Raw genomic sequence first — 144179 nt, forward strand, 5'->3', positions numbered from 1 at the left:
AAACAATGCATTCGGCCAAAATTGGCCCGAATGGTAGGGTCCGAATCCCAGAATCGACATCCGAACCGCCGAAGTTCGAATGTCTCATTTGGCCGGGCCAAAGCCTGAATGGCCGAGTTCGAGGGCCGAACTCGAGTTGAACTCGAGTTGGGTCGAATGGCCGGGTTCGGGCTGGCTGATTCGGCCATCCAAACACCGAATGTCCGAATCCCAAATTCAGAGGGGCCGAACCACCGAAGCCCAAATGATAAGGTCTGAATGGTTGGATGGCCTGAAGGCCGAACTCCGAACTCCGAAGGCCTTCGTTCGAGCGGGCCGAATCCTAAAGCCTGAATGGCATGTGGCTGAATGCCCGAAGGCCGAACGCCGAACCCTAGGTTCGAGGTAGCCAACTGCTCGATTCTGGGGTTTGGACGTTCGAACGCGTCAGGGAAGGCGCACTTTCGACAATGAAAATGGTGCTGAATCTAGTGTTTTACTAATGATTAGCTATTTTAGGCTGTTAAATACACAGAAGGGCATGCCGGGGAAGAGATTTGTATACCTGTAGCACCCCGGAAGTGTGATCGAAGGGCGTCTGCTCCTCTCTTGTGCCTGTAGCTCTCTCACTCTGTCTTGCTCTCTCTCAACTATGTCAGAATGCAAATGAGCTCTTCTCCCCTTACCCCAGCCTTACATAGCATTGCCCAACCACTCTCTAACCTTAGAGCCTTTCCCCGTTGCGATTTCCCCCTTAAAAACACGATTTTTGTCTCTTTTTCTTATTGCAACTAGATTTACAGCAGCAAAAACCCTACCATTTCAGTTTCGAATCTTAATCCTATCCTACCTAATGCTAACAAAAAAATCACAAAACCAAGCATGAGTTGTATTTACCTACTCAAGCACTCATCAAAAAACTCAAAATACTTACGTGTTTCAATGATTATACCTCCTAAATCTCCTATCTATCTCAAGCACTGTTTCGGGCAAAGGCCCTACTCCTATGCTTGATTTGATGCGCGCGGCGCTCAAGGCTCGATTTCGTGTGTCCCGACAACGGAACCAAAATGAAGGGGAGCTACTAGCTCTACCCCGAGACCTATGGACCGCTTATTGATCAAGTGTTTCAAGCAGAGCGGCCATGGCTACCTCTCACATAGCCAACACTCCATGCCTACCTTACGAGTGTAGTGAGCTTACCTTGATGCTCGATCGAGAGCACACACAAGCAAGAAGAAGAGAAGAAGAGAAGAAGAAGAGAGCCACTTTTTGCCACACACAAGAATGAGCTTTTCATTCACTTTTAAACTTTATATACATGCCCTCCCTTCTTTGAGCGGTCATCCCCTTTTTTACAAGGCCGGTCATTGGCCTAAGCCCATTTCTCATTTCCCACCATTCTAATTTATCCTATTCTCAACTAATGCATACAATTTGCACAGGAGCGAGCCCGGCACTCTTTTACAAGGATTCGGGAGCGCTTCCACATTTAATGGTGCGCCTTTTACTCTTTTGCTGTCTCGGGGCGACACTGAGACTTTCTGGGGATCGTGCCTGAACATTTAAATTTTTTCGAGTCTGGTTACCGGTCAATGCGCCTTTTCCTTCTTTTATCCTACGCTTTTTTTGCTATTTCCTTTTTTCCATTTTCCCGCTCCTCTGTGCTGCGGTTAACATGGTAAACATGAAGCATTGCCACCTTGATTTGATTGACCCAATCCAAAAGAATGAGGTTGTGCTGACCATAAAATGAGTTCTCTTTGTTAGTGATATCATGGAATGATCTTCTTTCCTCAAATCTTCCATTCTTATCATGCATCTCCTATTATTTTGCTTGATGGTAGACTAGGAAGGAAAGGATTCGAAGAACGGGTTACATCCATGAAACTCTTCATTATCATCTTCTCTTAAGTCTTCCTCCTTTTCATAAGTGGCATCATGTCTTGAATTGAATTGTGGACGGGAATGATGCTTCGATGGAATCGGTGGTTGATAATAGGCACTCTTCAATGTTAATAGATCTCCTTTCTCAAAGGTTGACAATATTGGTTGGTCAATCCCTTTTCCTTTCATTTTAGTTGGCTAGCTGAAGTATTTCTAATATGAGAAGCGGGTGCATTTGGTGTAGAAGGTGTGGTTTGAGCTTTAAAGTTGTTGATGGCTACTAATACATCTTCAAATCCCTTTTCATAGACTTTGCTAGTGCATTTTCAAATCCACTCTGCATAAACTTGACCAACTATTGAAGACTCTCATCCACTTCATTGGATGCTTTCTCCATATTCTCCAATAAATTAGAGAGTTGTTCATAAGTGTCATGCATCCCAATATTCAACATACATAGCTCTTTTGAAAGTATGGGGTCTTCAAAAGGTTCATGAAACAATTGATTCTCATCATTGCCAAGTCGTACACTATGAGCATTACCAACACTAACACCTTCATCTTGTTAGTCTTGATTATGGGCTTCATTGTTGTTATTTTGATTATTGACATACTCTCTGATATCCTCTTGAATGGTTTCCATCACTTGGTCTTTCCTTTTGTTTTTGGCCATTAGGGATAGTTGTTGTCTAAGATGACTGTTCTAGAGAAAACTGGCAATATCTTGCTTAATATTGCACCAATCCCAATGATTTCTTGACTCAAGGGAAGCTCATATAGTGGGAATATTCCAAATTTGTTAAGATCTCAGCTTGCAAGAGGGGTAATAGATGTAATGACCTCAAACAACGTGCCCCTGTCAGCCTATCTAGGTATAATCCCACTATACCAGTTGTCAGAAAAAATGTTATAACTTTTGCTCCCGATGTCTGATTACTAAAATTTTTTGTTCAAATCAAAGCTTCACATCCCCTCTTTGAATCAAAGATCAAGTTCTCAAATCAGATCATGACAAAAAATTCTATAGCAGAAATTGTGTACATGTCTTATGAATTCCTACACCCTGTAAATACCTTGTGAATGCCTTGTTTCACCTTGAATTGTTTCTTGGAGTACTTGTAGACACTTGAAATACTTAGTAGACTTGTGATGGACTATAGGGCACCTGTAGGTATCCAAGAAACACATGTAATTGATTGGTAACTATTGGAAATGATATGTAATTACCCTGTCACATGTAGTAACCAAGAGAGCTAAATGACCATGTTCTCTTACTGCTCAATGTCTGTAACATCTGTGAATCATTGATGTTACTGAAATACCACTATCAATTCTTGGCTCAAGAGATGTACCTACACCTGCACCTAAACTTAAAATTTGTGTGGGCTCTAAGACTACAGGAGGTTGGCAAAGTTTCCCCCGTGCCAAGTTGTGCACCCCGTCAAGGTCATAATCAAAAAGGGAGGGTCACCTCACTATTGTCTTCCCGACTTGCTTGGCATCTAGCTTTCCTCTCGCTGGTATTGACTAGCAAGGTACATGCTAAAGGTAAGCAAATAGTGATAATATGCAATAGGCTGAAAAGAATTATTTCATCCCTTTTATTATATGTAAGTGGTAGTAGAAAATTGATCAAATGGAAAAGGATAGGGATAGGTATTGCCCTTTCTTGCAGTGACTCACTACATACAATGAATTCCACTTACCACTTGATCTTTACTTTCAACCATATTGCAATCAATCACATTCAAGCAACCAAAGTCAGGGTTAGGTATAAAATTTCAGCAAATGAGAAAGATTAGCATCAATTGGCTACTAATATTGAGTGGGTAGGATGAAAATTTAGCATAGCCATATTCAGCCCTAAGTTGGGTCTATATGCACTTAGTTGTCAATTTTAAAATAGAATTATTCTTAATTCTCCCTTTTTTAGCAAATGGATGTCTTTAGTGATTGGATTTAAAGGGAATTAAGAGCAAAATGTAGAAGTACCTCTTTCATTGTTGAAGGTAGATGATAATGGAAACTCCAACAACCCTATGAGACTTGATGAAAAGCTTTATCTCCAGCTTGAGGTGGCCAAGAACACCTTCAAATTGTAATTCCAGGATGAATATTTAGCTCATAGACTCCAATTCTTCTCCACAAAAGCTCCTATGGCCACACACTTGATGGAGATGATCCTTATGAGCTCCAAATGTGACTAAAAATTGAAGGGGAATCAATGATGAACCTTCCAAGAGAGTAGAAGACTTCAAATCTTGAAAAAGAGCTCTCCCATTGAAACACTTGGACTTGCATAAGCTATCCTTATATTTGCAACATCAAAATCAAGCTCGATTCTTGCAATGTTGAAGCAAGACCTTCAAATTTTGGCAAAATACAATGCCTAGAAGCCTTAGGAGGTATCAAGAGCCAAAAGCCCCATGATTCCAATCTTCAAAGACCAAAAATTTTAAAGAATCAAGTGGTTGCCCTATTTGCCCCAAATCAAGAGAAGAGGATGCTCCAATCTTGCTTGAAATCCTCAATGTAGACCCAATGTGTGTTGTAGATGCTTCCTCTTGACCTTTAAGAGCTAAAAGGTATCAAAAAGAAGCCAAATCTTCAAGAAATTAAAGGAATCTTCATGCTGTCCATTTTCAACCGTGGCTAAGGTTTACCATATCCAAGCTCAAACCAAGCTTCAAGTACAAAGAATCTTCAATGTTGGTCAAAGAAAGTAGGTAGAGACCTCAGGGAGTGGAATGGAGCAAAAACCCCTTGAAGAAGAAATTTTCAAATTCATTATGATGTCCTAAATAGTGAATACCTAGGGTTTGTAGGAGAAAGGGAAGCTCCAAAATGTCCAAGATCTTGATGAAGATTGAAGAAGATTTTGTCTTTATCATAGTAGAGCTTAACAATAGCTAATAAGAGCTCCACAGCTCCCCATTTTTCACGCAGGCCTTGGAGTGTGTTTGCTGGTGCAAAAACAATGTAAACACATACTCAGTTACTTCGAGATCAAAATTGCCCAAGCTAAGGCATATGACTACTCCACACAAAGCTTATGGCATGAACAATCAAGCACTGGTGTCCCATTAGAGAATAGAGATCATGGAGAGAAGATAGGAGCAATAGAAGCCATGGATCTTGAAAGAAAGCTTGAGAAGAGGAGAGAGAAAGTCTCACTCTCAAAAAGTAACTCTTCTTTTACCACCTTTTAGTCACTATAGGTCATCTTTTGTCCAAAAAGAATCCAAAATGGCTTCCAAACGGACCACAACCTGCTAAAATGGCCTTGAGCCCACCATTTTTCCTTCTAGCCTTCTTGAAGATCCACCAATTTGGTCCCGACTTACTGTAGAACACTTCCACTAGTCACAATTTAAGCTGTGTAAAACCTGTGACCAAGTTTTGGCCTCCCAGTTACCTGTCCCAAGCCTATGACTAGATCCACCATGAAAATGACTTGCCACATGGATCATGACTTGCTCTGATACCAATGTAAAATAGCTCATTCTCACAACAAGAAAAATACCTCAAAATACAAGAAATACACCATATGTGCCAAGAAACCATAGCCAAGGTGGCTAGGCATGAAATTATATTGCCGTGGAAGGCTGAGAATCATAGATGAATGCTATAGCATGAATACTCACCTCATGCCAAGGTGATATGGTACGCACCCCATGATCTTGGTGGCTAAGAGTATGCACCCTCTTAGATGGTGGGAGGAAGGAAACCTCAAATCGTGTATTCTTCAAAATAGCAAAAGATCCTTCACGTGTTACTTCTTCACCTTTTATATTTAACCCTAGCCTACCCTAGACTAAGGCATTAGACTCCTGGTAGTACTATCTTTCATAGCTTTAGCCTCCATCCATTTGGTGTAGTAATCACTACAAACCAGAATATACATGTTCATGGTGTGCTTTGAAGAAGCTTTAATTGGGCCTACAAAACCGATCCCCCACTTCTGGAAAGGTTTTAAGGGAAGCATAGGGCGACCTTTCATGCAATCTCGTAGTTGAGACTAACCCTCATTAGCACAAATCAAATAGGATTTAGCAAATTGTTAACCCTCAAATGAACAAGGTGGAAAAGTCAAAAAATCTAAAGCAGAAGACAAGGCAAAGGCAAAAGTGAAACTGAAGATGAAGGTGCGCCAAGAAGAATTTGGAAATACAAGAAAAAAGCGCAAGGCGCACCATGATTTATTTTAAGAGTGCCAGGTCACCCGTGCAATTTGTAAAAGTAGATGGGCAGTAGGAAGGAAGCTAGGAAGATAGGAGGACAATGGGAAAAAGGGCCTAGCGGCCATGTAAAAAAGAAGATAAGGGGATGACCACCCAAAAAAGATTTAGGGTTTTGTATATAAAGTTGAAAAGTGAATGAGAAGCTCATTCTTATGTGTGGCCAAAAGTGGCTCTCCTCCTCTTCTTCTTCTTCTTCTTCTTCTTCTTCTTCTTCTTGCTTGCTTGAGCTTGTGCTTAAGAGAGGGAGTATGAGAGTGTGAGGGAGTGAGTGTGTGAGGGTGAGGGACCGGGGAGGAGAAGCTCTCCATCTTCTCCTCTCTTCTTCTCTTCTCTTCTCTTCTCTTCTCTTCTCTTCTCTTCTCTTCTCTTCTCTTGCTCGAGGCAATGGAGCTTGGAGCGCAAAGCTTGAGGATGGAGCTTACTTGAAGCTTGCACTTGGATCATGGAGCTACCAAGTGCTCGAGAGAGGAGGTAACTCGATCGAGCATTAAAGTAAGCTTACTACACCCGTGGAGATGGATGGCGCATCAACTATGTGAGAGGTAGCCATTAGTGCTCGGCTTGGAACATTGAAGCAATCAGTGGTCCATTGGTCTTGGCGGTTGATTGCCTCGACATTTTGGTTCTATTGTCGGGGGACCAATGAATTCAAGCCTTGAGCACTTGCACACTTCAAATCAAGCATTGAAGTAAGGTTTTTCTCGAACCGGTGCTTGAGGTAGATAGGTAGGAAGTAAGGGAGTTTGAAGAGGTATTTGATCTCCTTAGCAAGTAAGGGAGTTTGAAGAGGTAGATAGGTAGGAAGTAAGGGAGTTTGGAGAGGTATTTGATCTCCTTAGCAAGTAAGTTTTTGATTTTTTGGATTTGAAAAAGCATGTTGGAGTAGTATAGGTATTTGCTTTGTGATTTGGATGCATTAAGGTAGGAAAAAACAAAGAAAAATAAGAAAAATAAGCATTGGGGGTTCTATTGTCATAATAGGGCAAGAGGGTTCGATTTGCTTGTGCCGATTTGCATTTTGGAGTTTATTTGCTATTCCAAGTATATACAACTCTTTTCCTCTATCCATAGCTTTGATCTAGAGGTGCATGCAGTATGCTGTGACCTAAATCGTGTGTTTCAAGTGATTTATTGTTGCGTCGGCCAAAATTGTGCCGCATTCAGCCCCATCCAAGGCCGAATGCGCAAGAAGCCTTTGACTTCCCAAAAGGATAATGAGCACCACAGGCGCAATGCTGCTCATGATAAGGCTGATTGCTCAACAAAGCAAATGGTAGAATCGTTTAAGAGCCACAAGCAAATCTTTTAGCCAATGCCAAGTCCACCTAGGAGTCCCAAATCTCCTACACTCTTTTTCTAAACGGACACAGAAAGCACAACAGTAGTCGTCAAGTGCAGCTACTCAATCCCAGTCTCTATATCCATCTGAGCTTCCAAATGTCCAAGATGTGGGACATGACACCATCCTTAGCTCTCAGCCTAAGGATATGCTTGTGCAATCCACTATGACTACCTCAATTAATGCTCGATCTGCATAAGTGAATGTGCAAAGGGCAACAAAAGACATGGCCACTTCTGATATGCTTAAGCACTTGACACCACAGTCTACCAATAGTGGCTAGTCCGCCGAACTAGCCATTACTACTTTCAATTAGGAATCACAACAGTCACAGCCTTTGGCCGTGATGACGCCCCTTGTGGAATATGTCCTTATCAATTCACCTATGGAAGAGGTGTCGCAACCAACATCCTTGACACCTCCAACACTTCCAAAGCACCTAAATCCTAGGCTTGAGGAAAAATCTGTCAAAGATTTGGCCAAGAAGATGGTGCATCTGGCCAATGAGCCAGAGATGAAGTGCCTGATGAAGCTTGATCACAAGCTGGCAGCTATCACATGTGCATATGTACATGTGGACATCGGAAGGACAATACCAAAGCATACAAAGCTCATAGCTGAACCCTTGACATGGAACGAGCAACAACATGTTTGCTTCCGCTATGCAGCTATCGTCGAAGAAGTCATGAAGGAAATCCCAAAGGCCACACCTAGAGCATTGCACTTGATACCCTCACTCTATATGGCTCAATGTGAGATAAACAAGGAAAGGCTTTAAGCCATCAAATGAAAAGGAAAGGGACAATGTAAATTTGTGCATAAATGGTACTCCAACCAAAGTTTGGCAGCCTAAATTGGCCACTGACTAATGACACTTGCTCAGCAAAGGAAAGCCCTGAACATCAAAACATGATCCCACATACCTTGCCCCAACCTCATTAAGAGTGTTGGCAATGGTCCACGAGGTCCAACTTTCTGCCACTGCCCAAAAACATCCCTTGTATGATAAACTACTTCTAGAAGAAAATCTACACATGGCTAGCAAGCTAGGAGTAGGGAGCATGGCACTTGATGTTAGCGCATATGTCTTCTGCCTCACTCAAGTCCCCGCAATCCTAGATCTCTATGCTTCCCACCAATACAACCCTGACTTCTTTAGCTGGTTTCATCCAATCTCATGTGAGAGGAATCCTAAACTATTTCTTGGTTCTACACTTGAGTCATCCAAACCTCGTGAGCAAGAGAAAAACAACTCTAAACACAACACCCACTCAGATAAGAAGCAATGGAGGCATGTTCCAATGGATAAGGACAAGAGTTTAAGGCAAATGCCTAACCAGGAGCAATTTTCAATGCAATTGGATGAGGGGATAAATACATGAGAACTAGCTGAAGCGCTTGACTCTCCAAGAAGAGAGGCAATTGTACCCTCACAACCTCACGAGGCTGTTCAACAAGCTGCAGCTATATCCCGTGAGGACACACTAGAGAAAGAGAATGTTGAGGTCCAACCAAGCACGTCAACATCTGACCTAGTTCAAGGTCCTGAGTCCTTAAAGGATACACCACAATTGCCCAAGAAAAGGGGAGAAAACAACGAAAACAATGGTAGTTGCTCATGGCTGTAGACACCAAGAAGGTTGAGACCAAGAGCGTTGAAGAGCTAAGGAATAAAGCATGGAGTCCATCCACCAATGAATCCATTGCCATCTCTCATAGGAGCTGTGAAACCTCAGACACATCCGTGTGCTCTGAAAAATCAAAGCAACTATTAACATCATCGGTTGCTTGCAACACTCAATCCACCAACAACAGAACTTGCATTGACCAATCAAGAGTACATACAACACTGTCACAACAGGGTGACAAGACTATACCAATCACATCTAAGGAGAACCATGACACAATAGCAGCAAAGCCTTAGGAAAAACACAAAAACCCCGAGAATATAAGCAATCCTAGCATTGACCAATCTTGCTCATCTAGGCCCACCAACCCCCCAGTTATGCATAAGCCTAGAAAAACTCCCAGAGCCTTGCAGGAGATAGCAACCAAGCAAGCCTTCATAGAACATAGAAGTGTCACAGATTGCTTGGCTGAGTTGGATACTAAACTCAAAATATTTACACGTGTTTACGTCCTTGCGGACATGGGCACATTCCCTAGGGATCAGCTTGGGGAATACTTGCCATGTCCCCTATCCTAGGAAGAGCAAGAATGTCTTAACGAGCACTATGACACACTCCTACATAAGCACATGCAACTCATCTCTAATGAGGAGAATGACAAACTACGTTTAACTGTGACATTCAACGAAGTAGTTTTACAACCAAGTCTCTTAGAGATAAAGCAACTAAAGTGACAATCAGAGGGTCAATGTCAATTTGAAAAACGTTGGTTTGAAAACCGCATTACAATGGCCGAACTAGGAGCCTGTTTTTAGAGGAGCGATTGGCCAAATGGCGGTCTCAAAGAGACCCAATCTATGTGGCACCAACTTCCTTTCAAGTACTGACTGCCATTCAAGGTATGGACTTAGCCGAAACTAGCCAAGAGAACTCTCTGGTTGTTAAGGTTCTCACTAAGGAAGAGCTACATGTTGCAAGTAGACTTGGACAAGGTACCATGCTACTCGATGTTGCAAAATATCTGTTGTTATTGAGTAGGCTGCTACGAGTATTGGATGTGTGTACCACACTCCAGTACAATCCTAAGTTCTACAATTAGTTTTTATCCTCATGAAGTGACATGGATTTATAAATGTGACTATGTATAGATAATACCAAAAAAGCAAAGCCAGCACACACACAAGCAATGATAATTAAGTGTAGGTGATATGCATTGAAGTCAACACCATGGGATTCAAGTAAGTGATGTCTCTTTGAGCTACACCTGTTCATTATGGTTGAAGCATATGACTTGCATGTACTCTCATGAGTTGCCAAGTGAATCCAGGACGACACATGTCTCTGGATGAAAGCGTTCAATGTCCAAGTCACCACAAGACCACCAACCCCACGAAGAGCCATTATGAAGAAAGCAACATAAATACCAAGAACAAAGAGCCATGATGAATGCCCCACTTGCTGGTGGAAGAGAAAATCACCCCTACAGAAAGCACACATTGCATTTGAGCATGGCCCAACGCATGGCCATTTGCTACTCTCTCTTTCTTGGCCAAATTACTGTACATCCGACTCATTGCAGGTGCTACCTCAATTTACCGATGTCTCACATGTTAGAAAGAGGTTTGCAAAATCTCAAGTGTATCTCTCCATCTCAACAACTAATCCTCTAACATCGAGGCTAGTAACACAATCATCTTTGTAATATCCATTTTTCACAACATTTGGATCTCCACATTTCTTAATCCAAATGAAAGGCTGATAGCCTTAACATACTGCAATGGTTGCATTCATTTTATCCACACAAAAAAAAACCAAAAAAAGATAAAAGAAAAGAAAAGAAAAATAAATAAATAAGAAATAAGAAAAGAATCACCCATGATCACATCACAGCATCTAGGGGTCCTCAAATTAGGTATGTTTAGTGACCTTGGTCGGCTCGCTCTGTCCCTAGTCCCCTAGCCCTTTACACATCACCCACAATTGTTCAGGGCACATCAAGGGCAGGACATACCTAGGGAGCCCTATCACCCTGAACCATTTACACAATTCTTTTTCGCACTCCATCTCAGTGCCATTGCAATCAACAGTGGTAAGCAAGGCATGGAAGGCCATGGAAAGTACACTGTACTCTTCAACCACTACATGTAGCCACCAACTACAAAAAGCTAAGGTATCAATGAGCTCAATTATGCTACATCATATTGTCAAAATCACAAATGATGTTTCAACAAGCCTTCAAGTGTACTTCTCCTCAACATCAACTATTTTTTCCACCCCACCGAACCCTTGCTTCATCCACCCATTGCTACGAGAAACATACTAGTAGACTTCTAACTACATAATATCTAAGTATGACATGCACTCACATAATATCTGCACCACGATATATACACAGTTTGGGCCCTCAAGTCCATGACAATACTCTCAGCTTGCTTAGAGTTTGACCTATCTCCCAAACTAATCAAACTACGTCTTGTACACAATAAGAAGACTAGCACTAACCCCTAGGGAGAGACCACATATGCGAGGTTTTCAATTGCAGGTATTGAAGACTCCAACGAAAGTATTGTCAACCCTTCATCAACACTCAACTCTAAATTCTTATCCTTTATCATCATGCAAGCCCACCAATGAATCGTCACACGCAGAATCCCTAGAACACCAACACCTATGATAGACATGAGTGCACCCCCAACAAAGAACAACCCTATCAACAACTACAACAACCCTATCACCATCAAATCCTACCACCAACGACCTTCATCTGCACCACCACCAGAACTCCTCCAAGGCAACTATTGACGTCCCTTCCACCCAGTCTTTGGTGTATGCCAAAGCCTACTATCTATGATGGTGAATACCATGGGACTAACACTCATCTAGGAGGGGGTAATGTTAACCCTCAAAGGAACAAGGTGGAAAACCAAAAAATCTAAAGTAAAAGATAAGGCCAAGCCAAAAGTGAAACAAAAGATGAAGGCGTACCAAGAAGAATTTGGAAACACAAGAAGTGCAGAAAAGTCTTAAATCAAGGAGAAAGGCGCACGAGAAAAAGCGCAAGTCAATACTTTTGTAAAAAAGCGTGGGCACACCATGATTTATTTTAAGAGTGCCGGGCTCTCACCCATGCAATTTGTAAAAGTAGATAGGCGGTAGGAAGGAAGCTAGGAAGATAGGAGGACAATGGGAAAAAGGGCCTAGCGGCCATGTAAAAAAGAAGATAAGGGGATGACCGCCCAAAAAGGGATTTACGGTTTTGTATATAAAGTTGAAAAGTGAATGAGAAGCTCATTCTTGTGTGTGGCCAAAAGTGGCTCTCCTCCTCTTCTTCTTCTTCTTCTTCTTGTTGCTTGCTTGAGCTTGTGCTTGAGAGAGGGAGTGTGAGAGTGTGAGGGAGCGAGTGTGTGAGGGTGAGGGACCAGGGAGGAGAAGCTCTCTATCTTCTCCTCTCTTCTTCTCTTCTCTTCTCTTCTCTTCTCTTCTCTTCTCTTCTCTTGTCCTGCTCGCGACAATGGAGCTTGGAGCACAGAGCTTGAGGATGGAGCTTGCTTGAAGCTTGCACTTGGATCGTGGAGCTACCGGAGTGCTCAAGAGAGGAAGTAACTCGATCGAGCATGGAGGTAAGCTCACTACACCTGTAGAGATGGATGGTGCATCGACTATGTGAGAGGTAGCCATTAGTGCTCGTCTTGGAACGCTTGAAGCAATAAGTGGTCCGTGGGTCTTGGCGATTGATCGTCGTCTCAACACAAACTGATATGCATTCTTTAAAACTGTAGGCTACCACAACCCGGCTCGCAAAATCTTTCAACCTATAAGTTCTCCTAAGAAATGCCCTCTTGAAACACCAACATGAGCCTCTTTAAGGACTTCCCACCATTATTCCTCCTTTAGTACACACAATGAAACTATACATCTGATGACCTGCTACATCATCAAGTAAAGAATCTATAAAAGGAAGCAGAAACGAATTTGCAAGCATGGCTGCATTTAGCTTCCGATATTCCTTACATACATGGATTTTCCCATTCTTCTTTGGAACCACAATAATTGGAGATAGCTAAGTAATCGTACTAATGGGCTTAATGAATCCAATCTACAACAATTTATCAAGTTCTTCCTTGACTTGTTTTGCATACTGGTTTGGCATCCTATAACGACAATGCACAACTGGTTTGGCATCCTTCTACAAATTGATTTGATGCTAACATATCAATATTCTCCCAGGTAAAAATATCAGCAAGTTCCCTACACAAGGCCATCAGCTCTTTCTTAAATTCAAGATCAACAAAGTTGCTAACCATAATAGGTTTAGGGTCATCAACAAAACCCAAATCCACTTCTTCCACTTCATCTTCTATAACACAAGCTGAATGTTGCATTGTATGTTCAAATTATGCCTCTACCTCAATTATAGCTTTCTTGGCCATTTCCTCCTATTCCTTAGCAATTTGAAATTGCTCTACTGTTTGATCCTAAACATAATGTGCATGTAGGACAAATTTTTGCAAGTCTGGATCTATTTCATGAACGTTTGTTACAAAGCACGTAAACCCTACACATAAAAAACAAGAGAGTATGCATGTACTATCTTCTCCACATCTATTTCAAAAACAAGGACTATTATAGGATTAGCTTGGAGGAAAATATATTCCTTGTCATCCTCAACTTCAGGAGCTAAATTAATTGTTTGGGCCACTACCGGCCAACTTGGCTTAACCAACATCTTCCCTTGAGTACAGACTTTAATCTCCTTTTTGCCATGCAAAATAATCACAAATCATGAACCCTAATCTTGTTTCATATTGGCCACCTTACACCAAGGTCTTCCAAGCAACATTTGACAAGCATCCTCAAACTTGTCCATTCGCAACACTACAAAACTCCACTTGAATTGTGGAGTTTTTATAATCGACCACCAATTGTTGAGTAGGGATTACAACACAACATACGGATCCATGGGTTCTGGACCTAATTCATGATTGCTAAGACTCTAACGCTATTCATTCAACTTCTGTAATAGGTTTTTCTTGAAACTAGGAATCAAGCCTAGTTCAAGTGTCAACTGCAATGATGATGTAACCAAGGCCTAGAATAATGCTTTAGGTCCACCTACTTTAAGTGCTACTATTTTTGAAACACAACATTTCCTCAATTGAAATTCATTAGGATTTTACCTAGAGAATCCTCCTCTTGAACCTCATTGTCTATTTCTATAGATCTTTCTTGCCTTTGCAGCCATTGTACATGACGGATTGCTTGATTTTAGACATCTTTTGGAACTTCCCAATCTAAAATCTTCTTCTTTTGGGCTCTTGTCATAGCCATTGCCTTAGGATCCTCTTGATAGTCTTCAACTACCATACAAGTAGAACAATCACACCGAAGATGAAACTACATTTTGTATCCTCATATTCTGCAAAGCCTGACATGTCTGCTTACTCCTCAGAAAAATATGTAATAATTGCAGTGACTAGCATTGGTGGTTGTAGATGAGGTGCTCTTGTTGACCGCCATCCTTCATTGCAATTCTTTGTTATCGACATTCCTCTCTCAACTCTATGCCTAACTCACAATTCACATTGTGGCCCCACGAAATGTCCATCGACTCTACAGTAGTGAGAAGCTCCTTGCTACCCCTCCATTGTCTCTCAAGGTCAAGGGGGCCATGCTAGTCTATTCCTAAATCTTTGGGATCCTCTAAAACTCCTTTGCATCCTGTTATCTACAACAACACACCCCTCTATTTTGATATCAATATAGGGATAGACAACTGTGCAATAACTTGCTTAATGTTAAGGGTCGCTCCCTTGCCAGCTTTTTGCATGAGCCTTTTGGAATATATGAGTGACAATAGGCTCTCAAAATGTAATAATCCTTTCCTCTTTACTATCCCTCTCAATGTAAGAATTAACTAACAGGGCTACATACAAATTCATGCATTCCTTAGAAAATTTCTTAGGCCCCCTCGAAATGTAGCTACTAAAGAGCACTAGGATGATGTCCAATGTATCTCAAGAATAAAAGGAAAAGAAAAAGCAAAAGTAGAAGAAAAGAGAAAACAAAGAAAATATCCACACTAAGCAAAAGGAAAGGAACAAAGAGCTTTCTCATGTAACATTAGAGTGCCACAAATATCGCACCTAGGGATTCTCAAGTTAAGTGCATCCGGTGGCCTCGGTTGGCAAACTCCAGTGGGCCTAACTCCTAGCCCTCCCTACTCCCCTACTTCACACTTAGGGTGCATCAAGGATAACAGGACATACCTAGGGAGTTTTGCGCTCATCTATAGTTAGACCTATCTCCCTAAGTCACACCCACATCACCTCTCCTTGTACACAAACTGGGTCCTCAAGAGTGGGACAACACCATGGGCTTTGACCCAAATCCCAATTCTATTGGCATAGACACCATGCACTGCACAATGAGGTAGACACATCCCCAGGTAGTGCACTTCCTTTTCCTTTTCAGGTACATTCAGCAACCTGTGATTAACCATCGACATCGGAGGCCCCCCATTACCCACTCAATCTATCCTTGGCCTCCACAACCTCTCATCCATTTTGTTAGGATTCTTCTCCACAGCTAATCTCCCCAAAGCCCCATCATCGATCCTCCACATGGCAAACCTTCAACCACCTAAGCCCTCACCAACAAGTGCCATGGGACTAGCACACTCAACTAGGAGGGGGGTAATGTTAACCCCAATGCAAAGAAAGCAAAAAGAAAATTAAATAGACGCAAGGCAAAGCAAAAAAGGCGGCCCGTGATGACCAAAGAAATAGAAGGGAAAAAGACCAAAAGTGCAAGGACAACCTTAAAAGTTTAAGGCAAGTGTGAAAGAGGAAATGTGCATTTTAAATGCCAAGGTGCACCCTCAATTTTTCTAAGAGAGTGCCAAGCTCCCTCCTGTGCAATTTGTTAATGTAGACAAGTATGAGTGAAGGCACAATGTAAATAGGAAGGGAATAGGAAAATAGGACCTAGGCTAAAATGGACGATCATGTAAAAAAGGGATGGGTCCCCAAAGGGATTAGGGTTTTGTATAAAAAGGCAAAAAGTGAATGAAGAAGCTCATTCTTATGTGTGGCCAAAACTAGCTATCTTCTTCTTCTCTTCTTCTTGCTCTTGCATGTGCTTGTGCTAGAGTGAGGGAGTGAGGATGAGGGACCGTGGTGGAGAAGCTCTCCATCTTCTCCTCTCTTCTTCTTCTCTTCTCTTGTCTCGTGTGCGGCAATGGAGCTTAGAGCTTGGAGCTTGAGACTCAAGCTTACACCTTGGATCGTGGAGCTACCGGAGAGCTTGTGGGAGGAGGCAACTTGATCGAGCATGAAGGTAAGCTCACTACACTCATAGGTGTGAGAGCATGTACAACTATGTGAGAGTATGTGGGTCTTGGCAGTCGAGCGAGAAGCTCCCACAAGTACTAATGGCAACATGAAGGAGGAGACCTAGAGCTAATAATCACAAATGTCAATGAGGGATTAGCACAAAGTGCCAATGGGTTCCTAGAGCCCTACTACATGCTTAACCACACTATGTGGGAAATCAATGGTTACACTTTCCTAAACCACCCATTAAATCACCTTCACTAACTGGTGCCAAGTCTCCAATGAACTCAAAAAGGAAGAGAACTAGATCTAAATGCAAAACCCAATTAAAAACTAAGCTAATTATGGAACCCAAACTAGCCAAGTGCATCTAAAAAAGGCCAAGGTTTATTTATTAAAAGAAGACATTTGAACCTACAACACCCAAACTACAACTAGCCAACGCAATTAGCTAACTCATCAAAGAAAGTAAAGATGTTTAAAGGAATATTCATTCAAAAGCTATAAATGAAATGGCAACATTTTTGTGATATCATCTAATCCAAATAAGAAAATCCAAGACAGAGATAAATGGAACAATAACATTCCTATGGACGTCATCTGATCCATAAAAGGAAATCCGAGATAGGATATGATAGAATCATTGAGCACTAATAACAAGCAATGACAAAAGGCAGTTGCTAGTCCAAAAAAATGCATGAAGTATCCTAAGTTTAAAGATCCTTCATCACACAAGAAGAAGTAGAAAACCATGTAGTAGCCACCTTGTACCACCACTCAAACCACTAAAATGGATCAGAGAGGGGGAAAATTATCAAAGGCCCAACAACAAGAAGAGGAAATCGCTATCAAAACCAAGTCCAAATTTCAAGGCATGTGACTATCTATGAGGATCAATCCAAGGATCCAAGTAAGCAATCATCCTAACTCCTACAATTACCAAATCCATAAATGTTACAGTTCCTACCTCTAAATCAAGAGTGGAATTATAGCAACTATCACCCCTAATTGTTGCTAACACTACCTTGCAACCATTAACACCCAAGAAAAAATCTATGAACAAACCTATGGACCCACCAAAAACATTGTAAGTTGATGTTGTCAGTCCCAAGGCCAAGGATATCTTACAAGCTAAAGAAGAGAAAACAACCAAGTTAAACAAGAATCTTGACAAATATTTGAAGGTAAGGAACGAGGACCATCATCAAGTGTGTACATCTAAGCCATAACCCCCAACTATCTTCAAACCAAATCATACTCGATGCTCAATTTATAGTTTGGCAATGAAAGTCACAGAGAGTATTGAGTCACAATTATCAAATGCTTTGTCTAGCTCAACACTTCATGCATAAGGTCTCACAATATCATACGAACTAATTGACATGGTCATGGCTAGTGAAGATGTTGTGAATATAACATCTTGTTGGAAAACCACATGAGAAATCACAAGCACATCTTCTTGACTAAAAGCACAACTATTTAGGAACAATTATTGAAGATGATGACCGAGAAGAAGACTAGAAATCTTCAATGCATTCCACCATATGCACCTATCACAAAACTTTAAGATTAGTCTCAAGTAAAAGAGCTTCCCAAAGATCCCACTTAATGAGCCCCACTTTGTGGGAATGGTACAAACATTAGGTCAAGAGCACCTATGCCAGTAGTCATCTCATGACCAACATTGCCTATCAAGGCACTTCAGTACAGTTTGACTTATTGTAGAACCACTTTCCTGAGGCATTTTTAGATTAGAGCATGTTATTTTAGGCACACTTGTCCACAATGTGCAACTATTTTTGGTTGTACTATTATTATTTGACAATAACTGAGAGTGAGACTTCACTACCATACAGATTGTAAAATATCTCATAATCAAACAAGAAGAACCATAATACTGTGGAACCATAGGCACACTTCCCTAATATATTTTTCATATTAGAGCACATTGCTTTAGGCACGCTTTGTCCACAATGTGCAACTATTTTTGGTTATGCTATTATTTTTTAACATTGATGGAGGGCAAGACTTCACTACGATGCAATTTGTAAAATATCTCAAAATTAGATGGGAAGACCCACAATAATGTGAAAGTATAGGCACAAATCTTCTACTCACTTTAGGAAAAGTGATCCAACTAACATAAGGTATATAGATAAATTAAAAAGGACAAGTTAAGAGACAAAAATGTGGATAGGATACCCCACTTATGAGAGGAAACCCTAAAATTCAACCCTATTTTTAAAAGCCAAAAAGTGAATAGAGGAGCTCATTCTTGTATGTGCAACTTTGAGAGCAATCCTTCTCCTTACTTTCATCTTATCTTCTTGTGCACCTTATTGCAAGCAAAGGAGGGTGAGAGTGTGAGTGTAACTAAAGGGCTTAAAGAGTGAAGCTCTTCTCTCTTCTTGACTTTCATCTCTTTTTTTGTTTCTTCTTCCATAGCTTGGAAGGTGAGAGGTAGAGTGTGAGATTGAGGTTGGTACTTCTCCTCCTTCTCTATATTTCCTCTATTCATTGGAGTGCTTGTAGATCGGATTGGCTGCAATGGAGTAGTGGGAGCAAATTAAAGGGCAACACTTGAATTGTGAAGCTATCGATAAATCTTGAAAGGCATTTGGATTACAATGCATAAACGTTAGATGGATCTACACATCTACAATTAAAGTGCCAGTGGTCATCATGACCTTCGCATAGCCACTAAATCACCATTTATAATATTTAGTGTATTGTGTCTACTTATAGCTAGCATTGTTATAGCACCAACTATTTGCTATAAAAAGTTATGTATTTCTTGACTCAGTAGGCCACTTTTCTTTACATTATATATTCTCTACACTTAGTATACATCGAATTATGTGAGAAATAAAAAAAATAAACCAACAAGAAAACATTTTGGCCTCCATCTCTCTTCTTCTGTTCTGTAGGAAGCTTCTCCTCTTATCTAGTGTGCATGATCAGTGCATTGATTCCAAAAAGTCCCCTGCCACACAAGTTTTGTTAACTCTTACCTATGATGTCAAGGTTCCAAAAATAAACTTGAGGACCAGAGGAGATATAACTTCTCAAAGATCCCAAATATTAATGCTAAGAGTCAAGAGTGAATCTAGAAATTTAAAGAACTCCTTTGAGGCTTTGATCAAGAACTTCAACAATAGTCCTAACCCTACCTTCATCACCACTTTTAACTAGAAACTACTCATAATTTTGCTAAAACATAGCAAACAAAATGTGAGGTTAGGCTCCATGAACTCTTTTTTGATGTCAATGACGTGATAGACCATGACACCATGGTATAGCTCCATCTCCATGCAATATTGCTTCCTTCTTATTGCTTAAAGTTGCATGAAGTCATGGTGGATAGCCAGTTTACTTGCTATTCCTATCCTTTCTCTAGATCAAAGATAAAAGCAAGAGAGAAGTGGCTAGAGAGCACGTGGTGTTATAGTTGTTAGATAAATTTGATATAATCTTTTGAAAGTTCACTATGATTACCTTAGGCACCACAAGTCCATGAGGCATAATTATTATTATTCTCTCATCTATTGTCTAGGGATATGAATCTATATAATTTTGTCAAATTTGAGAGCTAGGCTCACTCTTGTGCAATTTGGCATATTAGTTAGTGTTAAAATTAGAAGATCCATAACCATTATAGAGGTTGTGGATAGGGCCTATTCAGTTTACAAAGATTGTGTCTATAAGCCCACTGCGAAATGGCCAATGTGCAATGTAAGATAGAGGATAACTAGTCACATGAAAGAAAGGGGATTGCATAACTATAAGGCTCTCCAAGAAATGATTAATAATATTGCTATTTTGAGGCTTGGGTAGAGAGAATGTGATGGGCACTTTGTGAGCTTTCTTTTTTCCTTCCTCTACTAATCACAACTTCTCCCATTGTAGGCTGAAGATCACTTCACATTGCTTTTGCAATCTCTTCATGGTTGATGGCACTCAGCTTGACCATTTTGGAGTAATCCATATTTATGGGGGATCCCTAGAGCTTCTCCTCATTGTCTTGCTTGCACCTAACCAGCTTCATTAGAACTACGCTTGCTAGTCTTACCTTGTGCATGCATGTACATTGGGGGAAGGTGCCATGGATTGATGCTATTAACTAGCAGTTAAAGCAATTAACCACACTTAAGAATATATTGTTAGGGGTAAAGACACATGTGCCTAGCCACTCGTGTATTACTACACTAGCAGTACCCGCATACATGTACACTGCAGGTGGTGGATGGCCATCATTGTCACTTCATTCTTTATTCTTTCAGTGATATTTGAATAAAGGGAAGGCCAGTCACACATTGTGATTGTTGTAGTTCCCACATCTTATGTGTGTATGTCTCTCTCTCTCTCTCTTGCTCTTACTCCTTCCACCTTAGCTCTTGCTTCCACTTGTATGCTTCCACTCCAAGCTCACTCCCTTCAACTAGTATCAGAGCCAACCATGCGAGGAGCTTTTTCATCCTTTGCTTCAGTGCGGATTCAGAAGCTTCAACTCAAGGTTTCATGGTAGCTCCCATTGTTTCTTTCTCTTGAGACATGCATTGAGTATTTTCTTCTTCTGGCTTGTTCCAACTTGCTTCGCACTTGTTGAGGACATTCCCAAGCTTAGCTAAGCCTTGTTAAGTGCTTATTGAGTTGAGGAGCAGCCATTTTATCCATTTTGAGTAGATATAGAGCATACTATAAAAGTCGTGGACAGATATGGTAGCTTGATAACACTATCATATTTTGGCCGTAACTTTTGCATATGGTATTGGATTTAGGCATTTTATGGCTAGAAACAAAGAGCATTACAAGAGCTAAAAATCTAGGCACTCATACAGTTGATTTGTGTAATTTTTTGTTTTTGTTTCACATAGAATAGAACAATTTTGGTTTGGATCTCAAAGATTTCATTACTATAATAACAAGACTAAATGCCATTTATTTGGATAAAGCATATGCCTCTTGTCACTTGATACTTTCGAGGCTTGATATTGATGCTTGAATGTTCACTTGACACTTGGGGATGCTTGACACATGTCTTAGAAAGCTTTTGGACTTGGATTGAGCTCATGTTCACTCAATTTTGACTACCATATCCTTGTTGTTCATAGTGGACAACAAGCAATTGTCTGATAAAGATTATGCTCACTATGCTTTGAAGCTACTTGGGTACCACATTCGGATGTACCAACACTTTGGTTGTCAGGTATGCCTATGGATACGCTTATGACATGCTCCTAAGCTAAGATTGGAGCTTGGATGCTTTGACATTGATTGTCATTCCTGTCCTTGGACGCTACTTGGATGCTACAATCAAAGTCTTGCAGACTACTTGGGTTGAATGCTTCTAGATGTACGCTCCATGGATCTTGGATACTCAGATGTCATTCACATGATGTTTTGATCTTTGTTTGCTCATTTAGCATTCAACATTTGCTTCAATGGGAGCTACTCGGATTTATATACTAAGCCACATTGACACTTGGATGTACTATAAAGCATTTGGTTTATGTAATTGAGCTTGAGCTTATTATAGTGAGATAACGGAACTCATTGTGACATGTACATGCTCCCTTGATATTTATTGGATGCGATTACCATATCATGGGCTGATTTAATCTCTTGGCTTGGACTGATACTTATGTCTATCACGGTGTTGTCAGTGGTATTTATGTGCTTCTAGGTTATGTATTGAGCTTTGCTCCAGTGGGTTATGCATCTAGTAGTTCTCTTCATTTACCTTTGAGACCTACCCTATGCATGATGTCTATGCCTATTGCATGTATGGTTTCTGACACATTACAGTTGTGACAGTCTTTGGTGTTGATTGTTCTTGGCTTCTTACTTCTTGGCTACTTTTAGAGTTGGTTGTTGGCATATTGCTGCAATTTATTATAGCAACCTGTCATTGTAGTTTTATGCATTCTATTTGAAGGCTATCACCTAGACTTGATAGTCATTTGCTTACAATTTGTGGATAGCTCATTACTTTCACAATATGTCCTCTTTTTTTGCTTGATTTAGCAATGGTTTTGGGAATGATTTACAAGGTATTACGATATATTGCTTTCCCTTCTGTGTACTTGCTTGGTCTCATTATGGCTAGTGGTTATTGCAACAGTGCCATTTTCAATATCGAGAAACTAGATAGGACCAATTATAGTTATTGGAAAACCTAGATATAGCAGGTTTTAGTGCAAAAATTGTAGATTAGATGACTCAAAAATGGGAGTGCTAAACCCGAAAACATTGCAGCCGAGGATTCGGATGAACTATATAAGCTATGCAAGTCTACAATTATTTTGTCGCTCTCTAAGCAGGTTTACTACAATGTTGTATCTAGAAGTCAGACTACTGCATATGAGCTTTGGACACAGATTAAGAATCTTTATGACAAGCAGTGCCAAGCATCTAAAATGTATGGCTGAAATAGTTGATGGACCTTCGCATGAAGGACGGGACTTTTATGTCTGCACACTTGAATGAGTTTCACTCCATCATCAACCATTTAGCTTTGTAGGAGATTGAGTTCAAGGATACTGTGCATCTTTTATTTTTGCTTGGTACTCTACTTGCATCATGGGACACTTTTTGTATGGCTCTTTGTGCTAAGGATGGGCTGAAATTGCAAGATGTTGAGAGTGCTTTCTTAACATAAGAGGTGAATAGAAATAATATGGATGCTTCCCGTACGTCCCATGCATTGATTGTGAGAGGTTGGCAATATGGAAATGGCCATGATAGATACTCTAACAACTCAGTCTAGGACATGTGGATAGTCTTGCAGTAAGTCCCATGATCATAAGTTCAGTCTTATTTGTCATTATTGTGGAAAAGCAGATCATATTCAGCCATAGTGCCATAAAATGGGCGAAGACAAGCACAAGGAAAAGGGAAAGAGTAAAGTGCAGGACAATACTGATGATAGCAACATTGTGCCTAGCAAGTCTAGTGTCAAGATCGAGGAGATTAATGTGGTGTAGCCGGACGTATATGATGATCTTATCTTGGCAACTTCTTCTTTGGATGCTTCACAGTTGATTAATGCTTTTTCAGGATATAATGAGTGTTGGTTGATAGATTTAAGGGCTTTCTTTTATCTGACCCCTCATAGAGAGTGGTTTCACTCCTATCACAGTCTGACTTGATTTGTTCGTTTGGGTAATGACCTGGCATTAGAGATTGTTAGTATTAGTGATGTCCAATTGCGTTTAGTTCATGTAGCATATTCACTCTTCATGATGTACGTCATGTATCGGCTCTCATGAAGAGCCTTATCTCTGCTACCACCTTGGATGATGTAGGTTATGTTGTCTCTTTTGGTGATTCCTCATGGAAGATTTCCTGTGGGGAATCTTGTTATTGCACGTGGTGCTAAGTCTAGTACCCTCTATCCTTTGCTTGTATATGGGTCCAAATTGACCATGTTTTAGATGTGGTTGTAGTTCCACATGTATCTCTTTAGCATTGTGGCCTCGAGCACATGTCTTTGAAATGAATAAAAATGCTTACTAGTTTGCAATATCTTCCGTCCCTAGACTATAAGTGTTTTGAGTCTTGTGATCATTGTTTATATGGCAAGCAAACACGTAGTATGCATAAGAAGTCCGGCATGAAGTGCACAAGTGAGCCTTTGGCCCTTATTCATTTGGATGTATGTGGTCCCATGCCCTATCAGTTGCTAGGTGGTGTGAAGTACTTTGTCACATTCATTGATGATTACTCACGTAAGATTTGGACTCTACCTTTCAGCGTTGGCTTGCTCTTGTTGAGAACCAATTTGGGTATGGGCTGAAATGCCTAAGGTTAGATAATGGGGGTGAATGTGTCTCAAGATCTTTCGAGCAGTTTTGTGATAAGTGGGGTATTAAGAGTTAATTGACCACCCCCTACACCCCTCCCCAAAATGGTATTGCCGAACTCATGAATATGACGATTCAAGAGAGAGTCCACAGTATGCTTGGCCAAGAAGGCTTACGTGGTACCACAAGTTTGATGCTTTTATGCATTCATAGGAATATAGCCATAGTGCTATGGATTTGTGTTTATACAAAAGAAGGCTTGTGATGATAGCCTTATGATTTTGGTACTCTATGTGGATGACATGCTTATTACTAGGAGAGCTCATGATGAGTTGGATATCTTGAAAACTCGGCTCAAGAAGAGCTTTGAGATGAAGAACATGGGAGAGGTCTCATGTATTCTTGGGATGTGCATCATGTGTGATTGCTCTAAGGGGTTCCTTTATCTATCACAGAAGTATATCTGAAAAGTTTTTAAGTGGTTTCATATGCAAGATGGTAAGCCTATTGGCTATCCTCTACCTTCTCATGTGAATGTTAGTGAGGTTGATTGCCCATAGTCTATCCACAGTCTGATGAGTAGAAGGCCAAGATGGCCAATATCCTTTATGCATCTACAGTGGATAGTTTTTTGTATGCCATAATAGCCAGTCGTCCTCACATAGCATTTGTAGTGGGAGTTGTGGTATGCTATATGGCAACACTTGGTAGATGGCACTGGGATATTGTTAAGGGTATCATGAGGTCCTTAAAAGGGCACATTAGCTATGTGTATATATTATGGTGGCTAGGATATAGAAGTCGTAGGGTACACCGACTCTGATTATGCAAGACATGTAGACAATAGGAAAGTCCACCTCTGGCTATGTCTTCACCTTTGCTGGAGGTGCTAGTTCTTGGATGTCCAGGGTGTAGAAATGCACTGTTCTCTCTACTACCGAGGCTAAGTATGTTGCAACCCCATTGAGGCTTGTAAAGAGAGTATTTGGTATTGGTAGATCTTGGTGTTACTGATGTAGTCCTTACACTGCATTTGGATTTTATAAGTGCTATCCAGTTTTAGCCAAGAATCTCATCTTCCATGTGAAGACAAAATACATTGAGGTACATTACCACTTCATGAGAGATTATTGAGGATATGTATGTTGACCTTATCAAGGTCTCAATCAACCAAAATCCAGCAGAGCTGCTCATGAAAAGTCTCTTAGCAAAGCATTTTACCTTCCTTAGGAATTTGATGGGCATTGGATGAGATTACGTATTTCCTCATTCTGTTGTTTATGTACATTTGTACATTGTCACTTTTTTTCTTGTTCTCTTCTCACTAGGGGGCAAATTCACCTTTAAGTGGAAGGTTGTTGGGGGTAAAAGTGTGCGTGCCTAGCAGCTCGTGTAATACTACATTGACAGTATCCGCACATCTATACACTGCAAGTGGCGAGCACCCATCACTATCACTTCATTCTTTATTCTTTCAGTGACATTCGAATAAAGGGAAGGCAAGTCACACATTGTGATTGCTGGAGTTTCGACATCTTCTCTTCCTCTCTTCCTCTCTTGCTCTTGCTCCTTCCACCATAGCTCTTGCTTCCACTTGCATGCTTCCACTTCGGGCTCACTCTCTTCACATCTCACTTAGTTCTTATTATAGTAATGGCATGGTGATGGATTGCATTTTTTTTTGGCTTGATAAGTTCTTTATTCGTTTGAATTGCTGTTGCATGCGTACTTTCAATTATAGTATGTAGTATTTCTAAACTGTATCACTCATCACACATGCCAAACTAACTTGTTAAAATAATAAGAGACACACTCGCCATGTGATCCATGTCAAAAGCCCATTAGTAATATTTAGTGTATACACAATCCTCCTCATTGAGTTTGAGTAATCCAAAACAGTCACTTTATATATACTCTAACACAAGTGCTACCATCCTTCATAATGATCATATATTGTAAATCTATGATAGTGCAATTTTGATATGCTCAAAATGGGCTACAAATTGGAAGCTCGAGTTTCATTCCATTTCTTTCTTGTGCTTGAAACTATTGCTCTTATCACCAAGTAACACATATTGCTTTCGCTCACCTACTTCGAATTCATAAATCCCAAGGCAAGCCATTGTGATTCCATTACCTCGTTTAAAGAGCTATGCAAAGTAGTTGTATTGGTGGCATGCAACAAAAGTGAAAAATAAAAGGAACACCTTAGATACCATAGAATATTCAACTAGGTGGTATGACTAATTTGATACGATGAAAAATGAAATGATCTAGCATCATGTACATTCTTTTAGCATTCCTCTTTGGACAAGGTTGACAAGTTCCCATGGGGTGGAGTATTGCCCTTTTGTTTTTCTTTGCTTCCCCAAAGTAAGGACTACTTTAATGCCTACTTTTTTAGGTCTCTTCACAAAAGTCTACCTCTTACTTAACACCCGAAAAGTAGAAGTCATTTTTGAAAAGTGATTCACCACGCCACCAAACCTCCAACGAGGCATGCCATTAAGATTTCAATAAGGTAAAAGGTTTGAAAATTTGTTGTTTACTCGAAGAATGTGTGTGTGAGAATCAACGTTCACGAATAACATTTTTTGAAGCAGATACAAAAATCTTCAACCATGATGATTTCCAAGTGTTTTTTTTATCATAGTATGGAGTTAAAATGACCTTAGACTTTAAGGGAAAGAAGACTTTATTTGCGAAATTGTTCAAATTATGTATTAAAAAAGACATAAGTGGTGATGCATCTTGTGATCTTGTACTTTTTCGTAATTAATACAATTACGTATTACAAAAAAATAAAGGCAAGGATGACCGTGAACGCTCTTTTATATTCGAAAATTTCGCTCTCTCTAAATTTGACTTTCATCAAACATCATATCAGCATTATTGATCTCTCTCTCTCTCTCTCTCTCTCTCTCCCCGCCCGGCGCCCCCCTCCTCTCCCCTCCTTTCGTCTTCTCCTTTTCTCCCGTTCCTTGGACCTCCTGCTCCTCCTTTTGCCGCCACTCAATCTCGCCTGATCGCCTCCCTTTTGGGTACCCTTCCTTTTCCTTGCACCTGACATTGCGTCGTCTTCTCCGCACAAGCCTGTCGTTTGCTGTCCATCGCTCCTTTCCCGTCCAGGCACCACTCTCATCGCGCCTCCTCTTTCAATTCCATTTCAGCTTAACCATCTCACACGTCTGATTGGCCAATTTGAGCTATGAGTACGCAGGGAGGGACTCCTGCTGCAAGTGGTCCGCCAAGGAGGCAGAGCATGACTCTCAAAAGGGAGGGAAGAGGTCCTTCCCTTGCACGAAAGAAGACGCCTTCGGAGAATGGAAGCGCAGGCGGACGTAAATCGACAAGCTCTACACCAAGGTCGCATACTTTGTCCTACAAAGAGAGCTGAGAATGGGAACCTCACATCACAGATTCAAGCATTTCAGGGCCTTTCTTGGACTATAAAACCTTAGGCACTGCTAACTCATAGAAAATTCATTGTGTTAATTGAGAACAGGGGGAGAACGATACGAGTGATACTTAGCGTAATCGGTCCAGTTTTTTTGCATTCAGGCTGTAAAATGAGTTGTCTATAGAGTTTGCTTTAACGCCGGGCAGTCAGTGACCCGGTCAGAAATCAGGCAATTGGCCCTTGCAAGTTAAGCTTTACTTTATTCAAGGACTCCTCTTGGGTTGTTACGACATTCGTGAAGTCGATGAAACTGGGAAGCGAGTGGTGTATCTGTGGCGCTTGACTCAATTAAGGAGAAAAAAAGAGAAAAGAGCGTCGTGCAATCTGTAGAGCACGAACCTCTTCGTATCTGTGCTGCAGATGCCATGAGCTTCCAATCATACCATGTGCACAAGTTAGGAAGGTTGGCCTTCTTCATTCAAACTAGGCAGAAGAATAGCTTTCTACCGATGACTAACTGGCATTACGTTATAGAACCTTAAGCTATGTGGTTGACTAACGACAATGATGGTGGAGTTGTTGGAGGTGGACTGGTAACAGCTATTTTATAGGGAAGTTTACAATGGCTACCAGCTACTTGTGGCAGTTAGCACTGAGTATCATGAAATAAACGTTACATTCTCCCGGTTGAGGAGGGGATATGATAATGCAGGAATAACCATCCTCAAGAATGTTGTATAAGTTGTATGGATTTTTGCAACCACCTTTGGCATACAAGGGAGGTCCATAAAACCCTTAGTTATGTGGGAACCAGCCAATCGAGGTCCAGTACGAGTCACACATTTGTGCTTGAACCACATATTCTATAGTTTTACCATGCCATGGTTCTGGGGAACATGTATGCTATTTGGGTCCTAATCATGGTGAGTTGAAACACCGGAGACCATTCAATCTTTCTTTGATAAGGTGGTCTTATTAGTCATACTGTTGCAAAGAGTGATGTGAAGATCAGTGCTAAGAGCCTTTCTTGAAGATCACTCTTTGCAACAGTATGACTAATAAGACCACCTTATCAAAGAAAGATTGGAGCACCCTTCTCTCTTCCCTACTTCTCTCCATCTTTCTCAAAAGGGCTATACTTCAGGTCCTTGCAGGGCTGCTATGGCACCTTTTGTTCAAATGCCTATTTCTCCTTCTCTATGCAAAGAAGATCCCCTTGATGGTGTGAACTTCTCCCTTTGGTTATGCATGGTGATGTGTATACTTGGCACCTTCAATGTCTTGGCATACTTTTTATGTGACAACTGCAGAAGCAAAAAAAAAAAAGACCAGAGGGATTGCCAGGGGAGCTCTCTGCATGTTGAAGGCCAACTGCAGTACCGAGATTCAAGGGTAGAGCAGCATAATTGCTTCATAGCTGGCGAACATGTTTTGGATGACGAGCTGCATTGCCAGACCTGTGTAATTGCAATATTCCTATGGTGCAATCAATGCATAGAGAGGAGAATGCTGCAGCCATCCTCTTGGGAAGCTTCTGGAGTTTGGGTTTCAGGCCAATTAAAGCAGTCAAAAGGTGGTGGATTAAGTGCATCAACGTCCATGCACTCGGGGGCGTTCTCAGACAAAAGCTTGGTCGGACCCTCAATCACCAATGGTGAGGGGATTCAGCCGAAGACAATGAAGAGGGAAAGCTCTTAGAGTTGAAGAAAGCAGAGCCTTTCAATGCGCGCTTTTATCATGGAGGATGCTGATATTAACAGAGGAGCGTTGTGGGGCTGGAGTCCTAATCTGGGCACCAGCTACTGTAGCCAGATACTTCAAATACCATTGGGTCACACACCAGCACCATCTACAGTCTGATCAACAACACCATGGCTAATTACATCATTTGGAGCTGTTATTGGTGTAAAATATTACACGGCGCAGCGAACAGAATCTGAGAAAGAGATAGAGAGTACACAACAGATAAGAGGAGAATCAGTAAATTCTTTAACTCCAAACAACTGATACAAAGATGGCTCTGTCTACCCGTGCGCTTCCACTTTGTGAAGCTTAGATGGCGATCTAGACAGAAGATAGGTGAGTTTAAGGCTAGCTGGAACAACAACTCTGACTGGGTGAAAGATGAGTGAGTGATGGCTGCGAAGGGGTTTAGCTTTTATAGCCCGCGAAGGTCGTTAGGTCGGCCTGCTGACCGACCTACCATATGAGCCTCCATTAGTCGGCCAGGGAATATTCCCTTTACCATCGGGCCGGGGGCGCTGCCCCCAGACCCCTGCCAGGGGGGCCGCTGGCCCCCCTGGGACCCCCCCAGCCAGGGGCCGCTTCCGCGGCCCCCGGACCTCACAATAGGGGCCCCTTTTAACTCCCTTACCACGCAACTCAATGCAATGTGCCTCGAGTTGCTACCAGCTTAACCACTCCGTTTAACCCAAAGATTAGACCCACAACAGTCACCTTTTTGCCATCCGGTCACATAGACCTCATCTGATATACAAGTCAGGACTCAACCAATGTCCGGCCTCACATTTGGCTTCTCCTCATAATGGGGGCCTTACAACTTTGAGCACCATGGATCATTGGTAGCACCTAATGAGGGTGGGGCATTGATCATATCTAACACCCCCCCTCAATGTCCACCCATAGGTGAACTATCTCCTCGGTCCAATGCCGAGTCTCTGAAGATGAACTTGAAGCAGATTCTTCGTAAGTGCTTTGGTGAAGATATCTGCTCCATTCCCTTCTGTTGGACAGTAGACCAATTCCACTATCCCATCCTCCATCAAATCACGCACATAGTGATACTGGATCTCTATATGTTTGGTGCGTGCATGAAACACTGGATTTTTGGCAATGGCGATGCAACTCTGATTGTCACTTCTCAGCACAGTTGGTTCTTCATCCTGCACTCCCATATGCCATAGAATCCTTCTCAACCATACGGCCTCACATGCAGCAAAACAAGCTGCCTTGTACTCTGCTTCGGTAGAAGACAATGCCACTGTTGGTTGCTTCTTACTAATCCAAGAGAAAATTCCTGAACCCAAAGAGAAACAATAACTAGAAACTGACTTCCTGGAATCAATGTCTCCTGCCCAATTTGAGTCACAGTTCCCCACAAGAGAAGTTCCGAAACTGTATGTGATACCATAGTCAAGAGTTTTCTTCAAGTATCCGAGCACCCGCATCCCAGCCTTCCAATGACTCTCATGAGGTTTGTTTGAGAACCTGCTCAAAACACCAACAGCAAAACTGATATCCGGTCTGGTGTTACACAAGTAGATCAGACTGCCGACCAACCTCCTATACCTCCCAATGTCTGCTAGTGCTGATGTATCCTCGACGGATAACTTTGCATTCACCTCCATAGGTGTAGCTATCTCCTTGCACTCGGTCATGCCAAATGCCTTCAAGATCTCCCATGCATACTTCTTCTGAGAGATGAAGATCTTTTCTGGTTCTTGCCAGACTTTAATCCCCAAACAATAGTGTAGCAAGCCCAAGTCTGTCATTTCAAACTCAGAACTCAAAGCCTTTCGAGTTTGGTTGATCATATCTTCATAGTCACTTGTAATAAGAAGATCGTCCACATATAGGACAATCACTACAGACTTTTTACCATCCCTGTAAACATACAAGTTAGCATCTGAGGCACATCTTTTGAAGTTTAGGTTTAAAAAGAACCTATCTATCCGCTGGTACCATGCTCTGGGGGCTTGTTTCAGCCCATACAATGCCTTCTTCAGTTTACACACTTTGTTCTCAGAATGGGGGGCCTCAAACCCTGGTGGCTGAGCCACGTACACCTCCTCCTTGAGGTCACCATTTAAGAACGCTGACTTAACATCCATTTGGTACACTGGCCACTTCTTGTGGGCAGCCACTGCAAGTACTGTGCGAATAGTGGTCATTCTGGCAGTTGGGGTAAATGACTCTTGAAAATCAAACCCTTCAACTTGTGAAAATCCTTGGGCAACCAGTCTAGCTTTGTACTTTTCTAAGGTACCATCAGCCTTGTACTTCACCTTCCAGATCCACTTGGTGCCAATAACCTTCCGCTTTGCTGGTCGATCCACTAGCTCCCAAGTGTCATTCTTCATTATGCTGTCATACTCTGTCTGCATAGCAGCCTTCCATGATGGATCTGCAAGTGCTTCTTCTAAGTCAGTTGGCTCCTTTACTTCTCTCATAATCTCAACCATCAAGGCCATATTGACTATGTGAGCAGAAGCCCTCCTTTGCTCCTCTATTCTCTGAGACCTCCTTGGTCCGTCTGCCTTCTCCTCAACAGATGCAGGCATAGGATTATTGTGGTCATAGAGCTGCTTCACCTAGCGCGGCAATGGCTTTTCCGGTGGGGTGATGTCAGGTTGGTGAACTTTTTTCTCATCATCTGAAGATGATGCTTCCTCCTCCTTAAGGATAGGGATAGCTCTCGGGACAGGTTCATAGTGGACTACTTCTTCGCTTGATGATAAAGTGAAAGAACTTGCCTTCTCCTCCTCCACTGTATGCGGCTCCTCCTTGAACACCACATCACGGCTCGCGATGATCTTCTTTGCCTCTTGGTCATATAATTTGTAAGCCTTCTGGTCATCACTATAACCCAAGAAGATACATTTTCTGCTTTTTGGTTGTAACTTGTTTCTCTTCTCATCTGGAACATGTGCATAACATTCACATCCAAAAATTCTGAAATGTGAGACAGATGGTTTCTTACCAGTGTAAGCCTCATGAGGTGTTTTTCCCTTGAGAGCCTTTGTATAGCTCCGATTTAGAATGTAGACTGCAGTATTAACAGCTTCAGCCCAAAAATGGTTAGGCAATCCCTTGCCCTTTAGCATGCATCTTGCCATCTCCACAATGGTGCGGTTCCTGCGTTCCACAACACCGTTCTGCTGAGGTGTGTGAGGCGTCGTCAATTGACGCTTGATCCCTTTGCTCTTGCAAAAGCCTTCAAACTCCTTTGAGTTGAACTCACCACCACCATCTGTTCTAAATTTCTTCACACTTTTCCCTGTTTCATTCTCAACAAGTATTAGCCATTCTTTAAACTTACCAAAAGCTTGAGCCTTATCACGAAGGAAGTACACCCACATCTTCCTACTGTAGTCGTCGACAATCAACATAAAATAAGAAGATCCCCCCAAGGCCTGTGTAGGCATCTTACCACACAAGTCAGCATGCACCAACTCTAGAGGAGCCTGTGTTCTATTCTTGCTTTCTTGTGGAAATGCCTTTCTTTGTTGCTTGCCCATCATACAAGCTTCACATGGTTCCTTCAATTCAGTTATTGTAGGTAGGTGAGCAACCATACCTTGCTTTTGCATCTCCTTCAATACTGCAAATCCGATGTGTCCAAACCTTTCATGCCAAAGCTTACTTGTGCCCACTCCAGCGGTGGCTGTAAGAGCACTTAGCTCATACAGGTTGTTCCTTTTTTCTCCTTTGCCAACAATTGTGCCAGCACTATTAATAATTTCTGCACCTGTCTTCTTCAACCTCACTTCATGACCAAGATCAGTTATGGCAGCAACTGATAAGAGATTTCTCCTGATTTCGGGAACATACAACACATTTGAAAGCTTTTTGACTTCACCATTTGCAGCAACAAAAGAAATAGTACCTGTGCCCGCAGCAGGGCATTTAGCATCATTTCCAACCGTCACAGTGATGGATTCTTGTAGAGGCTGCATAGAACTGTATAGACCTTTCTTGTTGGTCATGTGACGGGAGGCCCCACTATCCAACACCCAAGAGTCAGTGGTAGATTCTTCTTGCGCCGAGGAGCACACTTCCTCAATGGTCGCCATGAATAATTCCAACTCTGCTTCGGCCGTATTGACCGTCTCTTTTCCTTTACTTTTAAGGGTACCATTCTTTTCATCTGCCTTCTTGACACGACAATCTGCAATTGCATGTCCTTTCTTCTTACAGTAGAAGCACTCTCCTTGAAACTTCTTCTTGCCGCCCTTCTTCTTTTTGTCACCATCATTTTTGGTGGAGGAAACACCTTTGCCTTTTGCATTGGCAGAGAATGCAGCATCTCCATTGTCGCTTCCTTCTCGGGCTTTCAGCCTCAACTCCTCCTCCATTAATAATGCACAAAACTTCTCAAAAGTTAAAGCTTGAGGTCTCACCTGAGTATTAAGGGCAGTTACTAGTCCATCAAACTTTTGTGGACAAATCCGAAGACACCTCCGAGCTAGCTCTTCGCTAGTCTTTTGTATCCCAGCGCCAGCCATCTGGTCGCGTAGATTCTTAATCCGAGTGATGAATGCTTCAACTGTCTCTCCTTCAGCAAACTTCTCCGCTGCTAGTTGATTCTCCAAGTTTTGAATCCTTGTTTGGTTTCGTGTTTCATACTGACTCCTTAGTACATTCCAAGCCTCTGAGGCTTTGGTTGTATGCTGAATCAGAGTCAAAACACTGTCAGAACAGCTTGTAACTAAGGCACACAATGCATCTGCATTCCTTCGTTTCCAAGCTCGTAGAAGATCTGCATTCGGAGGAATCATCACACTAGGATTTGATGGGTCGGGGGTAGGCTGTGGTTTTGCGTCAGTCCCCAGCACAGTCTCCAAAAGCTCATAAGAATCAAGGATAGTTGTAATTTTGAACTTCCACAAGGTATAGTTTGTACCATCTAACTTGCCTTCGCTGAAGGTTGGTGGACGAATCCTCAGTGTTTGAATAGCCGGTACAGCAGCACCACCTCCTGCACCGCTTCCTGATGCGCCAGAACTGCTTTCCGGAGTCGACATCGTTTCTCTTTGCTGTTGAAGCCTTTGCCTCTTGCACGCTCTCCGATCTCTAGAGCCCCCTGGGCTCTGATATCATGTAAAATATTACACGGCGCAGCGAACAGAATCTGAGAAAGAGATAGAGAGTACACAACAGATAAGAGGAGAATCAGTAAATTCTTTAACTTCAAACAACTGATACAAAGATGGCTCTGTCCACCCGTGCGCTTCCACTGTGTGAAGCTTAGATGGCGATCTAGACAGAAGATAGGTGAGTTTAAGGCTAGCTGGAACAACAACTCTGACTGGGTGAAAGATGAGTGAGTGATGGCTGCGAAAGGGGTTTAGCTTTTATAGCCCGCGAAGGTCGTTAGGTCGGCCTACTGACCGACCTACCATATGAGCCTCCACTAGTCGGCCAGGGAATATTCCCTTTACCATCGGGCCGGGGGCGCTGCCCCCAGACCCCCGCCAGGGGGGCCGCTGGCCCCCCTGGAACCCCCCAGCCAGGGGCCGCTTCCGCGGCCCCCGGACCCCACAATAGGAGCCCCTTTTAACTCCCTTACCACGTAACTCAATGCAATGTGCCTCGAGTTGCTACCATCTTAACCACTCCGTCTAACCCAAAGATTAGACCCACAACAGTCACCTTTTTGCCATCCGGTCACATAGACCTCATCTGATATACAAGTCAGGACTCAACCAATGTCCGGCCTCACATTTGGCTTCTCCTCATAATGGGGACCTTACAACTTTGAGCACCATGGATCATTGGTAGCACCTAATGAGGGTGGGGCATTGATCATATCTAACAATTGGAAGGCACTGACGCAACAAACAGGGTGACGGATGGATCCCAAAGGCTGGCTGTAGCTACTGCTTACATTTTTTGGAAAGGTCCATGAGATAGTATACAGAGACTTGGAGAGAATCAGAAACAGTGGGTGACCATTTGTTTTTGAGGGATCAAAACTGATATCATCACAAGGGCTGTTTTCCATATTTAGGAGTCTTGAAGGGGAAACTACAAGACACGAAGACAACAAAGATGTTGACATTCAGATCAAAGGATCTATTGATGTTGCTAATCCAAAGGACTGGTGCCATCGCGTCGAGAAGCTGCCCCCTGCCTCCGCCTGAATTGTCGCCTGTGCCCGATCTCCCCCCCCCCCCGCCCTGCCCCCTCTGCCTTGAGGCCCCGGCCAGGTACTCACACCACCTGATTTGAAAACAGTAACTCTCAGCAGGGATGCGCAATGGAAACCTCTGCTGGTTAGACGCTAGCGCATTCTGTGAGTGCCCCCTAGTCAAATACCTTGCGCATCATCCTCTCTGAGGAATAACTCTTAGCCGTCCGTGCCACAGAGTTGGAGTTGAAAGAAACATCGATCTTTAGTCAGGTCGTTGGACACTCCCCATCGAGGGCCCAGTTGCGGGATTGGCTCCACTCCACATTTCGCATTGGCACAACGCAGATTGTGGAGGCAGTCCTCATGGGCCAAGGGATCTTCATGGTTCTCGACTCACCTTTGTGGACGCAGCTCGTGAGTTAGTGGAGAGCTCGCCCTATGCCTCCACAAAGGGGGTCATTTACATGGTTCCCTGGTATAGTAGCTTCACAGTGGAGACATTTGTGCTCCATAATAGATTTCTCAGACATCCAGTCACCTAACGTTTCCCCGGATTGGCGGTAAAGTACCGCTAGTTAGTGGAGGACTTTGGATGGCTCTTTGGCGCAGTTCTTTCTGCTTCCTTCGCGGATGCAGTGATAGCTGCAGGAGTCCCAAAGGTACGAGTGGCCGTGAAAGACACAAAGAGTATACCCAAGTTCCTAGAGATTGAGACAGGAGGTCACTCCTTTAGGCAGCAGGTCATTGTGACTCGGCAACCAGGGTTGTGCGTGCGCTGCCATGACTTTGGGCACCAAGCAACAGATTGCACACGTTCAAAGCCAAGGCAGCTTTGCCGACAGGCCCGCAAGTGGACGCTAATGGCTTCACATGGGTTCAGATACGACAGAGAGGGAGGCGGCAGGGGGGAGCCACGGCCAGCTTCTCAGACACAGCCTCGTCAGCAAGAAGCAGGAGGGCGAGCGATGCCCTCCCGGCAGAGCGCTCCGCGGCTCCCCTTGCCTGCCCCACCTGACATGACCGCAGTCCTCCACGTGCACCACCCGTGCCACAGACTACCTCACCTGAGATCCCATAGCCCCCACACCCACCCCCCCCACCTCCCATGGATCTCCCATTGACCCTGGCCCATAGCCAGCCCCCCCCCCCCCCCCCCCCCCCCCCCCCCCTTCCAGGGCCACTAGCCCTCCCCCACACTCACCACGTGCCTCCGATCACTCCACCATCCCTCGATCCTCTTCCCCCCCCACCACCTTCCCTGCCAAGCACCCCCCTTGATCCGCACCTGGTAGCCGCCGCCCCCCCCCCCCCCCCCCCCCCCCCCGCCCGCCCCCCCTCCCTTCCCATAGGAGGTGATGAGCCACAGGTCTGTCAGAGTGCAGCGATGTGGAAGCGTAGGACAAAGACTGAGAGAGAGTGAACATAGAGAGAAGAGAGAGAGAGAGAGAGAAAAGGAGACGGTGTAAACGCAGAAAATCTGCGGTGTAATATGCTTTATAAGAGTGCAGAAATACACAAGGGGACAGAGGAAATATCTCGTATGTCTCCGACTTGATGACCTCGATCTCCGTCAGCTCGAGCACAGTCTGTCTCAGCCAACAGATCTCAAGATCAGAATCTGAATAATGAATACTGAAGTGTGCCACAAAACCGGCTTTAAATAGCTGAAAAATAGGAAATAATTGCAGCAGGTCGATTGCATTAAATGCAGTCGATTGCAGTAAATCTAGCCGACTGTACCAGTGCCACGTGGCATCCTGTCGTATTGCTGACGTGTCCTGCCGTACTGCTGACGTGAAACTTGTTGTCCACCAACTGTCCAGGAAATGACTGTCTAACAATGTCTACATCCTCACACCAACAATCCTGCCCCCCCCCACACAGCCACCAGCTTATCTGCCCTTGCCGCCCGTCACACCTTCTCGAGACAGGTGCAACTGTTACCACAGGAGTTCTTCCGCAGTGGCCCGTGGTTTTACTTGAGAGTTGCGGAGTGCGGAGAGTTCCCACTACCTCTAGAGGTGGGGATCTTTGTGGTGCATAAGTCAAGGAGGGGCAAGGTCCATCTACTAGTATCATTGGATGGACCAAACTATGCCTTTTTTTTTTAGTCCTCTCACTCAAGGGATTGGAGGATGACACAGATAGAGGAGGAGGTGAAGAGTCAGGTGGCGGACCACATCTCCCAGTGGATGGGAGAAAAAGGACTAGCACTGTTTGCACAGCAATGGCCAGGTTGCATGATGGACATTAACTGGTGGGCTAGTGCCAAGGTCCCACACTTAAGCATTATCTTTCGAGCCCCTCCACAGTGGAGAGCTCCGATGGATATGATTGAGTGGCCCCTGGCACAGGCGGCTTGTTTCTACGAGTGTACAGAGTCATGACTCTTAGCATGGTTGATAGATGCATTGGTAGTACTACTTGGAGCATCTATCACCCCCATGGTCCCGCCCGAGGGCTACTATGGGGGGTTGGAGTCCACTGTCCAGGCCTGCGGCAAAGCGTACTTGTATGCCCCATAGTTCTTCATCCTCATCAACAGCTTCCACATTGTACGGATGCCTGTTCGGTCGGTCACAGGTTTCCCCATGAGCTTACACCTGGCATCCTAGAATGTGAATAGTCTCCACTACAATGGGACACGTGGATTCCATGAAGTTGATTGTTCGGCAGGAGTTGCAGCCGCCCTTGCGGGACGGATAGACATCCTGCTTTTGCAGAAGCACAAGCTCACCTCCGCCTAGGCCCATCAGGTAGTAGAGAAGGTTTCCCAACTAGGTCACACACCTACTGGGAGTATGCCATCAGTGCCCACAACAGGAGTGGAGGCGTATGCACCTCTATTGGCCCCAGTCTTATTGCCTGCGTACGTGATCATGGGGCGATTGTGGCAGGGAGGGTTCTATGGGTCAGGTTGGATATTGGGGACTCGTGCATCGGAATCCTCAATGTCTATGCTCTCACTGAGGTCAGGGCACGCAGCAGGTTCTGGGTGTAGATTGCATCCGGACTCCCAGAGGTGGACTCCTGGATTGTTGGAGGAGACTTCAACAACCTGGAGGCCTTAGAGGACCAGCAGGGTAGAGGCAGAAACTACCAGGGCATGGCTGGGGAGTAGGAGGCATGGGAGTCTTCCTACTGGCAGTAGGAGCTCGCGATGCTTAGAGAGACTCAGCTTTCCACAGGAGGAAAAGGTCGTTGGACTTCTCGTGGGGATACAGATGGCTAGGTATAGTCTTGCTAGAGCAGTTGGATAGGTTTTATGTGGAAGAGTGGGGATGCTCTCGCGGAGGCCAGATAGGGAAGTTGGTTGGCACCACTCTGTCCGATCACTACTCGGTTCTCCTGACAATTGAGCATATTTGAACTAGGGAGTGGAGCAGAAGGGACCAGATCGCAGAGGAGGTTGTAGAGGTCCTAGCCGCGTCGAGCAGTATCTGCCAGGAGGCAGCCCTACAGGCCAGACAACAGTGCTGGGAGGAGAGAGCACTCCGGCGGGACCTAGCAACTACGCAGAGATTATTACAGGAGACACCAGGAGATTCCATTTTCCACACATAGAAGGTGCGCGCACGAGCAGTCATCGCCGGCCTAGAGGACAGGCGCTCGGTGTTCTCATTCCGTACCTCAGCAGCCTTCTGGGCATGGAAGGGGGACACGATGTGTAGGGAGTTCTTTCAGGCACACCAGCCCCACACCTCAGGAGAGCAGGCACGTAGCCTTTAGGATTAGTATGGGAGGATCTGCATCTCAGCAGCCTTCTGGGCACGGAAGGGGGATACAATGTGCACGGAGTTCTTTCAGGCACACCAGCCTCGTACCTCAGGAGAGTAGATACACAACCTTCAGGATTAGTATGGGAGGATTCGTTCTAGCCCAGACGAGGTGATGGAGATTGCCATCGACCATTATAGACGCTTTTTCCAACAGGAGAGAACCTTAGCCAGAGGATAGCGTTGCAGACAGCAGGTTTGGGATCACATCCCGTCCCCTGTCACAGAGGAGATGGGGCACTCTCTTCTAGCCACCTTCACAGAGAAGGAATTAGAGGCGGCTTTCCACACACAAGATGGGCAGAAATGCCCGGGAGAGGATGGCCTCTCTAAGGCCCTCTTCACCACCTACTGGGAGGTGGTGAAGGACCCCCTATTGATGGCCTTCCAGGAGATTTCACTTCAGGACGATAGATGCCAGGGAGTTTTTCGGCAGGCCTTATTAGTCTTCTCCCCAAAGGGGAGATTGATCCAGGGTTCTCTTAGGCGGTAGGCGAGGGGAGGAGTTTTGGCTAGAGAGATCAGTCCAGTAGGACTAGCCCTTGGCCCTGTACCTGTTCCTACTCTTTGCAGAGGCGATGTCCATGCACATCACCATTCCGCCTTCTGGACAAGTCGCTCCTAACAGTAATCTAATGCCCACCTAAGAAAGACCACTTTGTGATTGATCAAAGGTAGGAGTGAGGTTAACACCGCACTTGGTTCAAAGAGAGTGAGAGATGGGGGAGAGTGTAACTCGATCCCTCTACCAATAAGGTAAAATCTTAGCTCCGGCCCCCTAAAACAGTGTTAAACCTGGTAACTAATCCTACAGGTATTGGGAGGGTCACGATTTAATCAGCTCTATTTAGTGTTGGAAAGTTACCCGACTTATTGGGTCCACCCAGCCATAGGCGTTCGATCGTCAGGATTGAAGTCTCCCACTTTCCTCGATGGGGTTTGCTTAGTTTTCTAATTAGCAAAGCATGCTACCACGCTGTTTGGACATATAAAATCAGCTTCCTTTTATTACTCTATTAAACTGGGTTCGTTAAACTCAATCTTTAGCACATAACAAATAATTTGGAAATTAGATACTTTATTTCATAGTAACATCTAGAACCATCACTTTGTAGAGTGGTACAAAATCTGTCTTTCCGCAGAAAGACACTGTCCGGCCTAGAATAGAATCTTTCAATCCCTCGGGATGGGGCTTTATGTGATCGCACTCCATTTGCGGTCAACAGGGAATTTACTAGCTCAGAGCCCCTCTAAACTTCCCTGAGCCTCAAGAGCCGTCTTACATAATAGGGGCACTTATCACTCGGCCCTTTGCCCTCTCAGGTGCTCGAGTGATCAAAAACCAAAAACACCTATTTTCCTCGGGAGCGTAGGACCTTTACTCGCAGGTGAGTTTTTTCACACTCTGCAAAGTGTTAGGGAGCGTTGGGTTGGGAATCTTAACATCCCAAACCACCACAATCCACAACTCGTCCGTCTGTGCAAGCACAGAATCATAAGAGCCATAAATATAATTCATCATTCACAAATCCAAAAGCAGTCATAACCATAAAACATTTTTAACACACTTGTCAATGTATGCAATGCATAGAATCTATCTCCTTGATCAATTCCTGTGCTCCTTCCTAAAAAGAAATTGATAATACTAACATGGTTTTGTAGGTTTAAGTGCGTTCTAACTGATTGTAATGTATGTAACAGACTAACTTATCCCTCATTAGGAAGTTGTAGAGTTAATAGCTTAAAAGTAATCATTTTCTTATGTACTAAACCTGATTATCTCCGTTCGGCCATCCATCGTGATTACGGGTTATAGCCGCAACCTCTGTTTGTTGTGGAGTAACCGGTCCTTCGGGTTGAATGGATTTGGGGGTAACTTACGCTTGTGCTTCAGCTTCGTGTTGAGTTCCCTTAGCAGCGTTACTTTCTCGTGTTGGGGAGCTTTGTGAGCATGATCTCGCTCAGCATCTCGGTGTCTCTTGGAAGCCCTGGAAGAAGCTTGATGGATTTGAGTAGCGCTTCTGCGTAGGTGTGGAGAGAGAGAGAGAGAGAGAGAGAGAGAGAGAGAGAGAGAGAGAGAGAGAGAGAGAGAGAGAGAGAGAGAGAGAGAGAGAGAGAGAGAGAGAGAGAGAGCGCGATGGCGGGAGATGGCGAGACTGCGTCGTGCCGCCTTGCCCTCGCCTGGCCCTGCACGCCCTCGCGTCGCCTGCGCTGACGCGGAGTGAAGCCCCCTCTTCCTCGCGCGCTCGCTTCTGCTCGACAGCTGCCCGACGTGACGTCGCCCACCTGCCGGTCCGTTGCTGCTCGCCGCGTATCTGCGCCTCCTCAGTCCCGTCGCCGCCTGCAGTTCCGTTCAGCCCAGACCTTCGTCCTGCCTGCTCCTTGCGCCGCCGACGACCCCCCTCGCGCCTGGTTCCTGACGCCCTACGCCTGCCGCCGCCCACGCTTTCTTCGCCTGGCGCCCTGTCTGTAGCCGCCTCTGATGCTCGGCTTCATACACCCTGTCCACGGCCGCCCTTGCCGCCCTGTCCCTTGACCTGACGGATCCCTGCCCGGCACCTCAGCCTGTCCTGTCCTGCCGTTGCGACCGACAGGCTCTGTTTCGCCCTTCTGCCCCTGCAAGGTGACAGGTACAGCTCAGCTTTTATTAGCGGTCTTTGCAGAGTACACCCCGGGACAGCGCCTCTGTCCAGACCAGCGGGCGAGAGAGAGAGCGGGAGAGAGACAGGGTCAGTCCTCCTTCAAGATCAAATTGTCACACGATGGCTGGTTTGGATCTGGATTTCATAGACCAAACAGTGGCAGCACTTGGCCCGGATTTTGATGCCGAGGAACCTGAGGACATGGTTCCGTGCAACGAAGAGATGCCCCCTCCTCCCGACATTCAGCCTGCGGGCAAACGTACAAAGCATACTTCGGAAGAGATAGGCGTTCCTCAGGATCGTTCCTATGCTCAGGTTGCTTCGGATCCTGTGGACTCCCAGGATGTTGACTGGGAGCATTTGCTGGAATTTGCCAACACGTTGCTTGGCGATTATGTTCAACATAATCAGGAAGCCTTTTCCGACTCCGCACCTGAAGATGTTCTGGACGCCACCGTCGACCCAAAAACTGTCCTACGCTCCTTTTCAGTATTTTATGATCGCGCGGTGATACTCTTCTTCACTGGTCGAATCCCGCTGCTTTCTCGTATTCGCCAGTGGCTGCACAGTCTGCTACAAGGGGAATGTGTTGAAGAGATTTTTGTTGGCTCCCGGGGGTTTTTTGAGGTTTTGTTGAAATCAGAGACGCACCGTGCTGCTCTCCTGTCTAAACTGCCTTTATTTTTTGAACGCCGGTTGGTTCACGTGGTTCCATGGCGCCCAATGGCAGATTTTCAGCGTCTGCTGCAACGTGAATGCCCTGTGTGGGTCGAAGTGGAAAATTGCCCGGCTGTTTATTGGCCACTGTTGAAGGATGCTATGGCCGCGGTGGGCACTGTTCTCGTCTCTCCCAGTCTCCGGGCAGTGAATCGCAACCGCTTGTGTATGCTATGGGACACTGCAAGAAAAAGGCCTGCTTGGTTGCGCCTCAACTGCTCGGGCATGCATCCGTTGCACTTTCGATTGAAATGGGGAAATTTTGCAGGGCATTGCTTTTCCTGTGGACAGTTGGGGCATTTTATGGCTGAATGCCCACAGCAGCAACACACCTCCGATGTTGGCCATGCTGCGCCGCCCACGGAAGATATGGTGTGTGATGCCCCGTCGCTGGATGCTATCCACCAGCACCAAGTTCTGGCCAAAGGTAAACAACAGGTTTCGGGTCCGGATTCCCGCGCCACTGATTGGGTGGAAGTACGTGCAAAAAAAGGCAACAGGGTTGTTGCTGGCATGGAAAATACTGTGCCTACTCCCTCACAAGATTCCACGCGTACATATATGCGCAGGAAGGAAATGTTGTCTTCCGAGCGCGCTGCTCCGGTTATGGTTTCCTCTGTCCCCCGTCATCAGCCCACCAGAAAAATGTATTCAGATCGTCCAAAGGGTCCCCCTGCTAAGCTGGCATTTGATACCAGAGGTAATGTCATTACCCCGTGGGACCGTCATTACCCCCGACTCAACCCCAAGCCAGCAGATATGCCATCTACTTCCAAATCTGGTCCTCAGAACTCTTTTGCTGTGTTGGCGGATTTCTTGGACGAGGGAGTCCTGGACATTCTTGCTGACAAAGTCAAATCAAGGCAAGCTGTGCCTCGTACCTGATTTGGTTTTAACTACACATGAAAATCGCCACGTGGAATGTGAGAGGAATTTGTTCTCGCCACAAGCAACATGCCATGTGGACAGTATTGCATGAAAATCAGTGGGATGTCCTGTGCGCTGTTGAGCACAAGAGTCACGGTGAAGCCGGAAAAGTAGTGGATTGCAATGGCTTTCGACTGTTCTATGCAGGGACACAGGCCATGCATTATTCGGGAGTGCTCATGATTGTACATGCCAAATATCAGCCTATGCTTATTAAAAATGATGTTCATGGCCGCTTTTTGGTGATTGAAATTTTATTCGAAGGGGAAATCTTATGGTTACTTGGCCTCTATGCTCCGAATGATTCGTCATCTCGTCGGGAGCTTTGGCAAACTTTGCAGACCTCCTTGTCACTTGGCAGACGCGGCTTCTTCATGGGGGATTTTAATATGTGTGTGGATTCTTCCCAGTTCACATCGGAGCATTCGGTAATGGACGCGCCCGAAAGTCGTATGTGGCATGAGTTGGCTCTTGCTGTTCTTAAGCAAGATCTCTGGTTCTGGCTATACCCGTCTTCTACAGGGTTTACTTTTCATTCGGCCCAGTATGCGACAACATGGTCGCGACTGGATCGTATGTATATCATGCAGAATGATGATTTTCTTCCCGAGATGCTCGACATCAAAGTGTTGCAGCAATATGCTTTGTCAGACCATTTCCCGCTGCAGCTTGAGCTGCTTGCACAACCAATTGCACCTTTCAAGCGATTTCTGGACCGACTCCCTTTGCGCTTTAACTCATCTTACCTGAAGCATGCACCCTTTCAGGGCTATATGCAGCAATTGATTGACAGATTCGTTTTGGATTTCTCTTCTCTGGGCACTGCATCTTTTGAAAAATTGCTCTCTAATGTGCAGCGGGTCGCTCGGCAGTATGGAATTTATCATGCCTCGCTTTGTCGGCAGCGTCGCAAGGCAGCGGAGGATCTGTTGGCTTTGGTTCGTTCTCTGCTGGTGGACACTCCGGATGATGCATTTCTGCTCGCACTGGACATGCGGGTGGCTGATCTTATTAAAGCATTCCAGTTGAAATCATATCAGCAGGCCAAACTGCAACATCTGACGGAAACGTTGCAAGACAGTGCATGTCAGACCCATAAGTTCTTTCGAGCTCTCCATGCCTCTCCTGCTCGAGAAAATATGACCAGACTCGAGGATGCAGAAGGCCACATTATCCTGGATCCACAGACTATTGTGCATATGTGCAGGAATTATTTCCGTGACCTTCTTGGTTCCATCCCTCCACCTTCGGCCCAAACTACTCAGGCCCGTTCGGCTTTTTATGACCAGGTCCGCAATCAGCTTCCGCAGGACATGCAAACTACTATGGAGTCCGATATTTGTGAGGCAGAGGTTATGGACGTCTTGTTACACTTGCCTAAGGATAAAAGCCCGGGGTGGGATGGTCTCACTAACGAGTTCTTTGAAGCTTTTGCTACCCAACTGGTGAAACCATTGCAGGCCTTGTTTCAGCAGGTGTGGGAAACGGGGATCATGCCCTCCTCATGGAAGGAAGGCCTCATTAAACTGCTTCCAAAAGCTCCTTCCCCATCTAAGTTGACACAGTGGCGCCCAATTTCTTTGATGGGTTCAATGTACAAAATCTTCTCCAAAGTAATGGCGAATCGGCTCCATAAGCATCTCCCGGCCATTGTGCACCCTCTACAATATGGTTTTATTAAGGGCCGAAATATCCTACACAATGTATTGAATGCTCAACTGGCAATTGATTATGCCAGACATTCCAATCAGGAGGTCGTACTGATTCAACTGGACCTGGAAAAGGCTTTTGACTATCTAGACTGGTCTTTCGTTGCTGAACTTATGTCTGCTATGGGCTTTGGTCCGCGGGTGTCTCGCCTCATATACACTATTAGCGCTGCAGCGTCTTCGCGGGTCATGCTGAACGGAGGTGTTACTGAGCCATTTGTCCTTGCCCGCTCTGTCAGACAAGGGTGCCCCTTGAGCCCTCTATTTTTTGCCCTTGCAACACATCCAGTTCTTTCGATGTTATCTCATATGGCAGCCTCTTCTCAGTTGGCTGGACTGTCGCTTCCTACAGGACAGCACTTCATTACCCAATCCCTGGCGGATGATACTTTTATGATTTTGCGTGCGGATAGGGATAACCTTCGAAGAGCATTGGATGTCTGGAGCCTCTTTGGTCAGGCGTCCGGCCTTCGCATCAATGGCCTCAAATCAGCCATTCTCAGCTGCACGGAGTCGGATTTGCAGTCCTTGGATTGGCAGGGTCTGGTTGTTCCTTGTGGCTCCATTGTCAGGCACCTTGGGTATCCTTTGGGCGTTGATGTTCCCCCTAAGCAGCTACTCCAGTGGATTTCATAGAAAATGGTGGCTAAGTTTATGTATTGGAAATCTCAAGCCTGGCCTTTCCATGTCCGCCTCAAAGTGGCCCAGACTATCATGTTGCCAATGCTCACATATTTCTTGCCATTGTTGCCCTGGACTACTACGACTCTCAATGCTGTTACGCAGTCTATTCGTTTCATGCTATGGAAGAAAGACTCATTGCATGCAGGTATTTCCTGGATCTCGTGGTCGCATGCATGCACCCCCAAACGCATGGGTGGCGGAGCTATTTTAGATGCCCACACTCACATGCAGGCACTCCGTTGGTCGCTTTTCCGCGCCATGTGCTCGGATCATCATCCATGGGTTGATATAGCCCGTTATTTCCTTGAGGGCCAGGGGCTTCAACATGGCAATACCCAGATCCGGAGTTCTTGGTGGCATGTTCTTAATGCTGATTCGCGGTTCTCCAGTTCTTCTTCGTCGTTGCTCACTCATTTGGTGTCTTCCTGGAAACACGTCCTCCAGAAGGCTCAGTGGCACCCAGCGGAGGATCGCTTAGCTACTAACTCTTTTCAATTGGAGTTGCTGGCAGTCTCGCGTTTACTTGCTTGGGAAGGTAAACAGGACCTCAGACCACAATTCAACCGGATGGCCCGTTTGGGTTTGTCTTCAGTGGCGGATGCCACCCTTGCCAGTCGCAATGTGCTTATATCTTTTCGTACAGCCAGGAGGCTTTTTAGGATCCCTCGTGGATACAGGCCTTTATGGGAACAGCTTTTGAGGGTGCTCCAGAGCAGACAACCCTTTCCTACCCTTGCTTCGGATCATCCCTGGCAGGATTGGGACCTACAAGGCCGGCTGACTTTAAGCAAAGCTTCTGCTAACCAAGTGTATCATATTCTGATTAAAGATCGTCAATGGCTCGTCACCAAAGTGAATGCTTTATGGGGATTACGTAAATCCCGGTCATGGTGGAGGGAAACTGTGATGGCGGGCTGGTTGAACAAGACACCCTTCAAATGTAAAGTTTTTCTTTGGAGAATGATGATTGGTGGTCTTCTGCTTGCTTCGGCTCTCTCCAAGCGACGAATCTCCAATGGCCACTGTTTCTTTTGCACCACTGCTGTGGAATCCGCCCGCCACCGATTTATTTCTTGCCCCATCTCAAAGAAAGTCTGGTTCTTTTTGTCGGCTGTTTGGCAAGGAGTGGTTGGTTTCACCCTGCGCCCCTTTGATTGGGTTTTCGGGCAGCCCAAATACCCCGCGCCTGCACAGCCACATATGAAGCTCGTGTATCATTTTCTTCGATATTGGGGCTGCTGGCATAACTGGACCGTTCGGAATGCTTTTCTTTTTGACTCCGCCTATGATATTCAGCGGCATATTGCGAGGGTTAAGGGCCTCTTGTATTGGCAGTTGGATCTTCTCCGGGATTCTGATTTGCTCTCTAGGGAGGACTTACGTCCCTGGCATAGGGCAATTTCCGCTGCATCTTTGCCATGACGTTGTAACTTGTAGTTCTTAGAATCTCTTCACATGATGACTTAGATTGTCGTCATGTATCTTGTAATCCAGTAATCTTGTGCTTTTCGTAATTAATACAATTACCTTTTACGAAAAAAAAAGAAGAGAGAGAGAGAGAGAGAGAGAGGCTGGGTGAGAAAGCTAATACTGTTTGGGGACTGCGGAAATCGCTGTCATGGTGGCAGACAACGCTGATGGAGGGCTGGCTGAATAAGGCACCTTTCAAATGCAAGGTCTTTCTTTGGCGGGTAATGATTGGTGGTCTTCCTCTTGCCTCGGCCCTTGCCAAGCGTCGCATCTCGAATGGCAATTGTTTCTTCTGTACCACACCGGCGGAATCGGCCCGACATCGTTTTCTTTCTTGCCCGCTCGCCAAGAATATCTGGTCACTCTTGTCGCACATTTGGCGCGCTGTGGTGGGGTCCTCACTAACTCCTTTCGACTGGGTTTTTGTGCGCCCGAAGTATCCCACACCGCCACAATTGCATATGAAGATCTTATTTCACTTTTTCAGATACTGGGGATGCTGGCACATTTGGACCACGCGCAATGCTTTTCTCTTTGATTCGGCCTCTAATGTACCGCGACATATTGCCAGGCTTAAAGGGCTCTTGCATTGGCAGCTAGATCTCATCCGACACTCCGACTTGCTTCCTCGGGAGGATTTGCATCCTTGGCATATGGCAATTGCCTCTGGGTCGTTGCCATGATTGGTGTAACCTTTTTAGTGCATTACTACGGGGATTTCCCACACGTTGGCCTAGGGCCCTCGTGTCTCTTGTAATCAGAAAGAGAGAGAGAAAGAGAGAGAGAACCTCTTCACATGATGGCTTAGTGTCATCATGTATCTTGTAATCCAGTAATCTTGTATTTTTTTCGTAATTAATACAATTACCTTTTACGAAAAAAAAAAAGAGAGAGAGAGAGAGAGAGAGAGAGAGAGGCTTGGCTGATTGCAGTAGAGCTTCGTCATATTAACAATAGAGAGGCATTTGCACAGGTTGTTGTTGTTGTGTTCTTGACCTAACACTCTATCCCTGTTTATATAGTAATGTGGGGGAAAGGGGATAAAAAGAGAGAATGCTTGCTTTGTATTTTTTATGACATCATCGATGATAAAGAGAGAGCGCTTGCTTTCAGTGTTTTTGATGATATCATTGATGATGTCAGAGAGGAGACTTTGTTTTTGGGGCACGAAGATAATTTTTTTTGAATATACAGGTGAGTACCGCGCGTCGCATCATCGAGCGGTGTCACTCCAAGGCTCACGGCTAAGGCGGTGACCAAGGCATAGACCTTGGCATACTTGGCAACGGGCTGCGAAGGCTTCGTTGGCGCCATTGGCTACGTATGATAAGCTCCCACTAGCTTGTAGGAAAATCTTCTCGGGAGGTCACCTATCCTGGCAGTGTCATCACCCAAGTGCACTTAACTGCCAAGTGACTATCCACTAGGCTAGTTCTTTTTATTGTTCTATACTACAAACATAGTTTTAATAAGCTTGTCCTTGGGAGGGTTTCCTAAGTCTTTCTTTTATGAATTGACATATAATGCCTCATTAATAATAACAATTATCTTCATATTTAGAGCTAGTTTTAAAAATATGTAATTTTTTTTTCAACATAAATCAATTTTTGGAATGTATATGCATATTGTTTATAAAATAAACTAAGTAATGAGGACATTACATATACAAAGCCATTCTCTTCCATCCATTTGGCATCCATTGGTGAATAATTTTGAAATTTGGAAACTTTACCTTTGATTTTTTTTCCTTATGTGCCAAAATCTCATCCAACTCCTCAACCTCAGGTTGAATTTCAGCAGACATATCCTCTGGCACATCACCATGAAAAGGCCTCAACAAACTGACATGAAAGGCATTGTGTATTCGCTAATGTGGAGGTAATTTCAGCCGATATGCCACATCGCTGATCTTCTCCAACACCTGGAAGGGCCCATAGTATCTCATACTCAACTTCAAATACAATCTTTCTCTTTCTTTCATCTTTTTCAGCCTTGCCTTTTCAAAACACAGCAATACATAATCACCCTTTGTAAATTGCAAAGCATGTCTGTGGCAATCTGTTACCCTCTTTTGCTTTTCTTGCAATCTTTGAAGTGCATATTTTATCTTTGAATAGGCTACATCCAAGTTTTCCACATAACGATCAGCCTCAAAGATCTTATTCTTAGTTTGCAGAATAGACGGTACCTTCTTGCCACCGTCAACCACCTCAAATGGAGCTTTGCCCATAGAACTATGCACTGTGTTCTTGTAAGCAAACTCAACCAAGGGCAAATACTGTTCCCATTGTGTCTTGTGGTTTGAAATATAGCACCTCAAAAGATCTAACATTGTAGAATTTGTTTCCTCAGACTGATCATCTGTCTGTGGATGGAAGGATGATGAGAATTTCAGCGTGGTACCCATATTCTCAAACAAGCCTTTCCAAAATAAACTGGTCATTCGGGGGCCTTAATCACTAATGATCGACTCTGACGGCATACCATGATACTTAAAGATGTGCTGCAAAAATAATCATGCCATATGATCAGCCTTTATTTTCTTCCTCACCGGAATGAAACGGGCTTGTTTGCTAACCTACAAATGATAGTCCATATCCCATCATTTCCTATAGGTGTCCTTGGAAGCTAAAAAATAAAGTCCATTGCAATGCTCTATCAAGGCCTATCTGGAATAGGCAAGGACTGCAACAATCTTGGCATCTTTTGCCTGTCACACTTTACCTTCTGACATACGATGTATGTCTTAATAAACTGTTCTACATCATACCTCAAAGCTGGCTAATAAAAGAAATGCTCCACTGCCTTGACCATGGCATCAATACCTCTGTGTCCTGCATACGAAGGAGCATGACTTTTAGTGATAACTCTAGGCTTTAACTGCTTTGTAACACACAATCGTCCATGCATCATCAGAAATCCATCTCTTAGCACAAAGTGTCCTTGCCTTTGGCCATTGCAAAGCTGATCATAAACATTAGTAAAGTCCGAATCAGCAACATATTGCTGTTTCATGGCATCCAACTCAGTGTGATAAACCATGTTGACGGCTAAAATTTATGGCTTACGTGACAGTGCATCAGCCACAACATTCTTTTTTACCATCAATATGTATAATCTGAAAAGGAAACATAGAGACTCGAGAGAAAATTTGCCCATTTCATATGCTTCTCTGACAACTTTGTTTGCATTAGAAAGTACCTCAAAGTTTGATCGTTTGTATGCATTGTAAAATCAGCCCCCAACAAATAATGTTTCCACATAGACAATGCATGAATTACAACCAAGAGCTCTTTCTCGTAGACATGCAAATTCTTTTCTGCACCATGGAGAATTCGGCTCTCATAAGCCACAACTCGGCCATCCTGCATAAGAACAACCCCAATGCTGTCACCACATGCATCACATTGAACTTTGAATGACTTCCTTAGATTGGGCAACATAAGCATAAGATCTAAAGTTATCTTTTTCTTCAACTTTTCAAATGCTGAAATTTCCACTGCTATCCGTCTAAATAGCACATTCTTCTTCTGCAAGGCATGCAATGGAGATGAAATTTCAACAAACCCGTGTACATACTTCCTGTAGTAAGAAGATAAACCCAAGAAGCTGCGGATCTCATACACATTCCTCAAAGATATTTGTCAACCAATTCGATGCAAACATTTGCTTGAATTGTACCCACATTGACAGTGCTCTAGCTTGCATCAAAAGAGTGGACCACCATTGTAATGCATTCCCTTTCAAGAAAGTTGCTGCCTTTCGAATCTTCGAGGACTCCGTGAAGTTCCCCCGTGAATAGGCTGCATCAAACTGCTGAATGAAAGTCAAAGCTTTCAGCCTATCTTGTACACTGTTGAAGGACTCAAACTTCACTGCTTTTTCACCCTCATCATAGTCTTTTGCTGCCCCTTTGGGTGTCAAGTTGTCATACACTGGCTGCTGCAAAAAGGGTGCATTTACAGAATTAACATCAAAACCAATGCCAAGCGGAGCATTTGCATAACCAACATTCATTCCTTGAGCCCCATAAGCATTCGAGGGTGTAGATGCAGTACCAAACATGCTACTTTGAGCCCCAGGTATCAAGGCAATGCTGCCATACATAAGGTTTTGTATATTTCTAGCCATACTCGAATACATTGGACCTTGCATACCATGCATTGGTTGTTGCATGTGATGAATGGCTAGTGTGACCAATAAACAGAATGATGTCAACCGCACAGTAGAAAAGTTTTCTTCATATTCAATATGTTGCTTTTGCCAAAACCCTTGTACCACAAGGTGAGACTTATACTTACCTAAGTTTCCATTAACTTTCAGTTTAGTTCTAAAAATCCACTTCCCAATGACCTTCTTGTGGCATGGACAATCCACCAAGGTCTAGGTTCCATTTTAGTCAATGCTCTCAAGCTCCTTTTCCATAGCCTCTCTCTATTATTGATAATTTGGAGCCTTTTGCCAGGTGTTTGGTTCAGGGTGTGCTATGTAATTTGTCGTGAAGATAGATGCAAATGTGGCAGTATGTGCAAGTCTAGTTGATCTTTTGAGTATCTTGAGATGGAATTTGGTGGAAGAATCCCCAAATCCTGCATGGTTTGTTGGTACTAGTGAGGTAATGGAACCCTAGAAAGGGACTTAGGAGCTGAAGTCTTTGTCGGTAGATCAAGAGCAGGTAGTAGACCAGGCTTAGATGGCATAATCTTAGTTGATGTAGGTTGATGAATCAGGTTGGTCTCAGGTGTAAGGGCTTGCATGATATCCCTCTTGTCAAAGATGACATCTCTCCAAGAAATGACATGATTTGTTTTAGGATCATACAACTAGTACACTTTAGCCTCGGAGGAGTGACCAACAAAAATCAAGAGCTCTACTCAGGGTGTAAGCTTTCCCATCAAGAGCTTTGCTTAGGGTGTAAGCTTCCCCATTTTGTCATCAAGAGTATGCGTGTATGCACAACTCCCAATGACTCTAAGGTGAGAGATAACGAGTCGAAAGCCAAAGAAAGCCTCTTAGGGGGTCTTTTGAGGAACCATTGGAATTGGACACCAGTTGAGGATGTATACTTAAGTGCTTACAGCCTCAGTCCACAGGTGCTTAAGGAGCTTTGTTGCAAACAACATAGAGCGTGCCATGTTCATCTGTGTTTTGTTCTTGAACTCTATAACTCTGTTTTGTGATCAGCATAGCTTCCATGTGTTACAAAAACCGGAAGAAATAGAGTTTTGGAGTTTCGGCCATTTGAGATTTTTGTGGAATCAATGTTTTGGAATATATTAGTGTATACACATTCTAAGCATACAAGAGTCACTAATGAATCTTAACTTTTAGGACATGGTGCCAAGTAGGATTGGGGGACATGGTAATTGGTTGGGATGCAAGCTGCCCAATCATCAAATAAATTAGATATAAGGCTGAAATGGTGTGCACATGAATGGCAAGGAGGAAAATTTCATTTGCAAGGCTGAAAATGACAGAAATTCAGGTCTGAAATCTGTGGACAAACAGGCTGGATGCTCACAGCTGAAGCTTACCTTTTGAGAAGAGAGCTTTCAGCATTGTGGAGATTACCACAGGCTGGAGTGGAGTGCAGTAGTTGGGGCAGGTTTGCAGCAGTTCCAGTAGTTGTAGCAGAGGTGAAACATGCAGAACAGAGGCGAAAAGAACATGCGAAGTGAAAACATGCAGTCGAAAAGGGTCAAATCTGCTCGTCACCTGACGTAACTGAAATGTTGTTTCCAAGAAACAGAATGGCCTGAAACAGCTGTTCCATTTTAGCAAGCCCGAAATGCTGTTTCTAGAAACTCTGGTGAATGGGAGTTTGTGGAGGTGAGTTGGCATTGAATGCCTTGCTTGTGCTAAAAAAACTGGTGGGAGTCAAACTTGCCACCACTATTGCAAGTTGGTTTGACAGCTTGTTGGTGTGAGAGTGCGCAACGGAAGAAGAACACAAACACAGAGGAGGAGAGAGAGAGAGCAGAAAATGAAGGAAGAAAATCTGCACTGACTGAAATGAATGCTAAATACACAACTGTGGACTGATCAGCCCTTGCACGCAGCCCGAAGCGTCAGTGAGGGCACCAGATCAGGCTGATGATGACGGCAGCACCGAAGACGGAGGAAGATGATGGAGTCGGAGTGTGCACCGAATCCTGCAAACTCAGAAAGAGGAAAGATCTGGCTCTAGAATAAAGCCGATCCCATAAGGCTGCACGATCCATAGATGTCCCATCTGCAGGATCCACCTTAGGTCGGGGAATAGGAACAGAAACAAGCTCCCAAAGATCAAAGGAGTCCAAGATACACTCCACCTTGCAGGACCATAGAGAAAAGTTGGAGCCATCCAACCGGTCCTCTTTGGGCAGCTGAGGAAGTACGGGTACTTGTACAGGGGGTACCAAAGGCTGCATCGTCGGCCCACTGGAAGGGGATCGCCGAGATACATGAATAGAAGGGGGACTGGAGAGAGGAATAGACTCCGGACGACGGTCCTCGTGATAGAAATCACGCCTCCGTTCAGATGAGTGTCGAGACAAAAGCTCGTCATTTGAGTCATCAAAGCCCGTAAACTGATGAAAAGACATCTTCCAATCTGCAAAATACCAAAGAAAGTTGTGCCGATGTCGAAATATGACCAGCAGTTTGGTCACCAACCACCAAGACGCAGGCTGAGAATGCCTACAAACACCTGGATCTGCAAAACGCAAAGATGACTGATGACGATCATGTTAGATATGATCAATGCCCCACCCTCATTAGGTGCTACCAATGATCCATGGTGCTCAAAGTTGTAAGGCTCCCATTATGAGGAGAAGCCAAATGTGAGGCCGGACATTGGTTGAGTCCTGACTTGTATATCAGATGAGGTCTATGTGACCGGATGGCAAAAAGGTGACTGTTGTGGGTCTAATCTTTGGGTTAGACGGAGTGGTTAAGCTGATAGCAACTCGAGGCACCCCAATGGTAAAGGGAATATTCCTTGGAATATTCCCTAGCCGACTAGTGGAGGCTCATATGGTAGGTCGGTCAGCAGGCCGACCTAACGACCTTCGCAGGCTATAAAAGCTAAACCCCTTCGCAGCCATCACTTACTCATCTTTCACCCAGTCAGAGTTGTTGTTCCAGCTAGCCTTAAGCTCTTCACCTATCTTCTGTCTAGATCGCTATCTAAGCTTCACACAGTGGAAGCGCATGGGTGGACAGAGCCATCTTTGTATTAGTTTTTTGGAGTTAAAGAATTTACTGATTCTCCTCTTATCTGTTGTGTACTCTCTATCTCTTTCTCAGATTCTGTTCGCTGCGCCGTGTAATATTTTACAGATCACCAGAAAAGAGATCACCAGCACCAGGAAACAGCCAGAAAATGAGTCGCCAGCAGGAAATGTGCCGCCTGGAGTGGTAGCGACCAGTAGAACTGTAAAACGCAGGCTGAAGACGAGTCGCCCAGCAGAAGGAGGGACAGCTTGATGGAAAACGCAGGGATGATGTGTTGTTGGATGACGTGGCAGCCTCTGAAGACAGCGTTTACAGCAAACGCAGGAAGAAAAGCCTCCAACAGGGGCCGCCTGGGCAGTTGCTGATTAGATGACAGCAGCAGTGAGGTATCTCTCTTCAGTGGGTCCTCCGTGCTCTCAATCAGGCTCTGATACCATGTGAGAGTGCGCAACGGAAGAAGAACAGGAACATAGAGGAGGAGAGAGAGAGAGCAGAAAATGAAGGAAGAAAATCTGCACTGACTGAAATGAATGCTGAATACACAACTGTGGACTGATCAGCCCCTGCACGCAGCCCGAAGCGTCAGTGAGGGCACCAGATCCGGCTGATGATGACGGCAGCACCGAAGACGGAGGAAGATGACGGAGTCGGAGTGTGCACCTGCCAAGGAAGGAGGGAAGATGATAATACAACTGACTGCCAAGTGGGAAATGGCTATAAATAGCCAAAAAACCCAAAAAATGGCCGACCTGAAATTTGAGGCCATAAATATGTCCGACCAGCATTTAATGCTGATCCGACCAGCATTTAATGCTGGTAAAAATGCCAGGAATGCTCAAAAAAATCCCGGAAAGGGTGGGCAATGTCCGGCAGGTGATGCAGGCTGAAGAATGCAGAAACTGCCCCGGGAAATGCACATAAAATCCTGACTAGAGGAGAAAATGCACTGAAATGCAATAAATTGAGTGCTCTAGAATGAGATATCTCCTCCGTCAAAACAAGTGATAGACAAGTCAGAGCTCCTAAAGTCCTCGTCTGACTCAGACTGAGGCTCACAGGCAGGAGATGACAAGGCATGACAAACATGACTGCTAACAGTTGGTTGTCATGGACAGCAAGATGTATTTTTGAAAATTGAAGGAGATCAAGCTGGATCTCAATGTACTTCAACTTTTAGCAATACAAGTTAAAGAAATACCGCAAGGGGCACTGGTTTTTGGGGCCAATAAGGTGTCCATTGTTCAAGATTAAGTGATAAAGTGTGTATTTTCAGATTTGTGTATTTTATTCTTGTTGTAATTATTGCTTCATCATGTTATTTACTACACTAACTAAAAAGGAGGGCCGGTTTCATAGAACTCTGAGGTGTTGGGTAAGGAGGATAAGAGGGGTAAAAAGGAGGATAGGAGGGGTAGGCATGAATGGGATTAAGGTTTCCATAAGGTACCGTAGAAGGAGACATTGGAATCTAATAACCCGAAGGTTCTCTCTCCTCAGCCATTCTCAACTTCTTGAATATTCCCTTAGCTATTCTCAAAATTTCTTAGTTTTCGTCAGCCATTGAACGTGGGCGGCAAAGCAATTGCTGGTAAAACTCCAATTTGCAGTAAAAATTAGGGTTTCTTAGACACTTCAAGAACTGTGCCCATTAATTGAAGCCCTGATAATGAGAGTAGCAGTTGTAAAAGAAGAATTTGCAGTTGATTTGGAGGGGAATGCTTGTCTACACTTAGTTTGGCCCGTATGCAAGTGTTTTTGGATCAGTCTATGCCTAGACAGTAGATAGATAAAGGGGCAAATTGATCTTTGATGCTATTGGTCATTTGTGACAGCCCGTTGTATTAAAGATTGAAGAGAGATTAGCCTGTATCTCAGTATTATCACTATGGTCAGAAGGGACATCTACGTAAGGATTATGAGGATCTAGTTGCATTGTTGAAGAAGAAGAATCAAGATACAGACTCATTTGACGAGTCCTCGTTCTCATCCTCATTTGACTCTAATTTTTAGACGCTCCGAAAAAGGCGAAGACTAAGGGACGGAAGTGGTCATCTTATATAGTTAAGGGGAAGGCCATAGAGGCCCCTCTACTGCCTTTTAGTTATGGTATTGCAGTCATTCCTCAGGACTCTTCAGTGCCAAAGCGGAAGTGTGAGAGGATAGTAGAGGTGGGGCAATTGATCATCGTCTATATGTTCCATACAGGTGCAAAGGACCTAGAGAAGGGCTTTCCTTTTGCATTGATGAAGTTTGGCAAGTTTTGAAATCTTGGAGTTGGGATCTAGGTTCATGATGAGCTATTTTTCTTGATAGAGAGCAGGCCTTGCTACTAGATTGAGCTCACATGAGGGGACACTTTGGCGGTAAAGATGTGGAATTCATGGTGATATATGCTATTGCAGAGGCATTGTTGCCAGACATAGAGAGTTGCTATGGCTACTTTCTATTTTCAGGAGCTAGTGCGACATCACGTTCTTGTCGAGATACCTTGGTGGTGGCTTGATCACCCACTGCTTGGGTATCCATGGTCCATTTTGCTGGTCATTGTTGTATGTACTATGATAAGTCCTTATTATTGTATATTGTATTGTACGAGATCACCCATGATCTGAGAGAGGGTGTTAGGGGATTTGTCAATTCATAAGTGAGTCTGTGTATCTATTTGTGGGCTATGTACTATTTTCAGTTGTCTGCATTTTTGTACTAGACGATTGCTCTTTTTGCCTTAGTTTGGGCTGGCTGACTTGTATTGATGGAGTGCATCATTTCTGGCCGACTTTTCTAGATCTGAAGCCTATTTATAGGCTATTCCTCCCTCCTCCAGACACATCAGTGCATACACCACTACATGCAGGTCCTATTGGAGGAAGGGAGCCAGTGTAAAAGCCCACATAGCCAGTGACCCACTATTGTTTTGTACTGTCTATTGTCTTGGTATATGGATTTCATTTTTGGAGCATCTCTACGCTGAGTTCTTTTGTAGTGTTCCTCTTTTCTTCGCAGTGTTTCTCTACTCTGTTGTGTTTGTGCAGTATATTACAGCTGATTCTCATGCTTTCGTCATTGCACCCTATTCTGACATCAAGAAAATGCAGTCCTGGCTGGAAACACAGCTGCTGGCTGAGAGGGGACTGCTTTTGGAGGTGGTTGGTGTGCTGTGCGGTAACAGGAGAGAGAAAGCACTGCTCCTGGGGAAATATGCTCCAGGACAGCAGTCGAAACAGGGTGCCAGCTGATGGAGAGAGAAAATGCAAAACAAGATGACCTGAGTGGCTGGGCAGCCCATCCATTTGTAGATGTGGATCCAACCAAAGTTTCGGTGGTTGTTCATGGGATAGAGGACACATAAACTTTGTAGCGTTTTGAGTTTTGGGGCTATTTAAAGTGAGCTAATTTAGGTTTAACCTGAAATGCACCTTTTTAAGCTTAACACATCTGACACTTGCAGTTGCCAGTAACTGCCAAGAAAGTTGACAAAATGTACAAAGGTTAATGTTCCCTGAAGACGAGGAGAAGTTGCTGTGAAGACACTGTTGGAATGATCTGACCAGTTCTAATCAGGTTCATCATACCTTTAGAGCTGCAAGGTGATGCAGTAGAGGAGTTGAACAGTCCTCCATGACCATTTCCAATACAAGGACGCAGCCATGAACATGGAAACAAAATAACCAATCAGGTCAATGCCAAAGCAAGCAAGACAACAGTAGTATTGAAAATGATGTACAACTGCAGCGACTCTCTTAGCTCTGATACCATGAATGTGATCAAAACAGCCAGAAGAGAGATTGAGAGGGACTATAACATATATGTGTGTGTGTGTTTCTCAGCCATAGTTAATATCATTTGGGAACTAATGTTTTTCAGTAGTAGTTATCGTCATGTTAAAGGAGATAATGCCATGTTTAAAAAGCTAAATATTTCTAGCTGTGCTATTTTGGCTTTAACTCAACTGTCTTGATCAGATAGCTCTAGTCGATCCTTTATCATGTTCTTGTAAGAGTGAACCTTTGATATCATACATAAGAATGTGGTGGTAAAATTTATTTAGGATCAGGCCTCACTCCTCTACTGTTTTATATTGGTTGCCATTAACACCAAAATAACTTGATATTACTGTTGGCAGGCCAGGTGCAGGAGAGCGAACTGTGAAAAGGTTGAGGCTTTCTAAAGCTTTGACAATACCTGAAGGCACTACAGTGTTAGATGCATGTCGTCGTATGGCAACACGTAGAGTAGATGCTGCACTTTTGACAGATTCAAGTGCATTACTGTGTGGAATCATAACTGACAAGGTCATTACGAGGGGCTTCACAGTTAACTACATTTTTCACACGAGACACTCTTGCAGGGATGACAACGTAACTGATGTGTGATTATACTGCAAATCTTGTTGTTTTGGGTTCAGGATGTGGCAACAAGGGTTATAGCTGAAGGACTAAAGCCTGAAGAAACAGCTGTTTCTAAAGTCATGACAAGGAATCCTCTCTTTGTCATGAGTGACACTTTAGCAGTTGATGCTTTGCAGAAAATGGTTCAAGGTATCCACATCTGATTGAAACCTCTTCCTTAGTGACTTTAAAGTTTGTTACATTCATATTGAGAAGAATTGATTTAAGTTGTGCTTTATACTTGCAGGCAAGTTTCGCCATCTTCCTGTTGTCGAAAACGGAGAAGTTATTGCTCTTTTGGATATCACCAAGTGCCTGTATGATGCTATTGCTAGAATGGAAAAGGCGGCAGAAAAGGGGGATGCAATTGCAGCAGCAGTACAAGGTGTAGAGCAACAATATGGTGAGTTTTTGGCTGCAATTGTTTTCTGGTAGCTCTCTCTAAAGCTCATGAGTTATATAATTGTTTCTGCGAACAAACAGTTGTTTGCAGAAGATAATAATTTGGCTTGACTCTGCACTTTAAATATATTATCTTGTAGGATCATCAAATCTAGTTGACATGCTTCGGGAAAAGATGTTTCGGCCTTCGTTAGGATCTATTATTCAAGAAACTTCCAAGTAAGTCAAATGTTTTTGCTTCTTAGAACGTTGCAAATGTAAGTCTGTTTGATGGTACGTGCAATTGGAGTGGTTGTTGGCATAAGTGCTTTTGTTCCTGTTTGATATTCTAATATGATGTGGCTTACATAAAAAGGGTGGCAACTGTCTTACCCTCCGATACTGTGTCTACGGCAACAAAGAAGATGCGGGAACTTAGGGCTAGCTCTGTGATAATTACAACCAACAATAAACCACAAGGAATTTTAACGTGAGATTTTTATTCTTTATGTGGTCAGGTGAATTTATTGTTTTGTTTTTGTTTTTGTCATGGTTTAGCGATTATTGTCTTATTGGTTGGGTTTTTTAAATTCTCTTACTAAAATGTAGTTCCAAGGATGTTCTAATGCGGGTGATATCTCAAAATCTTCCACCTGATTCAACACCTGTTGAAAAGGTAGGAGGTAACTGTGATTGTGGTTTCCATGGTCAGTTTGGCTTCATATAATTAATATCTGTTGTGGTTTTCTGCAGGTTATGACTCCTAACCCTGAATGTGCAACTATTGATACAACAATAGTGGATGCTTTGCATACAATGCATGATGGAAAGTTTTTGCATTTACCTGTCATAGACCGAGGTAGTTCAAAAGTTAATAGTCTGGCTGCCAAAAACTTTATAATTCTCAGAACTGCACAATGTTGATCATATTTCTGTTTAAGTGCAGAAGGGTATATCGTGGCCTGCCTAGACGTCCTACACATAACCCATGCTGCTTTTGCCACCGTATGAATCTCAACTATCTTTTTCTGCTTTCAAATTATAAAGTGCTAGTAGAAGAAACTTATGCAGTATTTGTTGTAAGGAAGTCTGTAAATCTAAATGCAATGATGAAGGGAAATTAATTGACTGTCTTTGATCGAAATTAATGCAATCAACAGGCCTACTTCACTAAAAGTTTTCCTGCAGGCTTCACCAGCCTAGAAAAGGGATTCTGCAAACTTTCTAGATTTTTTGTGGTTTTATATTTAGTCCAATGATTGCACCCCAGTACTCCCATGATTGCACCCCACTTTCTGCATGCTCTCAGATTTTTGAGTCATAACTGTTTACCACAGGCCTGTCCTTCTGCAACACATCACTCCATGCACTACCATTATGTTAGAATTCCATTTCTCCTTTTCACCAGTTGTGATTCTGATTGACTGTTCTTCTTTAGGTAAGCATCTCCTGTTTTTCCTCCTGCAAGTTTTTGGTACAGAACTTCTAGCCGTGACAACAATCTGATATGTAACTGTTTGCTACCAAATGCACTTTGCACCTCATAGATGTTTTAAGATTTACTCCTTTCGTGCATGCAATGCTTGTGTCTGTCACTGTTCTCATGGTTGCAGAACTTGTGAGAGCACAATGTGAGGTATAGATTACCTCATGAGTTTGCCCTGATTTGTTTTTGCAAAGTTGCTTTATTAATTCTTGTTCAGCATTGTAGTTCTTTTAGTGACCACACTTACATATGCAGATGGGAGGTACTGGAGGGACTGGGGATTCGACAGGAGCAATGCTGCAGAAGTTTTGGGATTCAGCATTCTCACTAGAAGCACCTGAAGATGATGAAGACACTCACAGGTTGGTCAGTCATTATTAGAGCAGATTTGCAAGATTTATGCCATCAGATGGGAATCAAGAGCACAAACCAGCTTTACTATGAACAACCTCAAGATATAAACTTGATCACTGTGGGACTTCAGAGAAGCATCTTGGGGGGTAGCGTTATTCGTTGAAAGAGCTTGCATACTCACTGCTCATGGTCTTCATTTATTTAATGCACAGTGACATCTCAATAACCAAATCATCTGCGGATAACCTTGCACCTGATCCAACGAGGTATCCGAATTCAGGGATGGGAAGCACCTTTGCATTCAAACTGGAGGACTCCAAGGGTCGAGTTCATCGTTTCAATAGTGGTAACTCGTGTCACTAATTTTTTGATTGGTGTAAGTGGATGCCAGATATGCCCCAGTGTGTATGGTGTGCTTATTCGTACTAGCATCTTGTGTCAGAAATCAATGATGGCTACAGTGCACAAGAAGAACTATTAGTGGCTTATTTTTTATTGGTTTTCCCTGATCAGGTACAGAAAGTTTGACTGAGCTGATCTCGGCAGTAGCACAAAGAGTTGGAGATGATTTTAATGTTAGCAAATCGTCACATGTCATGGTAATGTTCAACGTTCATTATCGTGCAGTCTGCTAGTTTTCAGAGTCTCTGTAGTCATAATTGCATCAGATCAAGGTTTCAGACGTTCCTTCTTGTATGCAGTATGAAGATGATGAAGGGGATCGTGTAGTCCTTGCTACAGATAGTGACCTTGTTGCTGCCATAAGCCACGCTAGATTATCAGGATGGAAGGTAGTCAAGCTCTCAAAATGTGAATTGAATACTGATCAGACAGTAGGTTTTTTGCTTTACTTTTATAATTGGAATAAAGGCTTATTCAAAGGTCCTGTTTTTTGAGTTGACAGAAAAGGCGACTGATCTTTTGTTGAGCGGTTACTTAAAAGTTACATTCAGTTCAAATAATGGCCTATTCAAAAGTTTTTTTTTTGTGTGTGTGCGTGTGTGTGTTAAGATCCAACTGGTCAGTGCTTCTGACTGCAATCACCATAGAACTGTGAAACACTTCACACGTTTCAGATTTCAAAGTAGATTTACAATATGCATCTCTCAGTGAAAAGGGTTAGAAAACAGTTGTATCCTCTGCCATTTTGTATGGAAGCTCTGCTGCATGTTGAATTAACTTTGTCTATGAATTATTTGGTCTTTAATTGTGTGTCTCTTGCATTATATTAACATTTCCCTCCTGTCCACCTTCATCTGCAACTTACTGGGCATGCTTGTTGTGTCACAATATTCTGGTGTTGCAATGCCATTTACAGTATTGACATCAATTTTGTGTGATATTCAGGTTCTAAAACTGCATTTAGACTATCCTCGAGAAGCAAAAGAGAATCTCCCTGCTGGAGATCGTAAACTGACAACATCAAGAGATCTTGAATTGGAGATGAGCAAACAGCAAACCTGGAGGTCCCCAGCATACACTGCTGCTGTTGCAGGGGCTGCAGTTGTGGTTGGCATTAGTGTACTCGTGTTCTTGAAAAGGCCCAACACGTAGCAGCCCGTTAGTCCAAGCAAGAATAACATGATTTGTAAGCCAGTAACTATTCAGCCATATAGGTAGCAACTGTAAATCATCATCTGTCTTGCAGTGCTTATTTGTACATACATTTTACAATGGAGAGAATTGCCCGGAAATCATCTTTCACAAGTTTTTTAAAAGGGCTGCCATGATGTGATGGATATTACTAATGATGATGAGAAATATCCCAATATGTTTGAGTCCAAGTACTGAAAAGGTGTATGCAGCACTTTCACATTGCTCAACATTCTGGACACCTGCATCGCTGTATTTTAATGGCCAGCAAATGAGCTGTGTCTGTAATTGCAGGGGACAAAACTCAAAACTTTGTATTTCAACAATCGCATTTTGAATTAAAAATATGACAAAGCAATTTTATTGTAAACTGGCTTTGGATTAAGCCAAAACACAGTTTAACCAAAAATTGCTCTCATGAGTCATGGGTGACTGCTGTCTTGCAATGGATAATTTAGGTAGGACGTAAGCATGTACCTCTTCTAGAACCTTTCATGAATGCAGATCCTTGTCTCTCACATTGAACAACTGGATTCCTCTCCTTCAAGGGAAAAGAGAGGCAAATGTGAATGTAAATGAATTGTTTTATTACCTATAGAGAGTTTGTACTCGATTAGTTGGTTGGAACGTTTGTTCGAATTTCATCAATGTTTATACTATCATTACAATGCCATATGACAAATAAAGAACTTAAATAATGTGGGGTTTTTTCACATTCATAAAATGTTATATTATGTAAATCTATTACTTCAAAATTTTTTAGGATTATCTGATTGGTCGGCTGAAATGTTATCTTGTAAGGCAAGAAGTCAATATTTGGTTATGAAATTCTTTTGCTAATGAGAAATCCACCATTGCAGTGCCACATTTGATCGTTTTTGGTGATTCACTTGTGTCAAATCTAAAAATGTTCGGTAGTCACTTAGCATCATAGGTGATGTCATGCAACCGGTCTTTATTTAGTAGCTCTAGTATTCTGTCGTTGAATATCGAGTGTACTTCGTGACAGCAAAATGCTCAAATTTTCTGTAAGTTACCATTGATTATGGTTGGGACTTCTTTGTCATGATAAGACTGAGAGGAGTAACTGCACGTAAGGTTGTGTGAAGAATGTATTTTGTGAGGTATGCATTATTGTTGACTTCCATTCATGAACTTTCTCAAGTCTTGGAAGAAAGAATTCCATCCGTAGATGTGTTGCTACAGTGCTTTACCCATTGACATCTGCAAGCTTCAGTTTTGTAACGTGAACAAGGAGTGTTTTCGGACGTTTTTCTTCTATGAGATTGGATTGTAAGTAGATTCCCCAATGCAGTATTGGATCTCTTCTTCAGTGTAGTGGGTTGTCTGATGATTCTTTCCAATACTCCATGGCATTGTGTCTGTGTCTATGAATTGGATTCTTCCCTTTTCAGTGATGATTACATTCCCAAATGCATTAGTGGATCTCTTCTTCGGTGTATTGGGTTGTCTGACACAGTCATGTTCAAGAATACGATGTCTGTTGGATTGAGAATAGCGTCTTGTTTGTCAATGCATATGCCGTGTAGGAGTTCTCTCGAGGTATATATATATATGTATGCAGGGGAATCTTCTTTGTCTTGGAGAATGATCACATTCCTTAGTCGGTGTTTAATTCTCGACGAACTAGCATGAGCCATCTTGGTGTATTAGTGGTTTAATCGAAAGGATTTGAACATTATCACGCAATCGGCCACCTCGGTTTATTCCCTTGTTCGTCGGTTGTTTTCCATTGAGTCTGCTTTTTTCAACGTTAATTTTTATTAGTGAAAGTTGTGATCGTAACTCTCCAACTTGCCAAGTAGGAGGTCATAGTTCATTTTATAATTTCAAAACAGTTTCGAGGTCATAGGTTAGACTCTTTGACACCATTGATTTGATAGTAGGGCTAGTTTCCATGACGCACATGAATAACTAGGCCATCGTTCCCTTGTCTCGGCCCTTTGTAGTTTATATGGATGTGTGTGTGTATGTGTGTACATATATATATATGCTCCTATCTTGACTAGCTCTTTTAGCTACCTTGAGATCAAGTTTTCATAGTTCATTAACATACTTTCTATTATTGGTTACGATCCAAATGTGGTTCAAAGTGTACCTTTACCAAGCATCCTTAACCTAAGCATCCCATGACTAACTAGATAGTTCTTAATCCAAGCATCCCTTGACTACTAGTAACCTAAGTAGCTCTTAACTTGAAAACCATTGACTAGCTAGATCGTCTAGACACTTGGAATGCTATCAAGTTAGCTCTCAACTTGAAAACCACTAATTAGCTAGTTAGATAGTCTAGGCAGTTGGAATTCTATCTAGGTTGATAGTTGTTCATCATCAAAACTAGTAACTAACTACCTAGCTAGCTTCACACTTGGAATTATGGCCCACCTAGGTAGGCGTTCATCCAAGAACTATCTAGCAAACTAGATAGTTGCACACTACGAATTGTAACCATCAAGCTAGGTATTAACTTGCAAGTGAATTGACCAGATTCCTAAGTAGTTCTTTAATTGGAATCCTAGATAATTACCTAATTCATCACCTCAAAATCTACCAAGTGATTAGGTAGTCACTTGGTGATCTAGTTGTAGTGCATGCTATCTAGTTAGGCCTCATCCATGTCGTTTGGAGAAACAAACACAAGCCCATATAATTTCTGGCCCAAAAGTCACCTAGCTACACTAGCAATGCAAACATTATAAAATACATCCAATGAATCAAAAAACATGTCTCCAATCACTTGGAAAATTCAATCAGTAATACACTCAAGACTTACTTGAGACATCTCAAGATGGCAAATTGGATGTTTTATGTATGATTTTCTTCTAATGTGCTTTTTGCATACATCCTTCTTATTTGGAGAGATTCAAGTGTTTGTAGCCCAATATTGGAAAACTGACTTCTTTATTTCATTGGTAATTATGCTTGCTCGCCCTTTTTTTGCATACATCTGAATGAAGATCTCCATCATCCATGGCATCCAACCTTGTTTTTGCTTCATAAAGATCTTTACAATGTATACTTAAAGCTCAAGATGCTGCTTGAACACTTAGAGGTGGCTTTACGATACCATTTGAGGGTGCTTTCATTAGCATTAGCATTAGCATGCTGGACCTTTCGATAAATAGTTCACTTGAAGACCTTGATTGCTTTCTTGAGTTCAAAGTATACTGCATTCTCGAAATAAGCACCTCACTTGCTTTGGCCTATGATTTATGCATCTAAGAATGAAAGAACTTGCTGAATTGGTAGAGGCCACTCATAGATCTGTTGAAGAAACCCATGGGGGAGGAGAGATCGATCCTTTGAGTCCCCGCCATGAAGCTAAAGCAAGTGGTAGTGTGGAAATGGCCCCAGTAGTTGTAGGCAAGGGCAAGCCCCTGTTGCACCCCTTGCCTTCCTCCTTTGTGCCAGTACCAATAGATATCACAACCACAACCACCCCGCAACCCACGCCCTCTCTAGACACGGCCCAATTGATGAACATGATGCAGCTACTTGTCAGTAAAGTGGCTGAAATTGTACCAGAAGCTGGACAAAAAGGCCCACTGCCACAGATGCCGAGTCCAGGCAAGATCCAAAATGAGAGAGAGAGAGAGAGAGAGAGAGAGAGAGAGAGAGAGAGAGAGAGAGAGAGAGAGAGAGAGAGAGAGAGAGAGAGAAATTCAAAGTTGTTATTGGGCCACTATCGACTAGTATTACCTATTTTTAGTCATGTCCTAGTGGATAATTTGGTTTGGTACTACCTTACCATGCTTTCACCCATCCCTAGATGCAACCATGTTGAGCTTAGTTTGGAGCGATTATTCAACCCTAATACCAAAAAAGGATCCTCAACAGGGGCACCAAAAAACTATGGGATTCTTCTCTTACATGGCTCCACCCTAGCTACCATCTAAAACTAGGCTAAGGATCTTAGGGCTCAATGATGACTTTAACACTAGCTAACAAGTCCTTGTGTCTCCTAACACTCAACGTCTATTACCCTAACACCTAGTAGAAAGACCACTGCTACAATTCTTTCAACTCAAATTCTATGCCTCTCAAAAATCAAGGCACCCTTTAGCATGCTTTTAACTATTATCTTATTTGAATAAGTGTGCTCATATGCTCAATTCTAGTGAAAAATATAGTGCTCTCGTTTTCCAATTTATGTTGTCGTTTAGGTTTACTCTCCATCTTCCCTTTAGATTAGCACTCTCTGTCTCTGTCTGTCTCTCTCTCTCTCATGCTTTGGGTTCTTATATCTTGATTTCCTTTGGGTGTTTAAACCTTCAGATGAAATGATTTATTCAAATAGGAGGTTCATTTGTAATACATCCACCCAATCTTTCAACCACTACAAGGTAGAGCATCTAAAAGATGACTTATGATATCACAATCTTATATATAAAATACGTGCTTGAAAGTGCCAAAACTCAAAATTTTAAAGTGCAAAAACACAAGCAACCTCTCTCTTAACTCCATCCATGGCAACATGACAAAGTGAGCAAATGAGTATCTCTCTATATCATTTATAGTTCTACATCCATACAATCTTTCAACCACTACAAAGTAGAGCATCTAAAAGATGTGTTTCAATGCTACTAGCAAGTATGTAATCATCTGGGTTGTACTTCAAGGCACTTATCTCTTTTATCTTAACATTGGACTTAGGAACAATGTTGTGATCATAAGAAGACCTGGCATTATCATGTACTTTTCCTTTGCCATTTTTCAACCTATCATTGTGCATCTTATGGCACTGTGGCCTTATGTGACCTTGCTACCCACAATAATGATAAGTGAGAGAGGACTTAGGACCACGAGACTTACATCATGATTTCCCACAAGGCTTAGACTTACCCCTACTGGGTTGAGTCTTTACCATAGTTATTAATCCCTCTACCATCATGTCTGCCTCTAACTGTAAGTGCATGAGAAGTATATATTGCACCAGTATTCTTCATGTTCACTTCTTCTTTAAGCAAATCACTCTATATCGAAGCATTTAAAGCCATCTTCAAGAGGATTAGCACTCATACTAGTACGGAAGGTGTCCAATGACTCAAGTAGTATGACAAGCAAGAACAAAGACTTTACTTCATCCTCAAATCGAATGTCATGCGAGATAAGTTGGTTGAAAATGGAGTGGAATGCATTCGAATGAGTGGACATAGGAGTTCCCTTCTTCATGCAAAGGTCCACAAGTTTCTTCAACCAATACAACTATGAGGTAGGACTTTTTTTGTTCTAAAGATCACATATCTTTTTTCATACATAATAAGCACCACCTTCAGTCATAATAAGTGAAGTACACTTGCTTAGACAAAGACAATATAATGGTGGACTTAGATAGCACATCAAGCTCATCCCAATTCTCTTTATCCCAATTTTTCTAGCTTTATACCCGTGGTTTTCAATGGCCTAACCTATTTCTTTTGCACCAATATCTACCAAATCAGACTCTTCCAATACTCAAAGTTATTCATCAAGCTCATCCCAATTCTCTTTATCCCAATTTTTCTAGCTTTATACCCGTGGTTTTCAATGGCCTAACCTATTTCTTTTGCACCAATATCTACCAAATCAGACTCTTCCAATACTCGAAGTTATTTCCATTCCAAATTCTCTATGTTAAAGATAGCATTGTCATTGGAGCATTCAAAACACCTGCCATTATGTTTGCCAACCAAAGAGAATATGCGCTATTGTAATAACAGTAAATTAACCCCAAAATTGAGCCAAAATATGTACAATAAGAGGAAAAGTGAGCCAATACACTACTACTATCCGTAAGCAAGAAACACTAGAGTGCTGAATACAGTGTTTTCTCTTTAAGAAACTCTTCAAAATTGAAATTTCAACATGGTTGGTCATAAAACCATAGTAAATGAATGTACAAGTGAAGGCAAATGAGTAAAAGACAAAGCTCCCACTAACATGAATATCAGGGTAGCAACCAATATATGTAATGTAACTAATAGTGCGAGATAGGCATAAACCACTAGGGTACCAAATACCATCAGAGATTCAAAGATGTCATAGACATAGATGCAATCCTAAACAAAAGAGTAGCATGTACATAAGCTAACTGTGCACACCATATCTCCAAAAGTAATAGAGATCCACCAATCTACAATTAAGTCATTTCAAGAAAATAATGAGCTCAAGTACATAACTAAGCATGCATCCAAAACCGAAAAACTAATCTATCAAGAGGAAACACGGGGTGTACAATCCAAAGCTAAATCAACCCACAATCATTAGTATTTGCTTGAACAATGTACACCATAACCAGCTAAGTAGATATATCGGGTGTACAATCCAAAGCTAAATCAACCCACAATCATTAGAAATCTGAGAGCGTGTACTCACAATGAGCCTTCAAGCTTGTAACCAAGAAAGCTTAAAAGTGAGGAGCGACTGCAAATATGCAACCATTGGAGCTCAAAATCAAAGCGTAGAACTCAGTATAAGCATATTCAAGCATAATAACCAATGCCAAGCATCAATACATACATTAGTTAGTCATTGCAAAATTGCCCCTATAATCATCAGCAGAGCATTAATTGATTAAATACTTGTTATCCCAAACAATGAACATTTGAATTGTAGAGAAATGACTGATCCAAAATTCTTCAAATGATGCAGGATACGGAGCCAAAGGAAGCTGAAAAGAACCACCAAGTGCCTAACAATGAGTAATAGGAGGACTAGGATGAAATGGAGCATGTGAGGCAAGTAGGGAGGATCCGTAAAAATGTGCCAAAATTTGTGGACCATTCCTTGCTCTGATTTTGGGCTATATTGATCATGTTGGGGCTCCTAGCACTCACAAACAACTTGAAAAAGGCTAACAAATAGGTCGGGAAGGTGGGGAGCTCATTCGGGAGCAATGGGGTTGATGTATACCTCAATGGGTGGCTATCATGGAAGCTAAGAATGAAACTCATTGTGCCTGAAGTGAATGTTAGTGAAGCTCCTTGAAGACCTACTCTAATACTAGTTGAAAGGTGAAGCAAGAGGTGAGAGCACAAGTGGAAGTAAGAAGACGCAAGAGCTATGGTGGTTCAAGAAAGAGAGAGCAAAATAGTATGTGGGAACTCCAACAATCAGAGTGTGTGACCTATCTTCCCTTAGTCTATTATCATAGAAAGAATAAAGAATAAAGTGACAGTGAGAGGCAGCCACCACTTGCAATGTATAAGTGTGTGGGTAGTAAGTACAAGTAAATGTAGGTAGCTAGGCATAGGTGGCCTTTAACCCCAACATACTAAAGTAAATGTAGGTAGCTAGGCATAGGTGGCCTTTAACCCCAACACACTAGAGGCCAAAGGAAATAGAGGGACCTCAAATGGATCACTCCTTAAAATTCAAGTCGGGAATGGATGATCCATGCCTCTAACTCAATTGTGATAGGCGGTATCAATGAATTATTGAAGGATCCGTAAGTTGCATAGAAACAATAGGGACCAAGGGCTAGTGGCAAGGGATGATGGCTCAATGACGAAGGAAAGAGGTTGCCACATGAAAGAAAGGCCCAAAGTCGACTGTAATCCCTAAAGAAGCTCAAGTTCCTGGAAATCCCCCTTTGAAATGCAAAGGGCATGGAATCCACAACCACATCACCGATATTGCCACCTTGAAAAAGAATGGGAGGTATGAGGGAACCACCGGAAGAGATGGTGGGGGATGAGATGGAACATGTGGGATAGACAGTGCACAAGCAGAAACTAGTGTGGTGATGGAAATCTACCTCAAAGAGCCATGAACAATGGAAGGGGAATGGATCATGTATAGCCCCCTCTTTTACCAGCCTATCACAAGAGTAACTCATGTATAAGAATCCTCAACAAAGATGGCGTGATCAGTAAAGACAACATGGATCCAGAGTTTAATAGGGCTATAAATTGAAAAAAAAAAAGGAAGCCTAATCTTGGAACATGAAGGGTCTTTGAAATCGAGCTCAATGGATGGTTAGCAAGGTATCAACATTAATACTAATGGGCATCGAAAAGATGTCACTAATAGTGGCGATACCCTATGATGGTCAGAGATCTTGTAACAAGTCACCTCGAGGAGTCATATGACTTGAAGTGAAATTGACAATAAGCCAAGGCCACTCAGAAGACAAGACAATCGAAGAAGGCTCCTCCACCTTATCAATGTGTAGAAATACAGAATTGGTGGTAAAATAGGTAGTGATGAAGTAGAGGTAGATGGAGGCTCCAATGTAGATCTACCCTTCCCTCCTAGATGAAGGTGAGGGTATTTCCTCCACACTTCTACTCATAGAGCAAGATCTTGCCACAATGAGAACATGTTGGATATTCTCTGTGCTTTTCCACAAAATTTATATCAAAGTTTGAAGATGACTTTGACTTCTTCCTCTTGCTTCTTTTTTTTTTTGCTTGGCTTGTCGTACTCCCCGCATGTGAAGGGGATTTTAAGGGGGGGAGTTAAAGCAAAGGATTAAAACCTTTGAAAGCTAAAAAAGAAGAACAAAAGAAGAAAGATGAACTCGTCATCATCGTCAACTCAGACTATGCCGCCAGCTCGCCTCGTTATCTTCTCATGTCGTCTTACTACGACCACCATGCCATGCGACCACCACCTGATGCCCAGCTCCGACTACACGAAATTGATCCTTACTGGTCCTCCCCGCCATGCAGCTGCGAGTGTGTGGAGAGCCTCGAAAATAACACGTGAAAAGGATGAGAGAGAACTTATAGTAGGAGGAGAGGCTATTAATCATAGCCTTTAAAGGCTATAATGCCTTAAAGCATTAGCTTTGAAAAAGGTGATTTTTGGCAAAAGCATTGTTGTGTGTGTGTGTGAGAGAGAGAGAGAGAGAGAGAGAGAGAGAGAGAGAGAGAGAGAGAGAGAGAGAGAGAGAGAGAGAGAGAGAGAGAGAGAGAGAGAGTAGTGGGGGAGGAACAAAAAGAGGAGAAGAGAAGGGAAAAGAGGAGGAGGAGAGGAAGAGAAAGAGGAGAAGAGAAGGGAGAAGAGGAGAAGAAGAGAAGAGAAGGAAAGAGGAGAAGAAGAGAAGAGGAGGAGTAGAAGGAAAGGAAGAGAAGGAGAAGAGAAGAAGAAGAGAGGAGAAGAAAAGAGAAAGAGGAAGTAGAAGAAGGGAAGAGATACTACAAGATATAGGCCTTATACCGACGTTAAAAGCGACGAAAATGCAAATAACAAAATTTGCCCCCGTCGTCGCAAAAAGCGTCGTTATTGGCGATGCCATAGAACAGTCGGTATCAGTGTTGCTATGACGCTGATAGCGACGGTTTGTAATAAAAATAACGACGCGAGCAGTAAATTTGCGATGCTAATAGCAACGGTAACAGGGATTTTTTTTTTGATATAGCACTGTGTGCTTTATTTGAGCCATACATAATAGTTTCTGCACTATGTACAATACGCTTGCAAACAAAAACAAAGTATATTGAAATCATAACACTTATACATGAAATAAATACATGATCGCATAATAAGCGATTGGTACAATCATGACAAGATATTACTAATACATAGAAAATGTCTACACAGATCAGGCGACCAAAAAATAAAGGTGTGTGAGCTCCAGGGATCCAAGGGCGAGCTACATATCCTCGCCCTCCGAAAGCTCGTCCCACCGCAAAAAGAAGCATCGAACGGACTCTACAAAAAAAAAAAACAACAACACATTAGTCCACCATACAATAATGCATTCTAATTAAACATGGCAACTACGGACAAGAAAAATGAGTGACTTACAGGACCGCCGCGTCTATACAATCGGTCGATCAATGAAGTGAGACCATGACTCTCTGCATATCGAGTCTCAAGGCCGGTCGGATCACAATTTGTAATGGAGTGCTGCAAAGAAAACAAAATGCTAACTGTTAGAAACATAATTGTCAGTACAAAGGATATTGCAAAAAAAAAAAACAAGCAAAACAAAAGAAAAACTTACAAAGTCCTCCAAATATGTCATGTGGCCACTGCCACTCCCAAGATGATGGACCACTCCAGCCTCGAGTCGTGCCCTCATCGCCTCGCGCTGCTGACTCCAACATCTTGGAGAATCTGTAGCCTCCTCTCTCAGTCGGTGCCAGTCATCCGCATCTAACCACTCGGGCTTTGCAGCCCCACTCTTGATTGCCTTGCGTACGTCGAATCGTCTGTGTGACATATATGCATGCATGCAATCCATCATCCAGCCTGTAGAAAATCTATCTACTGAGGCTGGAATCGGAAACTCCTCATGCAAGGATGCTACTATGTAGTCCTTGCTCCCCTCCGGTATGTTCTTCCAATGATCTAAGACGTTGTACCGAAAAACTTATTGGCACAACTCTCTCATGCGAGCCATCACCCTCCTCCCCTCATCATTCATGATGATGGCTCATGACCTATTATCGACTAGATATGCATATCCCCTTGGGGTCTACCTAAGATGGGTCCTCTCCCATTTGCGTCCATGCTCGTGGGCATATCCAGGAGACCCCTGTGCATCAGGTGTACCGACCGGGGTAATATCTCTCGGAGTGGCACCCATAGGGGTGCCACTTTGCTGACGATTGAGCAAAAGCCGGAGTAACTGGAGTAGACATCCCCACAGGTGTGACAAATCCTGGAGGTGACACAACTCCAGCTGAATGACGAGACGGAGACACTGCGTCCTGCCTCCATAGCATCCACCTGAGCCTGAACCACGCTCCCTGGAACCGCCATGAGAGCAAGGAGTTGCACCTATATCCCATGTCGACCGCGGGCTCACTGCCTTCGTATCTTTGCAACATTCCTTTTGACCCTAAAGCACTCCCTCCCTCTGGCCCAAGTCTGGAGCATCGAGCTCGTCTACTCGAAGTTGAAGCATCCGATCGCGCTGAAGTAGATCTAGCAGAGCGCCCTGACGAAGACCGAGACAGCTCCTGGTCTGCCATATCTCTGAATCTCGCGATCTGGTCTGGAGACATGCGTGTGAAAATATCCTGTAACTCCTCCCTCGACTCATCCTGAAAGTGTCACCTGCATAGATAAAAAATGATGTTAGAATAATCAATTTAAATCATAGAAAGCACAGTAATATAAATCCTAAAAAAAAGATCTCACTTAAAATGCATATCTTATGTACCCTTATAAGCGATTGGTCAATGAATTGAGTAAGTGGATGGTCCAAGTATGAAGTATCCTATGGTCCCATGTCAATCTCCTAACACAACTCCGCACACACTAGAAGGTCGATAGACATGTCACCACAAAAGGACGAGTCCACCTCGTTCTCAAAGAATTCTTGGACTTCTGTATTTCCATCATTCTTAGCCGATGCTGGCTCCAAGCTTTCGGTGGCCTCCATCCCTTGCAATATCAACCTCTCTATTTGCATATTGTCTTCATCTATGCTTGGAACATCGCTTTGATCATATACTCTCGCACTTCGGGGAGTTGAAGGTATAACATACCACCATCGAGGTTGTCGGGGGTTTGGATAGAAGATTACATGTTCACAAACACGTACAAGAGACCATTGTGACATGTATCATGTCGTAATACAATTAACGAACAAATGAGTCCATGCACCTGTTCACAATGGGCCGGCAACACAAAGGTGTCGCACAAATCCGTCAATTTTTTTTCAGAATCTATTTCGAGAAATCCAGATGGACCTTGTTGAACTATTATTACTCCAGCTCCTCCAAGTACCACTTTGAACCACTGCACATCGAATAATATCATGGAGAAGCTACGGTAATCCACCGTAACAATACTTTGCAAGTTTCCAAAATACTCCATCTCATCCACAACCGTGTTTGGATCCATTGCTCATCGCCGGCTCTCTTGCTCGAACCTTGCCATGATACCACAGTCCATTGTGGAGTGCATTTTGTCAATACGCTCCATGCAAAAATAACGTCCATGCGACCACACTGCACTATATATTTTGTATAGTACATTGAAACACTCAAATTAGATGTCGCATATAAAATTTAGATACGATAAATCCTAAACACCTCATCACCTTTAGACTACATCCCCTTGAGAATTCCCACTCCTCCATTGAGACCTCTGTCCCTTCGTGAGATGCTGCGGTCAAAGCTCCATGCAACCATCCCATTGACATGAACCACGGCATCTCCTACATGCCCTCGGGATATCGAATCGATTGATGATGCGTACTATGTCAGAATTTAGCTCGCACTTTCTCTCAATCTTGCCTAGTGATCTGGTACTTGGCGAGCCACGTCTCCATAGAGGCATGGTGCAATATACAAAACGATTCACTTCGTTGCTTTTGATGCAATCTTGCCTTGAGCTGATAGAGATGGCTTAGCAGGGATTTGGGTACCCAAATCCGTCGGTTACCTGCGTAATACCCTTGAGCACGTAACAACACTTTGGATATCCATCGCGCCGTTGTGCTGACCCTCCATCGATGCATTCGTCTATAAGGCTTGGGCTTCTTTTGGGGTCTTCTACGATATTTGTAGGTCCAGAGCCTATCCTTGGCATTGTCTCTTGACCTTCTTGTTTCAAGCATGGCCTTACTTACTGGTTCTCGTTGTTTGACCTGTGCTTGTATCAGCTCTTCCAACAAGTCCTTGCTCTTGATGGTGGGCTTGACTGTTACGTCAGCACCTTCCTTGCCTTTCCCTCGAGGTGCGATGGGGTCACCCTTGCTAAAGGTTGAGACTATCCTCATACCCAGTAATGCCAGGTGTATTCTCTGTGCTACATAGTCAGCCTCACTTTTGGTTGCCCTTTTGAAGGGTCTTCCTAGGAGGGTTTCCTTACCATATTTAGCACTATTTGGAGGAACATAAAATAGGATAGGCAAGCTTTTAGTTTCAATTGTTGCAAGGATATTGCACTTCCCTATGAGTGCTTGTGGAGGTCCCCCATAAGGGCTAAGAGTTGCATTAGTCGGTGTCAGCTCTGGTTGGCCTAGTAGTGTCCATGCCTCATAGGTTAAGACATTAAAATCTGCTCCTTCATCAATCACAGCATCGATAGTATGCTCTCTTTTCGCGGTGAGTTTGACCCTAAGATAAGCAGGTGGTACTATGTCTTCATCTTTCGGGTCTTGGCTTGTAAATTTAAGCCTTCTAACAAATGCCCTTGAGTCCCCAACTGCACGACCAGATGTGGATTCTCCACTGATGTTTTGGCTCGTCAGTGCAGTGCTATTCAAGGAGTATCTATTGTCAGGACTGTCATATCTAGTCATTCTCGCTATTGTAGCTTGATGTTGTTGCTTTCCACTTTGACTAGATGCAGTCCAAATGCAACACGTATGTATCTTTGCAGTGTGGCCTTTTTGCCCTTGTTGGCTAGATGGGCCCATTGAGGTTCTAGGGTCTCTGTTTGTCTTTATTCGGGTATGGGATTTTGGTTGCTCTCTTGCAAGTGAGAATCCATGCTCGTGTAGAGCCATCACTACGCTAGGGTCGAATTTGGAGGACCTGCCACGGCACGCGTTTTCTCTCCAACCTACTTGGGGAAGGTGCGGAGAGGGCGGAGCCCCCCTCTGCGGGGATCTCTCCTACTGGTGGGATCCTTGAGTGGTTTATCTGAGTGAGTTCGTTCAGTTATTGAATGCAACCCTTACTTTATGGTTACTTAGTGTGCGTGTCGCTCCTTGTGCACTTGTGCTTAGTCAGGCTTTCAATTTCTTTAAGTGCATTCAAGTGCGGAAATTTGAGGTGAGTACAGCAAACTACTCGAAGTGTCTCATGCACTCCTGCTTTGTTCGGGCCTGATAGGCTTGTTGGTCACTTTTCTGGCCACCTTGACAGGGTTCAGTGCCTTTCTAATATGTTGCTGCATTTGTTTTTGGCCGATCAGGTTTTAACTGCTCAACGCTTTGTTCTAGGTCTCTGGGTCTTGCTACTGCCTAATTCAAGCTGCTAAGCAGCTACTCCCTACAATTTCGTCTATTCCGTGTGGCAGAATCAGGTTCTGAGTGTCCGAAGGACTTTTGACAATTTGCGCTGCTGAGCTCTAGCCGGGTCAGGTCAACTTTCTAAGAATTTGGTAACAATTTACACTCAGCCCAGTTGGTCCGAATTGTAGGGTCCGAGTTGGTCACTCGGACGGGCCGAGACACATGGGCCGAGGGCCGAATTTGGGACTTAGACCGGGTGGGCTCGGACAGGCCGAGGAGCGGACTCGGACGAAGTCACTCAGAAAGATTGGCTCGAATGGGCCAAGTGGTCAATTCGGACGAGGTCGCTCGGACGGGCCGAGGCAATTGGGTCGAGGGAAGTGGGCCAAGGGTCGAGTTTGATATGTGGCAGAGGGCCGAATTGGTCCACGGTCCGAATGGTAGACTCGGATGGGCCAAGTAGGTTTGGGCCGAGTGGACCGATTAGGGTTTGGGCTGAGTGGGCCGAATGGTAAGGGACCGAGGCTGATTCTGGGACTCGGCCCAAAAGTGACCATTCAGACGGGCCGAGCGCGGCGCACGTCAACAGCTAGAGTTTGATTTCGATCGTTCCTTGTGATTTACTCAATCGTATCAGGCACAAACCTCCAGATCCTACTGAAGGGGGTAAGGGAAGGGATTCATATACCTGGATAGAGTGGTGGGCTCGTCGTTGGTGCGATCGGATCGAATCGGGAAATAGCTCTCTCTCTCTCTCTCACACTGAAATGGTCAAAATGAGCTCTCCCTTGGCCTCTTGGCTCTTATACCCCTTCCCGAGTATGGTGTTGGTGCCCCCAATCACTCACTTGCCGATCTTAGGCATCACAAGCAAGCTTTTTACCATTTTTTGCACGATTTTTGCCCTGTTTTGCAACAATAAACCCTACCCTTCTCCGATGCAATTTCCTAATCCTAACCTACTCTAAATGCAACAAGAATCGAAAGCAAAACACTGAAATGATTTCTCCATGTTTCCCAATCATCAAACAAACAAAATAACCCAAAATACTTACTTGTTTTGAAGATAAAAAACACCCAAACTTCCTACCTATCTCAAACTCCGTTTCGGGGGTGAATCCCTTACTTCGATGCTCGACATGAGGCGCGCAAGTGCTCAAGCTTGAATCCGTTGGTCTCGGCAATGGAACCAAAATGTGGGAGCTTTCGCTCAACCGCCAAGACCCACGGACCGCTTATTGTTTCAAGCGTTCCAAGCTGAGCACTAATAGCTACCTCTCACATAGCCGATGCGCCATCCATATCTACGGGTGTAGTGAGCTTACCTCCATGCCGATCAAGTTACCTCCTCTCCCGTGCACTCCGGTAGCTCCACGATCCAAGGGCAAGCTTCAAGCAAGCTCCATCCTCAAGCTCCATAGCCGCGAGCAAGAGAAGAGAAGAGAAGAGAAGAGAAGAGAAGAGAAGAGAAGAGAAGAGAAGAGAAGAGAAGAAGAGAGGAAAAGATGGAGAGCTTCTCCACCCCATGGTCCCTCACCCTCACACACTCATTCCCTCACACTCTCACACTCCCTTTCTCAAGCACAAGCTCAAGCAAGCAAGCAAGAAGAAGAAGAAGAAGAAGAAGAAGAAGAAGAAGAGAGACACTTTTTGCCACACACAAGAATGAGCTTTCCATTCACTTTTCAACTTTATATACAAAACCCTAAATCCCTTTTGGGCGGTCATCCCCTTTTCCCCTTTTTTACATGGCCGACCAGGCCCTTTTTTCCATTGTTCTTCTATCTTCCTAACTTCCTTTCCACCGCCCGTCTACATTTACAAATTGCACGGGTGAGAGCCCGGCGCTCCTTGAATTAAACCATGATGCACTTGTGCTCTTTTACAAAAGTTTTGACTTGCGCTTTTCCTTGTGCGCCTTTGTCTTCCATTTCTCTTGCCTTGGCCTTTGTCTTTGTCTTCTATTTTAGCTTTCCGGATTTTCCACCGCCTGGAACTCTTTTACAAGATTTTAGGGTGCGCCTTTGTATTTTAAAATGCATCTTTTTCCTTTTGCATTTTCCTTGGGCTTTTTAAGGTTGCCCTTGCTCTTTTGGCCTTTTCTCCTCTTCTTTCTTCTATCGGGCTACCTTTTTTCTGCCTTTGCCCTGCGTCTTTTTTATTTCCTTTTGTTTCTTCATGTTGGACTTAACAAGATATCCAAGGAAAAGTGGAGGGAGCTAGAAATTCAAACTGAAGTGACTCAATTAGTGGCTTGATCACTCACTGACTTAAAACCCACTCTGATACCATGTTAAAATACTGAGAATGCATGCTATGGAGAATCACTGATGAGCAAATAGACAATCATAATGAGGCAGAAGCATTGACAAGGAAGAACAACTAATATTATCCAAGCATACTATAAGTACAACTGATTGATAATAATGACTGATAGAATGAGTGTGGGGATGAGTGCTTTTTATAGGTTTACAGTAGGTGGTATTGGTAGGTGAAGGTAGGTAAAAAGGGACCATGGTATTCAACTACCGTGGTTTTAATAAACCGTGCATACATGACCTAGTCTAAGGCTTTATTTGTAGTTGTTTCTTTGCCTTATTTGTCCCATACAAAGAGGCTATGGTGGATTTGATTGCACATTTCTCAACATTCTAATGGCTATCTCTTACCTAGCTGACACGCCTTAGAACCTACAAGTGTAGTGAGCTTATCTCGATGCCAAAATGAGTTGCCTCCTCCCTCGCACACACCGGTAGCTCCATGATCCTAGATGCTACCTCAAGCATCCTCAAGCCTCCTCCATCAAGCTCCATCCACCATAGCCGCATGCGCGAGGAAAGAGAAGAGAAGAGAAGAGAAGAAGAGAAGAGGAGATGGTGAAGAGATTCACCCTCTTGATCCCTCACTCCCACACACTCACTCCCTCACACTCTCACAATCCCTCTCTCAAGAGCATACACACAAGCAAGGTGAAGAGAAGAAGAGAAGAAGAGAAGAAGAGAAGACACTTGTTAGCCACACACCAAGGAATGAGCTTCCATTCACTTTTTGAACTTTATATACAAGCCCTAAAATCCCATGGGCACCCACCCCTTTTTACATGACCGGCCATTATGGCAAGATTCTTTTTTCTATTTCCATCTTCTTGTCTCATGCTTTAAGCCTACACCCGTCTATTCTTTTACAGATGGCACAGGAGGGAGCCTGGGGCTCTTTTACAAGAGTTTTTAGAGTTTTTTGAGGCGCCTTCCATTTAAAATTGCACTTTTAGCCTCAGCTTTCTCCGCCACAGTGACTGGAACTCTTATCAAGACACTTCAAAAACCTTTTTTTGCCAATACTTCGCATCCTCAATGCCCTAGAGGGTAGGATTCTTCTCTCTTCCTTCTAGCCATTGTTGGTCTCTAGCCAGCTTCCAATGCCAATCACCTCTTCCACTACTTTAAAGGGAAGGACTCTGCACAGGCCATTAGGGAGGAGAAAGCTAAAGTTAAAGGGTTGTTTCTCTTTTTCTTGTCTCTCCTAGACTACGAGTTCTGCATGAAAGCTGGCCGACAGGTCACTTGGGCATGGTGGAAGAGGTACGGACGACTGTGCCATAGGTTTGGTCCTCAATCTCTGTCTGCTGGCTTCTTCCACCATTTTCTTTCTCTTTCCCTCAAGGCAGTTTTTCTTTCCGCAGATGTGTCTGTTGACTGCTGCTGTTCTTCAGAGTGGGGTGAAGGGAGTTGTGGTATCACTTCTTCTTCAAATCTACCCATGTCAAATTGTAGTTTAGCTTCACCCCTTTGGCCATCCTCTTGTTGTACCTCCCTACAAAACCTAGTGCATCAATCTCTTGGGGGGTTAGGCCGGCCAACAATAGGTACTTGCATTATTCATCAAGGCTCAACCCAACTGCAACGGGTTGTGGTGGCATGTGTAGCCTTGCTTGCAGAGCTCTGCTTCTTTTTTAGCACCTCAAGGGACTCCCCTTCTTTCGTGTGAATGGCATCCATCAGAGTATTCAGGAAAGCTCGTTGTTGAGTATTGAAGCCCACATGGGTTGTTTGATCTGATTTGTTTTTGCTGCCAAATCCTCATGTTGCATGGTTAAAAGTTTATATTTTCCCTGCATTTTCACTAGCTCTTGATTTTCATCTTCGAGCTATTGCTGCTACCTTTCCTCCTTGTCATCTTTGGCCTTTAGTTCCTATTTTAGATCAAAGATCTCATAGATATTAACCTCGTCTTTTCAAGCTGGAACGTTGCCACCGACTCCTTTTCCGCTTCCAACTCGGCCACCGCTATCTTTCTTTCCTCCTTTGCCTTCTCTAGCTGAGAGTCCAGTTCAGCAACATATTCATCATAGTTTGCTGGTGGCATAATAGTAGTAGGGATTGGAGTGGTGGAAGCTTCCACCTTTTGGCTTTTTGGATCCTGCCTAGACTCGATATCTGTGACCAGTCTTTTTTGCCCAGTGGTCGTAGTCTCCACGCTCTTTGCTTGGGCCAATTCCTTATTAATGAATTACTGCATCCATGCCACAAAATTGTTTACATCAGTACTGGCCAGGATGCTTGGAGTGAGAGTGGTTGCTTCACTATTGGGCACCAAGAGGGGCAGGATGGGAGCCTTGCCCTTGCCTTCGATAACCACAGGAGGTATGACTTCTGGTACATGAGTGCTTAAGCCAGGTCCCTCATCCCTGGGCACACTTAAAGCCCCTAGGTCATGGAGTCAGCTTTGATGTTTTATCGATTGACAAGTTGCTTCGGCCATGTCTTCCTCCTCCTTTCTCCTCAACTCCACCTCCTTTTCCACAACTCTTCTCTCTCTCTCTCTCTCTCTTCCTCTATTTTCCTTGATTCTTCTGCCAACTTTTCAACTTCTTCATTCTCTTTCTTCTTCCTCTCTTTAGCCTCTTTTTCTAACTCCTTCCTGGCTTTTCTGGCTTCCTCTTTTAACTCCTTTGTCTCTTGCTTTTTCTTCTTCTGCCTCTCTTCAGCCTCTCTCTTCAGCCTCTCTTAGAGATTACCTTTGGCTCTCTTTAGATCTTCTTTTTCCTTCTTCCTGCCCTCATCCTGTTTCTTCTTATGAGTTGTCTTTTTTAGTGGGTCTCTTTGATTTTTTCCTTCTGGATTGAGCCTCTTGATCCTCCTTCTCTGTCTCAGTTTCTATCCTGTCTCTCGATGGTTCTTTCTCCTAGTGGATTGGCAACCTATCTAGAGTCTCATCCTCTTCTTCTTCTCCTTGCTGAGCTTCTTTTACAACCTCTTGGATGATGGTTGTTAGCACACTTCCATATCTGATGAAAGAGGCCTTCGAGGAAGGTTTCTTTCTCTCGGTACTTTTAGAGGCTGGGGACTCTCTGTCGGTCTGCTGCCCAGGGCTAATGCTTTAGCTGCTTGGTCTATAGTCTTGTGCACGTAGCCATTCCAGTTTACCTCATCCAAGATGTGGGCTACCACATTCTCTTGCACAGGCACATTGATTTGGTGCATGAGGGAGTTATAGCGCTGGTTGGAGAAGAGTGAGTGCACCAATTTTTTCTACATGCAGGCCTCAGCATCGGGGATATTGTGTATGTTGATCCCGTCGTTTGTCAAAACATCCTCCCTCTTCATCTTTAGCATAACAAACACATGTCTCTTATGTTTCTTCTCCACCTTAAGTTCCAACCCTAGTGCCTTCTCCACCAAGGCCTGGTTCAATGGCACCTACACTTGTTTAGCATTCTCCCCTCTTCCCATAGTCACCATTCTGCATTCTTGATCGGGGTTATACGTTCTTAGAAATTCCACACATTTTGTGTGGTTAGGCTCCTACACAAAATTCTCTAGGTACTTCGAGAGGTTACATTGTTCCACCACTCTCCTTGTAGCCTCCTCCTTGGCTACCACCTCCTTGAGGTTATGGATACTGTGGAATTTTAGATGATTATAAGCACGGTTTTATATGCTGATGCCGTATTGTGTCCTCTCCTCCTCTGTGAAAGGGAGTTGGTGAGCACGATCTTGTTGCGACATCTTTCGTTCCTATTATGAACCATGATTCCCATTAGTGCTTTCAAAATAATTATTTGTGGAAAAGAAGTACTTCATACTTGTTGAATGAAAATATTTAAGCTCCAAAATAAAATTTTCTTTCAGACTCCCTTTTATTTCAAAATTTTTGTGACATTTTTCCTTAATCACAAGTTAACATGTTTATTTCCTTTCTGCGTTTAAGTGTAGACTAAGGTTTTCACGACGGTGTGTTTTTTCTTATGTGTCTATGCATTTGCTTGATTTTGATTGGTTCTGATTTGACTCACCTTACCCCCTCCCCTTTCGGATTTGAGAAGAATCCCTCCTAGGATTGAAGGTAAGCAGGCCAAGGGCATTCGATGTACGGGTCGAGTGTTTACCTTCGCATGAGCCAAGCATAGAAATCTGGATTGTACTCCAACTAAGATTCGCGGTCTAGATCAAAGGGTCGGCTGTGTATGTGTGTGATGTAAGTAAGGACATTCGTTAGGAAGCCACCAGAATTGACACAACTAGCAATATGTAACTCTTCCTCGGTCAGGAGGCAATCAAGGTAAGGGTGTCCTTTGATGTGCTCTTCCATGGGTCGACCACAAATAGTTGTTAATACCTATATGAGGTTGGAGCAACATAAGTTGGGTCCTACTCCGATGTCTTGATTGCACGTCACTACTCAGCATTGGTCATTATTTGGTATCCTTTGAGTTCCCATTGCAATCGAAAAGTGTACCAAATTTGTAAGAATGAGGATTCGGTTTCAACAAGCTGTTTCAACTCCTCGATTTCTTGGTCATTGATAGCAAAATTAGCTAGCTTATTGTATGATGCAATGAGACGTTGTTTGATGGCTTGCTCTCTAGATATCTTAGTGCTGAGCAACTCTGTAAGCTGAGTGGGGTGCTTTGACGAATGCAAATTCCAATGTGTCCCATAAACAAGGCATTGTATGAACTTCGGTTTCTAAGGGCTCTTGCAACAGGTCCAAGTCCGAGTGGCCATAGCTCAGAGCCAGTGACATGAATGTGGCATCTAAGCATCTAAGGCAAGCAATCACATCATCCCTTATGTCTTTGGCTAGATCTCCGGTGCCAGTGTCAAGAATGATTTCCGCTCATAGGAGGGTCTAAGGCCTGCAGGTGGTTGGGGTTTGACAGAACTAGAGAGTTTGGTAGCAAATGGTTGCGGCTTTGGTTGTTCTTGAGATTGTGGTTGGATCCCTTGCACAACGGGCTAGGACTGGCTAATGGGGCACTGCTACTTGTGGATGTGGCTTCCTGAGTCTTGGTAGAGTTATGTGGTACTAGTTTGGGAGTAGTAGGCTAAGACTTGGGCCAATAGACTTGATCGGTCTTCATGGGCATAATCAGTTGTGAGTCTATGGGCTTGGTGTCTCGAGGCTTATGCAACTTTAGGCCTTGACATGTTGTATGGCTAGGTATGGTTAAGCGTGAGGGTGACGTTTGATTAGTGCCTTTGGCTGTTTTAGCCTTAGGGATCCATATCCACGCATTACCCTCATAATAGCCTTGTGCTTGCAATAGGGTCTTAGGAACCCATCGCGGCTTGACTGTATGTCATTGTCTGTAGCTTTGCCTTGGCCTCCTAGGTTTTGAGGTTGCATTATAGCCTTGCGAAGGCATGCCCGATTGCTCCTCGATGGGCAGGCTTTGATGTTTAGGTACCCATCTGAACTGGAGTTCATGGGCATTGGCTTTGGCCTTAGCGGGTTGCTGGCGTAGAGGCTTGGCGGGTTGTGACAAGTCACAACCCCCCTCCTTAGACTTGGCTGTAGGTGTTTCTACTAGTGGCTTTGTGGATCTGGTAGGAGTCACACAACCTTAGACTTGGCTGTAGGTGTTTCTTCTAGCGGGTTGCTGGCGTAGAGGCTTGGCGGGTTGTGACAAGTCACAACCCCTCCTTAGACTTGGCTGTAGGTGTTTCTACTAGTGGCTTTGTGGATCTGGTAGGAGTCATGCAACCCTTGCTGAAAGCTACTACTATGCGGACATTGCTAATGGCTAGATGGATACGCTACAACTCATAATTGACATTATAGTGAGCTTGCTTTTTAAAGGTTCGACCTAGCAGCGACTCCGTGCCTGCATCTTTAGTGTTTGGCAACACATAAAAGATCATTGGTATGCTCTCAGACTTGATAGAAACTGTGGCCTTGCACTTCCCTAGGAGTGCATATGATCGGCCCCCATATGGGGTTAGTTTGGCGGTAGTGGGCTGTAATTGTGGTTTGCCAATGTGGGTCCAATGATCATGGGTTAAGACATTGAAGTCTTCTCCCTCATCGATCAAGGCATTGAAAGTGCATGTCTGCTTAGCAGTGACCATGATGCACACGTAAGCAGGTTCTATGACTTCCTTATTTTTATCATCAATCTCCGTGATTGTGGCTACTCATACCTTGACAAGGGGTTCTAACATTGGTGGTTCATGCAGAGGATGCATGGGAGGGTAGTACTTTTTGATTCGACTACCATTGAAGAAGCCTATGCCCTCTCCTTCCAGAGTCTCGAGTTCGACATTACCAATTTGACTGATGGCACGAACCTTAAAAGGCCCTAGACCTTAAACTTCATTTTCTGTTTATGCCCCTTAATGGAGTACAAGAGCACTAAGTCTCCCTGTTCATTCAAAGTCGCGCTGATTGACATGCTTGTCAAACCAACTTTTGCGTCATGCTTTCTCGCATATGAGCGCATGGATAGCTAGAAGTCGAGTTTTCGAGAGGCGTTCAAGTTCAACTAGGCATTCCATCCATGCCTCCTTCCCTTCCCATCGTTTGTGAAGTGCGATCCTTAGGCTAGGAACGAAGAACTCTATAGGTAGAATTGCTTCAATTCTATAGGTCAACCTAAAAGGCATCTAGCCTACAACCGTTTTATAGGCTGTGCAGTAAGCCCGCAAGGCTGCCATCAACTTGTTATCCTAGTCACTGTGTGAAGCAGAGACTACCTTGGTCAGGATGTTTACTAAAATTTTATTTGTAGATTCCGAATGGCCGTTTGCCTGAGGATAGTATGGCGAGGATTTCTGATCAATAATTAGAAAGGTGGATAGAAGATGCGCAATCACTTCATTAATGAATTGTGTGCCCTGGTAGCTAACCAGTTCAATGGGGCAACCGAATCGTGAGATTACCTGCTCCCATAGGAACTTGGTAGTCGTTCTAGCGTCATTCTTTCTGATAGCTCTTGCTTCTGCCCATTTCGTTAGATAATCAGTGGCTACAATGATGTACTTGGCTTGCGAGTATTGTGTCGCAGCATTAATGGGTCCTATGAAGTCAATTCCCTATTTTTCAAAGGGTTATCAGGCAATTATTGGGGTAGCTTCATCTGATCCTTGAGAATCAAGACCTTTACCCGTTGACACTCGTCACAATGCTTAATGAATCGTGCCGCATCCCAAAAAAGTGTGGACCACCACAGTTGAGACTGCAGCACCTTGTGGGCTGCGTATCTCCACTAAAGTGTCCTCCAACAATTCCCGTTGTGTGCCTCTAAGAGTGCATCATGCATCTCATGCTCCCATATGCATCTATGCAACAATCCATCTTGCCCTAGCCTATATAGCTAGCTTTCTATCAATTGATAGGGTTGGATCTCGAGGATAAGTCGCCTAAATCAGGCTTTCTCCATTGGTCATTCAGGTAGTCCATGCTCAACCACTTGGACTATGTCGTCTACCCAATATGGCGTCAAGTCGGCTTGAAATAAATCTCTCTCGCTAGATAGGCTAAACAAGTGCGTGTCTAGCAACTCATCGGCAATGCCTTGTCCAGCAGCCTCTCCCATGGGGATCCGTGACATGTGGCTGGCAATGTAGTGATGCTTTCTCTTTTGTACAACCATAGAGAAGTTGAATTCTAAAAGTAGAAGGAGCTATCGAGCTATGCGTCTTGTAGCACAAGGTTTGTTTACTAAATATAGCAAGGCTTGATGGTCCACAAAGAAAGTGAAAGGTGTGGCTAATAAATAATGCTAAAATTTCTTCGTGGAAAATACCATGGCCAGACCTATTGGATAGTCGAGATTGTGTTTGCCAGGTTGGCACAACACTGCCCCCACAGTGAATTTTGAAGCATCAATATGCACGTGGAAGATAATGGTCCAATCTGAGGCTTGTAGAATCAGTGCTATGGTCAAAGCCTTTTTCAATTCCTCATATGCACGTTGGCATTCTTCAATCCATTTGAATATAATCAACAGTTTGTACAAAGGTCTAGCAATCAATGCATAATTCAGCACAAACTGCCGATAATACCATGTATGACCTAAGAAGCATTGAACTCCCTTATAGTTGGTTGGGCGTGGAAGATCAACAAAGACCCTGAATTTCGAAAAGTCTGTGGCAATGCTGTTCTTCGACACCATGTGCCCTAGGATGCATCTGTGCTTTACCCAGAACTCGCACTTTAAGGGATTTAGAGAGAGACAATATAGGCGACACCATTCAAAGACTGGTCAGAGTTTGTCTAAGTGTTCTTTCCAAGTCGAGTGAACACATAAGTCATCTACGAGACTTCTAACTCTTTCTTGAGCATGTCTTTAAATATAGTGCACATAAGGGGTTGAAAGGTGGCTGGAGCATTAGTCAACCCGAAGAGCATGACTATGTAGGCAAAGACACCCCACTCAGTGGCGAATGCAGTCTTATGCCTATCGTTAGGATGCACCTGCACCTGATTGTATTCAGAGAATCCGTCTAGAAAATGGTAGGCCTCTTTTCCCATCACTCTCTTGAGCATGTGCTCGGTGTATGGCAATGGATAGTTGTCCCTCTTAATGGCAGTGTTCACCTTCTTGTAATTGACGCATGCTCTAATCTTTGTGTTTTTCTTCATTACAATGACTATGGGTGACATCCAGTATGTGTGCTCAATTTCGTAGATGAATCTTGCTCTCATCAGCTTGTCAATCTTTTCCTTGACCGCATGAGTGTGTTTTGGATTCATAGGGTATGGCCGCTGCTTAACTGGCATTGCGTCTAGCGTCATGGGTATGTTATGAGTCACAACACTTGGATCTACCCCCTTAAGCTCTTTTAAGGACCAAGCAAATATGTCTATATACTCTCACAAGAGAGCAATGAGACTTGTCTCATCTTTCTCCGTCAAGTCATCGACAATAAAGAAAATTCGGGGTGTCTCCCCTTCCTGGGCTCTAAGTTCACCTCCTTGACTTTGCTAGGTCCCTTGATGGGTTCAGTTGCTTGCCCTTGACGTTTGGCACCCCACAGGATCACTACCCTATCACCCTTCTTGAACTTTGTAAATCTCTTCGGGAGGTCCTGTGGTTTTCATTGTTCGCCTACTCATGTGTCCTTAGGCTATTTTGCCCTTTTTTCCTTTAATCGTCTACGCCTCAGGTGGACAGGTAGGTCCCCCTTCGTACGTCTAGTCTTGGAAGGCCTAGGTATTTCTGGGTCACTTTCTTAACTCACTTCTGACTCAGAATCAAACTCCTCGTCTTTGCTAGAAGAGGTAGTCTCTCCCGGTGGTCGCAATGCAGCAGGTGACTATGTTCTAAAAGCACTAGCATGGCACTTGGTTGGGTTAGAATTGCTTGTTCAAAGTCTATGGCTCCTATATATTCCAACCAAGCGCAGTCACAATCCATGCGCATGACCCCTCTCTCTATCATGAAGGTGTTCTTTCTCTGTGGCTTGGAGTCTACTCGTATTTGTTCTATCTCTCGTCCTTCAATGTCGTATTCTATGGTATCTACCTTACCCTCACTCTCGTCATTGAAGGAGCGGCAGTCTTCGTGTTCGTCATCGGAAGCATCTTTGTTTGACTGCTTGTCATCTCCTAGGTCTTGGTATGTTTGGTGTCTTTGATTGAGGACTAGGGCCCAATTGTACATAAGGTTTAGGTCATGTACTCTAGTTCATTGCCACCTTGGTTCATCAAAGAGATCTTGGAGTGGCTTGAATTTTTCTGTTGGATTTCCAGCTAGCTTGCCGCTCAAAAGGGTATACCGAGGGTGTACCCTTGGGCTTGCTGATCATTTTAATGGCATATTCATCTTCCTCGTTGTCCGAGAACGGTAGGTCAATGGTAGCAAAGGCATGCATCCAATCTCGCTCGTCTTTAGGACATGGGATATACTTAGTCAAGGGCCCATGGGATCTCTTGATCTGAGCATCACCCTTAAGCATCACGAAAATGGCATCGAGGTCGACTAGTGTAGTCTTCCAGGAATCCATTTCTACCCTTACGGCTTCTGTTCTATTGACCAGGAAGATGAGACCATTCCCCCAATCTTCGATCACTCTGGCATTGCGCATCCAGGGTTGGTCCAATAGGATATCGCGGTCCACTCCCTTCATGACTATAAAGTCAACTGAAAATTGTACTCCTGCGATTTTCACTGGCCAATTTTTTAGCACTCGGAATGGCTTCACTTTCATTCTATTAGCTAATATGACATTGAACCTAGTAGTCTCGACAAGTGGGTTGCCCCAAGTCTGGAGCACTACATGGCTCAGTACACTAACTCCCGCCCTTGTGTCTACAATCCCTTTCCTTGTTATGTCGCCTACAGGGCTAAAACCGGTAATATTGCATGTATCTCGGTGCCTTCCCAAAAAGCATTAAGGTGCAAGTACTTAGACACAGAGTGCAACATCAAACTCAGTATCTGCATCTCTACATCATGTTCTTGTAGGTCTGTAGTAGCTTGCTCTCATGATCCTTCAACCCACAGCTTTAAGTCTTGCCATAGGGTCGAATGCTGCCTAAGCGGATCTCCTAGGCTTAGCATCATAAGGGTGGTCACTAGAGTGGTGAGGAGGTCATTGGCTACTCATCTTTCTCCTATTCCGTATTGTCCTAGACAATGGTCGTGACTGATTTGCTGGCTTGTAGCGTTAAGACTTTGCCTGAGCAGTACTGCTTGTGGCATAGTCGCATCTCTCGATTTTTGTCGAAGGGGTGAGATTGGCGTGCTTATGTTGGAGAGATCCTTGATCTTGTCCTCTAAGATGGGCTCAACATCTTTCAAGTGTTCTTGGGATTCCTTTCCCCACTCCTTCACCTTCTCGATGGCCTCTAGTTAGCGCTTTAGGTTGGGGTACTCCCTGACCTTAGCACTTCCCTTTTCAACTGTCTTTGGGGCTGATGTCTCTGCCTCAGCGTTAATGACTTTCTTTCCAACAAGGTAGCATTGTGGCACTCTTAGTTTTGAGCGTGACTTTAGCTTCGGGTCTCTTCTTCCTTCACCTACAGCTCTTCTTTCTTATCAAGGCTGTGTCAAGATTGCTAGGACCTGGCAGTGATATGCCGGCCTACTTCGTTTGTGCATGGGTCATGACATGCAATGGGATAGGTGTAGCCTACGGCTCTTCTTTCTTATCGAGGCTGTGTCAAGATTGCTATGACTTGATATGCCGACCTGCTTCGTTTGTGCACGGGTCATGACATGCAATGGAATAGGTGTAGCCTCCCCATCGAGATTCTTGACACTGAATAGCCCCAATGGGATGGATGGCATGTTAGTTGAACTCGAGGATGGTTTTCACTTTGGACACTCAATGAAGAGATGAATGATTCTGCACTCAGGGCACCTTAGGTCAACCTTGTCTCTATTTTGTTGCTCCCTTTCAGGACATCATGATGAGACGTGTCCTAGGTGACTACAAGTCCAACATATGATTGGTTCTTGGGTCTGCCCTCCTAGGTCTCTACCTCGTCCCTTACCTAACGCCATCACCGGTATTGGTTGATAGTCCAGAAGGACTGCGTTGCCCTCATCGTTGTGCGAAATGTAAGGGTATATGTAAGTCTCCTCCTCATTTGGGTCTTCCATGTAGTGGATTGGAGCGTCGATCGATGAATGGGTCAAATAGGGACCAAGCGGTCTAGGTATTCCAGTAGGATTTATGTCTATTCTAGGAACAACAAGCTTATCGTCGTTTGGCATAGAAAGGACCAATGGGGCTCCCCTTTCAAAGAATTGTTGTAGCCTATTGGCTAGGTAATGTTGACCGTATGGTTGTGAGTACGGAAGTCTTCTAGGCAATCTACAATGCGCAATGTCATGACCAAACCTATCGCAATCAATACAAGGTCATAACCTGAGGTCTTAACACTTGACTGGCAAGTGGTTTCCGCCACATACACGCATTGGACATGTGGGTGCATTGGTCCTCTTAGCATCTCATGCATCTTGGCTATTTCCATTTTCATGTTAGCCAATTCCTGGCTGGTGTCCGTGGCCTTTCCTTTATCTTGGGTACTTGTGCCTAATTGCTCACTGGATGTCGAACTTCTAGAGTTGGTCTCTTCTTGGTTCGAGTTCCTGGAGCTCCTCTCCTTCACCTAGTCGTCTACTCGAATGGCTTGTTCAAACACCCTAGCTAGCACGTCTCGCTGCAAGCTCGAGTTGCCTGCCAAGGCTTTATAAAGCTCCTCATTTCGTATTCCATAGATGAATACCGTCGACACTACTCTTTCGGTCAGTCGTTCACCCATCGGGATTTTCTTGAAGGGACTCCTCACGTGGGTCACATAGTCAAGGAGGGTATCCTCTTTTTCTTTATGCTTGACATTCATAAGTCGTACTAGCAAGTTGTCAAAGTATTTGGGCTCGAAAAATCTCTTAATGAAGAGGGTTTTGAGGCCATTGAAGTTCTCTCGCTCTGTGGCATCTCGGCTCGTGTAACAAGTCCGCCGACCTGTGTTGCATATGCTTGAAAGCGCTGAGTCAAGTCAGTGAGACCATTGACCTCACAAACCTGGTCAAATTGCTCTATGAAGTTGTATGGATCATCGTGGGGCTGGTACTTATCGAGCTACTTAGCGACAACTGGTATCTTAAACTCGCTCTTGGAGCCTTTTTTTACCCCTAACCCTACTAGTAGTGACGTCACTAATGCTGCAACGCTTTGCTCTACTGTTGTGTTGTCTAGCAATCGCTTCATGAGAAGCTCATTCACCATCAAGTCTTCTTCTAGTGCTCTCTCATGGTTAGCTTGATTCTTGCCTGCTAGGTTCAGCCCTCGCTATATCTCTCACATCTTTGCATTCTACCTCAGGCTCCTAGTCTGCTGGTCTTGGTTGTATTGTACTATGCTTTCCAGTGCTTTGTGGGCTAACTTCCTTTCCTCCTCTATGTCAACTATGATGGCTTCTACCATTCTACTGCGGTGCTCATACCGAGTGTGAGAATCATAGTTGTTCACCAACTACTGGATCGCTTTTGGGAAAACTTCCAAGTCAAGTTCCTCGTTCTGCCTGCAGTAGTTTGAGCTTTCTTTTGACATGTTGCGTTCTCCTGCTCCACCAAGTTGTCGATAAGGTTAAGTAGGTCGGGTAGATCCATGTCTTTGTCGTTGTTCGCTTGGTGGGCTCTAATTGCCCGTCTATCTCTTAGGATCTTCTTCTATTGGTGGGTTCCTTAAAGTTCTTTTACTTGAGTGAGTTCCTTAATTATAACATACAATCCTCAAATTACCTCCACTCAACGTGTGTGTATGTGTGTGTGTTCTTTTCCATGCACTTGTGCTCAATCAAGCTTTCGGCTGTTCTTAGGTGTACTTCAAGTGCTCAAAATCAAGGTGAGTGCGAATACCAAGTGTCTAAGCGACTTACGTACTCTCGTTTTGTCTTAGGCTTGATAGGCTTGTTCGATCAATTTTTGGCCATTTTGATAGGTTTTAGGGTTTCTTGTTGCGTCGTCTTACTCGTTTTAGGTTCGCTTCGGGGTCTATGACTCCACTGGCTGCCGTTAAGGTGCTGACTCTCATGCAACCATGATGGATGTAAGGTAGGAGGAAGAACATAAGCAAGAGAGGGTCAAGAGGTTGGGTAAGATGAATTTGGACAATTAGTTACAGAAGCTATTAATGGATTTGAATGGCCAAAGAGAAAATAAAGGAGAGTAAAGTGGAGTGATAATAAGGCCAAGGAGGAGAAGGGATATGGAAGCTCAACAAGGGGATAAGAATGTGACTTAAGAAGGTGATTTCAATTGAAGCAAGAAGCACGTAGTGGAAGATCATGGGAAGGGAGGGATCATCAACTACATTCTAAGAAGATTAAGCTTCAAACATGAGGCCAATATGGTAGACAAGTAGGAAGGGAGATAGTGAAAAGTAAAAGGGGGAGGACTAAAGAGAAGAGAAAGTCCAATTCCATGGGAAAGTTGATAAAAGGCATTGAAATCATTGATCAACAATACAAAAAAGTGATGGACAACAACATCAACCACATTTAGCAAAGTATACCAGGCAAAATCACCAATTTTGAGAGTGAATTGGAAGAATGGAAAAAGGAGAAGGCAACAATGTTGATAGAGATCCAACAAATGCAGGAAGAAATTGTGGCATTGAAAAGCATTGAGTGGAAGAAGGGAAAATACAAGAAGATTCAATTATCAACATTCCTATGTAGTAAACATCAAGCTTGAGGCCATGCAACAAGGATGGGTAGAAGCACTAAAAAGAACATTAAGAAGGAAGTGGAAAAGGATAGTCATAAAGAGGAGGTGCACATCATTAATACCACTCTAAAAAAAAGGGAACAAGACAAGCAAGGAGTTTGAATTTAAGAGTGAATGGCATACCCAACCAAGAGGGCTCATCTCAAAAGAGGATGGTAAGGCTTTATGCATATGACATGAATACAAAGAGAGGAAGATCCACTTCGCTTCACCAAATCTTGGAGAGCTAGGAAAGATCCACAAAATTGCACCCCAAAACCAAGGTTTCAAGACATTAACCACAAATACTAAAGAAGGATGCAAGCACAAGTGGAAGTACACTTATATGAATTACAAATATTTTAGAAAGGGTTGTTTCTTTTGATTGCATTGTATTAAAGTTAGGCACTTTCATCCACAAATTATTCTAATATTTTATGGATGCACTATTATTTTTGTAACTTTTTTTAAGAGCTTGCCTCGCTCTCATGCAAAAAAATTGAGCATGAAACCCAATATTTTCATTCGATTTTGTCGAGAGACCAAGGAGACCACTAAGATCCTCACATAGCAGAATAGGTGACCATAGTAGCATACTCACTCTGAAACACATATGGCTAGGTAAGAATAAATCTTCATGGGTTAGAAAAATACTTTTCATTGGGAACATCTGAATGTTGGGGTAAAAGGCCTCTCGGCCTACCCGTGTATACTATGACCGCCCATTCTTTATTCATATATAATATGATAGTGCAATAAGGCTGTCAGTTCAGTTGGACAGCACCTACATTGTGTGTGCTCTTCTCTCCCGCATCTTCCTCTTCTCCTTCTCCACTGCCATTGCATCCTCTTCAACTGATATCAGAGCGGGTCTTCAAGAGCTCATCCCGGCCTTCCACACGAGGTATGAGATCTTCATTCTCACTCAATTTTCAGCTCAACAAGGTTTTCACAAGTTGTGGGCAGCCATAGCTCACACCTCTTGGAGCTTCCTTCACCTGGATCTTGCTTCCAGCCTATCAAGGCTTGCTAACGCTTTGTATAGGCCTTCTTTGGCCCCCATTTGTGCCCCCTTTGGGCCCCATTGTTGACACGTGTGCAGTAGACCCCCCAGCTAGCTCACATTTTTTTTGTGCATGTTTCAAAATCTAGCCCAAAAATCACTCTTTTTGTCATATCTCGGGCATTCAGAACCCGATTCAGGGAAGGTAAGAGTCTAAGTTGGGGTTTTGGCATGCTTTAGACGTGATGGTGATGTCGGATTTGCCAAATTCTGATGACAAAATATTATGCAACAGATTTCAGGTTTGAGACAACATGTATTTGTATGCCTATGGCTTATGTGATGCTTCTATTGATGTCTATTGATACCGGATCACTTGTGGATGTTACGCCTCTTATGTGAGACACATTTGGAGCTGATTTAGCTTAGCCATTGACTATTTTGAACAATCCTAGATCTGTCCAAAACATGGCAGCCACCTGTTACTTCAATTTTATGCTTACAGGTCTTGGCATTTGATGTCTGATTATGCCCAGTTGGTGCCTATACATATGTGAATGTATGCCTATGGTTTGCCTATGGATTTGAGCTTGGATTGAGCACTGATTTGCTCAGTTTATAGAGGTTATATGCTACTAGAAAATTTAGGGCTGAAGCTATTTATGCTACAGTTGGGTTATGCCTATTGGTCACGAGGTGCTCCCTACTACTCGGTATGATGTCATGATGTATTTGGACTATGCCACATGTCTTGTTTATGCTCCGGAATGCTTTTGAGCTTAGATTAGAGCTCGATTTGGGTTTGACTGTCACTTCTTTGCAGCTGGCATTTCATCTATGACATGATTTATGCCTAGGCTACCCAGTACAGGTTATGATGTCTTGGTGAATGCTTTATGCTTTGGATGTGGATGGCAGTTGTTTGAGCTTGTTTCGACATTCATTTGAGTATTCCCTTGAGCAGTTGGACATTGACTTGGCTTTTTCTGTTACGACTTGGCTTTTTTTGCTATGACCTTGGATGCTATATGGGATTTGATGCTCCGATTATGGATCTTGGCTATTACTTGGATGCACTTACAGGTATTGAGCAGTGAGCTGCTCCCTTGTTTTGGCAGTTGCCTATTGAGCTGTGATTGCTCATTTGCATTTGATATGCGGGATACTTACTAATCAGTAGACTTGGATAGTGCTTGGGATTTACAGTTATGGCTTTCTTGCTCCTTTGTTGTCTAGCTTCTATGCTAGTTGGACTCCTGTTGCCCGTCCATGTTAGAGAGCAGATGCTATGTATGCTTACCCATCTATGCACATGGTCTACTGTTGTATACCTTACAGAGCCACTTATTTGGATGTTGTTGTATAGATGTTTGGGCTTCACCTAGAGCTTGACTCTTGCAGGATGCTTTGCCACTTGTCGGTCTTTACTTGGCTTGGATGTTCCTTGGTGGCATGATGTACTAGAGAGCTATGCATATGCATATGGTTATGGGCTGATTTCATAGCTGAATATTATATGCTCTTATGACAGATGTCTTATGCTTTATTGTATTGTACTATGGTTGGTTATGTCATGCAGTTGGCTATGACTCTTCTTCATGTGGGAGCTTTTGCATCCTTGATTGATGCCTTTATGTCCTCCCATCCATTGAGGTTTCATGAGCATTTGCAGCATGCTTCTACCACTGATGTACTAGCAAATGATTGTCTTTATGAGCAGGTTCCCTATGTTAGGACAACCCTCGACTGCTTGAGCTCCGTGGATGCTATGGATAGCCCTATTCATGATGACTTGGATTCCTTGTCATCTTCTACAGGTTCTTCTACTTCGAATGTTGTTTGCTTTCATTGTGGGAAGCTTGGGCATGTTCAAAGAAAATGCTTTAGACAGATTAGAGAGCAGCAGAGACAGAGACGAACTCGACATGAGCAGAGAGTCAGTGATGCAGCAGGTATTACCACTCTTTCTAGTGGTGAGGTACATGTAGTTACCCATGACGATGCAGTTGAGCATGTCCTCCTGTCATCTAGTTTCCCTACAGCTTACTTGCTCAATGATCAGGCCCATGCCTTTGATTGGCTTTTCGACTCTATGGCATCTTGTCATGTTACCCCTCATAGAGCATGGTTCTCTTCTTATAGGGAGGTTGATGGATGTATTGATCTGGGCCTTGAGCAAACTTATGCTATTGTTGGTACATGGAACATACACTTAGCTTTGCCTAATGGGACTTCTCTTATGCTCAGGGATGTTCTACATGTTCCCATGCTCAGTAAGAGCCTGATTTCTATCAGTCAGTTGCATGATGCAGGTTACTCTTTTTCTCTTCAGGATAGGTCATGGAAGATCAGTCATGGTTGCTTGGTTTTGGCCAGAGGTTCTCGAGTTGGTTCTCATTACCCAGTGCATGTCTCTCATGTGGGAGATTCTATGGTTGCAGTTATCCGGATACCACATGCATTGTTATGGCATTATCACCTAGACCATATGCACCATAGAGAGATGGAGATCTTGTCTCGTTCAAACTCATTGCTGCCTCCTATGTCACTTACAGATCTTGATGCTTGCCATGATTGTACTCTTGGTCCTTGCAGAGCCCCCTTGGCTTATGGCAATCATATGAGTTATGCTCCTCTAGATCTTGTCGATTATGCAGTATATGGACCTATGCCTTCCCAGTCACTTGGTGGAGCATCGTACTTTGTGACCTTTGCTGATCATGCTAGCCATCGTGTTTGGGCTTTTCCCTTTATGAAGATGCTGTAGTTATGCTTGATAGGTTTATGGATTTTGTTGGTAGCAGGCCTAGGTGCTTGCAGATGGATTATGAGAGTCACGCTCTCTCTCCCAGCTTTCAAACCTCTTGTCAGCAGTATGGCATTGATTTCTTGTGCCCACGGTATTATGGGATTGCTCATGGCATGTGTCTGACCTTACAGGCAAAGGTTGCTTCTATGCTTACCACAACTGGGTTGTCTTATGGCTTTTGGGCTGAGGCTGTTATGACAGCAGTCTATTTGGTTAATAGGACGTTGTGCTTGACCTTGGATGGTATTACACCCCATGAGGCATGGAGTGGCATGCAACCCTCCTATGATTACTTGAGGATGTTTAGCTGCCAAGCATATGTACGTACACATGAGCTTATGTCACGTAGATGTATCCTCCTTGGTTATGGAGATGGTGACTTTAAGGCCTACAGATTATGGGATTTGGATGCCCAGCAGGTCATACGCAACCGTCATGCTGTCTTCTATGAGACACAGACACCTCTTAGCCCTCTTGATGAGCATTCAGTACGCTTTATGGCTGATTTTACAATAGCTACAGTGCCATTACATCAAGTTGTTTATGTTGAAAATGAGGCACTTATTGGCCCAGATGACGTAGCTATGCATGGCAGTCAGGGTCAGGATGTTGGTGGTCAGTTGCTAGACCCCTTGTAGGCTCATGAGAGCCATTTTCTTGTAGTTTTTCAAGTTAGATAGCTAGCCATATGTTAGTCTTCCGATTCGCTGCGGCCACATGTAGTCTTGAGACCCTGTTGGACGAGTGTCCAAGATGTTGGCCTCTTTCAGTGATTGACTCTGGAGAGTTTGACTACTCTCCGTTGTCTTATATGCGCCACGCTGATGCTATGCACGACTCTGATGCTTTACAGCTGTGCACTGATGAGTTGTGCTTGCTTCATGAGAAGCATTCTTGGATTGCTCCGTTGTATGGAGCTGCAGGATCGCTTATCTCCTGGATGTCATGGACTCAGGGATGCTTGACTCTTCTTCTGCAGAGGTTCTCGACACTTCTTACACAGCTCACTTTCCGATTGGGCATTGGGTGAGATGTTATGATTCCTCACCTTGTCTTTTTCTTTTCTTTTCTTTGTTTTCACTCTCTAGCCACATTGGCCTTTTAGTGGGAGGTTGTTGGGGTAAAAGGCCTCTGGGCCTACCCATGTATACTGTGACCACCCATTCTTATTCATATATAATATGATAGTACAATAAGACTGTTAGTTCAGTTGGATAGCACCTACATTGTGTGTGCTCTTCTCTCCCGCATCTTCCTCTTCTCCTTCTCCACTACCATTGCATCCCCTTGGGTAAAAGGCCTCTGGGCCTACCCGTGTATACTGTGACCGCCCATTCTTAATTCATATATAATATGATAGTGCAATAAGGCTGTCAGTTCAGTTGGACAGCACCTACATTGTGTGTGCTCTTCTCTCCCGCATCTTCCTCTTCTCCTTCTCCACTGCCATTGCATCCCCTTCATTGAAAAGGTAGGATAGGTCAAAACACGAGAAAAAATTTTGGAATTTGAGTTCATAAAGAAGTGGAAACCTCAAACCCATAGAGATTTATCTATAGGAGGATTGTTAGCATGTATTGAGTGAGTTAGGAAGTTATAGATAGAAAGAGAATTTGGTTTGAATCCTCAATTGTATTAGAAAGTAAAATAGCCCTTGCCTTTGTAAAAATAAAAAAAATTAGGAAAGATTTTGTTTAGGTCTTTGCTTGAAAAAAGGCTTTTCTAGAAAATATAGCAAGAGAGATAAGGTAAGTGTGTTGCTTGTGGTATTTGCCTATTGTATGACAAGGGCAAGGGAAGAAGAAGAGAAGTGACGTGTTGCAATCAAGAAAATCAAAGGAGCTCTAGATTTATCGTTTGCCACCACCATCATCAACAAATGTACAAGCACCTAATTCATCGTCATTGTTATACCTCCTACCATTGAGCATAAGATCATTCTCCACCACATAAGCATACTTATCGTGAAATTGTTTTATTTAGAAGAAGATGCTTGTTAGAAGTCAGTTGTCATGATTGCTATTGGGCCATAATGATGAAAGGTAGATGCCACCTAGAAGGGCCACTGCTTCCTAGATGAGAATTTTCCATTAAGGGGGAGTTGTTGTACTCCAATATCTTGGCGCCTCTACATTGTCTACTACTATCATAATTCTACCACACAATATACAAATAATCAATACACTCTATTTTCTTAGGGCATGCTTTAACCATGACCCATTATACTATACAATCACCACTCAACCATGAGGCGTTGGCTGCACATGTGCTACCACTGATTTCCTACTCATGTGCATCCAAATATAGTATTCTTGCACATGATTAAAAAAAGGTACTTGTGCACATGGTGCTTGGCCATTAATTCACTTACCCCCTCTTGTGTTCATGTACATTGACTCCAAACTCGTGCACATAGCATCATTATCAACCACCACCCATGTGGATGCTAAGTGTGGAGTATACCATAGTGGCTTGATTGGCTTATGCATGTGCAAGTGGTCATGAATAGGACCCAGATGGTGTGTGTGGAGAGTTGCATAGTGCTCATCCATGTCAATAGCCATCCTACTCAATCATACACATGGGCTTATGCACCTAGGTTTAAAGTTGCATCATTTGTGCACATTATTCCTTATCACTTGCGCATATACCCACACTCTTGTGATCATGCACATGGTATGGGGTATCATAACAACTACAATTTGCATACATTGGCTTGTATATGTGGCATTTTTTTTGTGCTCAAGCACACATTGTGCACTCGTGCAGTTAGATAGGGCATGTGCACACTACCACCTTCTAGTGCCCTCATATACACTACATTGTAGGAATTTGGTCATGCATAACCATCACACTATATGACCTTCAATTTGTGCATGTTGTTGCAAGTCAAATTGTGCACCCTATTCACTTGTAGAAGGGCACATTGTTAACCATAAAAACTCTAGTTGAAGAGGTAGTCGTGCAATCAATCTCTTGGCATATAACTAAGCTAGCACTCATTCACATACTTTGAAGGCACTCGAATATACCATCCCTTCAACATTCATGCACAACACCATATCACATGCACTTAAATACACTTTTTTAGCACTCACTTATACTTATTCCTCGCTCATGCACCTTAACTTAAACATTTGTTCACATAAGAATCCTGGCTTACTATTGTCAAGTCAACCATCTTCATCCTAAGCAACCACATCAACGCAAGCGGCACTTAGCCATGCCAACTCAAATCCACCATCTTGCTTGCCACCTTGTTCAACCACAAAATCCTGCTTGGCCACATGAGCAATCCACTAAAGCACATAGTAGCTTAAAAGCACTCGGTCACATGAAATGGCAACTGAAGCACATGCTTTAACTACATTCAAGCACATGAAATACTCGAGCACAAGTATTATACACTACTCGAGCACATATGATAACACTCAATCACATGATTTAGGTTGCACTTGGTTACATGGGGTAAATACTTGTGCTAACCTCTTCTCGAAAAAGGCAAGCAAAAGAGTTCTTTTTTTGAAAAAGTTAGAGAAAGAAAAGTGCAAGGTGTGGATGCAAACACAAAGGCAAAGTTTGATGAAAGGTGATCTTTAGAATACTTGTAATTGTTTTGAATAACTTAATATTGTAAATTATTTTTTAGAGTTGCGCTCACTCCCATGCAAGTTGTAATATATTTTGGAGTGAGGCATCGACAACACAGAGCTTCAGCTCACTAAAGCTGGGAAGATTAATTAAAACTTGGCATGCTCTAGGTAAGAGAAGTTTGGTTTTAGGTCAATGAGAGGGTAGGGTGCCCAAAAATCAAGCCCATGCATAAAACCTAGAATATGAATGGATTAGCTCATTCTTGAAGTGTGCAATCTTGTGGAGCTCTCTTCTTGCTTCTTCCTTATCTATCTTGCTTATGAGAGAGGAAGGGAGGGAGAGCGAGTGAGGGAGAGTGAGAGACTAGTATAGGTGAAGCTCTTTGTTTCTTCTTCTTCTCCTCCTTCTTCCTCTTCTTCTTGGAGCAAGTGCAATGATCGAAGCTTTAGAGATAGACATAACTTGAGGAGCATTGCTTGAGTCATGGAGCCATTGACAAGCCTTTGTGGATAGACTACAATGACAAGGTAATTCAGTGAGTTTGATATGGTTAGGTTGAGGGTATGCAACAATTATGTGAGAGGTAGTTGTAGCCAGGGTAAGAGAAATGCTTGAGTCAATAAGTGTTCCATCAAGTATAGTATTGAGCTTGGAAAAGTCGTGACACTTCAGTTCCATTTCTAAGATTGATGGAATTAAATGACTAGGCATACACTCTCCATGCCAAGTGGCAAAATAGGAGCTTGCACTTTGAATATTATATAGATTCATTTAGGATGGGCAAATTGAGAGGAGATCGATTCATTGTGTGTGTTAGTATTTTTGATTTAGTGTTTATTGACTTCTTAGGAAGAAAAAATTGTGAGAAATTAAGATTCAAAAGCTAAAAGCTCATTTAAAAACTTTAGAGCTTTTGACTTTCTATAGTCCATAGGAGAAAAACAATGGAAGTAGAATAAAAATGGTGGGGGCAGGGGGGAAGTCTCTCCTATAATGTTTGCTTTTGATATCTGTAGAGTTAAAAGATCATGACATGACAAAGAGAGGAGAGACGAAGAAGTGGAATTGCAACTCTTGGGGGGAAGGTGAAGGGGATGGAAGGACAAGTTGGTCGCAATGAGGGTTTCTCCTATTCCATCCGTGATGAGATAAACAGACATGTATGACTCTCATGGATTCTCTTTTTTCGGTCGCTTTGCTTGGTTGAGTTCAGGGTGCCCTTTCTCTCCTTCCCTCCATCCTCTACCTCACTAATTAGGCATATCTACACTTTCAGCCCATATAGGGCTTGGCGTTCATGCTTGAACCTAGAGGGCTTGGACTTTAGAGTTCGGCCCATGAATTGGTCACTAAGGCCTGAAACATGGTGATTCAGCCTTCTAGGCCCGAGCCTTGACAAGTCAGCCCTAGGGCCATGCCCATTTGTTGGTGGCCTTGATTTACAATTGGGCTCATGGCAAGCCATGAGCATTGCAACTAGGACCACAGAGGGTCATGAACCTTGTAACTTGGCCAATAGGGCCATTATCTTACTACTATATTATTTTGCTTGTAGGTTCGAACCTCCAGAGGGCTTCTCGAACCTACCCCTTCCCAAACCTCTCTTTTTTAATTAAAATCTTATTTTTCTCACATTTAATGACTCTTTCTCTCTTCTCCCTCCCCTTTTTAATTAAACCCCTCTCTATCTCTCACATTAAGCTCTCTCTCTCTCTCTTCTTTTTTCCATTAAATCAAACTTTTCACAAATATCTATTTCTCCTCCTATTTAAATCAAAGCTTTCTCTCTTTTTCTCCCCCTCTCTTTTAGTTAGATTAAACTTTTTAATTTAAACTTCCTTTTCTTTTCTCCCTCTTTTTTAAAATTAAATATTTTTAAAAGTCGTACTTTGAGAGAGAGAGAGGGAGAAAAGAGAGAGAATTATAGAGAGAGGAGAGATAATATTTAGAGAGAGAGAGAAGGAAATGAGAGGAGAGAGGGGGCAAAAGAAAAGGGGAGAGTGAGAGTGAGAGAGAGAAGGCGTAGAGAGGAAAAAGGGGGGAGAGAGGGAGAGAGAGAGAAGAAGAAGAGAGAATTATAAAGAGAAAATTTCACCAAAAGAAAAAAGAAAAAAAATTAAACAAAGATGAAGAGGGAGAGAGAGAAGAAAAAGAAGAAGAAGAGAGAGAGGGGATGGGAACAAAGAGAGAGAAGAAAAAACGAAAAAGGGGAGAGAAAAAGAGAGATAAAGAAAGGAGCAAAGAGAGGGGGAGAAGAAAAGGGGAGAGAGAGAGAGAGAGAGAGAGAGAGATTGATTTTTATTTTTTTCTCCTCTTTTAATTTTAAAAACTTTTGTAAAAATTATTTTTCTTTTTAATTAAATGGTTTTAAAAGTCATACTTTGAGAGAGAGAGGGGGGAAGAGAGAGAAAGCGCGGAGAGAAAAAAAGAGAGAAAGAGAATTATAGAGAGAGAAAAAAGAAAAAAATTAAAGAGAAAGAAGAGGGAAGGAGAGAAGAAGAGAGTCAGGGGGAAGAGAGAGAGAGAGAGAAGATAAAAGGGAAAAGAGCACAAAGAGGGGGAGAAAAAAAGGGAGGAGAGTGAAGAAGAAGAAGAGAGAGAAAATATGAACAAAGAGAGAGAATTATAGAGAGAGAGTGCAAATTTAAAAGATAAAAGAATTTTTTTAAAGAGAGATGAAGAGAGAGAGAGAAGAAGAAGAAAAAAAAGGGAAAAAAGAAGAGAGAGAGAGATGAGAGAAAATAAACTAAAATAAAAGGTAGAGAGAGGGGAGAGGAAGAGAGAGAAAGAGAGAGAAGGTAGAGAGAGGGGGACAAAGAGAGGATAGAAAAGGAAAAAAGAGGAGAGAGAGAAAGGAAGAAAAGAGAGGGAAAGGGGAGAGAGAAGAAGAGAGAGAAAATTTAAAAGAGAGAGAGAAAAGAAAATTTTTAAGAGAATGAAGAGAGAGAGAGAGAGAGAGAAGAAGAAGAGTGGGGAGAAAGGGGGAAAGAAGAAAATGAGAGAGAGAGATGAGAAAAAATAGGCTTAAAATAAAAGGCAGAGAGAGGGGGGAAGAAAGAGAGAGGAAGAAGAAGAGAGAGAGAGAGAGGATAAAAAAAGAAAAAATAGTAGAGAGAGAAAGAAGGAAAAGAGAGGAGAGAGAAGAGAGGAGAGGAGAAGAAAAGGGGAGAGAGAAGAAGAAGAGATAAAATTTAAGAAAGAGAGAGAGAGAAGAAGAAGAAAAAGAAGAAGAAAAGGAAAAAGCAAGAGAGGGAGAGAGAAGGAAAAGAGGAGTATAGGTTCAAAACCTCCAAAGGGCTCACGTGTAATGACTCTTTCGCTCTTCCCCGTTCCCTTTTCCCCTTCCCTTTTTAATTGAACCCCCTCTCTCTCACGTGTAGGCTCTCTCTCTCTCTCTCTCTCTCTCCCCTTTCTCTTTTTTAATTAAATCAAACTTTTCATAAACATCTCTTTCTCCTCCTATTCAAATTAAAATTTTCTCTCTTTCTTCTCCCCCTCTATTAGTTAGATTAAAATTTTCAATTTAAACTTCCCTTCATTTTTTCTTCTCTTTTAATTAAATATTTTTAAAACCTTTTTAAAAATTATTTTTAATTAATCATTTTTAAAAGTCATACTTTGAGAGAGAGAGAGGGCAATAAAGAGAATTATAGCAAGAGGACATATAAATTTAAAAGAGAATGAGAGAGAGAGAGACAGAGAGAGAGAGAGAAGGAAAAGGGGAGAGAGAGAAAAGAAGAAGAAGAGAGATAATTATAGAGAGAGAAAAAATAAAGAGAGAATGAAGAGGGAGAGAGAGAAGAAGAAGAAGAGAGAGGGGGAACAAGGGCAGAGAGAGAGAGAAAGAAGAAAATAAGGAAAAAAGGGGGGAGAGAGAGAGAGAGAGATTAAAATTTTTCTCTTTTAATTAAACATTTTTAAAAAACTTTCTAAAAATTATTTTCCTTTTTAATTAATTTTTTTTCAAAATCATACTTTGAGAGAGGAGAGGGGGGAGGGAGAGAGAAGAAGAAGAACTTCAGAGGGGGGAAAGTAAGAGAGAGAATTATAGAGAGAGCAAAGAAACATTCAAAAGAGAAAGTGAATTAAAAAAGAAAAAAAGAGGGGAGAGAGAGAGAGAGAGAGAGAGAGAGAGAAAGTGCAGAGAGAAGAAAAGCAAAGAGAGAGAGAGAATTATAGAAAGAGAAAAAAGAAAAAAATTTAAAGAGAGAATGAAGAGGGAGAAAGCGAAGATGAAGAAGAGAGATGGGGGGAATAGAGAGAGAGAGAGAGAGAGAGAGAGAGAGAAGCCTCTTTCTTCCTCTATTTAAATCAAAAGTTTCTCCCTCTATTCTCCCCCTCTCTTAGTTAGATTAAAAATTTTAAGTCAAACTTCTCTCTATTTTTTTCCTCCTCTTTTAGTTAAATATTTTTAGAAGCTTTCTTAAAAATTTCTTTCCCTTTTAATTAAATATGTCTAAAAGCCTCTTTTTAAAAATTTGACATAGTTTTTCACATACTTTGAGAGAGAGGGGGTGGGAAAGAGAAGAAGAAGAGAGAGAGGGGGAATATATATATATATATATAGAGAGAGAGAGAGGTTTCTTTCTTCCCCTTTTTAAATCAAAAGTTTCTCTCTCTCTCTCTCTTTTAGTTAGATTAAAAGGAGAGAGAGAGAGAGAGAGAAAGAAAACTGAGGAGAGGGGGAGAAGAAAAGGGAGAGAGAAAAAAAGTGGGGGGAGAGAGAGAGAAAAGGAAAAGTGAGGAGAGGGGGAGAGAAGAAAGGAAGAGAGAGAGAGAGAAGAAGAAGAAAAAAAATGAAAGAAAAAGAGAGAGAGAGAGGGGGGGGAAAAAGAGAGGAGAGATAGGGGGGAAGAAAAGGAGAGAGAGAGAGAGAGAAAACTGTGACAGAGGAGGGAGAGAAGAAAAGGAGAGAGAGAGAGAGAGAGAGAGAGAGAGAGAGAGAACAAGGAGATGAGAGAAAATAAAATAAAATAAAAAACACAAAGAGAAGAAAATTAGATGTAGGAAAATAGGAGAGAGAGAGAAGAAAAAATAGATATAGAAAAATAGGAGAAATTTTAGATATAGGAAAATAGGGGGGAGAGAGAGAGAAGAAAAAATTAGAAATGGAGGGGAGAGAAAGAGGAGAAATGGATTATTGAGTAAAGCACGGCAACTTCGCTTGCCACTTCATGGTAGCGAAGTTACCGCAAAGTGACCTAGCATTTCGTGAAGCATGCATGGAATGCCAGTCTTCATAATTGGTTGATTTGACCTTGGATCACATCATTTGACCCACATGCACCATAATCATTAGTAATAAACCTCAATTATCATAGCAACAGCTTAGACTAATATGGGAATATTTCATGCTTGACGGCTACAAAATTGATGAGATCTCTCCTACTTGTGGCTAGAAACCATTATGGTACCATTCAAGTAAAATACCTAAACTAATTTTCTTCTATCATTGGACACATAATCTATGGCCTAATTGCATGGTGAATCTCCCAACCACTAAGATGAGCAAGGTATAACACAAGTAAATTTTGATGTCAATACGTTGAAGTAGTGCATTGAGCAAGTCCTTGAATCCACTAGCATCTAAACTCAAAAGGAGGCAATATGCTTACAAGGAAGTGCCCTCGAAACATTTCTTTATAGAAGAGCTTGAGATCTTAAGAGCCCATGACACACATCAATCACACTCAAACCTTGTTGAGGGGGTGGAAGGAACATTGTTGAAACATCTAAAAGCTAACCACCCAAGATGTGGCCAAGCTCCTTGAAAAGATCTCTTCCATGCACAAGCATATTGAGTCCTCCAAAAGGTGCTAGCAAGGTGAACATCTTGAGGGGTTGTATTTGCAGCCATTACATCACCTAGGGCACAGCCAACTACACAAGTGAAGACTCGTGGGGACCTAAAGTATCACTTAGATTGTAGTTGAAGGATCACTTTTGATTCTCACTAAGAACAACCATCATGTGCTCTAAGAGGAACTATCAAACATTGCGTTCTTAATGAGAATGTAAATATAAGGAAGCACAGGTTGTCAAGCTTGGCTTCCATTTTCACATTCTTTGTAAAACACCTAGTATTGGTTATTGTTCATTGTAATTTTATGTATAGATCCATGTTTATAGAATGATAGAAGGTGTGGTAGACATGGGGAAGTGTGCAAGGCCAATAGTGGAGAAACATGGGTGGGATAGATAGGGAAGAATAGGGAAAATAGTGGGGAAGACATGGAGAAGTGTGCAAGGACAATAGTGGAGAAACATGGGTGGGATAGATAGGGAAAATAGGTAAGCAGATAAGAGAAGAAGAAAGAGGAGAGGCGATATAGAGAAAGAGAAGAGTGGTGATTTGGAGTTGGCAGGAGCACAACAAGTGGTAGCAAGTGCAAAGCTAGCCATTAGTAGCACATGCCTAGGGGAGCACATCAAGAGTTACCAAGTTGGTGGTGAGGAGTTATAGGGTTGATGCTCGTAGGGGGGGTCACGCATAGATTGGTGGTGAGAGAGACCAAACAGGGAGAGAGCATGTTGGTGGCAAATTGGTAGCAAAAGAGAATAGACTAGTGGTGGGGTAGAAGTAGGTTGGTGGCAGGAGAGAGCAAGCTAGTGGTGAGGTAGAAGTAGGTTGGTGGTAGGAGAGAGCAAATTACAATGGGAGAGAGTAGGCTGGTGGTGCATGCTTGTGGCAAGGAGAAGCAGGTTGGTGGTAGGGGAAGAGCATGCGAGTGGAGAGAGAGAGAGAGAGAGAGAGAGAGAGAGAGAGAGAGAGAGAGAGAGAGAGAGAGAGAGAGAGAGAGTGTGTGTGTGTGTAGCATATGCATATGCATATATATATATATATACATATATATATACATGATGAGGTGCACCTCCTTTATGTTTGCCAATAAAGGGAAGAATTTGTGCTATCCAAAAAACGTGAAACTATCAAGGCAGAACCAACTTCACAATAGCATATCTTTGTGCAAAGCTTAATTGCAAATGAGGGACCAATAGAGTGAAACTAAAGGATGCATTGTTTTGAATCACATAAAACTTACATACAATATCTAACAATTTGTGCCATAGCTTCATGTAGGTTATAAAATACATAATTATGCACTAAGTGTGCCATTTGTTGTGCATGAAGCATACCATCTACTTTATTTTTATCGCATGGTTGCTTCCCTTTGCTCACAAAAATGCAAAGGGAACAATGCATTACCTCATGAGCTTCATAAATGATGCCAATTGCGTGAAACATGATTAGTGGGCTTGATCGACCTATTAGTCTTCTAAATTTACCCATGTTTTGGAGATGCATGTATATATGTGCACATACTCTCACAAGAACAAGCACACCCACATAACTTTCTTTCTTTGACAAAGCTAAGAAAACATATGATATCATCTTGTCAAGCAATGATTTGTATGCAATGATTAATATATATATCACTTTCCATTTGTCTATTTTTCATTTGCTTTTCCTTATTGTCCTTTCAATTATTACAATTAGAATTCTCCATCACATGTGTCAAAATAGAATATTTAGGAAGATCCATGGTTTTTGAAAACAACTTGAGATGGTTTGGGTTATCAAACAATGCTTCTTATAAAGCGAGAGCCATAAACTTGTTGATTTTATTAGCATCAAGCCAACATCTCTACTCTAGTCTAGAAAGTATTCATTAACAAAGGCAAGCATGTTTTTGATGCTCTATGGGATCTCATTGGTAATCTCATGCAAGCTCTCTACATTTATGTAGACTATTTTTCAAGTTTAAGTTTAGCTCATGTATGTTAGTTCTTTTTGAGACGGATAGAATCCTTTTAGTGATGTGGGACCAAGCAAGCTCTATGTCCATTTCAAGGTGGTTCATCAAGAAAACATGTAAGGCTTTGGTGGTTGGTGTACGTGGCAAGGATCCAAATTGAAAGGCTTGTTGGTAGAGTTGAAATGTTAAATCACAAAATTTTTAGGTTGCCATAGGGCTTGCGTTTATTGCAAATTCATGTTTCTCCTTAGGAGAAAACATCAAGAAAATGAAAAAGAAAGAAAACCAAGATTGAATTAATTCCCACCCTCCTTCCCCTCACATGCACGATAATCACTTATTTGACACATCTTATGCCAATCAAGGGACTTATAGTTTGCCAGGCTTCATGTCCTTTGTGAAAGCTATTTGCAAGGTACACTTTAGATTGGTTAGGTGCAAGACTTTGCAATGCTGTACTTCACTTGATGTTCCCCTTGCTACAACAACACCCATGGTGCTTTTGGAAGCATGGTTCTCTCCTTGTCTTGAAGATGTGGCTAGTATCGTTGCATGATGTTGGCCTCCACGAGGTTATTGCATGCATCAAGAGAGTCCCTCGAGCCAATGAGGTGCTCCCACAAGAGACTCTCTATGTTCTTGGAGATGAAGGGCTCTAATAATGCCTCAATGATTGGAAGGGTATAGTAATGCTCTAATCCAAAGGATATCCTTGTGTAGTGGGCTTATGAGAGGAACGATCCCCCTCCTCTTTGAAGGGATAGTGCAACCTTCAAATTTAATAATTCTTGTGACTAGGCCTACATAGATATTCCATAGTCTTGTGAGTCCCTACATCACTAATGTAAAGGAAGCCCAAATGTCTCTCTCGCTACTATCTTAACTTTACTAGGGCAATTGGAGAGTCTCTCTCCTCTCACCCCCCACAAAAAGGTGTAATACAAGACGTGGAATTTTTGGAGATGCCTTAAGACTCTTCTTCTCTTCTCTTCTCTTCTCCTGTCTCTCTCTCTTGCTCTATTATATGCTAGGAGTGGGTTCTATTGTTCGAGGCTCCTATGACTCTCAACTTTACTGATGGGACTAAACAAACTTGTGCCAACATTGACAGCTCAACACACACACACACACACACACACACACACAGAGCACATAGATACACTCTGACTATGTCTCAACTAGGCTTAGGCTAAACAGATTTGAGATTACACTCGCAGCTTAAGAGACTCTCTCTCTCTCTCTTTCTCTGAGTCTCAGTAGAAGCTGCAATTCTCGAATCAGTAGAATATGGGCTTTAAGGGATCATGTCGGAGGCGGTACCCTCTTTTGTGGGTGGCTCTCATCTGCAGCCTCTTCTTCGGGTCTCAAGCTGCTGTCCATCGCTATGCAAATGGGCGGTTCGCTAGCAGTGGCAATGGCTTCCTCTTCTTCGGCGGCAGCGAGGGAATGCGAGCATCCACTTCTGAGAATGCCATCGCTGGCGTTGCGAATGGCAAATCCTACATCAGGTCAGGATGCTCTCCCTGTCCCATTCTTATAGCAGCACCTTGGTTTTAAAAAAATGGTCAGCATGATGCAGCCGCCTGCAGAGTTTTACAAGGGATGCTGTCACACAATCAGTCACCAATCCTTGTGCAGTGACGATTAGTGACAATGTATAGTTTCATCAGGGATGTTGTCGCAAAATTAATGACTCGATTCATGTGAAGTTTTGAATGTACAACAACCACTTGCAGAGTCTCATAAGGGAGAGTGTTACTCATTCAACTATTAAGTCCTTGTGAAGTGATGATTGTAGGACTGTATCTTTTGAAAGTTGCAGACTTTAGAGTAAGAGAATTACGGTGAAGCAAAAGGTCTTTTCTGCTGTATTGCGATGTACAGCTTCTGAATCTGGCATGTTGAACCAGGTTTGATTCTGTCGCTTTTCGCCGGACAAAGGAGGCAGCATCAAAGCATTCTGCAGACATGTCAAATACAGGCCTTGTTCAGGCTGTCATATTTGATATGTCAGACCGCGATAAGGTTGGGAGTGCAAATGCTATATGCTGCACTCCAGATTTGGTCAGAGAAGAAGGGTGCCGCCAGGGGGAGGTCATCATACGCCCTTCTCTGGATGATCCTAGCTGGCCTTTCCTGATTCCAGTTTATTTCAAAGGGAATTCATTAGAGGCTAGTCTTCCTTCTGAGAGAGTGAACATAAGCAAGACTGGTTTGTACAATGTGTATTTTGTTTTCTGTGATCCACAGCTCCAGGGTGTGGTCATAGATGGGGCTACTGTGTGGAAGAATCCCACGGGCTATTTGCCAGGCAGCATGGCACCTTTGATCAGCTTTTATGGTATGCTGTCTCTTGCATATGCCTTACTGGGTCTAGTGTGGTTTTCCCAGTGCTTCAAACACTGGAAAGACATGGTCAGCTTACAGAATCATCTGACTGTTATTATTGCACTGGGCATGCTGGAGGTAACTTTCTGGTATTTTGAATATGCAAATTTCAACACCAGAGGGCACAGGCCCATTGGTATCACTCTCTGGGCAGTAACCTTTGGGGCTATTAAGAAGACCCTGTCACGACTGCTTATACTGGCAGTGTCCTTGGGCTACGGTGTGGTTCGGCCCACTGTGGGTGCAAGCTCTTTAAAAGTTCTCATCCTCAGTGCAACATATTTCGTGGCTGTGGAAATTCTGGACATTTTTGAGAATGTGGGGACAATTAGTGATCTCTCTGGGTATGCGAAGCTTTTCCTTGTTCTGCCCGTTGCAATACTAGATGGCTGCTTCATACTTTGGATCTTTGTGTCCTTGTCCAAGACCCTCGAGAAGGTTGAGGTATGATTCAAAAATAGATGCAGACTTAATGTTTCCATATTTAATAGATTCAAATGCTTGAGAATTGTTGGATGTCCAGTTACTGCATCTACAAACATAAGCATGCTTTAAGTGATGGATTACTGGAGAGATGGTGGTTCTAATTGAGCCTTACTGACTTGCAAATTCTTGAAGTTTTCCTTAATAGAGGTGTTAATCTCTTTACTGACTGACTTGTCAATGAAGATACCCTTAAAAGGAATTCAGTTTAAACTTGTTTTTTTTGGTAGTGTATCTGCTGTTTGCAAGATCTCATAGCATGATGCATACTTAATGACATTGGGACTGTGAAGAGTTTATCTACTTTTTAGCATGAGAATGCAATGTGGTATTGTATGAAGATCATGTTTGCTCTCTTAATTTCCTTTAACTGCAAAGCATCTACAACAATAGTGCTAATATTTTTTATATTTTCTGATGCAGGCAAGACGATTGGTGGCAAAATTGGATCTGTATAGGAAGCTCACAAATACACTGTCTGTGGCTGTGGTCATTTCAGTGGGATGGATTGGTTATGAGGTGCTTTCTCTCTTTCTCTCTCTCTCTCTGTGAAGAGTAATTGTATTAATTGTATTAATTACTGGAAAAGTACAAAAGTCACAAATAAACTAAAGAGCCAGCAAAGGAACTAAAGAAACTGTAGCATGCCAATAAACCAAATTGTTCCTGGAAGAATGCCTGCATATGGCATGATACCAAATTGCCAGTGAAGAAGAGCTCTCAGTTGATCAATCTCTCTCTCTCTCTCTCTCATTGCATGCCAAATTTCTTGCAGAGAGATGGGAAATTCTGGGTGTTTGGTCATTCCATACCTGTAGCTACTTTTGATGCTTGATGTAGCTATCTTTATATGATATCTGCTGTGTTGGTGATTTAGACACTTGTCATATGGATGGAGACTTACACCTGGTTTAATGGTTTGACCTTTTTCAATTTTCTTTTTAATGAAGTCTATTGTCTGTGTACATCAATGATATAGTCAACGGCGGTTTTCAAAATAGTTGAGTCTGTTTTTCCACTTTACTGATGGTTTTTATGGTTTCCTTATTTTGAGGACGAACCCTCTTGTATATTGATCTAGAAAACAATAAACAAAAGAGAGGGAGTGCATGTGTGCTTATTGACTTGATTGTGTTAGATGCCCCCTTGCTGTGTGCAACTTAGTGACTAAAATAAAAGAGGTGTAAAAGTGTGGTGTGCACGCAAGTGCACTGTGATCAAATGACTTGTCCAGCCCACATGTTAGGAGCTCTTACGTCTTTATCGAATAATATTGGTTCAAACCCTGCTGGGTGTGTGGTTTATTGTAGAATCACTGTTGGGAGTAAATTGTTTCCCATTTGTTGGGCCTTGGGCTGCAGTAGAAAAGCTGTATTTGTTGGCCACTCCAGGGTTATACACACTTTGTGTGATGAATAAAAGGTTGTGTTATTGGCTAGAGTGGTGAGACTTCCTAGTGCCTTCGACCACAGAGGTGCCCTTGTAGGGGGAGGGGGATTAGTGGTGCCATTTGAAGTAGAGTAATTGTACTGTTTTAGCTGCATTTGTTTAGTTTCACCACTCAGGTAGCAATACCATTGCATTTTCCTGCATAGCTGAAGTATATTGTTTTGGCCACTACTGGGTTATAGACGCTTTGTGTGATGAATAAAAGGTTGTGTTATTAGCTAGAGTGGTGAGACTTCCTAGTGGCTTTGACCACAGGGATGCCCTTGTAGCATGCAACTAAGCAACTGCAGAAATGGGTGTGCTTTTGGGGGCCCAAAAAAAGGGGGGGGGGGGATGCCATTTGAACTGGAGTAATTGTAGGATTTTGGCTGCATTCGTTTTAGTTTCACCCCTCAGGTAGCAATATCATTGCATTTTCCTGCATAACTCAAGCATACTATTCAGTAGGCACTAGAGCATTGTGCTTTACTTACGACTTTCTACTTCAAGTTCTAAAAAATTTCACCGTCACACATTACATGTGCAGTTCTATTTCAAGGCAACAGATCCTTATAGTGAGCGGTGGCAGAGCGCATGGACTATCAGTGCTTTCTGGAGTGCGCTCACTTTTGTGTTGCTTTGTATCATTTGTATTCTTTGGGCTCCATCTGAAAATTCACCCAAGTGAGTTTTGTAGATAGTGTTATGCTGATTCCAATTCCAAATCTTTAAAGCAATATTGTTTACAAAGGCTGCCTTGGAGTGACTTTGTTGCAGGTATACTTATTCTGAGGAGTTGCGAGACACTTTTGATGAGGAGGTTGTGATTCCTTTGAAAGTGGTAGTTGAACCAGAAAACAGTATCTTGAAGCCCACCGATATCAAAAAGGAAAAGAAGCCAAACACTATTGTCTTTAATCTTGATGATGATGTTGAGGAAAATAAGAGGGAGTAGTGCTGTGAGTCTTATTGGATTCTATGTCAACGATCATTTCTTGTGTTAAACAAAATGGCAATTCTTCTTTGTGCTCGAGGGATCAGACATCCTTTACTCATTCATTCCATAAGAACAAATTCCTCCTACTCGGAAAATGTGCTGCTTGGGGGTTTTGGGGGGGGTCCTTTGATGTCTGCAAAGATGCCACCCATGCTCAAAGCTTCTACCTCATGGGCCTGCTGCTTGTAAAATAATCCTATGCCTTATGTTCCATCACTTTGGATCTGATATTATGTAACATGACAGTTAATATTCTTTTTGTAAATAAAGGTGATTATCATGAATGCTTTTCTAAAATCTCTGATCATAATTGCTAGATGTGAATATTCTCTACTTGCACAGGTGCCAATTTAGAGCAGGACCACACATGCCCTGGTCATGCATGAACTTTGTCTTTGCAGTCTCACCCTTGTGTATTAGCATTTTCTCAGGAGTCAGTAAACTAGGATCTATAGGGCATCTTTTTTGGAGGTTCATTTCCTGATTGTGTCAGGTTTGTGGGCAGTTTGACCAGTTAGACAGCATTTATGACCAGTTGGCCATTTACAGCAGGGCGGACAAAGTAGTGTGCAGCATTTCAGACATTATTTTGTTATTTTATTTCTGGTGTGGTAGAAGGTTGGCCCAGTTTACAGGTCGGACCTGGCTGTTTTCATCGTGTATTTATTGCATGTTTGTGTGGCTTGGCAGTATTGAGACTGTCAGAGATAGACCTTGTCGGTCAGCGTGAGGTTCTTTGAGTGAGATGCGCGTGCGCGCGCGCGCGCGCACACACACACACACACACACCACACACACACACTCTCTCTCTCTCTCTCTCTCACGTACAGATTCTGCACTGATTATTTGGTATTCAGCGTTTTAACTTCAGAGTTCCCCCCTCCATTTTTGATCAGTCCGTGCATCTGCTGCTGCCTTGCATGGTATTAGAGCCATAGCAAGCTGCTGCAAAGGTGGATAGACCTCAAGGGATTTTAGTGTGCAAAAGGAGCAGCATTTCAGCATGTGAGTGCGGGTAGGAGGGCTATGCTCAGGGTTAACAACGGGAGAAATGTTGTGGTTTCTGATCAAGAGGGTGTCAAAGTGCAGTGAATGTGGTTGCGCATGACCAGACTGAAAGATACGAGTGAACATGGAGAGAGAGAGAGAGAGAGAGAGAGAGAGAGAGAGAGAGAGTGCAGTGTTGATGGGCTCCATGTATAAAATCTACTCCAAAGTGCTGGCGAATCGGCTCCACAAGCACCTTCCAGCTATTGTGCATCCTCTCCAATATGGTTTCATTAAGGGCCGCAACATTCTGCATAATATCTTAAATGTGCAAATGGCCATTGACTATGCGCGGCACTCCGGTCAGGAAGTGGTATTGATCCAATTGGACTTGGAAAAGGCATTTGATTATGTGGACTGGTCTTTCATTGCAGACCTCATGTCGGCTATGGGCTTTGGTACCCGAATGTCCCGATTGATCTACACCATTAGTGCTGAGGCTTCCTCCAGAGTTATGCTTAATGGTGGAGTTACAGAGCCATTTGTCCTTGCACGCTCGGTCCGACAGGGTTGTCATTTGAGCCCTCTCTTCTTTGCCCTGGCGACTCACCCGGTCCTTTCAATGTTATCCTCCATGGCAGCCTCTGCTCAGCTGGCCGGTCTGTCTCTTCCGTTGGGTCAGCACTTCGTTAGCCAATCTTTGGCGGATGACACCTTTATGATTTTGCAGGCGGACAGGGACAACATTCGAAGGGCATTAGATGTTTGGACACTCTTTGGTCAGGCCTCTGGGCTTCGCATCAATGCCCTTAAGTCAGCCCTTCTCAGTTGTACGGAGCCTGATTTGCAGTCCTTAGGCTGGCAAGGCCGGGTGGTTTCCCGTGGCTCCATTGTCAGGCATCTTGGATACCCATTGGGGGTGGATGTACGGCCAAAAGCCCTGCTGGAGTGGATTTCACAAAAATTGGCAGCAAAGTTTATGTATTGGAAGTCGCAAGCGTGGCCATTCCATGTCCGCCTCAAAGTGGCCCAGACAATCATGCTTCCAATGCTAACGTATTTCCTGCCATTGTTGCCATGGACTCCTACTACTTTGAAGGCCCTCACTCAGCCCATCCGTTTCATGCTATGGAAGAAGGACTCACTGCAGGCCGGCATTTCCTGGATTTCTTGGTCACACGCATGTACCCCTAAGCGCATGGGTGGCGGAGCGATTTTGGATGCACACACTCATATGTTAGCTCTCCGTTGGTCCCTTTTTCGTGCCATGTGTGTGGATCACCACCCTTGGTCCATCATAGCCCGTTATTTTCTTGAGGACAGCGGGCTCCGCCATGGCAACACACGGCTTCGGGCTTCCTGGTGGCATGTCCTTAATGCTGACTCTCGTGTTTCCAGTCCCTCTTCCTCGTTGTTACTGCACTTGGTCGCCTCTTGGAAAGTAGTGCTCCAAAAGGCCCGCTGGCACCCAGTGGGGGACCGCTTGCAGACTAATTCCTTTCAGCTGGAATTGTTGGCAGTATCGAGACTCCTTTCATGGGAAGATAAACATCAACTCAGACCAAGATTTAATCGCATGGCCCGTTTAGGTGTGATGTCGGTTGCGGATGCTACCCTTGCTACTCGCAATGTCCTCGTCTCATTTCGGACTGCTCGGCGACTCTTTAAGATCCCGCGTGGATACCGTGATTTGTGGGAGCTGCTTTCGTCGAAGCTTCAGGGTCGGCAACCCTTTCCTGCCTTGACGGTGGATCGCCCTTGGCAGGACTGGGATCTTGCAGGCCGCCTGAGTCTGGAAAAGGCCTCCACTAATCAGGTGTATCATCTTCTTGTTCAAGATCACCAATGGCTGGGAGAGAAAGCTAACACTGTTTGGGGACTGCGGAAATCGCTGTCATGGTGGCACAAAACGCTGATGGAGGGCTGGCAAAATAAGACACCTTTCAATTGCAAGGTTTTTCTTTGGCGGGTAATGATTGGTGGTCTTCCTCTGGCCTCGGCCCTTGCCAAGCGTCGCATCTCGAATGGCAATTGTTTCTTCTGTACCACACCGGCGGAATCGGCCCGACATCGTTTTCTCTCTTGCCCGCTCGCCAAGAATATCTGGTCACTCTTGTCGCACATTTGGCGCGCGGTGGTGGGATCCTCGCTAACTCCTTTTGATTGGGTTTTTGTGCGCCCGATGTATTCCGCACCGCCACAGTTGCATGAGAAGATCTTATTTCACTTTTTCAGATATTGGGGATGCTGGCACATTTGGACAACGCGCAATGCTTTTCTCTTTGATTCGGCTTCTAATGTACCCCGACATATTGCCAGGCTTAAAGGGCTCTTGCATTGGCAGCTGGATATCATCCGACACTCCGACTTGCTCCCTCGAGAGGATTTGCATCCGTGGCATATGGCAATTGCCTCTGGGTCGTTGCCATGATTGGTGTAACTTTTTCAGTGCATTACTACGAGGCTTCCCCACACGTTGGCCTAGGGCCCTCGTGTATCTTGTAATCAGAGAAAAGAGAGAGAGAGAGAAAGAGAAAACCTCTTCACATGATGGCTTTGTGTCATCATGTATCTTGTAATCCAGTATTTTTTTCGTAATTAATATAATTACCTTTTACGAAAAAAAGAGAGACTGCAGTGAATGTATGCAAAGTACAGAAGGTAAGTATGTACAAAGGGCTGTAAGAGTATGAACAGCTGGAGGCTGGAGCACTCTCTCAATGTGCACAATCAGAAGATGAATGTGACCAGGGGTAGGCCTGCTCTAAATAGTAAATAGGCAAAAATAAATAATAAAATATGATTAGGTTAGATTGTCAAAACTGGTTACCTGTTGCTACAACAATGAACCTTCTTGGGCTTGCTCATGAGCCATGCAAGCAATTCATCTGGAAAGCACAAGTCAATCCGAGTTCAAAATCACCCAATCAACAGTTGATATTTGGAGGCATCTGTCAGCCACCGCCAATAAATCAACAAAGGTTGAATCCTTCCAATTCGGATCCACGAGAGTAGATATGGGCTGACATTGTCATCCCAAAAGTAGTTGATAGCTCTTGCACATATTGCTATTAAGACTGAAAATTCCCCCTCAATTTGTTATATCTCATGACCTAGGAAGAAGCCCTACATTTGTCATATCAATTGTGCATAAAGTGCTTCCTTGGTTGCTTGACCATTTGGGCATGGTCACATGTTAGAATGAGATTGTCCATATAAAGCACAAACACACTGTGTCCTCTAGTTGATGTGTGGACATACGAATTTGGGTCAAAGGTAGATATTTGATATCCCAAGTTTTCTTGAAGGAATGAGTCTATCTTCTCATTCCATGCAAGAAGGGCTTGTTTGAGGTCATAGAGAGCCTCCTAAGGGCCTTCTTTAACCTATAAAGCTTGATTGAAATTGGCAGCTTCACATGTTCATCGCATATGAAAGTAAGTTGAAACAAATGATATCATTTCATGGAATCATAAAAGAATAGAAATTGCCTCTCTCGACCATGATGTTGCCATTATAATGACATGTTATAAATAGTCCCCTCTCACACATGTTGTGGTCATATCACACGCTCATGGATGCCCACAATCTAATTTATGGGCACTCTTTATTCTTTATTTTGATTATTGGCCAACTTATTTTGTGGTGGGACAAATCCTTTATTTTATTTGTTTATAAAAGGAGGGAGTGTGGCCATAGTCCATTAATCCATTCATGTACTTACAGATTCTTGGTGTGGAGAGAGGAAGCTTATTGAGTGTGTGAGGTAGCACTTAATCATTGTACTCTTGTCATAGTGGATTTCTATTCCTGGTTATATCTTGTGCATTGTCTCTTTCTTTGATTTTGTCTTTCATTATTTTGCAGTGTGTTTTTTTCTTTTTTAAAATCCTACAAAACTTCTAAAATCGAATGAGACGCTAAGGTTAGTTTGAACATAGATATGCTTAGATTGTGTGTTAATTTTTTGTTTTCATTGCCATTGTCCATGCCTGCGTTGCATGTTGGCCTGTTGTTAGCCGCATTATCACGGTTATTGCGTTTGCAGTACCCTGATGTGCAATTGGTTGACGACATTTAACTGTGCGTCTGTAACTCAGTGTTGAGTTTGCTGTTCGGAGGTTGCCTCTGCAATGTGGAGGTAGACTATGGCGAACATGTAGTCTTTGGACCTGTGTAGACTATCATTTGCACAGGGGGTGGGGTGGTTGTTTACCTGCGCACTGTTACTGGCGACAGTGTTGCTCGTGACGGATACGCTGGTACATTGATAGTGTCGAGTGGTGATCGATTATGTTTGCCTGTGAGTGCTGTGTAGAGAATTGTGTGAGCATGAGCCTACGTTGCACCCTGTCTACGAGTTTTTGGAGGCTATCACACTCTATTTGCTACTTTCTCCGAAGTGAAGGTAACGTGCAAGTAAAATTTCATTCTCATTTCACTTCATTAATATGATCATATTAGTGCCCTTGCGATTGCAAGACTTACCATTCTAAGATATTTCATGAAGTTGTGGCTCAGTGGTCTGATACTTACCAGTGATTTTACGAGACAATGTTGATCTTTGGAGGATTCAGTACTTCCGTTTCAAAGTGGCAGTATAGTGGTCAGGCACATGAAGGTGACAAGAAGTAATGGTGTGGCACAGTGTCACATTCGTAGAGAAGGAAGATACAAAAGACATGTTGCTACTTTGTGTGGTGGATACTATGGTCATGCTTGGTAAAGAACCAGATTGTATACATGTCTACATCATCTTGGTTCATTCGACGCCTATCAATGGCTTGAGTGGATGTTGTGAGGGTGAAGAGAGGGCATGTTGATACTCTTTCCTTGTTGGTAGATTTGATGTGTATAGTCAAGTTCACATGTGTTGGCAATCCAAATCTTAGACTGGTGTGTCCAACACCAAGTTCATGCTAGAACATGACATCATATATGTCCGTGTGGTCTCATATGAGGGGACCCAAAGGGCATGCATAAGCTCAAGTGGAGAAATTTTCATGTCATGAAGAGCTATCCATGGAGCTTGTGTGAGTAGAGGAGGTACAAGGTGGATAGATTGAGAAGTTTGCTTTTAGAGAGGGAGCTTTTAGAAAGGGATTATAGTATTTGGACTTTTTCTTGAGGGTGCTTTATTATTTACTGAGGCACATCCAACAGAGTGTACACTGCTAGAGCATTCATGGTGCATTCTGGTTATTTTCATTTATTATTTGTTCACTTGTCTTTGAGGGAGGGTGTTACAAGTGGTCCTATAATAGGTTTGTGGACACCCACAACCTAATTTATGGGCACACTATTGATTTTTTATTTGGTAATTGACCAGTGTAATTCGTTATCCAAGCACTACCACCATAGGACAGACAATGGGTGTACTTAGAACCAACACAAGCGGACACTAACATCACTTTCAATAGTCAGCGTTTGGGTTGCGAAACGAGGCATAATCACAATAAGAGATCAAACACCAAATGTACTCAGAATTCAATCCAAAATATATTGATGAAATAAGGATAATACAAATATTAAGAATTGATATAGTCACAACACAGGACTTTGGGGATAGCTAGTATTGGATCATAAGTATTAAACAACTATGATATACAAGACCAAGGTAGTACTATTGCAAAATGTAACGAGTGTGGATGATACAATATAGGTTCTCCTGATGGAGAGCACTCAAGATGCCAATTAAGAGTGATTGGCGCAAGGGACTCCGGAGGGGTATGGCGGTGAAGTAAGAGAACCCTTTGATATTTGACCTCTAAGACTATGCGTATGCTCGAACAACAATAATAGTGATTTGCTTCCTTCCTTTATGTAGACCACTGCATGGTGGACTCAGACCCATGAAGTCAATCTCACTGATGTCACCATCATTCTCTAGTGAGGGCATTATTAGCTTGGAACTGGTCCAACGTAGAAGGTGGGGTGACAAGAGCGGGAGGTGGAAGGGGAGGTAGTAGAGGGTGAGGTGGGTTAGATTGGGTGGGGATTAAAGTCAAGGTGCTGCTCGGCTAGGAGGTGGGTGGCAGAGTGATGGGAGGGGATTGTACTGGAGGTGGTGCTATTGTAGCCATAGATCCCTTCGAGTCAAGAGAAGGGGATGTGGAATGTTGTAATAGATGAGCTTTGCTACTAACTTCTCTAGTTAGATGGTGGAGTCGAATTTGCTGTTGCAACTGGTTTCGCTCGAAGGTGATCCAGACGAGGTGAATATGGACTCCTTTTAGTTCAAGTTTATACAAGGGCTCGACACTTAGGAGGGCATGGATTTGATGCTAACACTCGAGGGAGAGGGCTTTGGATTGAGTCACATGGGCCCAGAGTTGGGTGATTGGCCAACTTCATGATGTTGGAGGTGAGGGTAGAGGTGTTTTCAAAGAGTGGATCGTCAAGATTGGGATTACTGAGTACTTGATCCGAGCCTGGGCTAGTTAGGTTTGGGGAGTCCACCTCTTGGTTCTAGCACGGGTCTTGTTTGGCTTTGACCTTGGGCCGAAGTTAGGCACTTTATCTCAATGCTTTGAGGTAGGGCATGGTTCCACTGAATCCTGGTTCTGACGGGGAATGTTGGCCTTCTTTATGGCTTGAGCTACTCTAGCATGCTCTTCTTTTGGGATGTGTTGCCAAAGAACGGATTTTGCTTTCCAATCTCACCATTTTTCACCTAGGCAAAGTCCAAATGCTTAAGCATATTGGATATCACACCCACAAGGTTATTTGCCTTGCAGACTTGCTTGAATTGTTCTATGAAACTATAAGGCTTGTCATGGGTGTGGTATTTGTCTAATTATTTTACCACTAAAGGGATTTTAGCTTGGTCTCAATGGGTTGCTGTGTTTCCTATTCTAGTCAGGATGGTCTCTCAAATATGCATTTTGACTTGGAGCATATTTGATGGATCAAATAGTCTTCATTACAACAAATGAGAGAGAGAGTATTGTGACGAGCTAGTTGCTCTTGCATTGATTAGTATCCTACGAATGCTATCCATTTCAGCTTACATAGTGGCCATTAGGGGAGTTTTGAGGTCTCAAAAATGCCCTGTAAGCGATCTTAGAGAGAGAAAATACTTAAAAAATAAAAATATATTTATTTTTTTAAAATTTTATATTTTGGTAAGTAAATAAAAAAAATTTGTTAATAAGTCATTGTCGTGATATTCTCGTGGTCACATCAAACTTAGAAATCTAAGCCATAAAGGTGACAAAGATTGTTATAATGAAGATCTTACTCATCCTTATTAAAGTGAAAACTAATATTCAATTTGAATTTTGTTCAACGTTTGATTAGTTTCCTCCATTCTCACTCTCTTCTTTCTTTTCCCTCCTTACTAGTTTCTTCTTCGTTTTCCTTCTTGTTTCTAATTCGCACAGTTTTTCAATCCAATCTTTTAATCACATCCTTAGCTATGGATCAGTCATCCAATAATATCTCTAGCTGTAGTAAAAGACCTCTCTATCACCTTCATATTGAGTTAGATAGTGAGTATGAACCAATAAGGAAGAGAACAAAACCTATTACTATTACAGAGTCTACGAAACATATACTCAGGTTTGAAGGAAAGAAGAATCTTGATCTTTGGTTAGATGGCAAGATATATCCCAAAGATCCTAGCAAAAATAGCACTCCGCCTTTCTATAATAGCTCTTCATTGTTGAGGTTCATTGGTGATGGATATAATGGGTTTCTAGGTTATTCACTTAACTTGGTTGTAGAAAAGGATGTCCTCAAATTGGAGAACTATCTTTTATCAAAACATAACAACGAGTTACTACATAAGCTAGAGGGCTATCAACAAAGGATTCATTCATTGGAGAAACACATCAAATCTTATCAACGAAATCAAACTATTTTAGACTTTAAAAATCGACAAAAGGCTCTAGAAATCTCAGACGAGGAGGAGATGGTTGTAGTAAAAGAATCCAAGTAGCAAGGTACATTTTTTTTCACTTTAAAAATATTAAATGACTTTGTTTATAATTAACTCTATTGATTTGTGATATTGATTTTTTTTAGGTCTCTTCTTCAACTGAATGCAAGTGAAAGAGATTCTTTGAAAGCATCTCAGTTTTATTATCATCTTCTTCCTTCAGTAGTTTCAAAAGATATTTTGGAGAAGAAGAAATTTAAAAAGGTAAAGAAACAATGCTTGGAGTCATTTTTAAAAGATTATTCTTTGGATATTGAGTTAGTGCAGAAGACACTAGATAATATTGGTATCAGTTGAGATGCTTATATATAACTTTTCCAGCCCTTTCAGTCAAATATAAAGTAAGGACAAGTACGTAATCGCATACTTCCAAGGCCATTTGTGGTTAGAACTATTAGACAGAGAGTGAATAACGAAGTGATAGAGATTCTACGTGAGCCTTTCCATATCAAGGCTAGCTTCAAGGGTAAGAAAAAGGAAGTTATATTCAATGAATTTAACAAGATTTTCCTTAACTTTCCCACCCTATAATGTTTAATGATTAGATTGTATGACTTGTCACTAGAAGAGACACAAGGAGTGGCTAGATTTGTGGTTAAACTTGATGAAAGTGAGATTTTAAAATGTACAAAACTAGAGAGGCTCTCTATTACCTTGATGAATAGAGTACTTTCATCAGATCATTGCAATCACTCAATGTCATTTAGTGTTCAATTGGAACATAACATATGGTGGCTAGGAGCATTCAAAGTAGATATAGAGGATTTTGATATATTGTATTGGGTTTTTCATCGAACACCAATACTAGATCTTATTAAGAGACAACAAGCAATAGGAGAAGAGCTATTTGTTGAAGGATTTTGGAACTATAAGATTGAGTGGCATATAGCTGGTGACTTCAAGACACTTAAATGTATGTATAATGTATCAAAGGGAGCCAACTCTAGATCTCCTTGCCTATATTGCATATCCCCAGCCATAGAGTTGAACTCAAGAAATTGGAATAGAGCTCCCTTTAGGCACAATAAGGATCCACAGTTTAAGCCAGTCCTAGATATTCCTTTAGTGAATGCCCATATTTGTACACTTTATTTGCTTTGTAGGATAATTGAAAAGCTTGTTCATCTTTATATAGGATCTGCATGGAAGCTGAAGCCATTATCAACTAGAACAGATGCTATAACAAAGATTGAAAAAGTGTTATATGCAACAATTGGTTTGCATGGTGGGAATGTTCTTATTGAACTAGTTCTTCAAAAGTCTAAGGATGGTAATTGTGGCTCCAAAAAACGTGGAGTGAAGGAAGGAAGGTTCCTAGACTTTCATGGGAGACTTGGTAAGATAAACTCTAGGAATGGTGGCTCAACTATTAGATACAGTCAGTGAAAGTACCTACATAATGAAGTTAAGGATCATGTTGACAATGGACAAGGCTTGGAATGTGAGAGTGTGTAACGGAAGAAGAAACACGAACACAGAGGGAGAGAGAGAGAGAGAAAGCAAAAAATGAAGGAAGAAAATTTGCACTAACTGTAATGAATGCTGAATACAAAACTGTGGATTGATCAGTCCTCTGCACGCGGCCCGAAGCGTCAGTGAGGGCACCAGATCAGGCTGATGATGATGGCAGCATCGAAGACGGAGGAAGATGACGGAGTCGGAGTGTGCACCTGCCAAAGAAGGAGGGAAGATGATAATACAATTGATTGCTAAGTGGAAAATGACTATAAATAGCCAAAAAATCCTAAAACTGGCCGACCTGAAATTTGAGGCCATAAATATATCCGACTAGCATTTAACGATGATCCAATCAGCATTTAATGCTGGTAAAAATGCTAGGAATACTCAGAAAAATCGTGGAAAGGGTGGACAATGTCCGACAGGTGAGGCAGGCTAAAGAATGCAAAAACTGCCCCTGGAAATGCACATAAAATCTCGATTGGAGGAGAAAATGCACTGAAATGCAATAAAATGAGTGCTCTAGAATGAGCTACCTCCTCTGTCAAAACAAGTGATAGACAAGTCAGAGCCCCTAAAGTCCTCGTCTGACTCAGACTGAGGTTCACAGAGAAGATGACAGGGCATGACAAACATGACTGCTAACACCCCCTCTCAGATCTTGGATGTGGCGGAAGGCCAAGGGAGAAACAGATCTTGGGGTGGCAAGAGGAATGCCAAGGTCGATGAAGTCCGTCAATGAAGATTGTCGATGAAGAAACTCCTCGCGATCCTGGTTAGCCCCCTCTAAAATAGTAGGGGCCAGGAAATCCACAGCCACATCACCGAGATCGTTCCCCTCTGAAAGGGACGGGGGGTACGAGGGAACCATCGGAGGAGAGGGTGGGGGATGGGAAGGAGCCTGTGGAAAAGAGGGTGCACAAGTGGGAACTGGTGTAGCAATAGACAACTGCCTCAGAGGTCCCTGCATAAGAGAAGGGGAATGGATCCTATAAAGCCCGCTCTCCTGCCAACCTGTCGCAATAACAGCCCCTGTAGAAGAATCCTCAATATAAACGGCCTGCTCAGTGAAGACAACCCGTGTACCAAGCCTAGTAAGGCCAGAGACTGAGAGGAGTGGAAAGCCCAAGTCAGGAACATAAAGAGCCTGGGAAAGGGAGCTTGACGCGTGGTCGGGAAATAAAGGCAAAGTGCCAACACCACAAATAGGCACCGAAGCAATGTCACCAATAGTGACTGAACCCTTAGAAGGGCCTGCAACAAATCACCTCGGGGAGTCATATGACTAGAAGCTTCAGTATCAACTAGCCAAGGCCTCTCAAAAGATGAGGCAACCATTGAAGAAGGCTCCTCCATGTCAACAATATGAAGGAATACTGACTCATGGGTAACCGCCGGAGTAGAGGTAGAAGGCTCGGATGTGTTAGCTCCATCCTTCGCTCTTGGACGAAGGTGAGGGTACTTCTTCCAACATTTCTCCTCTGGATGTGTCCCCTTCCCACAGTATGGGCATTTAGGCTTCTCCAAGTCGGAGTCAGAACCTGAAGAACTCTCCTATCTTTTAGCATGTGACTTCCCTTTCTTTTGCGTCCCCCCTCTCAAACCTACAACAAAAGCTTTGATGGAGGTGGATCCACTGGCTACCTCTTTGGCGCGCTCATCATGCTCCAAAACAAGCGGGGCAAGCTCCTCCCATAGAAGCTTCTCACGGGTCCTCGAGGTAAGAAGGTTGGTGTAGAAGACATCAAAACGGGGAGATGGCAGCTGAGTCAACAGAATCATGGCCATATCCTCGGAAGAGATCATCCTGCCAAGGGATGCAAACTGATCCCTCATGTCCTCCAACTTGTTGATATGATCCTTCATGGAAGAAGAATCATCAACAATGAGCATTCGTAATTTCTTCTCGAGAGTAATCCGATGGGCAAAAGTCTGCTGATGGTACAAAGAAGCAAGCTTTGTCCACACTTCCACTGCTTTCCACAACCTACGTACATGCACTAGGACAGAATCCTGTAAGCGAGCTCGTGAGTTGAGCTGATCCCATAAGCCCGCACGATCCATCGATGATCCAACGGTGGGATCCTCCACTGGACGGGAAAAGGGTGGGTAACAAACTCCCAAAGATCGAAGGTATCAAGGATACACTCCACCTTACATGACCAAAGCGAGGAGTTGGAACCATCAAGCCGGTCTTCTTTGGGCAAAGAAGGGAGTACGGGCACCTGTATAGAGGGTGCCATGGAAGGCATATGAAGGCCAACAGAACGAGCCTTCTGTGAAACATGGAGAGAACGGGGAATAGAGGGATCTCGGTCAAATGGGCTAGGTGACCTCTGGTCATTGCGTGAACTAGCACGAAAGTCTCTCCGTCTCTCAGAGGAAGGAATAGAGACCTCATCCTCTAAATCAACAAAGAACTGGTGATAAGATATCTTCGTATATATTTGCAATCACCAAAAAATCTGCAACCAACAGACAGTTAAGATGGAGCCGCTTATGTCAAAAAAGGACCCAGAAGATGCTGTCGCCTGCAAGAGGAGATAGAATGCTGTCGCCTAGAGAGAAAAACTGTTGCCTATCCTCCAGATGATGACGCCTCCTTCTTTGCTGATGTTGACCACCTCCTGTTGGTTGCGTTTGATGCAAATGCAGGCTACAAACACCTAGAATACTATCGCCTACTCCTCTTGATGTTGCAAAACAACAAAACGCAGGTATGGAAGGCTGCGTTTCAGCCTAGACAGCACTGCAAAGGGTTGGAAAGGAGGGAAGAAATGCTACACTTGATGGTGTCCTCCTCTGCAATGGAAGCTCTCCTCTGTGCTCTCAGTTAGGCTCTAATACCATGTGAGAGTGCGCAACGAAAGAAGAAACACGAACACAGAGGGAGAGAGAGAGAGAGAAAGCATAAAATGAAGGAAGAAAATTTGCACTGACTGTAATGAATGTTGAATACAAAAATGTGGACTGATCAGTCCTCCCTGCACGTAGCCCGAAGCGTCAGTGAGGGCACCAGATCAGGTTGATGATGACGGCAGCACCGAAGACGGAGGAAGATGACGGAGTCGGAGTGTGCACCTGCCAAAGGAGGAGGGAAGATGATAATACAACTGACTGCCAAGTGGAAAATGGCTATAAATAGCCAAAAAGCCCAAAAACTGGCCGACCTGAAATTTGAGGCCATAAATATGTCTGACCAGTATTTAATGCTGATCTGACCAGCATTTAATATTGGTAAAAATGCCAAGAATGCTTAGAAAAATCCCGAAAAGGGTGGACAATGTCCGGCAGGTGAGGCAGGCTGAAGAATGCAGAAACTGCCCCGGGAAATACACATAAAATCCCGACTGGAGGAGAAAATGCACTGAAATGCAATAAATTGAGTGCTTTAGAATGAGCTACCTCCTCCGTCAAAACAAGTGATAGACAAGTCAGAGCTCCTAAAGTCCTCGTCTGACGACTCAGACTGAGGCTCACAGGCAGGAGATGACAGGGCATGACAAACATGACTGCTAACACAGAATAGAAAAATCAATGTTTGGGAAACACTAGACAAAGTATTATTCTATTGTGATAAAACTGAGTGGAATGATGATGATCTCAAAGACTTCAAAAACCAATCGAACCTTTTTAAAAAGGCAATGACAGAAGCTTGGAGTAATTAACACTTCACTCACTATGTGGTAAGAAGTTTGCATATGTATGTCTCTTTATTGTCAAACTCATATAGGGTTTTCTAATTTAATTTCTTTATTTGTTAACTATGCAACATATTTTATACAACCATGCTCCATATTTTATCAAGAAATATGGATCTCTATCTATGTGGTCAACTAAAGGTATGGCAAAATCACATTATCCAGCAAGAACAAAATACTTTAGACACACAAGACATGGAGGTGGAAGATACAAAGCAAACAATTTATTAGAGGTCTTTCAATGGTTCTACATAAAAATTTGGAACAAATTCAAGCTCAAAGACACACCCGCATCGTGTAATATATCATCTTTGGCAAGGGCTATATCCACTGTTACCCAAAGAAGAAAAGAAGGATATTTAAACTCTTGTGCAAAGCAAAGATATTCAGAATGGTTACAAACTAGACAAAGAGATGGAAAAATATGGGTTTCAAGAAACCCTTAATATCTTTTAGTCTAACTCTATTGCAGAAGAGTCTTTAGTTTTAGGGAATTCACTAGGTCATCTAAAGGAATCTTTTGTTTCATCCCATTCACTGAGACCTCTACATTTTAGGAACTATTATTTCCTACAGTCTAGAAGGAGCTTCAAATTCTTGGTATCTTCTACATGGGAGAGCAAATAAGAGCCAAGAACTTTAAAGTATCCTGCCCTAGATCCATTGTATCCAGGCATGAAGCCAAAAACTCTTATAGCTTCTTCCTTCTCCACCAAAATTATCTTGTCTGAACCTCTATTGAAAGCTTGGGATCCAATCACCTTGGAGATAACTTTCGAAGCCATTATTGGTAAGCTTGGTGAGCTTGACAACTTGCTATGATAAATTGCAACTGTTTGATTATTTAAGCTTTCAATATAATGACCAAGGCCTAAGCTTCAATGGCCTTGAGCCCTTGGATCTTCCACAAAAGTTGTTTGCATCTTCAATTTTTTAATGCACAATAAGCCACAATAGTATAATATCTCAGAAGATAAATATCCAATAATATTTTTCTATAATGCATAACATACTCTAATATAAATCACAATGGATATCTTAGAATTAGCTTTCATACCTTAGGGTTTTCATCTTCTTCAAGAAGACTATCATCATATCCTCTAATGGAGACTTCGGTTTCTCTTTATACCCCATGTTATCAATACCAAGTCTCTGCTGAATTTGTAAGAACTCTTCCTCTAAAGGTATCCCCCCCTTTTCATATTCCACAATTTGATTAATACAAGAATGCAAGGCTACAGAGCTGTCTTGAAAATTCTCTCCCTCAACATCAAGCGTTGCTAGAAATTCCTCTTCATAACCTATAAAATTCTTATCATTTTAACCCCGTGCTGCAAGGATTGCTAAGCAATAATCTTCTCTGAGATAAAAAAGGTGTTGAATATCATTTAGCAATACATATCTCTTTTTGTTGATGAGATAATAGGGAAATGTTGAGACACATTCAAGAGGACATGTTTCAATCTCTGCACTCAACTCTATCTTCTTTTCTTCCACCACTTTTGTAATGTTTTCACTTTTAAACAAAGCAACATCAAATCCCTGTACTAACTGGTTCTCAATATCCTCTTGAAATATTTTTCATTTCTCTTCAACTTCTTTGTCTTTACATGCAATATCCTCTATCTTATTCTCTTGTATTGCATCTGAAGAACAACTATCCATATATTGAAGATATACAAGAAATCCAATATCCTTCTGTACAAGAAGACATTGATGCTGATTTTGATGAAAATGGAAATTTGTTTTCCACTTCTTGAATTCCTCATCAATAAGGTTAAATCTTGTTTGCAAAGTTGTTCTAGTAGCATTGGTAGCTTCCATTACATCCCAATAATGAACCAATCCCTTAATGTCTAGGCCTTCCACATGCCTATCATAAAACTCCCTAAAATCCTTCAATTTATCTTTAAGATCCTTCAAGAGCTCTTCCAAATCAAAGGGAACATTGAGCATATCTCTGATGTAAACAAATCTAGATGAATTTCCAATTGCATGAAGAAAATCAAAGAGCTTTTCATCACAGGTATCCTCTAGATCCTCCTTCTCCATTCACTCTAAAGAAAACCCTATTAGTCATCTTGATTACTCACAAAACCAAATCCAGAAAACAAAAAATTAAAACTAGGGTCATAATATACCAATCCACATTTGCTCATATCCAGAAGACTAAATAAAGATTGCTAAAAATTTTTAGTCAAAACTTATAAGGCACTGCTTTTGTATTTTGATAAATTTAACATGTTTATTATGTTGGAGATTTAGAAATGCAAGATGAATGAAGTGAATTCACCCTTTATGTAGTAAAGAAAGCATGAATTTTCACATCTCATTGATCAAGTTTTGTTTTACATTTACGACTTATGAAACACAAAAACAATGATCCAAACCGCTTTACAATTCATAAAATCACGTTTCTCATGTCACTTTAATAAAAAAACTTTACGAATTCACATTTTATACATCCGAAAAATTTGTCCAAAACAATGCATCTAGAACATTAAAACCCCATTGTTTAACATGCGTACAAGAAAAATATTGATAGAAAAGCTCAATAAAACCCCTATAGAATTTGTATTAAGTTCTTGATGTATCTTTCTTCTCTTAAACCAACAAACACATATCATTGTTTAACAATGACGCCTATTTTCATATATATTGCATGTCGAAATCCCTAAGATATTACACATGGTTAATTGATCAAAATACAATGCTCTATAAAAAGTGAGTTGACTACTTGAGCAGCAAAGGAAGCATGTAGTTTCGCGTTTCATCGAACAATTTTTGTTCGACATTGAAGACTCATGAAACATAACAACAAACATTCAAAACCCTTTGCAAATGGTAAAATCACGTCTTATACGTCAGTGAATTCTTTCGCAAGAAAGGTTACAAATTTGATCATCTTCAATGCCTCGAAATTCACGATTGCAGAGAAAAAATAACAAGAAAAAGTTTGATACTTGAGATTTGCAATCCCTGTTGTTGAGAATAAATGGTTTTTTGTTAGAATATGCATGGTTTGGCTTGTGATGCTTACAAGATAAATAGCTCATCAAAGACAAGACAATATATGTGAAAGAAATATTAATATATATCCGATTCTGAGTGTTCATATATATATATATATATATATATATGCCAACGGTTACCACACGTTTGTTTAAGAAGTATAGTGCACTAATATGGAGGACGTGCACTTAAAATGAAAAAGAAAATGCTAAGAAGTATCTTTTGACTTAAAAAAGCGGAGCCATAAAAGTGCTATCATGCCAAAAAAGTAAGTGACACGTGGCATAACTTCCTAGGCAAAAACGGTCTGGCCGTTGTAGTGTGAAATTAACTACGCATTACAATAGCCACATGTATAAACCAACATCCTTTTAAACCCAATTTTTGAACCGCAAAAGATTTTTTTCGAAGACAAAACTCTTTCTATGCTCGATCACACCAACACAATGCTAACTTGGTTATAGTGCAAAATTATTCTTCAGCGCAAGGCGACTAAAGAAGGTTTCATTGCCCAGCATACGTGTCAAACCCTAAAAAATGTAAGTTTTTTGACAAATATAAGCTAGCCCTGAATCACTTGAAAGAATCTTGCCAAATGATCCAAAAAAAAGTCTGACGTATGAAACACGATAAGTCATGGCTCTTCCCATGGACAAGAGTTATTTCATGTTTTATACATTACTTGAAATGCAAGTTTCTTCAAAGAATCATGGATCAATAGAGCTTGATCACACAAAATGATAAAAATTTTCACTAATAATGATAAGAATTAGGTGGATAAGATTTAAATATTATTGATGTGAACATTTAGATAGATCTTCTTTCAAGGGTTGAACTCATTGAGAATAAGATATGAGATTTGTAGAATGACAACTGTTCTATTGTGAGACTTGTAAAAATTCATGATATTAATTGTCTTTGATCAAATATGTATCCAAAAAAGAAGTGATGTGTGAAACACGAGAGGGTGTTTGTTTCTCTTGTCTAGAAGGTCTCTTTGCATTTCATACGTCTTCTACCTGCATTGCCTTATTGAAATTTGAGGTAGACTATGTGATTAGTGTTTGTTTGCTACTAAATGATTGTAGATAACATTATATTAGAGATTTGGAGATCTATCCTAATTTGGTTGTATTATTTATTTTCTTAGATATTTCAGATGGCTAGAACAAAGTCAACTATAAGGAAGTAGAAAGTTGATCCTAGGGGTCTTGCTTCAAAGATCCATCAGTCCTCCAAGCCTTCCAAACTTACAAGGAAATTAAAGCCAATGAGAAGGTTCTCACATCATGTTAGATGCCTAAAGGAGATTAGAAGTGCAATGAAGGCTCTGAATAATGCAATTTCAAAACTGTATTTTCAGAGGCTTGTGAGAGAAATTTGTGACAAGCATACTCTTGAGAATTTTAGATGAAGGTAGCTCTCAACTGTATTTAGGAGGCTACAAAAGATTTTTTGATTGAGCTTTTCCAAGATGTATATCTATGCTTCTCATGCACATAGGCTAACACTTATGGATAAAGACATGATAATTTTTCAGAGTTTGAGATATAGGTTTTCAAAGGTCCTTGAGCCACTCCCCTTTTTTGATGTGAATGCTTTCAATATTTTAAATGTGGCTCCATATAAAAAGAAGAAAAATGATCCAGATCTTAAGGTTGAAGATGTCACCTATGAAAAGGACACAATATAACATGCGAAAGAGGAAAAGGCCACAGAAGGGCAGGAAGATAAATTGAGGGAGTATAAAAGAAAGAAGGAAGAAGAAAAGAAAGTAGAACAACTTCCATCTTTTGAAGAGGAGTTATCTACCCTTCTTGAAAGGGCTGACCCTAAGGGCTTCAATGTTTGTTGCTTTTTACCTAGTGATATTAACAAAAGATCTAATATAGTATTTTTGGACTATGACTGTGTTCAAATTCTCAAGAATAAAGTGAGAGAAGTAAATGACTCTATTCTTCTTATTGGGATGAGGGTTTACTAGGATAGTATACCAAAATGTATTTTTACTCACTATATTTTTCTAGCAATAGACTTTCGTGTTGATGCTTACTATCTCCATTCCTTTGCTAGGTGTGTAATGCATGAGATCCCCTTTGATATACAACAAAAGATTGAGGTTCTTGATCCATCTATCTCATACTATATGAGGAGTGAGCTTGATGCAAGTGCATTTGACCATTGGTTCAATTCAATTAACTATGAAACTTTGGAGGTTCTTCTAATTCCATACAAGGAAAAGTAAGTAATTTGATATTTTGTTAGATTTTATGAGATTTTTTTTTTGCTAGATTGTTGAAATATTTTTGTTTTTAGTTCTCATTGGAGCCTAATTGGAATAGACTATGTGGAAGGGTGATGCTTCCTCATCAATTCTATAAAAGGAAGCCATGGAAACACTAAGTTGTAAGTTATATAATCTAGGGTCTCCTTGATATTTTGATCTTTTTTTTATAGGTACTCTAAATTTTTTGATATTTCTTTGGTAATTACTCTAAATTTTATTTCCTTTTTGGTACAAAGTTGTAAAAAGATTGATTGAAGTTCTAGAGAAAAAGCCTTCCATGCCTTCAAACTTACTTGCAACAATACAATATAGGTAAGGTCTCAATTAATATGGTTGGAGCATACTAAGAAAATTTATTCTAAAAACTACCATAAACAAGTTTCATAGTTTTACTTTATATTGTTGATTGTAGTGTCATCATCAGGATGATAGTTTCTCTTGTGAATGACTGGAGAGTAATTGTAAATACCAGAAGATTAGTTCAATTTATTTATCTCAATGATGTTAAAATTATAAAGGTAATGTGAAACATACTAAACTTTAAGATAGAGATTTATTGCAAAATAGTCCATTGATGATAATAATATAGTCCATTGTAAAAAATAACAATGAACTAAAAATCTTTTCTTACAAATGTATGACAGTTTCCAATGGATTGCTATATAAGTGAGCATGTTTGGTATATAAGAGCAAAGCTCATGAAATACATAATAGTCAATTGTATACAACCGACAAGAATGGACAATAGTGGGGGCTTCGACATTGAGTATCCTTGCATTGTATATTCTTCTCTCTCCTCGTTGATATCTGTTAAAAAAATATGTTATAAATGTTTATTAATCAAGAAGTGAAATCAGATACACACTTAAGTGGATATAATATGATATAAAAACTTACTCGTTTGTTATTAAGTTGGAACACAAATGAGTATGGTAATTTAATATCTTCATTCTGTAAATCCATCCTCACTTGATGTAGCGTACATGATGATCTAATCTTTAGGATTGCAATAATGTCTTCATTGTACCAAACATCAAGATCCACTATAAGATCTTTGCTAAAATGATCAAGATTTCGGTCTAAAGCAACTAGACTACCACCAACATAATGCCATCTACTATAATAAAGGTTAAGGATGAAATTTTGAGTAGCAATCATATATTTACAAGTTATAGAGTCTTGATCTATATTACATATAATTTTTCATTCTGTCCTAGTGTCCCATCCCTCATCAACAAATTGTATAACATGATCATATGTTAGTCTCTTCTCTTAAAGCATGGCCTTTGATATTCTTATCTCAACATTAGAAAAGAGGCCAATAAATATATTAATAGGTATAAACAAACATTAGGAGAAATATGGACTCTGGTTTTTGCCCCTTAAGGAGTGAATAATGAAATATAGGCCTAACCAATGAGAAAGCTGGGATTCTAGATTCATGTAACATGAATCTTCTAGCCATATCTTAGCCCAAATCTTTCCTCAGCAATAAAATAAGGGGAAATATGGGGAATACAATGCTGACACTTCTTGGAAGTTTGTGACTCGAATTTTCATTTTCTTATTTTTTTTATGTTTAACTTTTCATTTCTCCCCTTTTCAGTTTCCCCCTCTTTCTTGAGCAGATCTCAAATTTATCATATCTTTTTCCGCACTTCTTCTTTCCTGACAAAATCTTACAGCCTCATTGTTGCTTGCCCTATCTGTAACCCTATGAAATTTCATTTCCTCTACATAAACACAGAGTGAGTTTCACACATTTTATGAGAGTAGAGCTTGTTCTATCAAAGCCCTAAGATTTTATTCACAATACTTTATAGGTATATTGTTCTCTTCCAAGGATGTTCTATGCTAAAGTTTTATCTCATTTTGACAAAACTTATGCAAGTTATGTCCATTCTCTAATATGCAATTTCTTTTGTTTTGGTACTCTAGGAGTCTCTTACAGTAAAGAACAATGATCTTTTGAACACTCAACTTCTTCTTCAACATCTTACAGTTTCTTTGTAAACAAAGTTACAGGTATGTTGTCTTGTCTTTTTGCTGCTCTATGGTTAAATTTTATCTCGTTTGGACAAAATATATGCAAGCTATATGCATACTGAGTTTTCCTTTGTTTTTTTACTCCCAGAGTCTTTGAGGGTGGAGAACAATGTTTTTTTAAAAACTCAACTTCTTCAACATCTTTGGGCTTCTTTGCAAAGAGAGCCACAAGTATATTGCCACTTTTTTATGTTGCTCTATGGTTAAGTTTCAACTCATTTGGACAAAGCCTGTGTAAGTTATATGTATGCTTTGACTCGATATTTCTTTTGTTTTTGTACTCTAGGAATTTGTCAGTGAAGGAACAATGGTCTTGTTATAAGTCAACTTCTTGTTCAACATCTCTGGGCTTCTTTGTGAAAAGAATTGCAGGTACAATGTTTTTTTAAAAAAATTTTTCCATTTAAATTTCATTTCATTTGGAGAGAACATTTGCAAATTATACACACATTGATAGGTAACTTTTGTATTTGGTTACTGTAGATGTCTTCACGGAGGAAAAACATCAGTAACATACTTGCAGTGGAGGTCTTCAATAGGAAAGATAGTGTCGCTAATTGGATTTGTGATAAGTACTATAAGTTGGATTGGATTTTGATGCATCCAAGTACTCGAGGGAGTTTCAAGGTTAGGCATAAGGATGTTGCAAACCATAGCAAACATTGGAAAGGTAGAATTTTAGAGTTCAGAAAAGTGTTCAATGGAACAAGTACATTAAGAGAAGTGTTGATTCAACATGTTTATACGCATAAATAAATCTTTGTACACGACAAGAACTACATGGAAAATTATAAACAAAACAATAAGTTTTAAAATTTTATCATTGTTTATTATTTTTCATCAGAGTTGTTTTTAAAAATCTTTGTAGTGTTCTAATTTAATCTTGTTTTACTGACAGCTATATATCCATCAACTTTGCATGAATGGCAGAATGTGGAATGTTTGAGCGGCAAGATACATGTTTGGCATGAAGACATAGGTTCTTTGATCTATGATAATAACTCTGCAAGTCAACTTGCAACTCAACATATCTATTTTTATAATTCATTGCATGTAGTAGAAAGCCAGAGATTGCAGCATGTCCCATTGCTGCCACTATCTAGTGGTGAATGGTTGATTGGTAGCTTGGAGTTGTCAGGAGCATGTAAGTCCAAGATAAAATCTAACATCAATAGTGCTATGAAACCCACCACAGGCTCCAAAGATGTGCATCTTAGTTGGCTTATTCCATTCTCATTGTTTGCACATTTGTTTGGTTCATGTGATGTTTTGAAGAAAACAAAGATTACTTATCAATGCAAGTGTCCATCCGAGGAATGGATGAGTTAGCTATTGGGTGAGTCTTGGCAAGTCAAAAGAACACATTTTGATGAGACGATTGAATGCAAGGTCAATCAATCTGATCTCACATTCAGGTAAATCTTTTTTACTAATCTTTTTTACTAATTTGAATGCCTTGATTTGATTGACATAAATCTTGCTTAGATGAATTGTTGTGTTATTCGCATTTACTTACCATTATTTTTGTTTTTATTACATGTATTTCATCGCTAGACAAACTCTGTGCATTCTCTTTCGATATAGAAGATGGTGACTTTTGTGAGGGGAGTGGATTAGGTTGGATCAAGATACCCGAGATGAGACACATATAGCTCTCATAGATGTGGTTATCTTGTGGAATGGTCATAATCCTTTTGTGGTCAATGCAGAGAGCCATTGGTCCATTTCTTTTCTGAGACAAGAAATCCAATTAATGTCCAATGAGCCCCTCTGCAACTTCTATTTCAAGTTAGATAATAGAAATGTCAGGATTTGTAGTGAGCAATCCATGACATATAAACAATGTGCTTCTCCATATATCCTTGAGATAGTGGAATCCTTGTAAATTTTTTTATATAAAGAACGAATATAAACTTTTTTAAAAATTTTGAGTACTTTCAATTTAGGTAATCTTATTTTACTATGATCCAAGCGTGTGATAATACATACTGTAATTAGTCAATCGTGCTGGTTAAAATCATAATTAAATTGCAGGCTGGAGTTCTATAATCTATGCAATATTGTCTTTGCATAATGATATATTATAGCTTATCTCTTCTACTTATTTCTTAAAATTAAATATTAAATTGGATCCAAGGGATTTTGAAGGTCTTTCATATTTCTTTTCTTAAAAAATTTCTATATTTTCTGTAGTTGGACTTGCATATACTCAGTGATCCAACTATATTTGAGGATATAATAATGTAGAATGAAGCATTGGTCTGTATAAGTAATTTTAACAGTTACTTTAAAGTATTGAAATAAAGAAAGTAAGGTAAGAGTTTTAATTTGAAACTTTAGTGTTAAAAATGAACCTTTATTTAAAACCCTGGATACATAAAAGCTATAACTCCAAACTCATTTTTACTTTCATTCTCTACTTCCCTACACTTGTGCTCTCCTCCCTTCTCTCTTTGTGTGCCATGGCTACCACTCCTGCCTTCGCCACGCATGGTTTAGCTCCACATGCTATGCACACATAGAAGATTAGCTATAGCCTAGGTTTTGCACGACCTTGAGTCTAAAGAGCTCGCTTTCTGCCGTAGACCCTAGCTCTAGTATACTGGCATCGTTTTGTGATGCGGCAAACCCTCTCACCTGCTCTATTTCGAACTCTGCTCTCAGATGGGTCCCCATAGATTTCCTATATAGTTTACGTGCTGGATCAAGCCATGCAAATTTAATAAATCGAGTCCTCGTGTATGTGGGGTAGTATCTCCATGCCAGAGCAGTGCCCGCCTCATCCCATAACCATGCCACGATGGATCTCATTGAGCACGATGCAACATTTGCCAAATATGTTTTGTGCATTGAGGTGCAAGAGGAAAGTGAGGAAGACATTGACACACCCTCTCGGCCACAGCTAGAGTATTTCAAGAGGGAGCCTGAAAAGATCACACTCGATTCAAGAGTAGAGGCAACACAAAGCTTAGCCATTGTGCACCCACCTCCTTGCCCTGTTGAGATGCCGACAAGCGATAAGCCACCCCTCACTTCGCTCCATGGTATCATCATCGAGGGGGTGGAATATTTACTTATGCAGGATGTACTAGAAATTTTGGAGCCAAGGGAAGAAGAGATATATTGTATCATGGTGTGTGATGCACTTGATGATTTTATAGATTTTGATATACAAGATGCGCTAGCACATGTTGATGAGGTGGCTCGATATGATGGCACGAGTGTCGATGACATCTCTACCATTGTAAGCATCCAAGACAGATTGAGAATGCGGCGCCACAGTATGAGATCTCACATGAGGAGTTCGAGCGGTTGCAAGAAAGCATTTTTGGACCTTGACCCGACTACATAGCACCTTCCCAAGAGAGAGACGAGGGCGGACCAGCTGTAGGAGCAGACCTGGATACTCCATTACAATAATAGATAGATGATACAGAGAATGTAATATTATCGGATTAATGTTATTGAATTTGCGTCAAAATTTACCAGTAGGGTCCCTAGGGCATCGGGAGTGTGCACATCAAATTTTTCCGGGATTGGGCCCCTAGAGTTGTCATGGCCGGAGGCTCGTGTCTGGGGGCCTGAATCTAGGCAGCTCTGGGGGCCTGATCTCGGAAAAATTTGATGTGCACACTCCCGATGCCCTAGGGGCCCTACTGGTAAATTTTGATGCAAATTTGATGTATATATCTTTACCATACTCCATGCATAGTGAGTTTGACACAGTGAGTCTGACACTGAACTTGTGTGATGCAGGACATTGTCTATATAGATGAATTTTCATCTAGATAAGGTGGCCGATCTGGTAGCCAAGGAAGGGTGTAGGACTCAACATTGAAGGAGTATATCGGCCAGCTTGTGAGTGACATTTTTGTATTCCATAAGACATGCTCTCCGGCTTTTTTTGAGAACTTGCTCCATAGACGACTTGCTGTAAATGAGGATGTCATAAAAGAAAACAAGCACGAACTTGAACAAAAAGGACTATAGGATTTTGTTCATGGGGCTTTGAAAGGTGGCATGGGCATTAGTCAACCCAAAAGGCATCATAAGAAAGTGGTAAAGTCCACGATCAATCCTGAAGGCCGTTTTGACCTCATCTCTTGCCTGCATACGAATCTGATGGTAGCTAGAGCGCAAGTCAATCTTAGTGAAAAAGCATGCCCCTTTTAACTCATCTAGAAAATCATCAATCCGTGGGATGGGGTTGCGGTTCTTCACTGTAATTTTGTTCAAATCTTTGTAGTCAATACACATGCGAAAGGAGCCATATTTCTTTTTGACTAAGAGGAAAGGGGATGCATAGGGGGAAGAACTCGGTTCAATGAAACCATCTCCAAAAACTCCTTGATTTGCTTTGCAACCTCTTCACGCTCACACTTGGAGAGTCTATATGGGGGTTTGTTCACTGGCTTGGAATGGGGCTCTAGGGCAAGTGGGTGGTCCACTTGTCTCTTGGGAGGGAGGGATGTAGGCATCTGAAATAAGTCATTGTACTCCTCAAGTAAGGCTTGCAAGGCAGAGTCATGTGATATTTGGAGGGCTGATCAGAAGTGTCCTTATTTAATTGCAAAATAAAGATCTGTGAGCATTTCTTAAACTCCCCTTTAAGTTGTTTTGCTGTAATGAGCTGAAAATCAGCATGATCTCGAACTCCCTCTAGGTGGATAGGTTGTCCATGCATCATAAACTCCATGTAAAGATGAGAGAAGTCCATAGCAATTTTCCCCAATTGTTTCAGCCAGTCACAGCCCGAGACAAAATCAATGGGGCCCATATCTAGGGCAATCGGATCAATCAGTGCCACATAATTTTCAGCCAAGCAAAAGGGAACCACAGGACATTCATGTATGCTGATTTCTTCTTCTCCATTTGCTACTATTGAAAAAACTGTGAGTGCTGCCACTATCCACAAGGATAAAAACATGCTTCCCATTGATACTGCCTTGAATGCGAAGGGTATTGGGGATGCAGGAACCCGTCCAAGTATCCAAGGAGATCGAGAAAAGGGAAGTGGGAGGTGGGTGGGATGTTAAATCATGTATCTGTGAGGGAGCACCGCCCGGGTCAAAGGGAAACCCATCCTCCAGGTCATAGAACTGCTCATGATCAACATCCTCTGTGGGCTTAGTCTGGTTAATGGCCAGGTCATCCTCCTCATTGTGCTAATCTTCCATGACATACATGCTATGAACTTTGACCTTAGCTGACTTATACGGTCATTTGGAGGCATGATCAACAGTGTACTTATCTCCACATTTAAAGCATAGGCCTTTTTCTTTCCGTTCCTTCACAACATTTGGGGAGATGAACCATTGACTACTGGATCCATGGGAAGGTGATGCAGTGGACTGTTTATTTTCAGCATATCGATTTTCAGCAATATAGCCCAATGCTATCCCAAAAGTGCCCATTTTTCTTTCAGCATGGAAGGCAGGGTAAGTGGGTACTTTGGGGCTGTTATTAGCATAGAAGAGCCTCGAAAACCACCTCCGTATGGGGCTGATTGTGAAGGGATATGGGGAGGTCCAACACCTTGCTGAAAATGCTCATTCTTACGATACTTTCTTGCATATCTCTCAGCCAGTTTGATTGCATCAAACAGTGTAGTGGGTTTTTGGGCCATGACATCAGCCCGATAGACTCGGTTCCAACCCATAGATGTACTTGTGCAATTTAGCATCGTCACTGATGCTTTCCACATACATGATCAAGTTCATGAATTGATTAGTGTAGTCACGTACAGTGAGGTTACATTGGTCAAGAGTGTACCATCTTCTTGCCAACCGTTCTTTTTCCATAGGGGACACAAAAACTTGGACCATATGCATTTTGAAATCTTCCCAATCAATGAACTGTTGATTCTCCCGATTGATATAGCGCCACCAAGTGTGGGCAAAACCTTCCAAATGGAGAGAAGCAAAAAGTATTTTTTGATCATCAGTGCGGGGGTAGATGTTGAAGTAGGACTCCAACTTGGACGTCCATTCTTCCAGGTCAGATGGTGAGGGGGATTGCCCATTGTACTTTGTGAGAATGACCTTGTCACGCAGATCATAGGGGCCATGCTGCCCATGAAATCCTTGCTATCCATGCAACCCGTGGTGGCCATACATGCCCTGCTATCCATACATCCCTTGTGGTGTATTCAGCCCATGTTGTCCATTATAGCCATGCTGTCCATGATTGCCAGGCTGGCCATTTGTACCATATTGTCCTTGATGGGGCTGATTAATATGTGGTGCATGGGGGCTCCTAGGTAGAGCGGGTGAAATTCGACCCAAGGTGGAAGAATGCCTCAAGTGAATGTTGCCGGCATGGTGGATGGGAGAATTCAATAGGGGCTCATCATGCATATGAGAGGGTTCCCCGATCTCATAGGTAAAAGGGGAAATTCCCTTAGTGCCAAGTATACCCTGTGGGCCATGCGACGGTTCCTGATGTGGAGGGCGTCTAGACTCATGTCTAGAGTCATTGGTCTTCTCTTGGGATGAAGCGGTCACTAACTGAGCAAAAGAGCAGTGAGATGTTCCAAGGTCTGTTGGGTCTTTGAGTTTGAGATAGCCATGTGATCGATCACTTCATCAAACTTGGACATCATCTGGCGGTGGTTGGTGACCATATCATTGTGGCGTTCCATATGATGGAGCTCATGTTGATAGAGGGTGTGATTAAGAAGGGCATACGGGTCCGTTTCAGGCATTTCCTCCTGTATGTCACCATGGTAATCTTGCACTGATCTTGGTTCCTCATTCATGGAGGTCCGGGAGTCTCTAATCTCCCTCTGGAGTTCCCCTTGAGCCTTGCTTTTGCCTTTCTGGCCAGCCCCATTTGGAGATGCAGTCCACAGGAACTTGCTGTCAGTAAAAAGGGCATAATTCTTAGTAGGAAACTCTGATCACTAAGGTTTCAGGCTCAAGTCGGAGGAGACGACAGCCTCTTCGAGATGAGATATTAACCTTTATGACAAAAAATGATCAGAATTTTTTGTAGGGGTTTTACAGTGCCTGTCTTGGAGCGGCTATCCACAGTGACCCTAGTGCACAAAAACGGGCATAAATTTCACACCGTAACTCCGATTTGGGGAGATTTTTGATTCAAACAGGAGGGGACAAAGCCCTCTTCAAGATGAGCTATAGGGTTCACCCCCAGATTCATGACATAATTTTCTGCAATGGGATCTTTGTGACAGTCCTGCAGGACTGTGACCAAAACACTGCCTGTCCATTAGTGCCAATGTCTTACATGGATAGAGCATAGATCAAGGGGCCTGATCTGCCACATCAATAGCATCTTGAGCATACTGAACATAATATCAAGCATCATTGCGTACCCATCAACTCTGCCATTCATGCATAAGTACATTCACTGCCATACATCTTCATTGATTGCATGTACCTCAAGTGGTATACATGGGTGCAATTAGCATTGCAGGGTATCCAAGAAGGATCATTGGGGCAGGGAAGTGGGGCTTACGGAAGTACCTGCACCTGCAAACAAGTATTGGGCTCCGCATCATCGGGAGGTGGGCAAAGTCCCCCCGGGCTGGGTTGTGAACTTATTCAGGGTCTTAAGTGGTAAGGGAGGGTCACCTCTCTTTTGTCTTACCACCTCGTCTGGCATCAGCCTTTTCCCTCAGCTGGAGTATACATGGCATACATTTTTAAATAGCAATCAGCATGAGATGCATTGGAAAGAAGAAATTGGGCCTTTTCATGAGATGCAAGGAATGATGAAGGTTGGGGTAGGGGTTACCTTGGCAGTCTAGTGACTCACTGGATGCTACTTACCCAATTTACAATGGCTAATATTCATCTAAGATCATAAGACAAGGTAGGGGTTAATGTTAGCCATTACAATGAAATTCGGGAAGAGGTACGATGCTTGTATGCAATCTTGAATCTCTCCAACAATGGAGTAAGCTCAGCAAGTGGCTAAGTTGAGAGATTAAGATCAGAATGGCATAACTCTTTAATGCTCGTGACGACCGTTGAAGCCCGAATCATCATGATGCCGCTTTCTCCATTGATCAAGTCCGGTTGTTGGTTGGGCATCCGTGGAAGAGTGCTTTAGCATTTGAGTGCTCTTGCTGATGAAGAAGGCTTCCAAGCTTGTCCCCGAGCTTGAGCTTCAAGAATGGGAAGCTTCAAGTGAAGCTTCCATGGCTGCCCGCAAAGCTTCCATGCAGGCTGAGCTCAAAGGCTTCATCTGGGCAAGAGTAATCCTTCATGGGCTAAAGGGGTTGTGGGGTTGAGCTCTCTAGGTCAGAGAAAGCTTCAGTTAGGTGAATCCATGGTGGCTGCCCCAAACTTTTTCAAACAGCCTCAACTGCTATCCACCATGGGAGTTGATTCTCGAGAGCAAAGGTGCCAAAGGGGGAAGGCCAAAGTGCTGGAGCAGTGCCCTGGAGTGGCAGGGAGGGGAGGGCAGCAAGAGGAGAAGTGGTAAGAGAGCTAGGGAGGAGCAGGATAGGCAGTGCAAAATGCACCGAAAATTGCGGGGCTGTCCCATGTAGGCCTATTGGACAGCAAATCGCCCCAGTCCACCCCTTGATTAGGAGCTTGGGAGGTTAGGGAAGAAGTCCCAAGGTTGGTTGATGTCGGGGAGTACCCTCAGTTCAAATTTCTTGGGGTTTCTTTGGGCTGGCAGCCATCGCAGCTTGCAGGAGAAGAGAGAGAAAGAGGCCTGACGCAAAAAGTGACTAAGGTTTTGCCCTCTTCCAACTCTTGGGACTCTAAACTTGGCTTGGAACCCTTAAAATTTGCATGAAAAGAAGCGATGACCTGTTATTTTAACCGTTTTACCTCTAGATATGTCTGAGTCTCTAGCCATAGCTCCTGCTTACTCCAAAAAGCTAAAGTTAATTGCAGTCCTTCTTACTGTACCTGTACCTGTAAGCTGAGTAACAAGGGTTTTTGGGATTTGCAAAGGGAGAAAGGGGAAAGAGGAAAAGGACCAAAGCCTGAAGCTCTGATACCACTTGTAATGAAAGAAGCTGAGGGGAGAGAGGAGAGCTGAGGAGAGAGAAAGAGAATAAGAAGAGGAAGAAAGAAGACTAGAAGAGGAGAGAGAAAGAGAGAAAAGAGGAGAGGAAGGAGAAGGAAGCCATGGAAGCTGGATATGAAGGTGAAGAGTGTGATCTTGATAATAACTGGTTGCC

The 144179-nt window shown here is 42.6% G+C and overlaps 2 protein-coding genes across 2 annotated transcripts; both read left to right on the plus strand.

Annotated features, from left to right (window-relative positions):
• Positions 1–27132: 27132 nt before the first annotated feature.
• Positions 27133–63231, plus strand: LOC148020391 (CBS domain-containing protein CBSCBSPB3-like). Its single transcript, XM_087700686.1, has 14 exons — positions 27133–27573; positions 58744–58912; positions 59026–59158; positions 59256–59411; positions 59551–59629; positions 59766–59879; positions 59999–60065; positions 60143–60248; positions 60336–60394; positions 61131–61237; positions 61442–61575; positions 61743–61828; positions 61931–62020; positions 62577–63231. Exons 1-14 carry the CDS (start codon positions 27416–27418, stop codon positions 62781–62783), a joined length of 1665 nt encoding a protein of 554 aa, XP_087556812.1. The 5' UTR covers positions 27133–27415; the 3' UTR covers positions 62784–63231.
• Positions 63232–109312: 46081 nt separating this feature from the next.
• Positions 109313–113886, plus strand: LOC148020392 (uncharacterized). Its single transcript, XM_087700688.1, has 5 exons — positions 109313–109801; positions 110204–111125; positions 111588–111683; positions 113140–113276; positions 113370–113886. The coding sequence occupies exons 1-5, from the start codon at positions 109581–109583 to the stop codon at positions 113545–113547; spliced, it is 1554 nt and encodes a 517-aa protein (XP_087556814.1). The 5' UTR covers positions 109313–109580; the 3' UTR covers positions 113548–113886.
• The last annotated feature ends 30293 nt before the right edge of the window (positions 113887–144179 follow it).

Source organism: Lygodium microphyllum, chromosome 19 (genome assembly GCF_053477565.2).
Source record: "Lygodium microphyllum isolate KBCC chromosome 19, Lygodium_microphyllum_v1.1.10, whole genome shotgun sequence".
NCBI classification, from domain to species: Eukaryota; Viridiplantae; Streptophyta; class Polypodiopsida; order Schizaeales; family Lygodiaceae; genus Lygodium; species Lygodium microphyllum.

Coding starts and splice junctions, on each gene's coding strand:
- LOC148020391 (XM_087700686.1), top strand. CDS start 27,416: ATGAGTACGCAGGGAGGGACTCCTGCTGCAAGTGGTCCGCCAAGGAGG. Junction 58,913..59,025: donor GTGGAATCATAACTGACAAG/GTCATTACGAGG, acceptor TTTTGGGTTCAG/GATGTGGCAACAAGGGTTAT. Junction 61,576..61,742: donor AGTTCATCGTTTCAATAGTG/GTAACTCGTGTC, acceptor TTCCCTGATCAG/GTACAGAAAGTTTGACTGAG.
- LOC148020392 (XM_087700688.1), top strand. CDS start 109,581: ATGGGCTTTAAGGGATCATGTCGGAGGCGGTACCCTCTTTTGTGGGTG. Junction 109,802..110,203: donor AATGGCAAATCCTACATCAG/GTCAGGATGCTC, acceptor ATGTTGAACCAG/GTTTGATTCTGTCGCTTTTC. Junction 111,126..111,587: donor AGACCCTCGAGAAGGTTGAG/GTATGATTCAAA, acceptor TTTCTGATGCAG/GCAAGACGATTGGTGGCAAA.